Here is a 141671-nt window from a genome sequence, read left to right as displayed (position 1 = left end):
TTTCCTTTGGGGTCCACAGGGAGGGGAGAGCCTTATACTCACAAGTCAACTTCAAAAGACTATTACATTTGAAAGGGATTGAAATTTACATTTTGGGGGGCAAGAAGGGAAGGCTCAGTGTTCATTCAGAAAAACCAAGGGGTATGTGACAATGAAGATGCAATGATGGGTCGTGAAGTTATATCAACAGAGTAACATATTAACGATACCTCTGTTACTTGAAACTTTTGAGACTTGTACCATGCAATTTTATTGATTGTGGAAAGACTAATTATGTCATTGTACCCACCCTGTGGTTACGGAAATTCATACGATTATAGCTGCATACTGACTGGGCTGTAAATATGCCTTTGCAACCGTTGGTTACTGTATTGTTTCCCAGGGCTGTTGTAACAAAGTACCACAAACTCAGTGGCTTAAAACAACAGAGATTTGTCCTCTCACAGTTCTATAGTCCAGAAGTCCAAGATCAACATGTTAGCAGGGCCGTGTTCTCTGTAAAGACTGTAGAAGAGGTTGTTTTCTAGTTTCTTCTAGCTTCTGGTGGTCATGGTTGGCATTCTTTCACTTGTAGCTGCATCACTCCAATCTCTGGCTTTCTTTACCTGTGTGTGTGTGTGTGTGTGTGTGTGTGTGTGTGTGTGTATTTGGGGAAAACTCAGCCTTCCTCCTGTGCTCCTCCTGTACTCTCACACTACTATCACACTCAACGACATTTCTGATGCCGGATGTGTGGGTTTTCCCCACACCAAGAGATTCTCGGACACCAGCTGGCTGTCCTACAATTCGACTCAATTCTGACACTCTCTACCCAGAGATAGGGTCAGACCCCACAGGTTAAGGGCTCAGCCCACAAGAACCCCACTCCCAACTTCAGATGCCAGTCTTAAGTCCAGGTTGTCATTTGTGCTGCTGACTGCATGGCTATAGATCAGACATTCCGACAGCCTCCTCCTTGCTTTTGGTTAATTTGCTAGAGTGGCTCACAGAACTTGGAAGAATATTTTACTTACCAGATTATCGGTTTATTATAAAGGGATATAACTCAGGAAGAGCCAGAAGGAAGGGAAGCACAGGGCAAGGTATGGAGAAAGAGCATGGAGCCGTCTCCACGCACACCACTCTCCCCAAATCTCCACGTGTTCACCAACCCAGAAGCTCTTTGAACTCCAGCCTTTTGGGTTTTATGGGGGCTGCGTTAACCAAGCATGATTGACTAGGGACTTCCCTGATGGTCCAGTGGTTAAGAATCTGCCTTTCAACGCAGGGGACATGGGTTCTATCCCTGGTCGGGGAACTAAGATCCAACATGCCGCAGGGCAACTAAGCCCACGCACTGCAGCTACTGAGTCCGCGTGCTCTAGAGCCTGCGCACCACAACTAGAGAGAAGCCCACGCACCGCAACAGAGTCCACGTGCTGCAACAAAAGATCCCACACGCCACGACTGAGACGCGACACAGCCAAATAAATAAATAAGCAAGATTGATTAAATCATTGGCCATTGGTGACTGATTCAACCTCCAGTCCCTCTCTCCTTCCCAAAGATCAGGGGGTGGGATTGAAAGTTCCAACATTCTAATTACATAGTTGGATTCCCTGGCAAAACGCCCCCTTCACTTGGTGCTTTCCAAAAGTCACGTCATTAATAACTAAAGACACCTATGTCGCACGCCTCACTTAGGAAATTCCAAGGGATTTTAGGAGTTTTGTGCCAGGAACAGGGATGAAAACCAAATTATACATATTTTTATTATGAATCACAATCTGTTTCTCTTCTTTTCTTTTTTCTTTTTTTTTTTTTTTTTGCGGTACACGGGCCTCTCACTGCTGTGGCCTCTCCCGTTGAGGAGCACAGGCTCCGGACGCGCAGGCTCAGCGGCCATGGCTCACGGGCCCAGCCGCTCCGCGGCATGTGGGATCTTCCCGGACCGGGGCACGAACCCGTGTCCCCAGCATCGGCAGGCGGGACTCTCAACCACTGCGCCACCAGGGAAGCCCTCTCTTCTTTTCTTATAAGAATAACATCCTGGTTGGATTGAGAGCCCATTCTAATGACCTTATCTTACATTTTTATTATATCTACAAGGACTCTATTTCCAAATAAAGTCATATTCACAAGTACCAGGAGTTAGGACTTGAACATATCTTTTAAAGGGACATAATTCAGTCTATTATAGTCACCATCAATTTAAGAGACTCTTGAAGGAGGTAGACAAGGTGAAGAATGATGAATCATAATGAGCAATATACGGATGGTTGTGGGGAATTCCATGGCTTCACTGCCAGGGGCCCGGGTTCAATCCCTGGTGGGGCAACTAAGATCCCACAAGCCGCGCAGTGCGACCAAAAGAGAAAAAAAGAAGAGGGTTATGCGTCTCACCATCAGATTGGGCCAGCGGTATTCTAATTCACCGTGGCTGACATTACTTGTTCCTCTGTTGTGTTCTTTCCTTGGTTTGTCTGCAACGCCACAGGGTAACCCCCTTTTCTCTTCTAAATGACAGTTTACAGCTCAAGACTTTCCAAATCTTCAGCAGTAGCTGTGGTTTCTGGCAGAGTGAGATGCCACACATTTAGGGCCAATTTTGATACAGCTGTGGCTTCTCGTTCCCAGATCAGTACAGAGCTGACATGCAATTATATTTGTGCGTCCATGTGAGTTGTCCAAGATTTGGAAGCGATGGGAAGGGGTTATGAGGAATCTTCTGAGGTGCTGATGAACTTATATAATTGGCATATAACACTGCAGAAGCTTAAGGTGGACAAGGTGACGATTTGATACACATATATATTGCAATAAGGTTAGTTAACACATCTATCACCTAAAAAATTACAATGTTTGTCTGTGTGGTGAAGAATATTTAAGGTTTACTCAGTGAGCAACTTGGAAGTATATAATCAGAGTCTTGTTAACAACTGTCATCACACTGTACATGAGATCCCCACCACTTACTCATAACCGGATGTTTGTTTCATTTGATCAACATCTTTTCATTTCCCCCACCTCTCAGCCCCTGGCAACTTCCATTCTACTCTCTGTTTCTGAGTTTGATTAGTTTAGATGGCTAAAAGTTGGAACTTTCTGGCCATGATAGAGTAACAGGGATCCGATTTACCCTCTTGCCTTAAACAACTAAAACACTATCCAAAATATATGAAAAGATTATTTTAAGACATTGAACAACAGGCGTCACAGGACAATGATCCCTGAGAAGAAGAGATAAACAAGGAGGGATTAAGTAAAGACTTCTTAACCACGGGAATTCCCTGGTGGTCCAGTGGTTAGGACTCCTGCACTTTCACTGTCGAGTCCCAGGTTCAATCCCTGGTCAGGGAACTGAGATCCCACAAGCTGTATGGTGTGGCCAAAAAAAAAAAAAAAAAAAGACTTCTTAACCAGGACACTAAAAACATGAACCATAAAAGAGCGATATAATGGACTTCACAAAAATTAAAATTGTTTGCTCTTCTAAATACACAATTAGAAAATGAAAACTCAATCATAGAGAGGGAGAAAATATTTATGTATTTTTATGTCATGCATCTAGAGATGGATTTGTACCTAGAATATATTTTACAAATTCTTACAACTCAGTAATTAGATGACAAAAACCTCAGTGAAAAAAACTGTCCAAAAATTGGATAGATATGTCCCAAAAAGAGATATACAGATGGTAAATGAACACATGAAAAGACGTTCAATATCGCTAGTCATCAGGGAATTACAAATTAAAATACAATAAATTACCACAAGAATGACTAAAACTAACGTTACAAACCATACCAAGGATCGATGAGGATGTGGAAGAACTGGAACTCTCATACACTATTGATAAGATTGCTTGAAATATGGGATGGACAGGGGCTTCCCTGGTGGCGCAGTGGTTGAGAGTCCGCCTGCCGATGCAGGGGACACAGGTTCGTGACCCGGCCCGGGAAGATCCCACATGCTGTGGAGCGGCTGGTCCCGTGAGCCATGGCCGCTGAGCCTGCGCGTCTGGAGCCTGTGCTCCGCAACGGGAGAGGCCACAACAGTGAGAGGCCCGCGTACCGCAAAAAAAAAAAAAGGAAAAGAAGAAATATGGGATGGACACTTGGGGAAACAGTTGGTAGTTTCTTACAAAGTTAAACATACCCCTACCATATGACCTGCAATCCCACTCCTAGGAATTTGCCCAAGAGAAATGATAACAAGTGTATGCATAAAGACCTATACACCATGCTCATAGCATCATTATTCATAATAGCCCCAAACTGGAAACAAATCAAATGCCCATCAGCTGATGAACGCACACAAAACGGGAGGCACGTGGACACTTTGGAATACTAGCAATAAAGACACAGAATACTGAACACATAACATGACGGACAAATCAGAAACATTATGCTAAGAAGACTGTGTCAAGCATGAAAGATTATGTACTGCGTGATTCCACTTATGCAAAATTCTAGGAGAGGCAAAACTACGGGGGCAGAAGGTGGATCAGTGGTTGCCTAGGGATGGATTAGACGACAGAAATGTTCTAGAACGTGATCTTGGTGGTGTTATATGACCTTACACATTTGATAGAGCTCATTATGCTGTACAATTAAAATGAATTTTATTGTATTAATTTATAAAATATAGCTCGATTAAAAATAAAGCTTCACACTGATGGTGGCAAAAAATTGAAAATAAAGAGGACGGATGAGCTCATTGCACAGCTAAACCATGTCAGCAATGTCTTATTCTTTGAGGAAATTACTATACAGTTGACCTTGGAACAACCTGGAGGTTAGTGGCGCTGACCCTCCACTCATTCAGAAATCTGAATATAACTTATAGTCAGCCTTCCCTACAGGTGGTTCCTCCATGACCGAGATTCCACATCCGCAGATTCAACCAACCTCTTTCTGACCATGTTGTACTCATTCCAGACAGGGAGCAGTGAGCGGTGGCTTGAAGCGAGATCTTAGTTCCCTGCCTAGGAATTGAACCTGGGTAGCCTGGATGAAAACCAGGAATCCTAGCCACTTGCTGGGCTAGCAGCTACAAGCAAACTTTCCCTGGCTCTTGCCTCCATTTCAAAGCAAGAATGTTTCAAGGAGGCAAAAACTGTAAAAACAGGTGCAAAGTTTATTATTAGAGGCACAGCACAGCACAAGTGGGAGAGCACACAGAGAGACAGTTTGTTTAGTTAAGACAGAAGCAAGGCAGAGATACACACCTGTAGAGAAAAGGGTGTGGGCGTCCTCCCTAATGAGAAGTGCAGTAAAGAGGCTGGTCCATCGTTTATATAGGGCAGTTCTTCCGGGTCTCTGTTTACCTCTGGCCAATTACCTGGTTTCTTTTTCCACACCTGACCTGCCCTAGGGCCCTCCCCAACACGCGTGCACAACTTTTTTCCAAGATGGATTCCAGCCCAGAGAGCTATGGGGGGCCTTGGCATCACCTATCATGGGGTGGTGCCCCTTCTTCTGCACTGCAGAAGCACAGGTACAGTGTCTCCCTTGCCCCAAGGATGGGACATATGTGACCTCTTGATCTTTTCCTCAAGCAGGGTTTAGCCCCTCTCTGTTCCTGCCCTGACTGTCATCTTAAAGTGTCCTCAGGAGACAAAGCCTGGCTATTTACGCTGTTTCTGTTGTTATTTCCATCTCAAAGTGCAAACAGGAGGCTGGGTGTAAATGCCCAGACTGGAGCCCATCTCACTTCAGTACTGTAGTATTTAGGACTGAAAAGAATCTGCACCCATGGGACTTCCCTGGTGGCCCAGTGTTTAAGAATCCGCCTGCCAATGCAGGGGACACGGGTTCAAGCCCTGGTCCAGGAAGATCCCACATGCCGCGGAGCAAATAAGCCCATGCACCACAACTACTGAGCCCGTGCTCTAGAGCCCGCGAGCCACATCTACTGAGCCCACGCGCTGCAACTACTGAAGCCTGCATGCCTAGAGCCCGTTCTCCGACAAGAGAAGCCACCGCAATGAGAAGCAGCCGTCGCGGCCAACTCCAAATCCTCCAGAAGTTCCCCCTTCACTCCAGGCCTTGGCAGTCCATACACTGCAATGGACAGCCTATTGGGTGGGCCACTTTCAAGCAGACCACAGTGCTCCCCTTCAAGGAGAGCCCTGGCAATGCAAACATCCCCTATCGGGGACCCCTCTCACGAGGGACCAGGTCAACCAGAGACGTCTGGTCAGGGATTGACGGGAGAGTAGAGGACGCCGAAAATCCCATCAAGCACAGGATTCGAAGGAAATGCAGAGGATGCTCTGAACCTCCTTCAGGTACCTCCTAGTAACGTTTCCGGGACACCAGACTTCATTTCTAGGAGCACGGTTAAGCCAGACGGGCTGAGAAAAGGAAAGCTTAGGTCCTGCTGTAATATTGCCTGGCCTTTATTTAAGTTGGGGAATGGAAAAATGGCCTGAAAATGGGTCTCTTCAAATTAGATCTTTACTGCCATAGGATGGGAAAATGGACTGAGGAAAACGTTCCTGACATTCTGAATGATCCCCGTCTAACTTCTCCCAGCTCTCGGGGGAGATGAAGCTTCCCCCACTCCTGCAAGTTCCCTTACTCCTTCAGATTTTTCTGATCAAACTAAGATCTCACATCCCTGGAGGGACAATCCCTGCTGGGACAACGTTTTATCAACCAGTCTGCCCCCGTTATCAGGGCCAACTTGAGCACTATGTGGTCTAAATTTTAGCTGTGAAACTATGACCACAGAAAAATAAAGATGATTTTTGACAGTGTGGCCACAATATTCTTTAGACTCTGGAGAAAACTGGTTAAGATAAAACTTTTTTTGAAATTGCAAAAACGGTTCTTTTTGCATGTGCAATTAGAGAAACCTTGCTTGTTTTTCTGTTCTGTTTTATTTGTTTCTTTTTTTTAATTTATTTTTGGCTACATTGGTTCTTTGTTGCTGTGCGTGGGCTTTTCCCTAGTTGCCGTGAGCGGGAGATACTGTTCATTGCGGTGATTGGGCTTCTCTTTGCGGTGGCTTCTCTTGTTGCGGAACACGGGATCCAGGTACACTGGCTTCAGTAGTGGCACGTGTAGCTTGTTACAATACTTTTTTTTTTTTTTTCCAGAATTCTGACCCCGAGGAACAAGTCCTACTAGGAGAACTTGCTTTTCTCTCCCTGTGCCTTGAGACCAGGACTCTCAGGCATATTTCTCTTATCTGGACCATCTCTAATTTACTGAGACTGAGAAGAAAAAAAAAATGGGAAGAAGTCTTTTAAAATTTTCCTTATTCCAACTGTTATTTCTTAACTAGTGAGTTTTATATTGTGATATCTGATTCATGACTAAGTTTAGAAAACGAAGCTAGATCTCTCGTTGTGTCTGTCTGGCTAGATGTATGTCTCAGTATGTGTCTTTGTCTTTGGATAATACTGCTGAGGTTAATTTGTAAATGAGCTCTATTTAATTGCCTTAAAGTAAAGTAAGCACTTACAAATCGAACAATTCTAAATACAAGAGAAATTAAGCTAAATGAATTTCAGGTTCACATGAACTGGAACATATTCAGTATTCAATTAAGACCCGGTATTAATGCTTGTTTGTTGATCTAATTAATATAAACATGTCTTTAGAGTCATCAACTTTTTTTTTTTGAGACATCAACTTTTAAGTATACTTTCATTGTGCCTCAGTTTAACATAAGCTAAATAAAATCTTGTTACATCTGTTATAAGTTTGTCAGCAAGAAAAGTAACTCAACGTGAAGAAACTTTTAAGGAAATGCAAACGAGATACGAGCTTTGGGTAAATTTTTAGGCATAATTCCTTTTTTGGATTGCCTACTTAGGAATAATCCCTCCAGATATTTGACAACTTAAAAGTTAGAGTTGTGCTAAATTAAGTTAAATAATGGAAGTTTATTGAATAGGTCATTTCCAAATAAAATAAGGTAGTGAAACGTTAAGTACCGAATACTGGCTTCCTTTTACAGAGACAGGAAAAGTTTAGAACTGTTAATAAATATGTTTGGTGCCACACTGAGATATTTTCTAGAAGAAATCCCATTTTTCAAGAAATTATTATTTGGATTTATGTTCTCCAATCTACAGAATGATGATATAAAGGACAGTTCATGGTTACTGAAGGAAAGTAGGATATGTGTTTTCAGTAAAGAAGGTATGAGGAATGGAATTGCATTTTATTAACGGAAGAGGAAGTAGGACTGACTTAGAGCTGGCTGTTTCTGGATGGGAAACTAAAGTGCTGGATACAGAAAGTGATGAAAGATTTGTGGAAAGTGACCCTGAGAAAAGAGTTTTGTGGATAGTCAGGATTGACTAAGTTTAGAATAAATTTAATTGAGTAAATGAGTTTTAAAAGTAAGTTGGTGCAAAACTTGAATTTGGCTTTTCTCTCTGTTGAGAGGACAAGTTTTCTGAAGAAGTTGAACTGTCTTTCATAACAGATTTTAAGTTTCTTTACCCTTTAAGTGACCAGTTCTGTATTTGCCTTTGAAATCTTTTTTTTAAGGAAAATTTATTTTTGAATTGTAAAAGTCACAAGCTCATATGAAGATTGAAAAATACAGGAATTTAAAGAAAATAATATCACTCATAATTCCACAACTCAAAAATAAGCATGACTATTACTATTTTTGCTTTTTCCTACATACTTTTCTTTGCATATATATATATAAAATATATATTGAGATAATACTATATACGCATGTTTTTATATCATACTTTTATCACTTAACCTTTTATAGTAAGCAGTCAACTTTTGTTCAATACATTGTTTTAACATCTTTATTGGAGTATAATTGCTTTACAATGGTGTGTTAGTTTCTGCTGTATAACAAAGTGAATCAGCTCTACATATACATATGTTCCCATATCTCTTCCCTCTTGCGTCTCCCTCCCACCCTCCCTATCCCACCCCTCTAGGTGGTCACAAAGCACCGAGCTGATCTCCCTGTGCTATGCGGCTGCTTCCCACTAGCTATTTTACATTTGGTAGTGTATATATGTCCATGCCACTCTCTCACTTCATCCCAGCTTACCTTTCCCCCTCCCCGTGTCCTCAAGTCCATTCTCTACATCTGGATCTTTATTCCTGTCCTGCCCCTAGGCTCTTCAGAACCTTTTTTTTTTTTCTCAGATTCCATATATATGTGTTAGCATATGGTATTTGTTTTTCTCTTTCTGACTTACTTCACTCTGTATGACAGTCTCTAGGTCCATCCACCTCACTACAAATAACTCAATTTCATTTCTTTTCACGGCTGAGAAATATTCCATGGTACATATGTGCCACATCTTCTTTATCCATTCATCTGTCTATGGACACTTAGGTTGCTTTCGTGTCCCGGTCTTTGAAATCTTTTATTGTTACCTTGGCTAAGTGAATAACTATTGTTTCACGGTGACCTGTGTCCCTATCTGACTGTTCGAGACCCTTTTGATATTTTTTGACAGAACTTCCTAAATCAAATTCTACTGAATTCCTTTTGACCTCTAGCTAACTTTGAGATGCTTCAAAGGGCCCCTGAAACACTGCAAAGAGAAATATTAAACTAATTAGGTTCATTGGTATGTTAAATTACATGGGAAGTATTGTGAAATGAGTAATAAATCTTCCTAGGTTATATTGTATGGTAAATGTAATTAATATAGATATTCTAGAAATTATATACAGTTCCTGAAATTCTGACATGTCCTGGCAAAATGTTATCAGTCATAACTCTAGTTATTATCTGAAAGTGTTATGTGTCACAGCAGTAACTAAGTTACTTTGTCAATTGCAATGTGATCAGATTTTAAATGTGCCTCAAGTCTTTTGACATTATAGACACTTACGGTTTCACTCTAACGTCTTTGCAAAAGTGCTTCCTTTTCAAGAAGATTATAGTAAGGACTTTTGGATAAATACAAGTTCCTGACTTTCAGACCATAATGCTGAACTGGGTAAGAAATTGAAGAATTCTAATGAAAATCCTGATGGCTTCATAAAAAGTTAACAAAAAGACTGAGTGAACTGGTGAATATGGTTATAATTTTTTATGGTTTCTTTCTGAAAAATTACTGGCTTAAATCTGTGTTTTCCACATATAGTAAAACATTCCCCTCAAACTCATTATGACTTATAGTAATTTGGTAAGTTATACATTTGGAAGCAGAACTGAAACATTTATCTTTCCTCTCTGACTGCTCCCTCCAGAGATGGGAAACTATCAGTTTCCCAGCAGCGTTATCAGATAAATTTGGAAGGCTACATACTAACAGGTACAGAAATCTCAAGGTATTTTGGGGACCTTGAAAAGGGAGGAATTCACCTACATCTGTTAGGCAAAATCTGTGATAAGCCCTTGGCATGAGTTTCCTAGCCCTGAGAGGTCTTTTAAAAGTTCAATCTGGATAAATGTATGGTGGAGTAGAAGGACGTGCTCTCATTCCCTCTTGTGAGAACACCAGAATCACAACTAACTGCTGGACAGTCATCCTCAGGAAGACACTGGAACTCACCAAAAAAGATACCCCACATCCAAAGACAAAGGAGAAGCCACAGTGAGATGGTAGGAGGGGTGCAATCACAGTAAAATCATATCCTATAACTGCTGGGTGGGTGACTCACAGACTGCAGAACACTTAGACCACAGAAGTCCACCCACTGGAGTGAAGGTTCTGAGCCCCACGTCAGGCTTCCCAACCTGGGGGTCTGGCAATGGGAGGAGGAATTCCTAAAGAATCAGACTTTGAAGCCCAGTCGGATTTGATTGCAGGACTTCAACAAGACTGGGGGAAACAGACTCCACTCTTGGAGGGCACACACAAAGTAGTGAGCACATCGGGACCCAGGGGAAGGAGCAGTGACCTCACGGGAGACTGAACCAGACCTACCTGCTAGTGTTGGAGGGTCTCCTGCAGAGGCAGGGGTTGGCTGTGGCTCACCGTGGGGACAAGGACACTGGCAGCAGAAGTTCTGGGAAGTACTCTTTGGCATGCAGCCTCCCAGAGTCTGTCATTAGCCCCACCAGAGAGCCCAGGTAGGCTCCAGTGTTGGGTTGCCTCAGGCCAAACAACCAACAGGGAGGGAACCCGGCCCCACCCATCAGCAGACAAACGGATTAAAGTTTTACTGAGCTCTGCCCACCAGAGCAACAGCCAGCGCTACCCACCACCAGTCGCTCCCATCAGGAAACTTGCACAAGCCTCTTAGATAGCCTCATCCACCAGAGGGCAGACAGCAGACACAAGAAGAACTACAGTCCTGCAGCCTGTGGAACAAAAACCACATTCACAGAAAGAGAGACAAGATGAAAAGGCAGAGGGCTATGTACCAGATGAAGGAACAAGATAAAACCCCAGAACAACAACTAAATGAAGTGGAGATAGGCAACCTTCCAGAAAAAGAATTCAGAATAATGATAGTGAAGATGATCTAGGTCCTCGGAAAAAGAATGGAGGCAAAGATCAAGATGATGCAAGAAATGTTTAACAAAGACCTAGAAGAATTAAAGAACAAACAAACAGAGATGAACAATAAAATAACTGAAATGAAAACTATACTAAAAGGAATCAATAGCAGAATAACCGAGGCAGAAGAACGGATAAGTGACCTGGAAGACAGAATGGTGGAATTCACTGCTGCAGAACAGAATAAAGAAAAAAGAATGAAAAGAAATGAAGACAGCCTAAGAGAACTCTGGGGCAACATTAAATGCATCAACATTCGCATTATAGGTGTCCCAGAAGGAGAAGAGAGAGAGAAAGGACCCGAGAAAATATTTGAAGAGATTATACTCGAAAACTTCCCTAACATGGGAAAGGAAATAGCCACCCAAGACCAGGAAGTGCAGAGAGTCCCATACAGGAGAAACCCAAGGAGAAACACACCGAGACACATAGTAATCAAATTGGCAAAAATTAAAGACACAGAAAAATTATTGAAAGCAGCAAGGGAAAAACGACAAATAACATACAAGGGAACTCCCATAAGGTTAACAGCTGATTTCTCAGCAGAAACTCTACAAGCCAGAAGGGAGTGGCATGATATACTTAAAGTGATGAAAGGGAAGAACCTACAACCAAGATTACTCTACCCGGCAAGGATCTCATTCAGATTCGATGGAGAAATCAAAAGCTTTACAGACAAGCAAAAGCTAAGAGAATTCAGCACCACCAAACCAGCTCTACAACAAATGCTAAAGGAACTTCTCTAAGTGGGAAACACAAGAGAAGAAAAGGACCTACAAAAACAAACCCAAAACAATTAAGAAAATGGTCATAGGAACATACATATCGATAATTACCTTAAACGTGAATGGATTAAATGCTCCAACCAAAAGACACAGGCTTGCTGAATGGATACAAAAACAAGACCCATATATATGCTGTCTACAAGAGACCCACTTCAGACCTAGGGACACATACAGAGTGAAAGTGAGGGGATGGAAAAAGATATTCCATGCAAATGGAAATCAAAAGAAAACTGGAGTAGCAATACTCATATCAGATAAAATAGACTTTAAAATAAAGAATGTTACAAGAGACAAGGAAGGACACTACATAATGATCAGGGGATCAATCGAAGAAGAAGATATAGCAATTATAAATATATATGCACCCAACATAGGAGCACCTCAATACATAAGGCAACTGTTAACAGCTATAAAAGAGGAAATCGACAGTAACACAATAATAATGGGGGACTTTAGCACCTCAATTACACAATGGACAGGTCAACCAGAATGAAAATAAATAAGGAAACAGAAGCTTTAAATGGCACAACAGACCAGATAGATTTAATTGATATTTATAGGACATTCCATCCAAAAACAGCAGATTACACTTTCTTCTCAAGTGCACACAGAACATTCTCCAGGATAGATCACATCCTGGGTCACAAATCAAGCCTCAGTAAATTTAAGAAAATTGAAATCATATCAAGCATCTTTTCTGACCACAATGCTGTGAGATTAGAAATGAATTACAGGGAAAAACACGTAAAAAACACAAACACATGGAGGCTACACAATACATTACTAAATAACCAAGAGATCACTGAAGAAATCAAAGAGGAAATCAGAAAATACCTAGAGACAAATGACAATGAAAACACGATGATCCAAAACCTATGGGATGCAGCATAAGCAGTTCTAAGAGGGAAGGTTATAGCTATACAAGCCTACCTCAAGGAACAGGAAAAACCTCAAATAAACAATCTAATCTTACACCTAAAGGAACTAGAGAAAGAAGAACAAACAAAACCCAAAGTTAGCAGAAGGAAAGAAATCATAAAGATCAGAACAGAAATAAATGAAATAGAAACAAAGAAAACAATAGCAAAGATCAATAAAACTAAAGCCTGGTTCTTTGAGAAGATAAACAAAATTGATAAACCATTAGCCAGAATCATCAAGAAAAAGAGGGAGAGGACTCAAATCAATAAAATTAGAAATGAAAAAGGAGAAGTTACAAAAGACACCGCAGAAATACAAAGCATCCTAAGAGACTACTACAAGCAACTCTATGCCAATAAAATGGACAACCTAGAAGAAATGGACAAATTCTTAGAAAGGTATAACCTTCCAAGACTAAACCAGGAAGAAACAGAAAACATGAACAGACCAATCACAAGGAATGAAACAGAAGCTGTGATCAAATATCTTCCAACAAACAAAAGTCCAGGACCAGATGGCTTCACAGGTGAATTCTATCAAACATTTAGAGAAGAGCCAACACCCACCCTTCTCAAACTCTTCCAAAAAATTGCAGAGGAAGGAACACTCCCAAACTCATTCTATGAGGCCACCATCACCCTGATACCAAAACCAGACAAAGATACTACAAAAAAAGAAAATTACAGACCAATATCACTGATGAATATAGATGCAAAAATGCTCAACAAAATACTAGCAAACAGAATCCAACAACACATTTAAAGGATCATACACCATGATCAACCGATTTATCTGGGATTTATCCCAGAAATGCAAGGATTCTTCATTATACACAAATCAACCAATGTGATTCACCATATTATCAGATTGATGAATAAAAACCATATGATCATCTCAATAGATGCAGAAAAAGCTTTTGACAAAATTCAACACCGATTTATGATAAAAACTCTCCAGAAAGTGGGCATAGAGGGAAAGTACCTCAACATAATAAAGGCCATACAGGACAAACCCACAGCAAACATCCTTCTCAATGGTGAAAAACTGAAAGCATTTCTTCTAAGATCAGAAACAAAACAAGGATGTCCACTCTCACCACTATTATTCAACATAGTTTTGGAAGTCCTAGCCATGGCAATCAGAGAAGAAAAAGAAATAAAAGGAATACAAATTGGAAAAGAAGAAGTAAAACTGTCACTGTTTGCAGATGACATGATACTATACATAGAGAATCCTAAAGATGCTACCAGAAAACTACTAGAGCTAATCAATGAATTTGGTAAAGTTGCAGGATACAAAATTATGCACATAAATCTCTTGCATTCCTATACACTAATGATGAAAAATCTGAAAGAGAAATTAAGGAAACACTCCCATTAACTTTGCAACAAAAAGAATAAAATACCTAGGAATAAACCTACCTAGGGAGACAAAATACCTGTATGCAGAAAACTATAAGACACTGATGAAAGAAATTAAAGATGATACCAACAGATGGAGAGATATACAATGTCCTTGGATTGGAAGAATCAATATTGTGAAAATGACTATACCACCCAAAGCAATCTACAGATTCAATGCAATCCCTATCAAATTACCAGTGGCATTTTTTACGGAACTAGAACAAAAAATCTTAAAATTTGAATGGAGACACAAAAGACCCCGAATAGCAAAAGCAGTCTTGAGGGAAAAAAATGGAGCTGGAGGAATCAGACTCCCTGACTTCAGACTATACTACAAAGCTACAGTAATCAAGAAAATATGGTACTGGCACAAAAACAGAAACATAGATCAATGGAACAAGATAGAAAGCCCAGAGATAAAGCCACGCACCTATGGTCAACTAATCTATGACAACGGAGGCAAGGATATACAATGGAGAAAAGACAGTCTCTTCAATAAGTGGTGCTGGGAAAACTGGACAGCTACATGTAAAAGAATGAAATTAGAACACTCCCTAACACCACACACAAAAATAAACTCAAAATGGATTAGAGACCTAAATGTAAGACCAGACACTATAAAACTCTTAGAGGAAAACATAGGAAGAACACTCTTTGACATAAATCACAGCAAGATCTTTTTTGATCCACCTCCTAGAGTAATGGAAATAAAACCAAAAATAAACAAATGGGACTTAATGAAACTTCAAAGCTTTTGCACAACAAAGGAAACCATAAACAAGACGAAAAGACAACCCTCAGAATGGGAGAAAATATTTGCAAACGAATCAACGGACAAAGGATTAATCTCTAAAATATATAAACAGCTCATGCAGCTCAATATAAAAGAAACAGACAACCCAATCAATAAATGGGCAGAAGACCTAAATAGACATTTCTCCAAAGAAGACATACAGATGGCCAAGAGGCACATGAAAAGCTGCTCAACATTACTAATTATTAGAGAAATGCAAATCAAAACTACAATGAGGTATCACCTCACACCTGTCAGAATGGCCATCATCAGAAAATCTACAAACAACAAATGCTGGAGAGGGTGTGGAGAAAAGGGAACCCTCCTGCACTGTTGGTGGGAATGTAAATTGATACAGCCACTATGCAGAAGAGTATGGAGGTTCCTTAAAAAACTAAAAATAGAATTACCATATGATCCAGCAATCCCACTACTGGGCATATACCCAGAGAAAACCATAATTCAAAAAGACACATGCACCCCAATGTTCATTGCAGCACTATTTACAATAGCCAGGACATGAAAGCAACCTAAATGTCCATTGACAGTCGAGTGGATAAGGAAGTTGTGGTACATATATACAATAGAATATTACTCAGCCATAAAAAGGAACGAAATTGGGTCATTTGTTGAGACATGGATGGATCTAGAGACTGTCATACAGAGTGAAGTAAGTCAGAAAGAGAAAAACAAGTATTGTATATTAACGCATGTATGTGGAACCTAGAAAAATGGTACAGATGAACCTGTTTGCAGGGCAGAAGTTGAGACACAGATGTAGAGAACAAACATATGGACACCAAGGGGGGAAAGTGGCAGGCGGGTGGGGATGCTGGTGTGATGAATTGAGCGATTGGGATTAACACGTATACACTGATGTGTATAAAATTGATGACTAATAAGAACCTGCTGTATAAAAAAATAAATAAAATTAAAAATTTTTTTTAAAAAGTTCAATCTGAGGCTCTTTATAAAATTTTCAGCAAGCAAAAAGCCTATATGATCAATTATAGTTATATAAATCATCAGGCCAAGTTTATTGGACCAGACTTATTTTGCAAACAAATTAGTCTTAATTTGGCTATATTTGATAGAAATGAGGGTAATTTTAGAGAGAAAAAGATTATTTCAGTGAATATTAAATGCCAGTTATGCTAATGGAGGTCTGTATTTACTAAGACTCCCTTCCTGGACAATTCTTTGCTGTTATGTTATTTTAATGTAAAGATTAATTGAATTATTAAAGGACACTCTGTAAGTCACCCTGGATCCCTTAACGAGACAGAGTGGGAGCTCTGTGACCCCAGCTAGGTAGGGTGTGCTAGCCCATTGCCAGCCTGAAGAAGCTACAGAAGATAGACCTACACCCTTCATCCTCCCAATAAAGATTTCTTGGGGTTCACGTCTCTCAGGGGGGATTTGAGGCAGGAGATAGACGGGCCCCAGGCTGAGCAGCTAGAGTTCGTTCCCTGGGGTCAGAAACTCCCTAACAGCAGGAGCCAGTGAGGAAGCTGAGCCCTGCCCAGAGAGAAGACCACATATGCCTCATTCTCGAAGTCAAGGAGATCTTCCCGACTACACACGCACAGAAAGGCTCCTCGAAGGTCAAATGAAGGGGGCGTCACCTCATAGTAAGTGATGCCAACCTACACATAGGCCTCTTCGCTAGCATCCGTCTTGGCTAAGAGATGTGCATACACACATGGGAGGACCCTGGGATAAACCAAATTCGGACTCAGAACCAGGCAAATCAAAATGATTGGCCAGGGACTTCCCTGGTGGTTCAGAAGTGGGAAGATTATGTAGTTAAAGGGGAACTGAACACTGAGAGGCGTTGGTCTCCTTCCTTCCTGCTAGCACTCTGGCAAGGACACCACCAAGTGGCACAGCCCTAGGGCAACTCGGGGACATTCACAGCAAAGGGACACCTGAGTTGGCATCTTCAAGCCACCCCGGGTGACCGGGGGCGATCTTACTTCCTGCACCCAGATTTCCCCCCCCCCCGGGGCCGCCTCCCTCCACCCCCTCCCCTGCACTGTGCCCGGTCTCCCCCGGCTTCTCAGAAGTCCTGAAGAAGGGGGAAAATTACCTTGCAAGGGGAAGGGAGCCCATCACATCCCCTCCCTGCAGCCTCATCTTGCTTGCAGGTGGAGGAAGCTCTGCTTTCAATACTTCCTTAAACACCAGCCAACCACCCCAAGCAGAACTGCATCGTCTAGAGAGCAATCGATCGATGGAGCCCCCGCAGTGTCCCCAGCCCAGTAATCCAGAGCAGTGGGAAAACCCAGGCAAGTGATGCAAATGTGCAATGAAAGCCAGGCACTTCCTGCCTTCAAGTTCTTTGCTGTGTGGATTAAGCTGATGTGTCTCTGAGCCTGCTTTCGGTGGAAAATGAGCATCAGAGCATCACCCAGCTCCTAGGGCTCGGGTGAAGGTTCCAAAAGGTGATACCTGCCGAGTCCTTAGTATGGGAATAAGCCCTCAATATGAATGACTCTTTGGATTGCTTTCTGTCTCTTTGTTACGACAGGTGCCACGTTGAATTTGTGTGCGTACATCTCCGTTTGTGACACGTGCGTGCAAGTGTGCTTACGAAATGAAATCCTTGAAGTGAAACTGACGGACATTAGGGGAGGTGCATTTGGGGATCTTGATGGATTTGCCAAACTGTCCTTTCAAAAGGCTGGATCCATTTCAAATCCCAGCATCCGGGTATTAGGGATGCTTTTCACCTACATGCTTGCAACACGGCGAATCTTCAGATTCGACCAACGCTCTGATCATTGACCAAATTACGATAGGTGCAAAAGAAAAGGTGTATTCCGTGTGCTTTTAATTTTTAGTTATCTTATTCAGAACAGAGAGAATATCGCGTTTCACATTCGATCGTGTATCTTTTAAGAACCCGGCTTCGTATTCATTTCATTTTCTAGAAAGTGTTAGTCACTTCTTAATGACTTAACTTCTGAATTATATATCTTAGAACAGTTTTGTCTATTTTGGGCCTTGCAAACCTTTCTTTTTTCTGTCTTGCTGCGTGTGTGTGTGTGTGTGTGTGTGTGTGTGTGTGTGTGTGTGTGCCTTTAACTTGGAAGGTATTTTTAATGCAGACATTATTTATATATGAAACATAGCAACATTCTCTTTTATGTCTTCTTCGTTTCTTTCTAACATACTTAAAAAGTCTGCACTGCACCCAGATGAATTTTTATGAATGTATCATACTTTCATAACTGTACTTAACTGTACAGTTGTATGTACTTAACTGTACATAACTGTACATCAGTACTTTCATAACTGAAAGTGGGGTCTGGCTGTTCACTGTTCAAAAGCCAATAAAGAGGCAAGGTCGTTGGAAAGGAAAGTTTGCTTTATTTTCAGATGCCGGCGACGGGGGTGGGGGATGGCGGGGGGCAGAGGGCGGACTTCTGACCAAAGGCCGACCCTCCGCCCCCCCATAATCAGTGGGCAAGAGCTTTTATACATGGGGGGAGGGGACTACATGCAGAAACAGTCATTTTGAAATTGGTCAGCGGTGGTCTGACCAGCATCATCTTGATTGTTCCAAGTACAGTTCAAGTCTTCATTTCCAGGGTCCGTTTGTTCCCCTTTCCTTAAGGCCAATTATTGGAATTGTGGCAACTTATGTCATGGCTACATTCTGGTCGTCGTGTAGTTAACTTCTTCCACCTGGTGGAGGTTTCAGTTATCTGCAAGACAGCTCACAGGATAGGGCTCAGAATATTATCTAGAGCCCTGGAGAAGGAACTAATGCTTAATGACTAAACTATTATTATTTAGTCTTATTGGGCTGTGTTCCTTTGTTTCTGCATTCTCCCTTCTCTGATTAAACTTATTCTTTGGCTGAAATTCGTCTACAGACAAAAGGTAGGCGGAGGACGTTGGGAGGAAGGACCACAGGGCCCTGCTCCGTTTCACTTTCATGGCTTCTTTTTTGTTTGTGAAAGTGACGGAATTTGCATTTTATAGCCAAGAGGGCTGGCGTCATCTTTCTGTGTTGATCAGCCACCTGAACTTCTTTGTGAATTGTCTGCTTGTACCCATTCCCTTGTTCTAATGAGCATTTCGTGGGGGGATAGAGCAACATTAAAAGCTAGCCTTTATTGACCACTTGCTGTGTGCCTGCGCTATGCTAAGGGCCTCGCATGTGTCTCTCCTTAAAATCTCATCACAGCCCATTTTATTATTATTTAAATTTTTTATTTTAATACAATTTGTAAAGGTTGCTTTCTATTTGCAGTTATCACAAAGTATCAGCTACATTCCCCGTGTTGAACGGTACATGGTGGAATCTGTCTTACAGCCGGTAGTTTGAACCTCTCACTCCCCTACTCCTATATTGTCCGCACACACACCGCTAACCACCAGTTTGTTCTATCTGTGACGCTGCTTTTTTTATGTTATATTCACCAGTTTGTTGTATTTCACAGCCCGTTTTATAGATGGAAACGTTGAACTTGAGCTGATGGGGGTGTGAGTTTCCCAAAGGCTAAAACGTAACATTCCAGAGATTGGAATCCAGGTGTGTTGAGAAACTCCAGATCCTACATACTGAACCATGCTCGGTAGCGATTCTTTTTGACTGTGAATGGCTTTCAGCTAGATGGAGGTAGGGAAGGGACACCAGGTGGGCTGCAAAGAACCATCAAAGGTCCAGAGTGGGGACCACGACAAGACAGGGATTGGAAGGTCTTGCAGATGGAGTTAGCCAGCAGAGCTAGACTTTAGAACCCAGCGGGGTTTCACACAGTATGAAAGAAGGTCGGGGACAGTTCCGAGGATCACGCCCCCAGGCTCAGGAGAGCTTAATGTCCCTTCGAGGGTGCTGCTGGCTAAACCCTCAGGCCTGGGATCCTAGGGTTTTCATAAAGGAAATTCCTTCTGTAGTTGGGGGTCTCAGGGAGTGTACGATCACCTGGACCCCAGGAATTCTGGACACTTTTGTCTCCCCTCTTTCTTCTACCTGCCCTCCCACACCAGCAAATGCTGCTGGTTCCAGCTCTGACATCTATTCACCTCCTATTCACCTCCTTCTTCTCTCCCCCACCCCACTCCCAGCCCAGGCCAGGCCACTGTAACTCCTCACTCTGGAATGAAATTTTCAAGTCTCAGTGTCTACAAGTAAAGCTTCTTAGACCACAGCCACGTGTACTTGGCACATACGGTCTGTGCCAGCTGAGTGGCTTGATTCACTGATACTAACAAAGTACTGTCCCAACCCTACAAAGCCCAGGTAGTGTCTCTTCATCTTGTAGCTACGCTGTTGTTACTCGTTTCCTGAGGCTGCCGTAACAGAGCACCACCCACTAGTGGCTTGAAACAACAGAAATTTACTCTTTCACCATTCTGGAGGCCAGAGATCTGAAATCAAGGTGTCCGAAGGGCTGCGCTCCTTTCAAAGGCTTTAGGGGAGATTCCTTCTTTGCCTCTTTCTGGCTTCTGGGGTTTGCCGGCAATCCTTGGGGTTCTTTGGTGTATTTTGCGTCATCCCAATGTCTACCTCCAACTTTCCTCTGTGTCTCTGTGTGTCCTCTCCTTTTCCTATGAAGACATCATGGGATGTAGGGTCCACCCTCATCCTTACTTTTCAAAGACCCTGTTGCCAGATGAGGTCACGTGCTGAAGTTCTGGGTGGACATGAATTGGGGGGTGACATATTCAAGTCACTACTGTCATCCAGAACGGGTGTCCTCCAAGACCACAGGGCAAGAGAATTGAAAGGCAGTGTGGCATGTTTACAAGATCAGGCTATGGAAGTGACCCTTGGTCCGCTTCTACTCTCTTCCTATTAGGCAGGTCAGTCATGTGACCGCATCAGGGGTGGTCCCACCACGGGGGCGTCAGGGAAGCTGGGAAGATGGAGAGGAACACATGGATATTGGGGGACCCCTCCTCCATCCCTGGGTGCTGTGGCTGTAGCCCTGAGGCCCAGCAGAGCATCTGGCCCATAGTGGATGTTCAATGAAGGTTTGTTGAATGAGTACCAGGAAGGTGAGTGTGGGAAGTTACATAGAAAAATTGAGGGGCACCCTGGCCCACCTACTCTGCAGACTGGGGACCGGCAGAAGCTGGAGGGGAATTCCCTGCACTGTAGAACTGAGTCTGGTCCCTCCCTTTGCCGGACATCCCCAGGGTGGGGCATGGTTGGTCCCTGGCAGGTTCAGGCAGGCAGAGGGCCCCATAGCTGCATGAGAGCTGAGGTTCCTTCCCTCTTCCTGCCTCTACACACCCTCCACCCCGCCACACAGCTGATGAAGTGCCTGCAGAGGATCATGAGAGCAGAAGAAGCCTCGGGCTGCCAGGTGCCCCACCGGCCCTGGGTGTCCATCCGGAGGGTGGCTTTGTTGCTGCTTCTCCTTGGCATGGTGATAGGCTGCCTCGTCTGCAGTGTGCGCCTCACCCGAAAGCAGCAGGTGGATTCAACTGGGGTAAGTCCAGAAGGGAGGATGAGAGAGACAGACGTACATCTGCCTCCTGCAAGCTCAGGAGCATGGGGACCTCCAGCTGGGGCCGGGCCCTGGGGAGGGGGTGCAGCGCCGAGGGCAGGTAAGCAACTGAGGAAAGAATCAGCTCAGGGCAGAGGGATGGTGAGCTAGAGCGCAGACTAACAGACTCGCGACCAAAAAAGAAAAAGAAAACAGAAAGATCAGAATGAGATGAATAAAAATCTGCCAGGGGGGCTTCCCTGACCGTCCAGTGGTTAACACCCCTCGCTTCCAACGCAGTGGGGGGGGGGGGGTTCGATCCCTGGTCTGGGGAATTAATAGCCCGCATAGCACGTGGCGTGGCCAAACAATAGAAAAGACAACTGCCAGGAAGAAAGAGCTGGTGGAAAAGAACAGAGCGAGAGAGACCAGAGCAGGGAGGGGAGGCGGGGCGAGGCTGCCCCCGGGGGTCCCCGGCTCTGGATAGTCAGTTCTGCCGACACCAGGAGGTAAATCCCGGGTGGAGATCCCGGGGTGGAGGAAGATACATACCGTACGGGAGCTTGGAAAATGACTCGTCTTTGGTGTTCCCCCAGCAGGCTGACTCAGAGGCTGCTGGGGGCTTCTCAAAGCTGGGAAGGGGCGGTTCCGGGACCTCCAAGGACAGGAGGAACCCTGGACACCTACCACAGGGTCTGGCTTTGGGGGCTGCATTACGGGGGTGGGAGAGCTTTGCAGGGGAGAGAGGCGGGTGTGCCGAGGCGCCCTGTGTTATGTCCTGGAAACTAAGAAGTTCTTCAGAAGGTCTTCTCTTCATGCTCACGGCTAGTTCAAACCTACTTTCTCTTTAAGAGTTCTTCACAAAGGTCCCAACTCAGTCCGGTGGGATGATGGGTGGACAGAAGGATGGGTCGAGAAAAGAGAGCTCTTCCCTCGGGAACACTCAAGACCTCTGGTCTCTTTTCTTTTCTTTTCTTTTCTTCCAGTGGGACTTAGCGGAGCTGCAGCTGAATCACACAGGTAAAACCAGATGCATATGTGTGTTGGAGAAAGAGAAAAGAAGGAGGGTGGGGGAGGGAGAGAGAGAGAGAGAAATTGACAAAGGATGAGAAAAAGAAACAAAGAGAGGGAGATATGGCGGCGTTCTGTTGAGCACCTGCTTCCTGGCTCAGCCTTTTGTTTTCTCCCTTGGGAGATCCCGAATCAATTAAACCAAGCTAATGACCATCACTAACGTGCCCTCACTGAGGCCACAAACACTAATTAAGCGGCTACTGTGAGGCAAGCCCTGTTCTGGGTGTCCCGAGAGCCCACAGAACCGACAGAAATCCCTGCCCTGTCGGTGTTGCCCTTCTACCAAGGGGATCAGAAAATAAATAAATAAACAAGGAAAATATGCAGCACGGCAAGAGAGTAAAACACGCATCTGGTACTTCTGGGAGGAATATTAAGTAAGGGAGGGGGATCGGGCAGGCCAGCGTTGGGTTTGCCCTTGAAGATGCGGTCATCGGGGAAGGCATCCCTGAGAAGCGGGCTTTAGAGCAAGGACGTGAAGGAACGTGAGGGCGGGTGCATTTGGCAGTACTCTCCCAGCCTCTCTCTAACCCCCTTCCTCTTTGGGCCTCTCCCCCCCACCCCCCGACTCATCCCCAGAGGGCTGGGTGTGTGTTCATTCCATTTTGTAACGGAGGGAAATCTTCGTCTTTTTTCTCTGGGTGCTTTCTGCTCGGGCTGCTATGACAGAATAACAGACCAGATGGCTTATGAACAAGACATTTCTTTCTCATGGTTCTGGGGGCTGTGAAGTCCAAGGCACCGGCAGATCTGGTGTCTGGCGAGAGCCCGCTTCCTGGTTCATAAACAGCCAGCCATCTTCTTTTTTTCTTAAGTTTTTTTTTTTTTTTTTGATGTGGACCATTTTTAACGTCTTTATTGAATTTTTCACAATCTTGCTTCTGTTCTTTAGCTGCGAGGCATGTGGGATTTTAACTGCCCCGACTTAGGGCTGGAACCCACGCCCCATGCATTGGGAACATGGAGTCTTAACCACTGGACCTGCCAGGGAAGTCACTCTTTCTCTTTTTAAATTGAGGTATAGTTGACATACAACGTCGTATTAGTTTCCGGTGTACAACATGACTCTCTATTTGTATATATTACAAAACGATCACCCCAGTGTCTAGCTAACATAGTTACGATTTTTTTTCTTGCCATGGGAACTTGTAAAATCTTCTCTCTTAGCAACTTTCAAATATACAACACGGTATCATTAACTCTAGTCGCCATGCTGCACATGACACCGCCAGGACTTAGTTTATAACTTATTTTATAAGTTTTACCTTTCGACCACCTTCACTTATTTTGCCCACCCCGGCTCCCACCTGTGGCAACCACCAGTCTGTTCTCTGTACCTATGAGTTTGGGTTTTGTTTCCTTTTAGATTGCACGTATAAGGGAAGTCATACAGTATTTGTCTTTGTCTGACTTACCCCTAGGTCCACCCATGTTGTCACAAGTGACCGAATTTCCTTCTTTTTTTATGGTTGAATTATATATATATATGTGTAATATCACATATATATAATAATATATATAAACATCTTTATCCATTTTGTATATATGTGTGTATGGTGTGTGTATATATATACATATGTACATGTATACATATATGTGTGTGTGTGTGTATATACAGATATATAGATATATAGATATCACATCTTCTTTCTCCATTCATCCATCAGTGGGTATGGGGTCTCTTTTATAAGGGCTCCACCTTCATGATCCAATCGCTTCCCAATGGCCCACCTTCTAATTCCATCCCCTTGGGGGTTAGGTTTCAACATGGGAGTTTGGGGCATTCCCTCTATAGCACTCAGCTTCCCTAAACCTCCATCCTTCCATCCCTTCTCCCACAACCCCCTCAGGATCGCGGCAGGACCCCAGGCTGCGCTGGCAGGGAAGCCCAGCCCTGGGCCGCTCCTTCGTGCATGGGCCAGAGCTGGACAACGGGCAGCTGCGTATCCAACGTGATGGCATTTATAGGCTGCACATCCAGGTGACCTTAGCCAACTGCTCTTCCTCTACGTGGACCGCCAAGCCCCTTAGCGCCACCCTGAGCGTGGCCATCTGCTTCCCCACAGCCCACAGCATCAGCCTGCTACGCCTCAACTTTCACCAAAGCTGCTCTGTCGCCTCCCAGCGCCTTACCTTCTTAGCCCACGGGGACATTCTCTGCACCAACCTTACTCCGCCTCTGCTGCCCTCCAGAAACGCTGATGAGACTTTTTTTGGGATTCAGTGGGTGTGCCCTTGACCATTGCACTTCCTGGCCCAGATTTGTTGAGAAGGAATTTTTTCTTTGTTTTATCGTCAATTTATTCGTAAGTATTTTATTATTTTATTATTGTATTGTATCGTATTGTATTGTATTGTATCGTATTGTATTGTATTTCTCTTCCTGAGAATGCATTGGCTTTTTTTTAAACTTTTTTATTATTTTTTCTTTTTTTGGTCGCACCATGTGGCATGTGGGATCTTAGTTCCCCAAGCAGGGAATGAACCCACACCCACCTGAAGGGCATCTGAAGGGCAGAGTCCTAACCACTGGACCACCGTGAGATTGCATTGTTAATGCACAGAAGCATAATTGATGTTTCTATATTGATTTGGGGTGTGTGTGTGCTGTTTTTCTGTTTGTTTCTTTGTTTCACTTTACAGAATCTGTTTATTAGATCCAACAGTTTTTGGTTAAAGTATTTTTTAAAAACTCTTCTAAAAATAAAAACCATTTTATTTCTTCCTTTCCACGTCTGATACCTTTCTTTTTCTTCTACAATACCTAGGTCATTTTGCACCTATATCTGTAGGATCAATTCCTAGAAGTGGAGTGGCTGGGTCCAAGAGGGTGTGTTTATAATTTTGATATTTATTAATAAATTGGCCTCTACAGGTGTTGAACCAATTTAGATTTTTAATCTGCACCATGTGACCATGGCTGCTCTGTGGGATGTGAAAAGAAGCTTTTCATTTGTCTTATTTCTAATAAAAGGGGAGCCTATTCCCCGCCCCCATACTTCAGTGTCATTTGAATCATTTGTATTTTCTTTTCTGTAAAATCATGTGTAGACACTCTTTTTTTTTAATTGAGGTGAAATTCACATAAAATAAAACTAACCCTGTTAAAGTGGCATTAATGCATTCACATAACTGTATTCAATATCTGGTAATAAGCCATAATGGAAAAGAATATGAAATAATATGAAATATATATATATTTTTTTGAGAAACCGATAGTTTTGCAATGTGTCCACGCCTTGCCCAGTTTTTCTTAACTGAGTCATCAACCTTTTACTTTCTGTTTCGTACAAAGTTTTTCTATGTTAAGGAATTTAGCCCTTTATCTGTAATATGAGTTGCAAATACCTTCTCAGTTTGTCTTTTCACTTTTGACGTTGCCTATGATTTTTTTTTTTTTTTTTTGCTGTGCATTCTTTTTATTTTTAAGTCCTTGGATGTAAATATCTGTTTCTTCTTTAATGGCTTGTGGATTTCCTGATCCAACACTCTCCAAAATTCCACACTGCTCAAAATGGTTCTCACTTTACCTGGCTTGAAGTACCAGGCTGAGACCTCATCTCTGTCCTGGCATTTTCACAGTGCCCCCTCCCCAACACCTCCCTGCAAAATAAGTTACTTAATTAATTTAATTTTTTTTTTTTTTTTTGCGGTACGTGGGCCTCTCACTATTGTGGCCTCTCCCGTTGCGGAGCACAGGCTCCGGACGCGCAGGCTCAGTGGCCATGGCTCACGGGCCTAGCCGCTCCGCGGCATGTGGGATCTTCCCGGATCGGGGCACGAACCCGTGTCCCCGGCATCGGCAATGGACTCTCAACCACTGCGCCACCAGGGAAGCCCAATTAACTTAATTTTTAAAAAACCACCTGGGCTTACGGAGCTCTGGTTTCTCAGATATTGCCAAACTTCTCCCAACCTCTTCCTTCCTGCTTTTATTTGTTTTCTTCCTTCTTCTCTCCTTCAAAACAATCACTCCTTTATTCCCTCTGCTATAGCCACCAGAAACCAACCTCACACCCACCCCTTTCCTGATCACAAAATCCTCGGAGATCTTAGAGTAACTTCTCTTCCCCAGTAGGAGGCAGCGACCTTGTAGCTGGAAGTTCTTTGGAAATTGTCATCAGCTTATGCAACTTAATGGGGTAAAAGGTATCAATCATTTCCCTACTCTCCTCCCATCACCATGGCAACTACCTAACCAATGAATGTCTGATCCTAGGACCTTATCCTGACTTTGATTATTCAAGATTTAATCATCTTGAATTATTAAAACTGCCATCTAGGTTTTCCTTTGGGTTAAGCAGGAACAAAATATTAGCAAACCAAATTCAACAATACATTTAAAGGATCATACACCATGATCAAGTGGGATTTATTCCAGGGATGCAAGAATGGTTCAACATATGCAAATAATCAGTGTACTACACCACATTAACAAAATGAAGGATAAAAACCATACGATCATCTCAATAGATGCAGGAAAATCGTTTCACAAAATTCAACATTCATTCATGATAAAAGTTTCAACAAACTGCCTATAGAGAGAAGGTACCTCAAGATAAAAAAGGCCATATATGACAAGGCCACAGCTAACATCACATTCAATGGTGAAAAGCTGAAAGCTTTTCTTGTAAGATCAGGAACAAGACAAGGATGCCCACTCTCACCATTTTTATTCAACATAGTACTGGAGGTCCTAGCCAGAGCAATTAGGCAGAAAAAGGAATAAAGGCATCCAAATCAGGAAGAGAGAAGAAAAACTGTCTCTATTTGTAGATGATGTGATTTTATATAGAGAAATCCCTAAATATCCCACAAAAAAACTGTTAGAATTAATAAATTCAGTAAAGTTGAAGATACAAAATCAATATACAAAAATCAGTTCCATTTCTATGCATTAACAGTGAACTATCAGAAAGAGAAATTGAGGAAACAATCCCATTTATGACTCAAAAATTTAATCTAAGAGGTGAAAGATCAGTGCACTGAAAACCACAAGACATTGATGAAATTGAAGAGGACACAAACAGATGGAAAGATATATCATGGCCGTGGGTTGGAAGAATTAATATTGCCAAAATGTCTGTATTACTCAAAGCAATCTTTAGGTTCAATGCAATCCCTATCAAAATTTCAATGGCACTTTTCACAGAAGTAGAAAAATAATCCCAAAATTGTATGGAGCCACAAAAGACCCCAATTAGTCAAAGCAATCTTAGGAAAGAAAACAAAGCTGCAGGCACCATAGTTCCTGATTCCAAACTATATTGCAAAGTTATAGTAGTCAAAACAGCATAGTGTTGGCATAAAGACAGACACATAGAGAGACCAGAAATAAATATATGCATATATGATCAATTAACTTATGAAAAAGTAGCTAAGAATATACAATGGGGAAAGGATAGCCTCTTCAATAAACAGTGCTGGGAAAGCTGGACAGTCACATGTGGAAGAATGAAACTGGATCCCTATCTTACACCATACACAAAAATGAACTCAAAATGGATTAAAGACCTGAACATAATGATAAATTCCTTAACATTGGTCTTGGCAATGATTTTTTGGATTTGACATCAAAAGCAAAGGCAACAAAAGCAAAAATAAACAAGCGGGACTATATCAAACTATAAAGCTTCGCACAGCAAAAGAAACCATCAACAAAATGAAAAGGCATCCTAGGGAATGGGAGAACATATTTTCAAACCATATATCTGACAATGGATTGATACAGAAAATGTATAAAGAACTCATACAACTCAACAGCAAAAAAAAAAAAAAAGAAAGAAAAAAAGAATCCAATTTTAAAAATGGGCAGAGACTGAAGAGACATTTTTCCAAAGAAGACATACAAAGGGCCAACAGGTACATGAAAAGGTGCTCAACATCACTAATCATCAGGAAAATATAAATCAAAACCACAATGATCACACCGGTCAGATGGCTATTATCAAAAAGACAACAAATAACAAGTGTCGGTGATGATGTGGAGAAATGAAACCCTAGTACACTGTTGGTGGGAAAGTAAATTGGTGAAGCTGCTATGGAAAACAGTATGGAGATTCCTCAAAAAATTAAAAATAGGACTACCATATGATCCAGCAATTCCTCTCCTGGGTATTTTTCCAAAGATTTAAAAACACTAATAAGAAAAGATATATGCACCCATCTGTTCATTGCAGCATTATTTACAACAGCCAAGATATAGAAACAACCTAAGTGCCCAAAAATAGATAAATGGATAAAGAAGATGTGATAGATAGATGATAGATAGATAGATAGACAGATAGATAGAATATTACTCAGCCATTAAAAAAAGAATCAAACCTTGCCATTTGAGATAACATGGATAGATCTAGAGGGTATTATGCTAAGTGAAATAAGTCAGACAGAGAAAGGCAAATACTGTGTGATTTCACTTACATGTGGAACCTAAAAAACAAAACAAATAAACAAACAGAACAGAACATAAACAGAGTTACAGGTACAGAAAGCAAACAGGTGGTTGCCAGAGGGGAGTAAGGGGGTGGAAGGAAAGAAATTTGGTGAGGGAGATTAAGAGGTACAAAAATTTCCAGTTGCAAAATTAGTGAGTCATGGTTATGAAATACAGTGTGGAGAATATAGTCATAACTATGTAGTATTTTTGTAGTGCTGTATGTCAGTTATATCTCAAGAAAACTAGAAGAAGAAAAAAGAACCACAATGAGATATCCCCTCACACCTGTCAGAATGGCTATCATCAAAAAGACAAGACATAACAAATATTGGCAAGGATGTGGTGCAAAGGGCATCATTGTGCACCGTTGGTGGAAACATAAATTGATACAGCCACTATGGAAAAAAGTACGGAGACTCCTCAAAAAAATTAAGAGTAAGATACAGCTATCCCACTTCTGGGTATCGACCTGAACAAATTGGAAGCAGGAACTCAAAGAGATATTTCTACAACCATGTTCATAGCAGCACTATTTATTCACAATAGCCAAGAGGTGGAAGCAACCAGAGTGTCCATCAATCGGTGAATGGATAAACAAAATGTGATATGTATAGACAATAGAATATTATTCAAGTTGAAAAAGGAAAGAAATTTGACACATGCTACATGGATGGACCTTGAGGACATTATGCTGAGTGAAATAAGCCAATCACAAAATACTGTGTCATTCAAATCCATAGGGACAGAAAGTAGGATGGGGGGGCCAGGGGCTGGGGGAGGGGGATGGGGAGTTAGTGTTTAATGGAGACAGAGTTTCTGTTCGGGAAGATGAGAAAGTTCTGGAGATGGATGATGGGGATGGTTGCACAACAATGTGAATGTACTTAGCACCTCTGAACTGTACACTTAAAATGGTTTAAATGGTAAAATTTGTATTGTGTGGGTTTCACTACAATTAAAAATAAAAACCCTCGGTGGAGCCATCTCCTAATAACTGAACGTATGGCTACTTTGTATAGAGAGCTTTCCATGTGCTGGTCTATGAGTTAGCTAGGGTGCTCATAACAAAGAACAACAATCTAGATGATTTAAACAACAGAAATTTGGGCTTCCCTGGTGGCGCAGTGGTTGAGAGTCCGCCTGCCGATGCAGGGGACACAGGTTCGTGTCCCGGTCGGGGAAGATCCCACATGCCGCGGAGCGGCTGGGCCCGTGAGCCATGGCCGCTGAGCCTGCGCGTCCGAAGCCTGTGCTCCGCAACGGGAGAGGCCACAACAGTGAGAGGCCCGGGCACCGCAAAAAAAAAAAAAAAAAAAAAGAGGTTATACAATTTCCCTAAGACCACGTAACTCTGGAGGAGCTGGGATTGAAACCCAGGTCTGACAGACATCAAAGGCATCCCCCACAAGACCATCCTACACATCTTGCATCTTCATAATGTTTCCTGAACGCTCAGGCTGACTCTCTCTGCTTCCAGAATAAACCACTTACCACGTGGTATTTCAATAGTTTTTTTCTTTAATTTTCATTGGAGTATAGCTGCTTTACAATGTTGTGTTAGTTTCTGCTGTACAGCAATGTGAATCAGCTATACGTATACATATATCCCCTCTTTTTTAGATTTCCTTCCCATTTAGGTCATCACAGAGCATTGAGTAGAGTTCCCTGTGCTATACGGTAAGTTCTCATTAGTTATCTATTTTATACGTAGTATCAATAGTGTATATTCCTCTCACACTCCCCTTTCCCCTTTGGTATCCATAAGTTTGTTCTCTACATCTGTGTCTCTATTTCTGCTTTGCAAATAAGTTAATTTGTACCATTTTTCTAGATTCCACATCAATAGATTTTTTTTTAGACAGCTGTTTCCCCCACTCTACTCTGAGTTCTTTGAAAGACACATAAACAAGAAGAGAAGAAAAGAAGGTGGCATTTGAGCTGGGGGTAACCCAGAGGTTATCCCCGGAACCTGTGAATATGTTACCTTATATAGTAAAAGGGACTTTGCAGATACGATTAAGCCTTCAGATCAGGAAGTGAGCCCGGATTATCCAGGTGTGCCCAATGTCACAAGTTCTTATCAGAGGGAGGCAGGAGGGTCAGAGAAAGAGATGTGATGATAGAAGCAGAGGCCGTAGTCAGAGAGAGATATGAGATGCTGCGCTGCTGGCTTTGAAGATGGAGAAGGGACCATGAACCAAGGAATGCGGTGGCTCCTTGAAGCTGGAAAAAGCAAAGAAATGGATTCTCACCCTGGACTCTCTGGAGGGAGCACAGTGCCACCGACACCTTGATTCTAGCCTATTGAGGCCCCTTTCAGGCTCTGACCTTCAGAACTACAAGAATATGAACTTCTGTACTGTTAAGGCACAGAGTTGGTGGTCATTTTTCACAGCAGCCACAGGGAACTCACACGGGCCCTCCTCTTTGCCGTAGTGGTTGGGGTTCCGTTTTCTCACTAGCCCCTGCATCTCTCCCCATCTCACCTCTCTCTTCATAGATCTGACTCCCTTCTCTCACAGAGCACCTGACATCTGCTTTTCCTGATGCGCAAGGAACTTCACACGTTTCAACAATCCTACCGAAGTTATATACCAGAACCCATCAAGAGATTTTTTTTTTTAACAAAAGGACCATCATGCACTTCCAGAAATGAATTGTGCCACCCTACTTGAAAGCCAGGGACCACTGTCACGATCATGAGCCCCACTATGGCAGAAGTGGGGGGATGCCCGTGGGTGTGTTGTAAAATAGAAAATGAGGACTTCCCCGGCAGTCCAGTGGTTAAGACTCCATGCTTCCACTGCAGGGGGCACAGGTTTGGTCTCTGATCAGGGAACTAAGATCCCACATGACGTGCAGCCAAAAAATAATAATAATAATAAAGTAGAAAATGAGACTGCAACCAGGTTATGCAGAGCTAAAATGCTAGGCTAAGAACTGAGTATTTGTTGCCTAGGCAAGAGGGAGCCATTGAAGGTGTTAGAGTGAGGAGGGCCCCGATTGGATTTATAGTTTTACAAGGAACCTTCTACATCATTCTCCCTAACCCCAGGACTAGATCAAAATTCTCTCCTCTTGTGCCTATATTATTACTGGTACTTTCCTTCATAGTACTGTTTACAATTAAACAGCTATACACGGAAATATTTGCTAACTGTCTATCAAGGCCAGGCTGGCCTTGTTTTCTTCAGGCTTTAGAGTGTCTACAGTATCGCATGGGAATGAGTGTAATAATGACAGAGAAGAAAGGAGAAGTACTTGTGAAAGGAAAGAAGGAAGTAAGGCTCAACATCCTTAGTCATCAAAGAAATGCAAATCAAGACCATCATGAGATACCATCGCACCCCCCCTAGGATGGCTATATTCGAAAAAAACAGACAATAAAAAGTGCTGTCAAGGATGGAGACAAATTGGAACAGTGGTGGTTAATTTTATGTGTCAACCTGACCAGATGTGTCAACATCTTGATGGGATGTTCAGATATCTGGTTAGGCAATATTGCTGGGTGTTTCTGGAAGAAACTATCATTTGAATCGGCAGACAGAGTGGAGAGTGCTGCCCTCCCCAATATGGGCTAGTTCTCAGGCCTTTGGACTTGGACCGGAATTACACCAACAACTTTCCTAGAACTCCAGCTTGCAGATGGCAGGTCATGGGGCAAATTCACATGAGCAAATTCTTCATAAGTCTGTCTACATATGCACCTGTTACTGGTTCTGTTTCTCTGGAGCACCCCAACTAATACAGGAACCCTCACACATTTCTGGTGGGATACTAAAATGGTGTAGCATCTGTGGAAAATGGTCCTGCAGTGCCTCAGAAGTTAAACATAGAGTTACTACGTGATGCAGCAATTCCACTCCCAGCTATGTACCCAAGAGAAATGAAAACTTAGGTCCATACAAACACTTGGACACAAATGTCCACCCCAACATTATTAACAATAGCCCCAAATTGAAATGACCCAAATGTCTGTCAATGAATGATAAACAAAATGTGATACATCAATATGATGGAAGATCATCTGGCAGTTAAAGGGATGAAGTACTGACACATGTTACCACATTAATGAATCTTGAAAATACAACGCTAAGAGAAAGAAGTCAGATACAAAATCAGATACACGATTCCATTTTTGTGAAATGTCCCCAACAGACAAATCCATAGAGACAGAAAGTGGATTAGGGGTTGTATTAGTCCGAGTTCTCCAAACAGAATCAATAGGATGCACAAAAATATATATAGAGAGATTTGTTATAAGGAATTGGCTTACACGATTACAGAGCTGAACAAGCCCCCAAACCTGCAGTTGGCCAGCTGGAGACCCAGGAGAGATGATAGTGTAGTTCAGTCCAAAGGTCCACAGGCTCCAGCCAATGCGGGGAGCTGATATTTCAGGTTGAGTATGAAGACAGAAATAACCAATGTTTCAGTTTGAGTATAAAGAAAGGAAATAAAAATAAAAACAAATGCAAGAGGACTTCCCTGGTGGCACAGTGGTTAAGAATCTGCCTGCCAATGCAGGGGACACGGGTTCGAGCCCTGGTCCAGGAAGATCCCACATGCCGTGGAGCAACTAAGCCCATGTGCCACAACTACTGAGCCTGTGCTCTAGAGCCCGTGGGCCACAACTACTGAGCCCGCATGCCACAACTACTGAAGCCTGCATGCCTAGAGCCTGTGCTCCGCAACAAGAGAAGCCACCACAATGAGAAGCCCGCGCACCACAACAAAGAGTAACCCCCACTTGCAGCAACTAGAGAAATCCCGCGTGCAGCAATGAAGACCCAATGCAGCTAAAAATAAGATAAATGAATTTTAAAAAATAAAATAAATGCAAGAAAAAAAACCAATATCCCAACTCAAAGGAGTCAGGCAGGAGGAGTCTCCTCTTAATCAGCTTTTATTTTTCTCTCTTCAGGCCTTCAACTGATTAGGTGAGGCCCATCCACATTAGTGAGGGCAATCTGCTTTACTCAGTTCACTGATTCAGATGTCAACATCATCCAGAAACACCCTCGCAGACATACCTACAATAATGTTTGGCCAAATATCCAGGCACTCTGTGGGCCATCAAGTTAACACATAAAAGTAACCAGCACAGTGGTTGTCTAGGGCTGAGGGAGGGGGTACCGGGGACTAACTGCTGATGGGTACAGGGTTTGGGGGGTGGGGGATGATTGTGTTCTAAAATTCATTATGGTAATAGGCGCACAGTTCTGTGAATGTACTGAAAGGCAGTGAATTATACACTTTAAATGGATTTTTTGGTATGGTATGTGAGTTATACCTCAATAAAGCTGTCACAAAAATAAAAGAGGGGACAGAACACGGTAAATCAACGATACTCCAATAAAATTTTCAAAAAATAATAAAGAATAAAATTCACAGAGCGTGAAAACATAAAGATAAATAAATAAAAACAAGCATAAAGGGTGCTGCCATATGCTGTAGGCATGATGTTTCAGAAGTGCGGGTTCTGAAAATTACCTACCATATACAAGTTTCAATTTTTCAGGAATCAAAAACCCAGTTTAAAAAAAACATAAAATAAAAACCCAGTTTTTATTTCGCCCTTTCTTTCCTCTTTTCCCTCAGCTTTTGAGAATTTCACCACAGCAAGGGAGTTGAAAGGAGGCAGAGAAATTAGGGAGGAAGATAAAACAAAAATTGGACTCTTTTGCTGTTTGTTAGCCTCTTCTATTACTGTTTCATTTTATAATGTTCCCTGTTGGGAAATATCGAAGCAATTTTTTTAATAAATGTATTTATTTTTGGCTGCATTGGGTCTTCGTTTCTGCGTGGGCTTTCTCTAGTTGCGGCGAATGGGGGCAACTCTTCATTGTGGTGCATGGGCTTCTCATTGTCGTGCCTTCTCTTGCTGCGGAGCACAGGCTCTAGGCACGCGGGCGTCCGTAGTTGTGGCTCGCGGGCTCTAGAGCACAGGCTCGGTAGTTGCGGCACACTTGCTTCGTTGCTCCGCGGCATGTGGGAACTTCCCGGACCAGGGTTTGAACCTGTGTCCCCTGCACTGGCAGGCGGATTCTTAACCATTGCACCACCAGGGAAGTCCCTGAAGCAATTTTTACTCCAATGAAAATCCCTCTATCTCTGGTCTCAGTTTTTACTATATAAAAGGACTGGACCAGATGACCTCCAGCTTTAGGCGTCAATGACTCTGGACCTGGCCAGGGAGAGAGGAATCACCACAAATTCCAGTGATTTACACACAAAGTATAGCTTACTGTAATAAAGTTAATTTTAGAGCATGGTCTAAAAAATTGTTCTTTATCCATCAACCCCATCCTGTAATGAGGTATTCCAAATATATGCTTTTAGTGAAAATAAAATCATCTAGAAATTACAAAGAGAACTTCTGGATTATGAGAAATGTCTATGGAGTTAATAAATCGCTCTTAATTCAAGTGTAATGGGAAAATAAATAAATAAATACATTATTAATTTAAAAAAGAGGGAAGGAAGGAAGGAAAGAAGAAAAAGAGATTAAAGCAGGGAAGTATGTAAATAATGAACAAAGCGTTTGCTCGCCACCCATTTCTACAAGTATGAAGCCGTAACCTACCGCAGTTGCTGACCAAGTGTACACCCTGAGAGGAATTCAGGATGGAAAACAATGTGAGACACTCCATGCTTTGGACAAGCAGGCCTTAGATATTTAGATATATATCTCAGGAAGCATTTAAATGATTCCAGATTCTTGCATCTTCCCATACACAGAAGAGCACTAAATGCATTAACTTGAGATATTTGTTCTTTGTGACTAGCAGTAATCTTTTACCAAGATGTACACTTGACCGAATGTATTCCCTAGCCAAAAATCACGTATAAACTGGCATTCCCCCCTGCCTCTTCAGAGCATTTTCCTCAGAGCTAACTGAGTAGCTGTCTCCTGGGGCTATAGTCCTCAGTAAGACCCCGAAGAAAATGTAAACTCACAACTCTTACGTGGTGTGTCTTCCTTTAAGTCGGAAAAGCCCACGCAAGAGAAATAGAGCATGAAGAAGCAATGGAAGGATGTGGCTGAGGCTCTGCCGGCCTCACTATGTCTGCCGTTTTCAATGTTTAGAGTCTGTTGACTGTAATCTTGCTGCTTATATGTGCCTGTGCTTGTATCCGACTCTTGGCATCCAGTCTCCTGGACAGAAATAAAACTGGGTTGTTGGGTATATTTTGGAAGTGTGCCAGAATCGGTGAACAGAAGAAGCCTTATGTTTCAGGATGCTGTATTGTGATGGCTTTCAGCATCCTCTTCGTACAGGAGCTTGGAAAAATGCCAGAATTCAGTTGCCATCAGATTTAAATAAGAAGCAAAAAAGGAGTTCTCTGCAGAAAAGAATGGAAAGAATGGTTAACCCTTTTATCTCTGAACATTGAATGAGATAAAGTTCTAGCTGCTGTTCTCTGTCTTTGTTATTGGACCAATGTTCTTAGGGGGACTTCCCTGGAGGTTCAGTGGTGAAGACTCCATGCTCCCACTGCAGGAGGCATGGGTTCTATCCCTGGTCAGGGAACTAAGATGCCGCATGCGGAGCTGCGCAGCCAGAGAAAAACAAAAACCAATGACAACTATATAAATAATGAGGAGGTAACCATTTAATAATCAGAGTGGAAATATGTCTGTAACAATCAACCTCAGTCCTGTGCTAGAATATTACATTCTGCATATGTCATTCTGTTGTATCAGGTACCAGTTTTTAGTGAGGTATCTTTAAGACACATGGTAGAAAACAAAATTGGTCAACTACTCAAGTTCCTTTCACTGTGATTTGGAAACAAGAAATCTTTATGGACTGAGACCTTTCTTGGACTAGCTTTTTTATTGAAAAAAGAAAGGTTCCGTTTGTGTTGGTAAGGCTTGCATTCATATTTAATAATGCTGGCTTTTCCGCTGGCCACATCATTTTGAGCATTGACCAGAGTACCTCTACTTTCAGCCGACTGTCGTTTATTACAGGTGTTTAAACTATTTAAAATAAGCCTATGCAGTTCTGAAGAAGGAAGATAAATGAGATGTGACTTGAAGGGTACTATTGAGAAGATGTTCCTACTTAACATGAAAGAATTCAGAATACCTGACTGGTGTTATCGTCTCTGAAACCTCCGGTTAGGTATGGATAAAAATGCTTTAAGCATGAATTTGAGCAGCTGTCGTTCTCTGAATAAGGCTACGTGCTTAGGTCTCTACGTGTTAATTACCCCAAAATGCAATGGGTGTTTTTGTTTTTTAATACAGCACTTTAAATCTAGTTTATGTTTTGTCTGTCAACTTGAACTGGAATCTTGTGTAACTTAGTAAGTGATGATAAACAGTTTTCATATGTACTTACCATATGCCATGGCATACATCTCTTTGAGCTTTGATGATAAAGGAAGACCTTCAGTAATTTTCATCGAGGTAAGAGGAACATGGGAAATGTGACATAAAGTTTGTAGCAGAACAGTTATTACACATGTATGGTTAAGTTTCTTAAGGTACAACCAGAATTCAGTTAAAATTACAAAGCTAAGGAGAACTTCTGAGCTAAAAAGTGCCCTTGACAGGGACTTCTCTGCTGGTCCAGTGGCTAAGACTCTGCACTCCCACTGCAGGAGGCCAAGGTTCAATTCCTGGTCAGGGAACCCACATGCTGCAACTAAAACTAGACTAAACCCACATGCTGCAACTAGAGCCCACATGCTGCAACTAAAAATCCCACACAGGGCAACGAAGATCCTGCATACCACAACTAAGATCTGGTGCAGCCAATTAAAGAAATATTTTTTAAAATTAACCATTAGAGATAGTATTGATTAGATGTTGTTGTCAGCTATTAATTCCCCATAAAAATAAAAAGAATAAAGCTTTTTTTTTTTTTTAAGAAAGAAAAAAAGAAGCAATGGTCAGAATAGCTCTCTTCAGAGAGATTTAGAACTTAGGACCTTGAGGGAAATGGTCCCCAGCCTGAAATTCTCATGAAACTCCACAACTTCTGAAAGCTGTCCTGTGAATGACTCCTCTGGCCCGCTTCCTCCTGGAATGATGTCATTACCCTCCTGTCCCAGTTCCCTTTTTTCTCTCAGCCCTTGCCCTTTCAGCCCACACCTTGAGCCTGGCTCAAATATTTACTGAAGTACTACTGTGGAAAAATGTTACATGCCTTATGATAATAACAGCAAAACTTATACAGCGTTACGCTGGTGTTTAACATTTTACGTACATTATTACCGTCTTTAACACTTACAACAATCCAGTGATGTATGTACTTGTGTTGTCACTGCCATTTTGCAGATAACAAACTGTGGCACAGAGAAGTTAAGTAACTTGCCAGAAATCACACAGCTAGGAAGAGGCAGAGCTGGGATCCAAACTCAGGCAGTCTGGCTCTATGGCGCACTGCTTACAACAACTTAGTTATTCTGATGCCCTTATTTTCCCATTATACAGACAAGGAAACAGGTTCAGAGAGGTTTAAAGATTTGTCCACAGTCACCAGCTAGTAACTGACAGTGTCAGGATTTGAACCCAAATTATCTGACTCTGTGTTTCATGATTTTAACATTCTCTGCATGTTCTTTTGATGATAATAAAATAAAAGCCTGAAAGTTTGTTAATCTGAGGAAGAAAACATATATGTCTTTAAAATTCACCATATGCATGACTCAAAGACCATGCTGGCATAGGTATATAAACTGTATTTCCTGTAAACCTCTCCAGCCCTTGAAACCAAATGAAATCATTTGAAGAAAAATAACTCAAATTTCCCCAGTTGGGGTAACCACATCCCTCAGTATGATGCAAGATCCCAGAGGGTCTCCACACTCTGCATTTCTGTGAACGTGTATGGGATGCACCTATGAACGGGGTCCCTTTCTTGGTGAACCCAGAAATGTGCAGAGGCACAGCGCTGGAGGAGTTAAAATCTGTGAGACTTAAAACTACTGGAAGTTGGGATTTCCCCCAACATGGCATTCTAAGAGAGGTTAGCAGGGTGGTTCGGTCTTCGAAAAACTGATCTACGAATTCTTCCTCATATTCCATCTGTTCCCATGGGGGTCACACAAGACCCAGAGAAAGCAAAAATCCATGCTGGCATATCTGGGGCAGACTCTCCTCTTCTCTCCCCTTATCACAGGATGATATTACAGTCGCATTGCTCTTTCCTCCCTTACAACTCTGTGTTGTAAGGACTGTTCATTGTCGTTATGCAAATAGACCCAGAGAGGTTGGGCCCACCCACCCGCTCCCCGAAAGTAGGCAAGTTCAGACATGCCCGTGCTTTCTTTAGACTGACATGCCATGTGAACTCTCAGGCTCAAATACGTGCTGAAAACAGACAGAAAACTTGCACATTCTCTCCTCATGTGCAAACAGACTTTTAGAAGGCTCTGGGAGATTCCCAGCACTATCGTATTGAATGTTTGCCTAATATATATATATATATATATATATATATATATATATATATATATTACTAAATTTGTCAGCAAGAAAAATAGAATGATGGCTAACTTTGTCTAATGTTTTATGAAATTTTCCTGAGTAATGTAAACATAGCTGTTGAGAATGAGCAAACTGAATAAATGTGACATGAAATTTATAAATAAACTTTTCAACAAGGATGATGTTTTATAAAATAGGCCTAATTTAAAAGTTTCCAAAATCTTTCTGGTAACTTTAAAGTTCTACTAAGTTAAGTTAAATGATGGTTATTCATTGACTATCCAGATCATTTCCAAATGAGATAATGTGGGAATTCCCTGGCGATCCAGTGGTTAGGACTCTTCACTTTCACTGCCAAGGGCCTGGGTTCAATCCCTGGTTGGGGAGCTAAGATCCCACAAGCCATGTGGTGCAGCCAAAAGATAAAATAAAATAAAAATAAATAAAAGTTTTAAAAAACAAATAAGGTAATGTACTAAAATATTAATTGCTAAATTTAAGTTTACCTGCTTTGGGCTTCCCATCTGAACTAAAGATTTTGGAGGTCTTTTCGTAAACACGTGTTGTGCCACATTGAAAAACTGTACACTGAGGAAGCCTGTGCTTCTAGAAGTATGAAATAGTATATTCATAAATTTGTTAATCTACAGAATGGTTGGTATATAACAGACAGTTCATAATTGCTTTCTTCCTAGTTTTCACTAGAAATTAAGGTTTATAAGAGTTAAGATTTTTAATTAATATATGGAATTAAAACTGCTAGAAATAATACCCCAAAGAAGGTAGAGAATTTTTCCTCCCCTACACCATATATGTCTGGCTAAGCACACAGACCATTACTCTGTCAAATAAAAAACAAAACCAGACTTAGTAAGGAGAGACTTTATTCAGAAGGATTCTTCAAGGGAAAAGGGGAACATATTGAAATAGGGCAGGGGGACCTACTGCAGTGAAGAACGACCAGATCCTGCATAAAGTCTTCCAAGTGTCTCAAGAGTCTTTCCAAAATATTTTCTTTTATAGGAATACTAGAAGGAGCTGAGCTTTCTAGAATTAGGGAAAAGGGATGAAAAGAGGGTGTAATGAGATGGCAGATCAGAGGTCTTCCTGTTCTCAGGAGATGCTGTCTACTGGCTCAGGGGAGATTGTGGCCAAAGTTCAGGGACCTGCAGGAAGGAAAGGAGCTTAACCAAAATTCGGTTTAAGAACAGCTTTTTCCAGTTGATCACTGGGGACATGCAGTTCAGCTAATCACGTATGAGGCAAAGAATGGGAACTTGAAGGGTCCACATCTGGCCTTGTTACAGATAAACAAAGGGGACATCTGTGGGTCTTAGCTAAGTCATGTGAGAAAGGGTGGTCCTTGCAGTTAGTAGCTTTCCATAACACAAAGGGTAAGAGGATTTTCTAACCTTCAGATACAATTCAATACTGCCAACTCATAGCATTGAATAGTTAAGGAGGCTTCAAGAAGCTTCAAATTGTGTGTCTTATTGTGCCCTTTGATTTATTCATTCTACGAATATTTAATGAAAACCTGCCATGCACTACTGTGTATCTTCTGAGGATACAGTGTGAACCATATCCCATAATGTTCCCTGCGGTATCAGCATCAGTCAGATGAGCCAGGAAAAAAATAGCACGTTCGCGGTGTTCAGAAAAGAGACCCTGTTCAACGGTGTGGACAGTGTTAAGGGAACCCACCAGGAAGAGTATGAGTCCATAGGGCTAGGGGAAGAAGCAATTACTAGAACCCAGTTTTGCTCTAGTTGCAGCAAAGGGCTACAGGAGACGACGTGTGGCCTTCAGTGAAGAGTTCAAGTGTGATTTTCAAAAAGTGAAAACCAGGATGGTCCTACTAACATAAAATGAACACATATTGAAGATTTTGTTCCATTCATTCATTCATGAAGGAACAGGCGAAATGGTAAGGCAGGTTCAAATTCAAGGACATACTTTATACAGTCAGTCAAAGAAATCCTAAAATGAATTCTCTAATAGGTACAAAAGTGACTAATGCTTATACATGAATATCTGTAGCAGTATCATTCATAAGAGCCAAAAAGTGGAAACAACCCAAATGTCCATTAATTGATGAAAGGAGAAACAATACGTGCTACATCCATACAAGGGGATATCATTCAGGCATAAAAAGGAATGAAACACTGACAGTCACTACAACATGGATGAACCTTGACAACGTGATGCTCAGTGAGAGAAGCCAGACACAAAAGACCACATATTGTATGAGTCCATTTATATGAAATGTCCGGAAGAGGCAAATCTATATGGACAAAAAGTAGATTTGTGGTTCCCAGTAGGTGGGAAGAGAAAGGGGAAGTGACAGCTAAAGGTCACAGGGTTTTCTATGGAGAGGTGATGGATAAGTAGTTACACAACTATGTATTTTCATATTACAAATACTGCCGGAGAGGAAAGAATGCATAGGCAAAGCACAGAGGATTTTTGGGGAAATGAAACTATTCTGCATGATACTGTAATGGTGTGTATGTGTTACTCTATACCATTTGTACAACGCTGGAGTCCAGCTTGGGGAATGTCATTAGTGGAGGTGGCTGTGCATGTGTGAGGGCCAGGAGTATATGGAAACTCTCTGCTTTCTGCTCAGTTTTGCTGTGAATCTAAAATTGCTCTAAAAATATAAAGTCTATTTTTTTAGGTGGGACTATAAATTGGTACAGCCACTATGGAGAATGGTACGGAGGTTCCTGGAAAAACTAAAAATAGAGCTACCATATGATCCAGCAATCCCACTCCTAGGCGTATATCTGGAGAAAACCATAATTCAAAAAGATACATGCACCCCAATGTTCATTGCAGCACTATTTACAATAGCCAGGACATGGAAGCAACCTAAATGTCCATCAGCGGATGAATGGGTAAAGAAGATGTGATATATATATATATATATATATATGATATTACTTTTTATATATATATAATATTACTCAGCCATAAAAAGGAACAAACTAATGCCATTTGCAGCAACATGGATGGACCTAGCCATTGTCAGACTGAGTGAAGTAAGACAGAGAAAGACAAATATCATATGATATCACTTATACGTGGAATCTAAAAAAAATGGTACAAATGAACCTATTTACAAAACAGAATCACAGATGTAGAAAACAAACTTATGGTTACCAAGGGGGATGGGGGGAGGGATAAATTGGGAGATTGGGATTGACATATATACACTACTATATATAATAAAATAGATAACTAATAAGAACTTACTGTATAGCTCAGGGAAGTCTACTGAGTATTCTGTAATGACCTAGATGGGAGAAGAATCTAAAAAAGAATGGATATATGTATATGTATGTATACATATGTATATGTATAACTGACTCCCCTTGCTGTACAGCAGAAATTAACACAACATAATAAATCAACTATACCCCAATAAAAATTAATTTTAAAAAATATTTAGTCAAGGGGCTTCCCTGGTGGCGCAGTGGTTGAGAGTCCACCTGCCGGTGCTGGGGACACGGGTTCGTGCCCCAGTCCGGGAAGATCCCACATGCCGCGGAGCGGCTGGGCCCGTGAGCCTTGGCCGCTGGGCCTGCGTGTCCGGAGCCTGTGCTCCGCAACGGGAGAGGCCACAGCAGTGAGAGGCCCACGTACCGCAAAAAAAAAAAGAATTTAGTCAAAAAAGTCTATTTAAAAAAAAAGTACACCTAAAAAGCATGAATTTTACTCTATGTAAATTAAAACTCAATCCGTGATTTTAAAGATGCATTTTTCTAGATGATTAGATAGATTTTGAATAAGCTTGTCAAGATATACCTCTGAGATCTCTCTAAAGAATCTGCCATTCAGCTTCAAGAAATGCAGTTCCCCGAGAGCTTCCAGCTGTCAACACCTTCAGGATCTGCCCCAGATGTCATTCTTCCTCGGCAGCCCAGCCATGATGATACAGCAACGGCACTAGGTCTTCTGACCAAGGTGGCACTCCTTAGTAAGTCATCTTCACTTCCAAGTTCTACATTGGCTTGGCTGGAACTTGGTCAGTTCCGGATTGCAGTCTGAGGTTCTTTCTGCACAATCCTGCTTTCTTCTCATGTACATTTGTGAGTCATTCTCTCTCAATAATGATCCTGACTCAGTCTCAGCCTCCACTTCCTAGGGAACCCCACTGACACACATGTGAAGCAATGATACTGAGAGGACATTACAGCCATGTATCTGCTTTTTTCCCAAGTTTTAGATAAAATTTTCTTAACATAAGGTGACCTGGCAGAAAGGGAGCTAAGGGGAATCAATGCCCAGCCCACAGTAACCTCATGGTTGGCCAGGTGTCACTCTCAGCTTGAAGATGTTCTCAGGTTTTTTTCCACATGACCCCCTTCATCTTCAAAGCCAACCAGGACAGGCTGAATCCTTCTCAAGTGCTGAATCTCTCTGGCTTCCGACTTTCTCCATCTCTGACTTCTAGATCTAGATTTAAAGTCCGTAGATGCCTAGGGACTTCCCTGGTGGTCCAGTGGTTAAGAATCCATCTTGCAATGCAGGGAACACGGGTTCAATCCCTGGTCAGGGAACTAAGATCCCACATGCCGTGGGGCAACTAAGCCCGCATGCCGCAACTACTGAGCCCCACCTGCTCTGGAGCCTGCACGTCACAACTACAGAAGCCCGCGCACCACAACTGCGACCCAAAGCAGCCAAATAAATAAATAAGTAAAAATTAAAAAAAAAATAAAGATGCATCTAGAAGGTGGTTCCTAGAGAAGGAGATACATGATGATTTAGAACATGCTTGACATCCATATAATAAAGGAGTGTCCAGGTGCCAAAATGAATGGGTCACCTCAAGCTGTTTGCCTAGAACCTCACAATTAAATGACATTTCTGAAATGGAGTCCTTGACACAGATTTCATTAAACCAAAGAAAAACACATAGGGACACCATGGAATGGTATCTTATGGAGAGAGTGAGAAATCTCCGCCAGAGACACACTGTCCAGGCTCGGAACAGATGTCAAACGGCTCATCTTTTAGCTACACAGAAAGCTGGTCACCTTTAGATAGTCAAAGAGCAAGATACCTATTTTGCAATCAGTGACACTGATTTTCAGACTATTTATTTTAAATTCCTATAAAGATCAACCTTTTGTAAGAAAAAATGTGTGTATAAAAATTATATGTTCTCCGGAGACTTCCATGGTAGTGCAGTGGTTAAGAATCTGCCTGTCAATGCAGGGGACACGGGTTCAATCCCTGGTCCAGGAAGATCCCACATGCTGTGGAGCAACAGAGCAACAAACATAGCCACGACTACTGAGCCCGCACTCTAGAGCCTGCGAGCCACAACTACTGAGCCCATGAGCCACAACTACTGAGCCCGCGAGCCACAACTACTGAGCCCGTGAGCCACAACTACTGATGCCCACGTGCCTAGAGCCCGTGCTCCGCAACGAGAGAAGCCACCGCAATGAGAAGCCCGCGCACCGCAACGAAGAGTAGCCCCTGCTCGCCGCAACTAGAGAAAGCCCGCACGCAGCAACGAAGACCCAATGCAGCCAAAAATAAACAAATAAAATAAATTTTTAAAAAATTATGTGTTTTCCTTAATTCTGGTGCTTTGGGGCTTGTAAATGGCTTATTGTACGTTTCACAATAAAAAAATTTTTGAAGCTTTAGAAGGAAGGAAGGGAGGGAGGGAGGAAGGGAGAACTTGTGTGATTAGTTCAGGCCCCCTTGGACAATCTCTCTTTTGATTCACTCCAAGAGAGTTATGGGGAACCACTCAAAAGGAAAAAAGAGAGATGCAGGAAAGTCATGAAAAAGGAAAACTGTCGTTGCAGAGAATTTTTAGATTTTTCACCGTTTCTAAGTCACCCCCAGAAAGTTCAAGCTACCCAGGGAAAGGGAAGATGTGAATGTAAAGCAGGAAGGAGAGGAGATGAAAAGCGTTCTGGAGATGGGTGATGGTAATGGTTGTACAACAAGATGAATGAACTTAACACCACTGGACTGTACACTTTAAAATGGTTAAGATAATAAATATTATGCGTATATTACCAGAATGAAACTTTTTTTATTAAATGAGAAGGGATGTCACAAATCATTCACGTGGTTGCATAAAAATAGTAACACGTGGGTGCCAACATTCCTTTAACTGACATACAAATGTATGTATGTGTTTTCAAGTTTTTGTTTCTATTTTGGTCTCATAAAATTAATTTACCTTAACCCTATCACCGATAATTCCACTTCTAGGTATTTCCCTGAAAGAAATGAACATGTGTTCGCAGACACTTCCTCAACGATTTTTGTAGCAGTTTTACTTATAACATGCAAAAATGGGAAACAACGCAAATGTCCATCACCTGGGGAGTGCGTAAACAGACTGCGCTCCATTATATAATGAAATGTTATTTGACAGTTTTTAAAAAAAGAATGAACTACAGCTACACAGAACTTGGATGAACCTCAGAAACATTATTTTCAGTGACAGAAGCCAGACCAAAAAAAAAAAAAAATACACACTATATATCTCCACATTATCAGAAGTTCAAGAATAGACAATGTCGGGACTTCCCTGGCGGTCCAGTGGTTAGGACTCCACGCTTCCACTGCAGGGGGCCTGGGTTCAACCCCTGGTTGGGGAACTAAGATTCCATTTAAAAAAAAAAAATAGACAATGTTTATGGATTGTAATAGATATCAGAACATTGATTACAACTGGGGATATTGACTTGGGAGGGGCACATAAGGAAATTTCTGGACTGATGGAAATGATCTAAATGGGGAAAGTGTTACCAAGGCTGTTGTCCCAGAATTACACCCTTGCCCCTTCCTCCAACGGAAACCAGTTGCTCTTGTCTAAGTTTCAAGAGGCAGCTGCAAATAGAGAAACAAGCACTGGTTAGAACCAGCTAGGCCCAAGATGTCAGAAGAGTCGACTTCTAGTAGACCTTGAACCTCCTATGCGCTCACTGTGATACATTAGTATGCAAATGACACACCCACCAGCACCATGACAGTTGACAATTGTTATGACCACTGGAAAAGCCCATACAAGAACCGAAAAGGAGTTTAGGCTAGGACCTGGCACTGGTCCGGGTGACCAATTCGTTAACAAAAAGAATGTGGGTTACACAGGTAAAGGCATTTGTCAATGCTCTTTGAGCTTTACTTGTAATTATGTAAATTATATCTCAATTTTTAAGACCCTGTGATTTGGGTTTTGTAATTAAGATAATTTATCTCACATGCACTAGCCAGTTCTCTCGAGTAGCAGTTAAAACATTTTTCTGCTAACAAATTGGAAGTCGAGCGGCCCCCAAAGCTATGCTCAGGCATGAGAAACAGAATGGAGAATGCACAGAGAGAGAAATAATAAATGAATGCCAGAAATCATAGGCAGCTGGGCTTGGAGAACGCTAGAACTGCCTGTTAAAAGAACCAAAAGGAAAAGAAGAACCAACAGGAAAAAAAGAACCAGCAGGTAAAAAAGAAAAAACCCTTGTTATGAACTGAATGTGTGTCCTCCCTCCCCACCCCCCATTCATATATTGCAGGCTTAACCCCCATCATGATGGCATTGGAGTTGGGGCTAATTGGGAAGTGTGATATTGTGATATTGTTAGGGGAGACACTGACCAAAACCACCCACCCTGGCCAGCCAAGATAGTAGCCACTTGCCTGAGTTATCTTACCACAGGAGGTCCTGGTAAGGAACGTGGAACTAACAAGCTACCACTAACTGGAAGAATTCAAGAAAGGTCAAAAGGAGAGAGGATACAAGACACCAGTCCATATGTCCTACAAAACTCCCAGAATCCTCGCTGGAATCCATCTTGGCGGAGCGATGCACGCACCACCAGGAAAGACCCTGAGTCAGAGTGATTGGCCAGAGGCAACCTGGCAAGTAACCCCGTCACCATCAAACCCGAGACTGCGAGCCATGTGGCAGAGCAGTCCTCCGGGGTTCCCTTACCCTACTGCTCTCCCCCCAGGGGCGCACCTATCCCAATAAGGTCTCTTGCTTTGTCGGCACATGTGTGTCCTTGGACAATTCATTTCCGAGCGTTAGACGAGAGCCCGCTCTCGGGCCCTGGAAGGTGTTCCCTTCCTGCAACAAATGGCGGCTCTGGTGGGGCCCCTTCTTCACTACGACTAACATCCTGACCACTCAGAGTATTTGGGGACCAGCTCGCCCGCCAACGGACCAGACCCAGTGGCCGCAACCGGGACCCTTTGTCCCCCTGGTCTCCTCCTGACGTGGACGACTGACCAGAGTGCCCCAACCAAGTAAGGAGCAAGAGACTTTATTGACTCTCTTTCCCTTTCCCTCTCCCTTTCCTCTTTTCAACCCCTCCTATCCTACCCTTTGTTTCTTCTGTCCTGGTGCTGGATGCTGGAGTCTGGTTGAAGGGCCTCAGCCTGACCTGAGAGTCAGAGCCTGATCACCTCGTCGGCAAAGAACTAATTCTGATCTGGTATCTGGTACCGTATCTGGTATCTAGTTTCTGGTTTCTGGTTTCTGGTAGGGCTGAGTTCCTATCCTCCTTTCCTAGAAGCCCAGGGGACAGTTCTGTAATGTCTGGGCATCTGCAGGTGGCAGGAGACGTTCGTAAGGCCACCCCTATGTCCCCCATCCTTCCCCTCCTCTTTCAACTTGGCCTCTTTTCCTCCCTTAGAAATCTTTGAAGACCCAAGAAAACTCCATTTACTCTGTTTGTTAGTACTTGGTTGTATCTCTGTAGGAGGTTTTTTTGAGAGATTGCAATCTTGTATTTAAGCGAGTGTCTGATTAGGACGGCCACGCCTGTGTGTTTTATTCTTTGTGTTCTGTGTTGTGATTTGTGTTGGCCATTCTGCCTTGTGAAATGAAAAACTCTGGTTCTGTTCCACCGTGGAGCCCTCTTGAGCAAATTCTGTCTGACTGGAAAGATTCTAACTGTGAGCCCATAACCAAGAAAGAGATAATATTTTATTATAACATTGTGTAGCCACCGTATCCTTTGGACTCCAGTGAAAATTGTTTTAGGAAAAACTCTTGAAAATTCCAAAACTAGTTCTTTTTTTTTTTTTTTCCGTATACAGTTAGAAAAAGCAAGCTTGATAAAATGTCTTTTCAGAATTCTGACCCTGAGGGAACAAGTCCTTCTAGGAGAACTTGCTTTTCTCTCCCTGTGCCTTGAGACCAGGACTCTCAGGAACACTTATCTAGACCATCTCTAATTCCTGAAACTGAGGAAAAAAATGGGAAGAAGTCTTTTAAATTTTTTCTTATTCCAACTGTTATTTCTAAATTAGTGAGTTTTATATTGTGATATCTGATTCATGACTAAGTTTAGAAAACGAAGCTAGATCTCTCGTTGTGTCTGTCTGGCTAGATGTATGTCTCAGTATGTGTCTTTGTCTTTGGATAATACTGCTGAGGTTAATTTGTAAATGAGCTCTATTTAATTGCCTTAAAGAAAAGTAAGCACTTACAAATCGAACAATTCTAAATACAAGAGAAATTAAGCTAAATGAATTTCAGATTCACATGAACTGGAACATATTCAGTATTCAATTAAGACCTGGTATTAATGCTTGTTTGTTGATCTAATTAATATAAACATGTCTTTAGCGTCATCAACATTAAGTATAATACTTTCATTGTGCCTCAGTTTAACATAAGCTAAATAAAATCCTGTTACATCTGTTACAAATTTGTCAGCAAGGAAAGTAACTCGACGTGAAGAAACTTTTAAGGAAAGAAAATGCAAATGAGATAAGAGCTTTGGGTGAACTTTTTAGGTATATTTATATTTTAGGAATGTCTACTTAAGAATAATCTCTCCAGATATTCGACAACTTGAAATTAGAGTTGTGCTAAAATAAGTTAAGTGATGAAACGTTTGTGGAAAGTGAACCCCGAGAAAAGAGTTTTGTGCATGGTTAGGATTGACTAAGCTTATATTTAATAGAATAATAATAAGTATAAATTTAATAGAGTAAATGAATTTTAAAAGCAAGCTGGTGTAAAACTTGAATTTGGCTTTAATCTTTGTTAAGAAGACAAGTTTTCTGAAAATGTTGAGCTGCCTCTGATAACAGATTTTAAGTTTCTTTACCTTTTAAGTCACCTGTTCTATATTTGCCTTTGAAGGCTTTTACTGTCACTTTGGCTAAGTGAATAACTATTGTTTCACAGTGACCTATGATCCTACCTGACTGTTTTAAACCCTTTTGATATTTTTTTGACAAAACTACCCATATCAAATTGTAATGAAGTTTCTTTGACCTCTACCTAACTTTGGGATGCTTCAAAGGGCCCCTGAAACAACCCAAAGGGAAATAATTAAACTAATTAAGTTCAATTGGTATGTTAAATTACGTGGGAAGTATTGTCAAATGAGTAATAAATCTTCTTAGGTTATATTGTATGGTAAATGTTAACTAATATAGATATTCTAGAAATTATATGGAATTTCTAAAAATCTGACATGTCCTGGTAAAATGTTATTAGTCATAATTCTAGTTATTATCTGAAAGTGTTGTATGTCACAGCAGTAACGAAGTTTCTTTGTCAATTGCATTGTAGTCAGATTTTAAACATGCCTTCTTAAGTCTCTTGTCATTATAGACGGTTATAGTTTTAATCTGATGCCTTTACAAAAATGCTTCCTCTTCAAGATTTATAGAAAGGACTTTTGGATAAATACAACTTTCTGACTTTCAGACCATAATGCTGAATTGGGTAAGAAATTAAAGAATCTTAAAGGAAAAACCTGATGGCTGTAAGGCCAACTGGCCCGAGGCAGGGGAACACAATCAGATTCACAGGTTGCAAGAACTGAAATTCTCCGGACCACCCAGTTCCAGAAACTGCCCTGGCGACATTCCGGACCACCCAGTTCCAGGAACTGACTTGGGGACTTTGAAACCAGCCCAGCCTTCCGGCCTTTCGAGGGGCAGGACTAACGGTCCCCCAGGATACCCGAAAAGATCACCAAATAAGGAATACCCTGCGCCCTCCCAGATTCACCAAACCCCTTTCCCTTCCTCCCCTATAAAATCTTGCCCAACCCTCGCCCGGGCGCGACTTCTCTGGCCCCCTTTCTCTCGGACCAGTGAACCTCGCCTGGGAGCGCTCCCTAATACAGCTCACTTGAAGCTTTCCTCTGTTTCGTGGTGCCGTTTGTTAAGATCCGACCTTACAATGGCTTCATGAAAAGTTATCAAAAAGGATTAATTACGTGGGACTGAGTGAACTGGTGAATATGGTTATAATTTTTATGGTTTCTATCTGAAATTTTACTGGTTTAAATCTGTGATTTCCCTCAAACTAATTATGACTTACAGTAATTTGGTTAATTATATCTTTGTAAGCAGAATTGAAACATTTATATTTTCTCTCTAACTGCTCCCTCCAGAGATTGGAAGCTCTTAAGTTCCCAGCAACTTTATCAGATAAATTAGGAAAGCTACCTTACTAACAGGTACAGAAATCTCAAGCTATTTTGGGGACCTTGAAAAGCGAGGAATTCACCTAAATCTGTTAGGCAAACTCTGTGATAAGCCCTTGGTGTGACTTTCCTAGCCCTGAGAGGTCTTTTGAAAGTTCAGTCTGAGACACCTTATAAAAATCTCAGCAAACAAAAAAGTCTGTATGATTAATTACAGCTATATAAATCATCAGGCCAAGCTTATTGAGACCAGATTTATTTTGCAAACAAACTAGTCTTGATCTGGTTATATTTGGTAAAAATTAGGGTAATTTTAGAGAGAAAAAGATTCTGTTTCAGTGAACATTAAATTCCAGGTTTGTTAATGGAAGTCTGTATTTACTAAGACTCACCTCCCAAATAGTTCCTTGCTGATACATTATATTAATGTAAAGTTTAATTGAATTGTTAAAAGGACACTCTAAGTTTGTTTCTGAAGCTTATCTCAGTAATCTGTCTTGGAATGAAGATCAGATGCTTCACGACCTGCAACCAGGGATTATGGAAAAGACATAATTTAAAAGACTATCTCCAACCTGGATGGAAGGACCCTTATCAGGTTCTCTTAACTAGGTTATGCACAGTGAAACTGAAGGGAATTGACTCTTGGATTAATTTCCACTCACAAAGGGCCTCTGCACTGGCCTGGCCTATAGAGAGGATGGCTGACCTCAAAATCACCTTAAAACAATGCTCAAACAGAGGAGAAACTACATTCACACCAAGACGAGAAGAAGACAATATCAGAAGTAGACAGTTTACATAAGATGCTGGACTTGACCCGTGTGATCATTGATAATGCTTTCTTGACTTCTTGGAACTTTGAACATGAGTTCAATGTTTTTCTATCATGGGCTCAATCCTATGCTAATTTTAAAAATCAATCCACTAGAGAGCCTCATCCACCAGAGGGCAGACAGCGGAAGCAAGAAGAACTACAGTCCTGCAGCCTGTGGAACAAAAACCACATTCACAGAAAGACAGACAAGATGAAAAGGCAGAGGGTTATGTACCAGATGAAGGAACAAGATAAAACCCCAGAACAACAACTAAATGAAGTGGAGATAGGCAACCTTCCAGAAAAAGAATTCAGAATAATGATAGTGAAGATGATCCAGGACCTCGGAAAAAGAATGGAGGCAAAGATCGAGAAGATGCAAGAAATGTTTAACAAAGACCTAGAAGAATTAAAGAACAAACAAACAGAGATGAACAATACAATAACTGAAATGAAAACTACACCAGAAGGAATCAATAGCAGAATAACTGAGGCAGAAGAATGGATAAGTGACCTGGAAGACAGAATGGTGGAATTCACTGCTCTGGAACAGAATAAAGAAAAAAGAATGAAAAGAAATGAAGACAGCCTAAGAGAATGCTGGGACAACATTAAACGCAACATAGGTGTCCCAGAAGGAGAAGAGAGAGAGAAAGGACCCGAGAAAATATTTGAAGAGATTATACTCGAAAACTTCCCTAACATGGGAAAGGAAATAGCCACCCAAGTCCAGGAAGTGCAGAGAGTCCCATACAGGAAAAACCCAAGGAGAAACACACCGAGACACATAGTAATCAAACTGGCAAAAATTAAAGACACAGAAAAATTATTGAAAGCAGCAAGGGGAAAAACAACAAATAACATACAAGGGAACTCCCATAAGGTTAACAGCTGATTTCTCAGCAGAAACTCTACAAGCGAGAAAGGAGTGGCATGATATACTTTAAAGTGATGAAAGGGAAGAACCTACAACCAAGATTACTCTACCCGGCAAGGATCTCATTCAGATTCGATGGAGAAATCAAAAGCTTTACAGACAAGCAAAAGCTAAGAGAATTCAACACCACCAAACCAGCTCTACAACAAATGCTAAAGGAACTTCTCTAAGTGGGAAACACGAGAGAAGAAAAGGACCTACAAAAACAAACCCAGAACAATTAAGAAAATGGTCATAGGGACATACATATTGATAATTACCTTAAACGTGAATGGATTAAATGCTCCAACCAAAAGGCACAGGCTTGCTGAATGGATACAAAAACAAGACCCATATATATGCTGTCAACAAGGGACCCACTTCAGATCTAGGGACACATACAGAGTGAAAGTGAGGGGATGGAAAAAGATATTCCATGCAAATGGAAATCAAAAGAAAGCTGGAGTAGCGATACTCATATCAGATAAAATAGACTTTAAAATAAAGAATGTTACAAGAGACAAGGAAGGACACTACATAATGATCAAGGGATCAATCCAAGAAGAAGATATAACAATTATAAATATATATGCACCCAACATAGGAGCACCTCAATACAGAAGGCAACTACTAACAGTTATAAAAGAGGAAATCGACAGTAACACAATAATAATGGGGGACTTTAACACCTCACTTACACCAATGGACAGATCATCCAAAATGAAAATAAATAAGGAAACAAAAGCTTTAAATGACACAATAGACCAGATAGATTTAACTGATATTTATAGGACATTCTATCCAAAAACAGCAGATTACACTTTCTTCTCAAGTGCACACGGAACATTTTCCAGGATAGATCACATCTTGGGTCACAAATCAAGCCTCAGTAAATTTAAGAAAATTGAAATCATATCAAGCATCTTTTCTGACCACAATGCTATGAGATTAGAAATGAATTACAGGGAAAAACACATAAGAAACACAAACACATGGAGGCTAAACAATACGTTACTAAATAACCAAGAGATCACTGAAGAAATCAAAAAATACTTAGAGACAAATGACAATGAAAACACGACAATCCAAAACCTATGGGATGCAGCATAAGCAGTTCTAAGAGGGAAGTTTATAGCTATACAAGCCTACCTCAAGAAACAAGAAAAATCTCAAATAAACAATCTAACCTTACACCTAAAGGAACTAGAGAAAGAAGAACAAACAAAACCCAAAGTTAGCAGAAGGAAAGAAATCATAAAGATCAGAACAGAAATAAATGAAATAGAAACAAAGAAAACAATAGCAAAGATCAATAAAACTAAAAGCTGGTTCCTTAAGAAGATAAACAAAATTGATAAACCATTAGCCAGACTCATCAAGAAAAAGAGGGAGAGGACTCAAATCAATAAAATTAGAAATGAAAAAGGAGAAGTTACAACAGACACTGCAGAAATACAAAGCATCCTAAGAGACTACTACAAGCAACTCTATGCCAATAAAATGGACAACCTAGAAGAAATGGACAAATTCTTAGAAAGGTATAACCTTCCAAGACTAAACCAGGAAGAAATAGAAAATATGAACTGAAAAATCACAAGCACTGAAATTGAAACTGTGATTAAAAATCTTCCAACAAACAAAAGTCCAGGACCAGATGGCCTCACAGGCGAATTCTATCAAATATTTAGAGAAGAGCCAACACCCATCCTTCTCAAACTCTTCCAAAAAATTGCAGAGGAAGGAACACTCCCAAACTCATTCTATGAGGCCACCATCACCCTGATACCAAAACCAGACAAAGATACTACAAAAAAAGAAAATTACAGACCAATATCACTGTTGAATATAGATGCAAAAATCCTCAACAAAATACTAGCAAACAGAATCCAACAACACATTTAAAGGATCATACACCATGATCCAGTGGGATTTATCCCAGGGATCCAAGGGTTCTTCAGTATACACAAATCAATCAATGTGATTCACCATATTATCAAACTGATGAATAAAAACCATATGCTCATCTCAATAGATGCAGAAAAAGCTTTTGACAAAACTCAACACCCATTTATGATAAAAACTCTCCAGAAAGTGGGCATATAGGGAACCTACCTCAACATAATAAAGGCCATATATGACAAACCCACAGCAAAAAAGAAAAAAAAATCAATCCAATTGTTGGGTCTATGGCCAATTACCTGTGTCTAGTACTTCTGGTTTACCTGAGTGGATTTCTCCACTCCAAGGCTCTCCTCGGTTGGCCCTTAGGAAATTTATTTTAAAAGAAAACTTATAATTATGTTCAGGTCACTATTGATATTAGTTGTGATCCCCTCACCTGGCCAGTTACGAATGCCTGCTCTGACCCTGGCTGTAAATATGAATTTTCCTCTCTCACTCAAGTTCAATCAGAGCAACAAGCACAATTTCAGCGAAGGAATAAAACCTCCCACAATTATGGGATGGATTTATGGAGTTAACACCAGGCTATGGTCATTGAAGTTTAAAGGCTCCTCTATGTTGGGAACAATTTAATCATAGTAAGGATAACCAGTCTAGTAACACTAGGAAACTGGGCTGGGTGCCTTATAGACAGTCCCAGTGTATAATTTCCCTGAAAGATCGGGATTGGTACAGAACAGATGAAGTCAGATGACCTGGGATATACTGGGCTTCACCTGATGGAAGTTCTTGACTTAAATTCTGACTTATGACTTTACTAATACTGCTAGCTCTATTATTTTTTATATTGTCTGTTTTACAAAATTGTTCTTTCTTGCATTACCAAATGTGTAACTGAGTCTCTGATAAAGTGATCATATATAATTCCATATAAGATCAATGATGGTAATAGTGTAACTCTAGATATGGGAAGAAGCAAGAGGGAATATTTTCCTGGACCCTAAGAGAATAGTAAGACAAGTGGTCCAGAGACTTTTTGCTACTCGTAATGCCTAGTCCTGTAATAGCACACTGAGTGGCCTCTCAGGGAAATCTTCACCAGACCTGGAAATGAGAATTCCTAGCACCGTGGGATGAAATGGTCATGAAGTAACCCCAAACCATGGTCGAATTTATGACCCTGAAGGGCCCCTGCCAACTGAAGATTGGCACTGCCATTTGCCTCTGCAAGGATTAGGTCAGCAGCAACTGACCTTCAACACCCCCTGAAAGGAGTTCTGCGTGGAGATCTGGAATGAGGCACTCTGTGCTCTGGGAAAAATACTGGCAGAACAGGCCTTCAGACAGCTAGATACTTTCAGGAGAAGATTTTATGAGCCCAAATTCTTGCATCTTCTCATATCTAGAGAAGCACTAAAATCATTAACAGTGACATCTGCTTTGGCCATTAAGGAGAGAAATGTAATCGAAAGACAAATGGAGTAGCTGTGGTTCAGACATCCAAGGTTAATACTAGGTGGCATTATGGACGTGATTTCCAACAAGTCTTGTATTGCTAAGAACTTGAGTTTTCTGAGCTGTGTCAGACTTGAGATGTCACCAGCCATTCTCAAAACAATGTCTGCTGGCAGCTGGTGGCTGCAACTTTATGGTTTCAGGGTATCCTCTTGTAACTATTAAATTTTTAGAAAATGAAATTGCTTTAGATCAGATATTAACAGAAGGAGGAGACATATAGTGGTCAGTAGCTCCTGTTACGTATATGTTAATACCACATTGGAAGTTAAAATCTACTTAAAGTAAACAACTGGCTACCTGGGTACAAGTCTCCCCAAGGTGCAAGGTCCAGACTGAGTTTCAAGGCTTATTCTTACACCAAAATGGCGGACCAAGGGATTGAGATTTTAATCATACTAAACTCAGATCAAGGCAGAAATATGTCCAATTCAGTGTCTGTTCTCCAAATTGAGGCGGGACTATGCCCCATTTTAGCAGGAAGTTGCCAGAGCTGTTGCCACCCAGTTTCCTGAATTAAAACTGAGCAGGACTCTGTGAGGCTCCAGGATATAAATCCTTTCTTTGTCCCCTGTTTCTTGTTTGTAGGATACAGACTTCATTCAGCCTCCTTGCGCTTCCCTGAGTTCCAAAGGGCAGATTCGAACAGTTGCTAATCAGAGAAGGGAAGGGATGCAAATACAGGGGAGGAACAGTCAAATGGTAGTGCAGCCTTGGAGCAAGAGTATGCATAACAGTACCTTTGAGTTCTTCTGCAGAACTGGGGCCCCCACCCAGGTGGAGGATGGTAACTTCAGGCTGAGGGCAAGATCCCTGGAGCACCACCCTGTCACCTCACCAGCAACCAATCAGAAGAAAGTCACACATCCTGCAGCTCTCACCACAAATTTTGCCTTCCTTTTCTGGGCCCGGTGATGACCATCCTGTTAGGCCCCCTGTTTGGCCCCTGTCTGTTTCATCTCTGACGGGGTCCAACAGTTTCAGGCCAAATTGTTGTTACTATGAGGGTGAATGCCGGTTTCAAGCACAGAATACCTCGATTTAGATCAGGTGGAGAGAGACTTCTACTCTAGTAGGCAGGATTACACCCACACTCAGCAGGAAGTAGTTACAGAAGAAAGACTTGCGTTCCGATTCCCAAGACGTATCTTCAGTATAAAGTCTCTCAGGGGGGAGTTGTTAGGGGAAACACTGACCAAAACTGCCTGCCCTGGTGAGGAAAGATAGTAGCCATTTGCATGAGTTATTTTACAACAGGAGGTCCTGGTAAGGACGTGGAACTAACAAGCTACCACCAACCGGAAGAATTCAAGAAAGGTCAAAAGGAGAGAGGAGACGCTAGTCCATATGTCCTACCAACCTCCCAGAATCCTCACTGGAATCCATCTTGGATGAGCGTCTGACCCTGGGTCAGAATGATTGGCCCAGAGACACCCTGGAAACTAACCCAATTACTGTAAAACCAGAGACTGCGAGCCATGTGGCAGAGCAGTTCTCCTGGGTTCTCTTACCCTGCTGCTCTCCACCGGGCTGCCCCTTCCCGATATAGTCTCTTGCTTTGTCAGCATGTGTATCTCCTTGAACAATTCATTTCTGAGTGTTAGACAAGAGCCCACTCTCAGGCCCTGGAAGGGGTGCCCCTTCCTGCAACAATATAAAGAAATATATATTTGGTCTTGGTCCCCAGTCCCTGGCACAGAGCTCCTAAAATCCTTGTGATTTCCTGAGTGATTGGGTTGAGAGAAAAGCATCTTTTGTTATTCAGAATAAGCCCCTTTTTAAACTCAACCACACCTGAATTTATAGTAATGAGGTGACTTTTGGAAAGCCCCTAAGGATGGGGTACTGGTTGCCAGGGGACCCAACCACATGATTAGAGGCTTGCAAGTTTCAGCCTCACCCCTCTTCCAACCTCTGGGGAGGGGAGAGGAGCTGGAGATTGAGTTAGTCGCTATTGGCCAATGACTTAATCAGTCATGCCTATATAATGAAGCCTCCATTTAAAAAACTCTGATGGGGGCTTCCCTGGTGGCACAGTGGTTAAGAATCCGCCTGCCAATGCAGGGGACATGGGTTCGAGCCCTGGTCCGGGAAGATCCCACATGCCGCGGAGCAACTAAGCCCGTGCGCCACAACTACTGAGCCTGCACTCTAGAGCCCGTGAGCCACAACTACTGAGCCCACATGCCACAACTACTGAAGCCCGTGTGCCTAGAGCCCGTGCTCCACAACAAGAGAAGCCACCACAATGAGAAGCCCATGCACTGCAACGAAGAGTAGCCCCCACTTGCCACTACTAGAGAAAGCCCCAATGCAGGCAAAAATAAATAAATTTATTTATTTATTTATTTTTTAAATAAAAAATTAAAAACTCTGATGGAAAGGATTTGGAGAACTTGCAGATTGGTGAACACGTGGAGGTGCTGGGAGGGTGGCATGCCTGGAGACAGCTTAGCTCAGCCCCTCTTCATACCTTGCCCTGTGCGTCTCTTCCATCTGGCTGTTCCTGAGTTGTATCATCTTATACTAATCTGGTAATCTAGTAAGTAAGCTGTAAAGTAGACTGTCAAATTCAGAACACAGGTATCCCTTGCTTTTTGAAAGTTCACTTTATGCCACTTCACCTTTATGAAAAACCTACATTAGACCTGCTTTCACTAACTGAAAGAAATTCAAAGAGGAGTTTTACTCGTACCAAAAAAAAAAAAAAAAAAAAAAGCGAAAATAGTACTCAGCATTTATTTTGCAGAGAGCAGTTATAGAGACAGTGTACATCCTGAGCTGTGAGAATATTACCACCAAGCTCCTTCTCCAGGAACTACACTGAGCAGCTCAGCATCAAGCCACCACAGCTTTGAACTGTGTCTGTGAGCATTTGTGCTTTACCTTGAATTATTTTGTGGTTTTGTGAGCAAGATGTGTCCGAAGATAATGTGACTGTCTACTTTGCCAATGAGTTTTATACTTCCATGTTTTCATGTTACTAATTATTACCCTTTCACTTCTGCTTGAAAAACTCCTTTTAGTATTTCTGGTAAGGCAGGTATAGTGGTGATGAACTCCCTCAGCTTTTGCTTGTCTGGGAAAGTCTTTATCTCTCATGACTGAAAGGCAGCTTTGCCAGGTGAAGTATTCTTGTTTGGCAGGTCTTTTCTTCCAGCACGTTGACTCTATCATCCCATTGTCTCCTGGACTGCAAGGTTTCTACTGAAAAATCTGCTGATAGCCTTATGGGGTTTCCCTTGTATGTGATGAGTTTCTTCTCTCTTGCTGCTTTCAAAATTCTCTTTGTCATTGATTTGTAAGAGTTTGATTATAATATGTCTCATGAAAACCTCTTTGGGTCAAATCTGTTTGAGAATCCTTGAGCTTCATGTACCTGGATGTCTATATCCATCTCCAGATTTGGGAAGTTTTCAGCCATTCTTTCTTTAAATAATCTTTCTGCCCTATTTTTCCTCTCTCCTCCTTCAGGGACTACCAGAATGCATAAACTGTTTTGCTTGATGGTATCCTGTACTTCAGGTAAGGTTTCTTCACTCTTTTTTATTACTTTTTTCTTTTTTCTCCTCTGACTGGTTAATTTCAAATGGCCTGTCTTCTAGTTCACAGAATCTTTCTTCTGCTTGATCAAGTCTGATGTTGCTGGTCTCTACTTCAGTTTTTTAAATTTCATTCATTGTACTCTGCAGCCCCAGAATTTCTGTTTGTTTGTTTTATGATTTCTACTTCTGTTGAACTTCTCCTTTTGTTCCCATATTGCTTTCCTGATTTCATTGAGGTGTCTACCTGTGTGCTCTTGAGCCTCACTGAGCTTCCTAAAAACATTTCTTCAAATTAGTTGTTAGGCAATTCATAGATCTCCTTCGGGTCAGTTACTGAAAAATTATTGTATCCCTTTTGTGATGTCTGGTTGCCTTGAATTTTCATGTTCCTTGAAGTCTTGCATTGCTGTCTTCACAGTTGAAGGAGTAGTCACTTCCTCCAGTCTTTACCGACTGGCTTTGGGAGACAAATACCCTCACCAGTCAGTCCAGTTAGGGATTCCTGGGCTATCTCAGAACTTTTCCATAGATGCACCCACTCCACACTTCTTGTTCCCTCTTACAGGGAATTTTTAAGATTGTATACCTTATCTCAATCCTGCAAATCTAGCCTGGGTGCTGAAAGTCTCTAATTTGCTTTCTCTAAGGTTGTTCCCTGAAATGCCCAAGTCTGTGTGCTTTCTCCTTACTCACCCATATTTACTGAGCACCTACATGCATCAGGCACTGTTCTTGATGCCTGGGATTTATCAATGAACTTCAATGAACAGAAACTCTTGCCTTCATGGAGCTTAGAATCTAGCAAGTCAAAAGTGGGTCTTTCTGAAAAAAAAATAAAATAAAATGAGGGCTTCCCTGGTGGCACAGTGGTTGAGAGTCCACCTGCCAATGCAGGGGACATGGGTTCATGCCCCAGTCCGGGAAGATCCCACGTGCCGTGGAGCGGCTGGGCCCGTGAGCCATAGCCACTGGGCCTGCGTGTCCAGAGCCTGTGCTCCACAATGGGAGAGGCCACAACAGTGAGAGGCCCGTGTACCACAAAAAAAAAAAAAAAAGTGGGTCTTTCTGGTCTGAACCTCATCCTGCATATTGGAACCTCATACTACATACCCTTTCCTGGAACAAGAAGTCTTCTCTAGGTACTCAAGAGGCATCATATCATTAAATCTTCCTAACAAGGCTTCAAGGTAGCATGGAAGATGGTATGTTCCAAAGATGACTGCCATAACATCTCCCATCCCAATGGGCCTTTCTGCAAGTGGAGTTTGCCCCTCCAAAATCAATTTCTCTATCTCTTTGGATCTAGGTGGGCCCTCAGAAAGGTAACCCCAACTGCAGGTGACAAAGTGACTCTTGGATATAGTGTTGAACTGTCCTGGAAGCCTCTACTTCCTGTCTCTTGGAATCCAGCTGCCATATGAGCCTGCCATGCAGTGAGAAGCCCAAGCAACGTAGAGAGGACAAGGGTAGGTACATCATTTGATAGTCCAGCTGAGCTGAGCTTTCACGCCATCCATCTCAGGTGAAACACCTGTGAGTGAGCAAGCTTCCAGATGATTCCAGCTCCCAGTTATTCAAGACACCTCCACCTCCATCTACTTGAATCTTCCCAGCTGGACCCTAGGCATTGTGGAGAAGAAAATAAATCATTCCCACTGTACCCTGCCCTGATCCCTGATCCACTGAATTCATGATCATGAGAAAGTCGTTACTGTTTTGTGCCACTAAGTTTGGGGGAATTTGTTATGCAGCATTGGATAACTGGTACACACTACAAAGAAAATAAAAGAGCATCAGTTGGGTCTTCCCTGGTTTTCCACTGGTTAAGAATTCTCCTTCCAATGCAGGGTACATGGGTTTGATCCCTGGTGGGGGAACTAAGGTCCCACATGTTGCAGGGAAACTAAGCCCACACACTCTAGAGCCTGCACCCCACAACTAGAGAGATGCCCACATGCTGCAATAAAGACCCAGTGCAGCCAAATAAATAAATAAATAGATAGATAAATATTTTTTTAAAAAAGAGGGTCAATAATAAATAGTGAATTGATGGAGGAAGCTTTTGTAAATGGGGTATCAGGTAAGGAGATGGCTTTGGAGCTGAGCACTGAAAGATGCAAAGGAACCTACATGGGGAGATCTGGGAGAGGAGATTTCCAGGCAGAAGGAACAGCCAGAGCAAAGGCCCTGAGACAGGACTGTATCTGGCATATATAGGAACAGCTAGGAAGCCAACTGTGCCTGAAACAGAGTGAGGGGGTGAGTGGGAGAAGATGAGGTCACAGAGGTGATGGGGGAAGTTGTGCAGGATCTTATGGACTGCAGTGAGGAGCTGGTGTTTCTCTCTTGGGGTAAAGGAAAGTTGCTTAAGGTCATTGAAAAATGCACCAAATCTCAGTTAGTAAAGCCACATTTCCCCACTTCTATCTCGTTCCACAACCACCACCCAAGCAAACAAGATCTTTCCCCTAGGGGCCTCCACCAGCCTCTCAATCATGTTCCTGTTTACAATTTTCCCACCATGATCCTAGCTTAAAACCCTGCACTGGCTTTATACTGAAGGTAGAAAAATGTCCAAACCCCTAAATCTACACATGATGCCCTCATAATATCGCCAATATCATTCCCTACCACTGTCCACCACACTGCTCTTTCTGGACCTCAAATGCATCTGGCTCGTTCCCACCTCAGGACATTTGCACTTACTGTCCCCTTTACCTGGAATGTTTTTCCCCCAGATATTCCCATAGCTGGGTATTTGTCACCTCTTGAATCCCAGCTTATCTGTTGCCTTCTAAAAGTAAATAGCCTGGGCTTCCCTGCTGGCACAGTGGTTAAGAATCCACCTGCCAATGCAGAGGACACGGGTTCAAGCCCTGGTCTGGGAGGACCCCACATGCCGCGGAGCAACTAAGCCCGTGCGCTACAACTACTGAGCCTGCGCTCTAGAGCCCATAAGCCACAACTACGAGCCTAGAGCCTGTGTTCCACAGCAAGAGAAGCCACCACAATGAGAAGCCCATACACTGCAACAAAGAGTAGCCCCCGCTCGCCGCAACTAGAGAAAGCCCGTGCACAGCAGCAAAGACTCAGTGCGTCCAAAAATAAAAATAAATAAAATAAATAAATTTATAATAGTAAATGGGCCTGGCCAGGACTTTCATGGTGGTCCAGTGGCTAAGACTCTGCGCTCCAAATGCGGGGGGCCCAAGTTCAATCCCTGGTCAGGGAACTAGATCCCACATGCTGCAACTAAGAGGTCACGTGCCGCAACTAAAGATCCTGCATGCTATAGTGAAGATCAAAGATCCCGTGTGCCGCAACTAAGACCCGGCAGAGCCAAATAAACAAATAAATATTATAAAATAAATAAAGATAAAAAAATAGCCCTGGCCATCATTTGAAAGTAGACCTCCTATATTCTCTAAGACATCCCCCTGTATATTTCTTTCATAACATTTGTGATGGCTCATTTTGTGTCAAATTAGCTAGGTCACAGTACCCATCTATTTGGCCAAACATGAATCTAAATGTTGCTGCAAAGGTGTTTTTTTATATGCAATTAATATTTAAATCATCAGACTCTGAATAAAGCAAATTGCCCTCCATAATGTGGGTGAGCCTTGTTCCATCAGTGGAGGCCTTGAGAGAAAAAGACTGAGGTCCCCCAGAGGAAGAAGTAATTCTGCCTCCAGACTGCCTTTGGATTTGAAACTACATCAACTCTTCCCTGGGTCTCCAGTCTGCTGGCTCGCCCTGTAGATTTCAGACTTGCAAGATCCCACAATAGTGTGAGCCAGTTCCTTAAACTAAATCTCCCTGTACATATATACGTATCCTATTGGTTCTGTTTCTCTGGAGAACTCTGATTAATACGGTATTCATACAATATAAAATGATTGTATTGGGGGTTATCTAGAACAGAGATCAGCAACATTTTCTGTAAAGGTCCAGCTACTAAATATTTCAGTCTTCACCAGGTCATACAGTCTCTGCCACAGCTACTCAGCTCCGCCTTTGAAGCATGAAAACAATTATAAACAATACGTAAAAAATGATCATGGCCATGTTCCGATAAAACTTCGCTTACAAAAACAGTCAGTGGTTTTTGCTGACTCCTGACCTAGAATATAAGCTGCCTGAGAGCAGAACCCAAGTCTCTCTTCTTTCCCCTCTGTCCCCAACACCTAGAAAAATCGCTGGTACATTAAAAACCTTCAGTAAATATTTGTTGAACAAATAAATGAGTGAGTGAAAAGGTATTCTCTAATCTCACAACAGTAAGTCAATTCCTCTGCACTTTAATATCTTTGAACTTTAATGAGCAATGGCATTTAATCTTTCAACTTTCATATCTCTCTGGCATTGACTCCAATTTGAGGGAGTGTCCTTACAGATTTTATTATTGAAGTATTTAAATATCATTTAATCTGAAATAAAATAAAGCCTTTCTAGGGAAATAACTTAAGCTTGTTCTGGAGTCCTTTGATTGTTCTATTAGCTTTTTTTTTTCCAGGCGTTGATTTTTTTCTGCTTTTGTGGAGTTTGAAATGTCTCTTTCACGGTGTTGATTTTGGTCACATGCCTGGTGATTCTTAATAGTTGTCTGCTCACCTTTTGTTTGAAAATTCCAGTTCCCTGCCTGGTTCTATTTGCTATAACTTGACTCAGAAAAGTAGTGCTGGTAATGTGGACATATTTTATCCACTGATTTAGCCAAAGGACAAATTATATCATGGGATCTGCTTAGTACTCGAGCCAGAAGAACTGGAAAAGCTGATGCAGCTAGCTCCCATGTTTCCTGCTATGTAATCACCTTGATAAATGCCCCGAAACTTCCTGCCATTTCTTGAATCCACGCGCACTACCTTTGGGAATTTCCTAGAACTGCCCCAACCTCTGGGGATGTGGTTTCCTCCGGTTCTGTTTCTTAATAATCCTGATCTCATCGGACTCACCATAAAAGAATACTTGCAACTTATATTCACAACACAGCAGGGGCAAGAGAGGCGAGAGAGCAAATGATAAACCAAACGGGGCAACCTGTTAACAGTTAGTGAATCTGGGTAAAGGATATACACGGATTCTTTGCACTTTCGTAATGTGTGTAACTTTTCTTTAAATTTGAAATTACTTCCAAATATTCTTTTCAAGAAAATATCTATAGAGGCAGCTTCAGATTCTTCCCTTTCATTAAGTTCTCAAGCCACTCTGATGCAACTTGATCCATCCACACCCCTGAATATAGCCACCCGCGGCTCTGATGATTAAAAATCTGGTAGATATTTTCAGTTCTCATCTCATCTGATGCTCAGCAGTATCGAACATCACTGACCACTACTGTGCATTCCTTGCCTCTCCATCTTCCAAGCCAGCACTTTATGCCAGCCTCCCATTACCACTCGTTTGGGTGACTGAATGAGCCTCCCTGTCTCCCCTCTTTACCCCCCCTCCAAACTCTGCCTCCCTGCCAGATGGATTAATGCCAGATGCAAGCTTCTGCACCCCGACACCAAATTCGATCTCAGAGGGAGAGTTCTGGGTGAAGCAGAAGAGAATCGCTTTATTGCTTTGCCAGGCAAAGGGGCCACAGCAGGGTAATGCCCTCAAAACTGTGTGTTCCGACCTGGAGGGGATAGTGACGAGTTGTACCGTAATGGTTCAATGAGGGCGTGATCAGCTCGTGGACATTCTTCTGAGTGGTTGGTGGTGACGGTAAGTGGGAGTCAGCATCCTCAACCTCTGGTTCCAATTTCCGGGGTCTACGTGCTTGTGGGCAGCCTGCAGTTAGCTTCTTTCACCTGTGGAGGTTTCAGTACCTGCAAAACAGCTCAAAGAGACTGTTATGTATATCCTTTGAGGGGGAACCAGGACCCTGTCCCAAGGCTGCAGTATTCTTTCTTGACTATTCCTCCCTTGTCTCTGCATCCCCTCCCTTGCCTAATTAGCAACTGTTTGAACCTGCCCGTTGGAACCCAGGGAACGTCACAGAGGCTAAATGAAGCCTATTTCCTTTAATCAAGAAATGGGGGACAGGGACTTCCCTGGTGGTCCAGTGGCTAAGACTCCACACTCCCAATGCAGGGGGCCAGGGTTTGCTCCCTGGTTAGGGAACTAGACCCCACATGCTGCCACTAAGAGTTCACACGCCACAACTAAAGATTCCGCATGCTGCAACTAAAGATCCCGCATGCCGCAACTAAAAGATCCTGCATGCCGCAACTAAAAGATCCTGCATGCCGCAACTAAGACCTGGTGCAGCCAAATAAATAAATATTAAAAAAAAAATGGGTGCAGCCCCACAGGGTCCTGTTCAGTTCCAGGATCTAATGAGCTAATCTGACCTCTGTCTTCATAATTCTCCCTTGCCCTCAGGATAAAGCTCTGCGCGGTCATCCACAAGCTTGCATGGTCTGACCCCCTCAACCCCATCTCACACTACTATATCCACTCTCGTACTTCTGGCCCTTTATACATGCTGCTCTCTCTACCTGGAACTCACTTCACCTGATGCACTTGGAACCTTACACGCCATCTCTCCATGACCCGACTGTGGTAACAATAACAACAGCTTCTACATATTGAGTCAAATGTCGGGCACTGTGCTATTAAACCTATGAGCTGACTTAATACTCCTAGGAGCCCATGAGATACAAAACTTTTTCCAGTTTTACAGCTGAAGACACTGGGCCCAGAGAGGTGAAGGCACTTGCCCAAGGATGCACAGCTAGCATTGCCTGAATCAGGGCTTGAACTCGGCTCTGTGTGACACTAAAATGGATGTTCAGTATGATCCAGCAATCCCACTTCTGGGTACCTATCCCAAAGAATTGAAATCAGGGGACTTCCCTAGTGATCCAGTGGGTAAGACTCCACGCTCCCAATGTAGGGGGTCTGGGTTCGATCCCTGGTTGGGGAACTAGATCCCTCATGCATGCCGCAACTAAGAGTCTGCATGCTGCAACTAAGAGATCCCACGTGCCACAACTAAAGATCCCACATGCCTCGACTAAACATGCCACAGCGAAGATCCCATGCGCCACCACTAAGACCCAGCGCACAAAATAAAAATAAATAAGTAAAATAAATTGATATTCTTAAAAAAATCATTGAAATCAGAATCTCAAAGAAATGATTTGTACTCTCATGTTCACTGTAGCATTATTCACAATAGCCAAGATATTGAAACAACCTAAATGTCCATGGACAGATGGTTAAAGAAGATGTGGTCCATCCATACAATGGAATATGACTCAGCCTTAAAAAAGAAGGAAACTCTGCCTTATGCAACAACATGGATGAACGTGAAGGACATTATGCTCAGTGAAATAAGCCAGACCCAGAGGGACACGTGCTGCGTGATTCCACTTCTCTGAGGTAGCTAAAAAAGTCAATTCATAGAAACAGAAAGTGGAATGATGGTTGCCAGAGGCTAGCAAGAGGGGGAAATAGGGTGTTGTTGTTCAATCGGTATGAAGTTTCAGTTACACAAGATGAATATGTTTTCGAGATTTGCTGTATAATATTGTGCCTATATGTTACTGTATTGTGCACCTAAAATCTCGTTAAGAGGGTAGATTGCATGTTAAGTGTCCTTAACACATTTTGTTTTTTCTTAAAGAAAGCATGTTCTGCAGACCCATCCCCGCTCCTGCCTCACCATAGTGCTCCCAACATGTATCCACTCACATGCGAAGCTGGTGCAAGTCTTTGGGCTTCTCCACTTTGCCTCCGTCGTTGGAGATGCATCCGGCTGGGCTGCTGTGCTGGGAGGGGCTAAGGGTTTCTGTTTAGGGGTCTCAGACCCATCCCCAACTTAACACAGGAAGTATGACAGTCTCTGGGATCCCTACGCCACTAGGAAAGACACTGACAGCCTTGAGGGACTGCACCCTTGGGGACCAGGATGTCTCACGGTTCATTTGGCAGTTGCAGGAAGGGGGACCCTTTCCAGGGCCCGAGCGTGGGCTCTCGCCTAACACTCGGAAATGAATTGTCCGAGGAGACACACGTGCTGACAGAGCAAGAGACTTTATTGGGAAGGGGCGCCCGGGTGGAGAGCAGCAGGGTAAGGGAACCCAGAGGACTGCTCTGCCATGTGGCTCACGGTCTTGGGGTTTTACGGTAATGGGATTCGTTTCCGGGTTGTCTGTGGCCAATCATTCTGACTCAGGGTCCTCCCTAGGCGCATGCATCACTCAGCCAAGACGGATTCCAGCGAGAAGGATTCTGGGAGGTTGGTAGGACGTATGGACTGGCGTCTCCTCTCTCCTTCTGACCTTTCTTGAATTCTGGTTGGTGGTAGCTTGTTAGTTCCGCATTCCTTACCAGGACCTCCTGTTGTAAGAGAACTCATGCAAGTGGTGACTAGGGTTCCTGGCTAGGGCAGGCGGTTTCAGTCAGTGGTTCCCCTAATAGCAGCACAGAACAGAACCCACCCCAGCAGGAAATTCCTGGGAGGACACTCAAGTTTCTCATGCCCCCGCAAGGGTAGATGCTAGATGTACTGGGTTAAATAGTGTCCCCCACAAAATCCATGTCCTTCCTGGGAGTAGCCCAGCTGTAAGACAAGGAACCCCAAGGATGGCTGGCAACCCCCAGAAGCTGGAAGAGGCAAGGAAGGATTCTTCCCTAGGGCATTTGGAGCGAGCATGGCCCTACTGAGACCTTGATTTTGGACTTCTGGCCTCCAGAATTGGGAGACAATAAAAGCGTGTTGTTTTGGGCTTCCCTGGTGGCGCGGTGGTTGAGAGTCCGCCTGCCAATGCAGGGGACGCGGGTTCGTGCCCCGGTCCGGGAGGATCCCACATGCCGCGGAGCGGCTGGGCCCGTGAGCCATGGCCGCTGAGCCTGCGTGTCCGGAACCTGTGCCCCACAACGGGAGAGGCCACAAGAGTGAGGGGCCCGCGTACCACAAAAAAAAAAAAAAAAAGTGTGTTGTTTTAAGTCCTCCAGTTTGTGACACTTTGTGAGGGCAGCCCTAGGAAACTAATGCATAGGGTATCCCATGTAACAGGAAGAGGCAAATGGGAAGTCTAGACGGTTCCTCCTTCTCTCTAGGGCTCTGTGGTCTCATCCATACATCCCCACCCATCTTCCTCCTCCCGTCTCTCTCTGCCCATGGGCCCTTCCATGCTTCTCCCTCCCATACACCTTCCAATTCCTGACTAATAAGTTCAGGAATGCCAGGCCCGCCCACATTCCTACCGAGGAGATCTGATTGGCCCAGCTTGAGTCATGTATCCACCCTGACCCAATCAGCTGTGCCAGAGAAGTGGCACCACTTGGTGCCAGGGATGATCAAAATTGGAAACAACCAGTGTAGCCAGACATTGACCAGTCAGATTTGAAGCTGGCCCCTAGACCACACCCTTCCCCCACCAATCCCCGGGGTGCCCCCAGAGTTAACACTTTGGATGCTAGATCACCAGGGCCATCCTAGGGGTTCAGAGGAAGCATGCAGAAAAGGGGGTGGGGAGTAACAGGCATTTGCCAATTAGCATAGAGGCTAGTTTAATAATTTAATGACCAGTATGGCCACATTCATGGATGTCAGCTCAATGTCAGTCCTGCTCTCTCAGAAGGGATGTGGGGAATGGAACTCTTTGAGAAGAGGTAGAGATGGGTCAGGCAAATGACATTCACCTCCACATCTCCAACTTCATTGCCCATCTCACACCCTCCTGTCTGGCCAGCACAGGCAAAGCTCTCCCACTCTCCCACTTCTGCCTCACCCCCATCCCTCCTAAGTCCCCATCAAGGTCACCTGCTTTGTGGAGACCTCCCTGTCCACCCCAGCCCCAGAAGCCAAGGTCCAGCTGGTTTATATGGGCCAGTGGGCAGAAGATCTGCATGGTGGGGAAATTAGGGGATTTGGGAGAACTGGCCAGGACCGTGGGATGCTGGTAAATGTTTAACAACCAGCTCTCTTGATTTTTGGGGGTGCTATTCACAATGTAACAGTTACAGGTAAGAACCACTTAAGTGTAGGGACTTGCCTGGTGGTGCAGTGGTTAAGAATCCACCTGCCATTGCTAGGGGACACAGGTTCGAGCCCTGGTCCAGGAAGATCCCACATGCCGCGGAGCAACTAAGCCCGTGCGCCACAACTACTGAGCCTGTGTGACACAACTACTAAAGCCTGCGTGCCTAGAGCCCGTGCTCCGCAACAAGAGGAGCCACCGCGATGAGAAGGCCGCGCAGTGTAACGAAGAGCAGCCACTGCTCACCGCAGCTAGAGAAAGCCCGCGTGCAGCAACGAAGACCCAACGCAGCCAAAGATAAATTTAAAAATAAATAAATAAATAAAAGAAAATAATTTTTTAAAAAAAGAACCACTTAAGTGTAATCTACATGTTGAACATCCTTTTCACCTGCACTTTAAGTATAGACAGTCAACAAACAAATCAAGCCCTGACTTGTAACATTTGCCACTTCCTGTAGTGTAAATGCTCTCACCATGGCCGATTTTAACCCATTATTGACCGGGGATGTATTAATGCCACAGGTGTTAGTTTCTGCAAAAATCCCCCGGTCAATAGTGTGTTAAGTTACTAGTGTGGTGACACAGAACACAGAGTTAGCAAGCAGTGTCCTGCAAAATGGCATTATCCAGTATTTCCACCACCAGACACAGTGTAGGTAAAACATCTCAAGAGCACAGGTAATAGTAACACGGGAATAATAAAATCCCTAAGGCACAGGGGAGTTATATAAATCTCAACATAACTCACATTGTCTGGTATATAGGAAATGCTCAATATACAGAAGTCATAACATATATAAATACTTTATTATCTAACATCACGCACCACCTCACACCTTCCCATATGCCCCAGTTACACAGGGTCACACACAGTCACAGCGTCAAGCCAGCGGACTAGACCGTCAGCTTGGCAAAAGCTGGGGGGTTTGTCTTGTCCTATTCATGGCTGTGTCCCCAACACCTAAAACAGTGCCTGATAAAATCTGCATGAATGAGTAAAGCTCACATAGTTACTTGGACTCCCACAAGCTAGCCCCGTGAGTACCATGCGGGGCGGGGGGAGGGTACTGGGAATGAGTCTCTATTTCTCACATATTAACATAAATAAGGACGGAGGGGAGGTCTTTTTTATTTGATGTTTCTCTAGCCCTGCACAGTGCCTGGCACGGAGCAGAAGCTCAATAAATATAAGTTGAACGGATTAATATAATGTACACTGTCTGAGCTCAGGCTCAGAATAAATACCAAGTGACAGAGGGACCCGGAGAGTCCTGGAAGAGGGGCTCAGCAGCAAGGACCCCGGCCCAGCCCAGTGAGGTAGAGTAGCTAGACCCCATCACCAGGGGCCCCAAGAAAGGAAGGCAAGATTCAGCCTTGGTCCAGAGGGTGGCACCTAGGCCTGGGGGTCACGTCAGCTGTGTCAAGGAGAGTCCAGTGGGGACTTGGGTGTTCACGTGGAAGAGGCCCAAGACCGTGGCGTCCGCTGAGAGCTGCCAGGCGCGAGGCTCCCGGACCGCGAGGTGCAGGTGGACGCTCAGGCGCTGTCCGGCATCCAGGTGCAACAGGCCGCTCCGGAAACCAGCCACTGAGTTCCCCGAGGATGGGGGTGGCAGGTCCAAGGTCAGGGCCAGGGCAGCGGCCCCAGCTTGGAGAGGCCGCAGGTTCAGGGCCACAGAGACGGAGCCGGAGCTGTTGCCGTTGCTGGCCATTGCACGCTTCAGCGCCAAGTGCAAGAAAACATAGTAGACTCCGGCCTGGGCCACCACCACCTCGTGCGTGTGCTTGTCATAGCTCACGCCGGGTGCCAGGGTCACACCTGTCATCCCCCGCTCGCTGCACCAGTGCAGGGGCCCTTCGGTCAGCTGCACTGTGGGAGGAAGACGCAGGGCATGCTTAGCATGGGGGCATCGCTAAGGGTTGAGGTCGCAGCCCTGGGGAGGGGAGGAGGGGCTCTGAGGGAGAGAGGACAAGAGGGAAAAGTGGGGAGGGGGGTATGAGAAAGGTAAGGGGACTCGGAGAGGGTCTCAGAAAGAGGGGGGGCTGGGGGAGGGGAAGGGGGGATAGAAGAAAGGAAAGGATTCCGAGGGAGGGGGAAGACTCTCTGGAAGAGGGAGATTGAGGAAGTGGAGGGGGACAGACTTCCAGGAACCAGGAGGAGGAGGAAATGTAATGCCAAAAAGGAAGAGGGGGGCTTCCCTGGTGGCACAGTGGTTGGGAGTCTGCCTGCCGATGCAGGGGACACGGGTTCGTGCCCCGGTCCGGGAAGATCCCACATGCTGCAGAGCGGCTGTGCCCGTGAGCCATGGCTGCTGAGCCTGCGCGTCCGGAGCCTGTGCTCCGCAATGGGAGAGGCCACAACAGTGAGAGGCCCGCGTACCGCAAAAAAAAAAAAAAAAAAAAAATTTTTTAAAGAAAAGGATGATGGAGGGGGATAGGGGGCTCCTAGGAATGGAAGGATGGGGTTTATAGAGGGAGGAGAGGGGGATAGGGGGCAGAGTTAGCATAGAATGAAGGAAGGGACTCAGAGTGGGAGGGGGGAAAAGAGGAGGGGGGATGGAGAATGGGAAGAGGGGGGAGGGAGGGGGAGGTTGTGGGGGAAGGAGGAAAAATCCTAGAGGAAACATAAAGGGAGGGAGGAGGGGGTGGAAGGTGAAGGAGGAGGGACTCCAAGGAGAGGACAGGATGGGGAGAAGGTCTCCTTAAGAGAGAAGGGAAGGAGGTGGCAGGAGAGTCTGGAAGGGGGAGGGAAAGGGGTGGGAAGAAGAGTTCCCAGAAAGGGGAGGGGAGCGGGGGAGGGTCTCCGGAGGAAGGACGAGGAGGGGAGTCTGGAAGGGGGAGGGGCAGAGGAAAGAGGTAGAGAGGAGAGTCTCCAGAAGAGGGGGGAGGAGGGTCTCGGGAAGAGGGAGCGGAAGTGAACGGGAAAGACGGTTTCCAGAAGGGAGGAAGGGAGACAGGGCTGGGAAGGAGGGGTCCGTCTCTCCCGGAGCCCAGTGGGAGAGACCCTACCAGGCTGAGATTTGCGGCATCCAGCCCCAGCTCTGAGAGGGCGGGGTCTGAGGTGGGCGCGGATGGGGGTCAGAGGAGGAGGAGGCCCAGAGAGGGGCTGACGCGGTTCTACGAAGGGAGGGGACACTTTTCACAGAAGGGAGGGGAAGAGGGTCGGATTGGGTCACAGAGGAGGCCTCCCTCTCCTGGGGCTCTCCCTCTTAGTGCACCCTCCCCCTGTCTGGGGGAATCACTCACCTCCGTCGGCCACCACCAGCTGCGCGAACACGCCCTGCCGAGAGAGGACAAACGGAAAGTGGGTGGAGGTCCCCCCTCCCGCACCCGCACCCCTCTGGAAAGTGGAGTGCCCGGGATCTGCGCGAGTCTTGAGCCTACGCTCCCTTCCCTTCCCGCTGCAAAAGAGCGCGCGCGCTGCCCCAGCCCTACTGTGTGCAAGGACAGAACCCCGAGGACTCAGGAGGGAAAAGAGGAGAGAGTCCCTCCAGGGGGCTTGGCACTGGCGGGTCTTGAGAGAGAAAGGGGGTACCCCAAGGGTCCGGGAGAAAACCTAGGTTCTCCGCGAGTTACGAAAAGAAAGGGGGAGCCCCCTCAGTGGTTCGAGATAAAATGTCCCTCGGGGTCCGCGATGGAGAAAGTGCTCCCCTCTGGGGTCCCGGGATGAGATGGGGTCTCACGGGGGTGCGGGACGAGAAGGGTGCCCCCCGAAGTCCTGGATAAAGAAGCGGTGCCCTCGGAGGTCCAAGAGGGACGATGGGGGTCCCTCCACCATCGGCCTGGGATGCAGAAAGGACCTCGGGGTGGAGGGGGAGCGAATGGAGAAGGGGTCCCGGAACTGGGTAGGGGTCTCTCCCGGGGTCCAGATCGGGCCGCATCTCACCTGCGGAGAGTCGGGGAGGCGGGTGCGGGCGTCGGGCATCAGCTCCAGGCCCTCCGGGAGTCTCGGGCTGCGCGCGGAGCCGGGGACCTGCGATGCAGGAGCCCCGGGCGCGGCCCAGGCGCGCACCAGGCAGGCGGCGCAGGCGGCGGCGAGCAGCAGCAGCGCGGCGCTCAGGGCCCAGGGCAGCGGGTGGCAGGAGCGGCCCGAGGGCGCGAGCGGCCGCTGAGCTTCGGGATCCGGGGCGGCGTGGGTGCTGGAGGGCATGGCCGGCTGCGGGCGGCTGCGGTCCGAGGCCGCTGCACCGCGCTTTATATAAAATCCCGAAGCCCCGCTTTCCGGGGTGTGGCCCGTGGGGATCCCAGAGATCCGCCTGGTAGGTTGGTTCCCGCCCGCCCCGCCTCCTCCACGTTCTGTCCGAACTTTCCCTAACTTTCTCTTCCCCGGATCTCTCCCTCTCTCCATCTCCTTTTCTCTCTCTCTCTCCCTCCCTCCCTCCCTCCCTCCCTCCCTCTCTCTCTCTCTCTCTCTCTCTCTCCCTCCCTCCAAGCTCTGCCCCACCGACCCTCTTTCTTCCTAATTATCTCTCTTGTGTCTCCCCGCTTATCTATCTCTGCGCCTCTCTGCTTCTCTGCCTTTTCCCCCAATTTCTTATCACTCCCTAGCTCCCCAGCACTGGGGCCCCTCCAGGGCTCTCCTAAACCCGGCACATCTTCAGAGGGGTCAGAAGATAGCCAAGCCTCAGCCCCCTTCTCCTGTGGAGCATAAGTCCTCCCAGTGGAACCCTAAGTGCCCTGCTCAGCCCTCCCCCTCCCCTCCCTCTTTTGCCCCAGGACCCCTGGACCTTCCCTGGCCTGCCCCCGCCCACCCACCTAGACGCTTCCCATCAGGGGCCCCCTGGACCCCACAAGCAGAAGCCTGGAGAGTCCAGGTGGAGAAATTCCCCTTGTAGGAAAGGGACAGCCTTGAGTGAGGCAGAGGAAACTCAAATTTCCCGTTCGCTCTCCGGTGGTGGTGTGGGCGGGGGCGGGGGCGGGGCCGGGAGGAGGACCAGAGAAGCGGTCAAAACTCGGCCCCAAAAGAGGAAGCAACCCTGGACTGAGAGATGGCCAGTCCTAGAAAAGCCCTGGTCTCCCATAGAAGCCCTGCTCTGCCCAGACCAGCCGGCCAACTCCCTAACCCGTTCCAGGATTCACTTTCCCTATAGAAAATGGAAGGGTGGACCGGGCAATTGATCTCAGTCATCCATCAGCCGTCAGGGAAATGGGGGCAGGGAGGTTGGTTCAACCGAACGAACAAGGATCGGATGCCGGCCCTGTATTCAAGCTTGTATTAAGCCTCTCTGGGGAATTACGAGGCGACCACTGTGATGATGCTGGCTCGTGTTGACTCACAGGTGCTGAACGTTTCCGTTTTACCAGCGGTTTATAAAGCACGAGGCCCAGACCAGCATCACCTGGGAACTTGCTAGCTCTGCAAATTCTAGCACCTCACCCGAGACCTACTGACATTCCGGGAGTGGAAGCCCTGCAACCAGTGTCTGAAGGAGCCTTCCAGAAGATTCTGACACTTGCCCAAGTTGGAGAATCCACCGCATGGTACCAAGGTTGTTCCTTCACACCTGCTGTCCCCCTGCCTGGAATGTTCTTTCCCCAGATCTGCGGCCAGCTGTCCTTCTGAGTAAAGAGGATGAATTAAGCTCCGGCCCCTACTTTCACTCTCTCCCCCAACCCCACTGCAGTGACAGTATAAGCGACTGTTTCAAAAGCTACACCAAAAATTGTAAGCCATCGGGGTGGAATGCCAAATATAATTTCCCTAGCCAAATGCCACAGTCAGCACCATGTCTCAAGCCTCAGTCATTGGTGACTGCCCCCCCCCAACTCCGAAAGAGAGTGTGGTGGGTGACAGCCAAAATAGAAGTGTTGGTCTAAAGTAAATTCCCAAAAGAGATATCAGCTCTGCTCCCCTTCAGGGTGGAACCGCAGCTGTTATGGGTTTTTTGGTTTTTGTTTTTTCCTCCAGACAGCGGATATGGCAGCGTTTCTGGTGGGAGGAACGCAGCGGATGGTAGAAGAATCATGCCAAAAGCATGTGTTAAACAAACGTGTGAACTTGAACGCAGGATTTGAAACTTTCCCACCTTGACCCTTGCCCCCCACTCAGCAGCCGGGATCTGAAAGATGGGGATGGTGGGATCCTTTCCCTGAGGCATCTGACCAACCAGGAAGATAGATATAAAGATACTGAGGCCAAAAAGCCCTCCCCAGATACCATTGCTCTGTCAAGAAGCTCACAGGCCACAGGCCAATCTGCTTATTATTAAGCCCTCCCCCACAGCAATGTCCCAGACAAGGGTTGTCTGAGCTGACAAAAAGGAATTCAGAGGACTCCCAGTCAACATCTCGGACAACCCAAATGAAAGTGTCTCTCTCTTGGGCCCTGGCTGCGCCACCCCGTGACATGACCTTACTAGCAGTTTCCACCATGTGAGATACTCTTGTTCATTTGTTTCCTCACTCATGGCTGCTTCCCCCATGAAACTCTTGTCTCCCAAAGAGGAGTATCTCCACCTGCCTTGTTTCCAACCTAGAAAATTGCAGGCCTCGATCGCATTGACTGATTGAATGAATAAATGAACGCAGTAGAGCATAGCAGTTACCAGCATGCGCTCTAGAGGTGGACACACTGCAGCCCGACACCGAATGTTTTGATTATTTTCATTTTGAAGCAGCTGGGAAAAGTCAAAAGAAGACTCTTTCCTGATGTGCGAATCATGTGAAATTCAAATTTCAGTGTCCACAAATAAAACTGTATGACACACAGCCACCCTCATTTGTTTCCATATTGTCTGTGGCGATTTTTGCAGAGTGGAGTAGTTACAACAGAGATTGTCTGGCCCACAAAGCCCCAAATACTTACTCTCTCTGGTCCCTTTCAGAGGAAAATTTGCTGCCCCTGTCTAGAGTCTTGAATTTTAGCCCTCAGATTTCTTGCTGTGTGATTTGGGGCAAGCTGCTTCACCTCTCTGAGCCTCACTTTTCACATCTACCAAATGGGAATAAGAGTAGGTCTCAAAGAGCAGCTGAGAGCTTGCTGTGAGCGTGCCAGGCACATGGCAAATGCTCATTCCAGGTGAACTGGGTCACTGACGCTTTTCTACAATTCCAATAAGCGGATGTAAAAACACTAAGACTCCAAAAGTTGAAGTCATCGATCCAAGGACTGACAGTGACTGTTCTGAACTCTCTCAATGCCGAGGGGCTTGGCAGAGTTCTATACACCCCCTCCAGAGCGGGGAAACAATGCCTGGCAGGGGAAGGCTCAGGCCGCAACCTGGGGAAGGCTCAGGCCGCAGCCAGGGAGCGCCATGACGTATTGTTGTGGTCGGGACATCTGAGATAGGCAGCCCCGCCCACTATGGAGCTCTCAGCACCAGCTGCCTAGCACCCCACGGTTTAGTACAGTTGCACCTCTGTGCTCAGCTGTCTCCCTGAGGTGAGCGTGGGCCCTGGTTTTCCTCACCTCTAGGGGAAAGGCCTGAATTCTCACTGTTGCCATCATAGGGCTCAAAGGAGGGATTGGGCAGGAAGCAGTTGGGGGGTGGCACCCTTCTTCCCTCTCAGAGGCCCAGTGAACAGGCACCTCCTCCAAGAAGTCTGCCTTGATTTTTCCTAGCAAACTCACCTCCTTCTCTCTGGGTTCCCGACTGCCCCCCATCCCGTATGTGGACTCCCCCAGGGTCAACCTGCCACTGGCGTGGATCTTCCACGTCCCCCAGGGGAAAGGCAAAGCCTGAAAGAGACACTTAGTGATTGCCGGGTAAGTGCACAGTGAGAGGGCATAGGACCCCATGAGGGGCTGTGAACCAAGAAAAGAAGAGAAAAGAGAAGGGAAGGGTTGAGCGAGGTTGGTCTCCAGCCGAGGGGGTATCCACATGTGTTGAAGGAGGAAATCGATGCAGAGAGGGGAACTGTGTTCTCCAAGTTAGTCAGGTCTCTGGAAAAGCTGGGTCCAAGTCTCCTCAGCCCTGGATAGGCCAGGGAAACACAGACCTGGCACAGGAGTGCACCTGTGATATTGGGTAAACACGACAAGGCATGATGGCATAATTAGGCTTCGTGGAGTTGGGGTGCTTAGCCAGCTACTCTGGAATTGTGTGTTTCCAGTGTGATGCGTGTTCAGGGATCAGGAAAGGGGATGGGGGGGGTCCCATGCGTGCACCAGCGTTGCTTCTGGTTGAGGAACAACAATAGCACAAGGTCCAAACCACTTAACTTCAAATCCCAGCTCTACCTCTTGCTAGTTGTATGATCTCGAGCAAATGCCTTCACCTCTCTGCCTTGAGGTTCCCATCTGAGAAGTCGAGCTAACACAGGGACCACCTGCTAGGATTACTGTCCAGAATCGAGAGCCAGAACAGCACCTGGCATAGGGTAGGTGCTCTCCAGGACTAGTCACCACTGCTGCCAGTGGGGCTGACCGTCTGGTGCCTCTGCGTGACTGTAGGCAGGAGTCTGATCTTATGGATGAAGCACCAGGGTCCAGAAACAAGCGCGGACATCTGAGCCAAAAACAGGCAGGAAGTATTCTGAACGGAAATAGCCGAAAGAGTCATTGAAAGAGAAATGGTCAGATTATCACTCATAGAATCAGTTCAGGAATCAAGCTGTGGAGGAGGTTGAGTCATCTCTTTGGGGCTCATTAGAGATCTCTAAGGGCTACGAAAACAAAGAATGCGGATTTGGTTTCAGAGCAAAGATACATTTGCATAGCACATATCTGGAAGATATATTAAAAAGCTAGGGGGACTTAGGAGAGTGATCTGAAAAAGAGATCGTGGACCTTTCATGCAAGCTTCCGCCCACCTGCATTTTCCATGTTTGCTTTGTTTTGGTTTTTGTGTGTGTGTTACATACAGAATGGTGGTCAGGTGTGAGCACACAAAGAAAAAAAACAGTGGCCACACACACAAAAATTTTTTAAAGCGAAAAAAATAAGCAGAGAAAGAAAGAAACCGGTGGCCTTAGCTGTTTGGAGGAAGGGAAAATTTAACATCAGTGACATCAAAGGCAGGAAGTGGTGTTTCCCTGCTAATGGCAGTGGAAGGATACAGGGATGGGGAAGACCCAGGCAAACCAGGGCGGGCCCTGGGTACCCCTCAGAGGGGCCCCATCTGTGAAAAACCGGCTCATTCTGCTGGGAAACTAGCCAGCCTGCCCCAGGAAGGAAGCCCCAGCAGGGCTACCACCTGGAAGGGACTCTCCAACTGGCCCGGAGGGGCAGCCACCAGACAGACACCGGTGTACAAAAGACACCCCCATTCAGGCGGTACACAATCACACAAACCGAGACAGACACACAAATACACCACACAGACATACACACACACTCACACACACACACACACACTGAGACACATAAGCATAGATACGCAAGAGTAGCCACCAAAGCTGGCCACAGACACACACAGAGACACAAGGGATACAGGACACACAATCGCAGACCCACAATCACACACATACCAAAACAGTGGTGGAGATATACCACACAGGCACATGCTAAGACACGCCCAGAGGTGCAATCATAGATACCCGAGATCAGCTGGACACAAGCACACAAAAGGACACATCCGTGCCCATGATCACACATACCCACTAACGCATAGCCTGAAAGGGTCTCAAAGGCTCTGGGATATGCATTCAGAGACAGACAATATCACATGCCCAGAGACCACCAAAGGCACTCAAGTCACACACTGACACAGGCTGACCTGGACAGACTGGCAGAGACACAAAGTACAAGAAACCCAGGCCCCGCCCCCAGTGAAGATCCAGGTCCCACCCTTCGAGCCATCCAAGATCCACCCCCTACAGAGGGGACCCAGGCCCTCCTTTTGGGGGCCTATCCCTCCTTCCCTTAAGGAACCTCTGGGTCCCTTTCCTTGGAAGCAACACCCAGTGTAGGCCGCGGGCGACCCCTGGTGGACTGGGCGCCTCAGTCCAGGGCTGCACTGAATGGGTCGTTGGGAGGGGGGGTCGTCTAGGCTGAAAGGAAGGAAAGGTGCTTCGGCATCGACTGCAAAGCCCGGAGGAAGGTGCGTGGCAACGGGGGAGCGGGGACACGGGCGGCCGGAGCGGGATCAGACGGCCTTGGACAAGGGAACAGAGCGTGGGAAGCAGGAGTGGGATGGAAGACCCTCACCCGTCCCCACTCGGTGCGATCCAGGGTCCCCGAGGGGAGGGTGCTGCTCCGGGGACGGTGGAAGACGCGATAAGCCCGGCGGCGAATTCCCATTGGTCCGCGCCCGACCAATGAGGAACGGCGAGGACTCTCGGCGGGGCGGGGCAAGACAGGGCAACCGTTGATAGAGATGGAAGGGACCCGCCTACCCAGCTTGGCTCTCAGCCCGAAAATGACCACCAGGGAATCGCCCAAGGTCTGCAATGCCCAGCACGGAGACCGCTGGCCCAGGAGGACTCTCGTCAACTCCGATATGACTTTGACCCGCGGAACCCTGAAAAAGGTGGGCTTGCCCCTTCCAGGGTTGATCCCAATCTCCCAAGCCCTGCCCCCTCATAAGCCCCTCCCACTTCTATGTCATTCTCCCAGGCCCCTCCCACTACCTAGCCATCATTGTCTCAAGCCCTGCCCACCCCCAGTCTCGCCCACTTTCCCATCATTCTCCCTAGGCTCCGCCCACTTCTCAGACAGCAACCTTCCAGGCCTTGCCCACTTTCCTACCCCACCCACTTTTCTACTTTTCTTCGTCCTGCACCATCCTCTCCCCCGTCTCTGCCCTTCTATTGTCTCCTATCTGAAATCCTCGGCCCTGCCCTGGGTTACACTTTTCCAGAACTCCCTGCCCCCTTCCCAGTCCAGGACTTCGAACCATCCCCATCCTTAGAATGAACTTCCCTGGGGACACCACAGCCTGCGGGTCTCTGAGCATTTTGTCTGAGCATTTAGGCCCCGCCCACTTTGTTCCTCTCTCTACCTTCTTCCAGGCCTCACCCATGCTTTCAAGACCTTACCCGAAATCAGTCAAGTCCCTGTATGGGATGGGGGCTCCTAGCTAACGGAGTCAGACAGGCCTCAGTTTCCCCGGCCCCAGGGCCGTCCTCGGGAAGGCCACGCCCCCTTGGTCATCTAATTACTGCCCTACAATGGGACCCCGCCCCTGCCCACCTTGGTCTTCACCATTCAGGCCAGCCTCTCCCCGCTGTATCCGGCCCGACTCTCGAGCTCTAATCCCAGTCTGGGTGGGCGTGCCCACCCCTTCGCCCCCCACAGTTGATAAGCTTACCACATACTGTCTTGGCCTTGCCCGAGCTGGTGATCCGGTACCAGTGCCTGTGGCCGGGGGACCCGTGGAGAACCACCCCCGTGCCATCTGCTGCCACACTGCTGGACCGCCAAGCTGTTGGTGGCTTTGGATTTGTTCTGTCTGCTGCTGGGTGAGCCCCCTCCCCAGTGTCCTTGAGCGCCCCGCACCACCACCATGCGGACACCCAAGGGGCAGCGGAGGGATCTGTCTTCCTGTTTTTATCTGAGGGTCGCTAGATTGGGGGCTGGCTGCCTGCCCTGGTGTGTGTACTTGGGCTGTGTGTCTTCACATCGGTGTGTTCATCGACATGTTTCTGGGATGTCTGGGTCAATGTGTGTCCGTGTGAATGGGGACGATAGGGACTCTCCACAAGCGTGGCTTTGTGTGCTTACCTGTCCTCCTGAGTCTGGGTGCTGGGTGAGCATCTGGCTGTGCATCTTTTTTTTTTTTTTTCCGTCTTTCATATGATTTTATTTGCTGCATGTCTCTTTGAGTTGTGGATCTGAGTCTATGTGTCTATAGTGGGGGAGGTATGTTTGTATTGTGTATCTCTGTGTATGTTTGACTGTGTATGTTGTGTGCAAGCCCCTGGGTCTGTCCGTATGTCTGGGGCTGGTCTGTGTTGAACTTATATCCATGTGAATGAGTATGATTCTGTGTGTGTATGCTCATGCACACGTGTGTGTGCGTGGGTGTGTGTGTGTCCCTTCGGGTCTCTGGGTTGCATGTTGTGTTGCTGTGTTGTGTGTTGCATTGGTTTTCGGGGGTGTTGTATTGGTTTTCGGGGGGGGGGTGTTCATTGTGGGTGACTCCTATGCATGCACTTGATCTATGGGAGCCCGTGACTACGCATCTGGGCTGGGGGCAGATCCAATGGTATTTGTGTAGCCAGGTGTGTGTGGGGGTCTATATGGGCCTATGTGTATTGTGGGTATATTGTTGCATTATATGTCTGTGTGTGTACATCTGAATCTGGGTGTCTGGGTCAGACTGTGTGGTTGTATTGTATAATTGTGCATGTCAGACCCTGTGTGTTTGGGAATCTGCGTGGCCTGAGCTTGCTTGGGGTCTAGATGTGTGGCTGGCATATACCAGGGCCGCCCCCCCCATTCCCCGGTGGGCAGAGCTAGTGACCAAAACCTCCTCACTGGGGAGGAGAGGCCAGGCTGGGATACTAGCTTTGCCCTCCCAGCCCAGTAAGGGAGCTGGGGACTGTGGGAGGCTGGGTTCCAGCTGCCTAGCTCCACTAAACTTCAGTGGGTGACAGGATGACAGGGTCAAGACAGGGGAGGGAGGCCTGGGGGTAGGCTTTGAGGATGAGTGGGCCAGACAGAGAGCCTGGCACCTGCTGGAGACAAGCCCCTTGGTCTGTCTGAATTCAGGATGGCAGTGTCAGGTGAGGGGCCCTGGACACTGCTCACACACAACTTTGCCACCAGTATCTCCCCTCCCAGCTCAATCAGCCACAGAGCCATGGATATAGACATGAACACATACACAGATCCCAGATACAAGCACACACACACACCAACACAACACACACATCCATGGACACAGTGCATAATCGCTCTCTCTCACTCTCTCTCTCTCACACACACACACACGCACACACACACACATTGCAGAGAGGAGCACACACACTCAGACATATACCCATGTGTACCACAGACACCTATTCACACCACATACGCATGTCATAGACATAGATACCCATCAACACACACACACACATTCACACACAGACACGCAGAGCCACAATCATACACACATACATCAGGACACACACACATACAGAAAGAGCGAGCCCTTCCACACTTATCCCCTCCTTATATTAACCCCTCACCCATCTCATTCACAGGACCCCACCAGTGAATGGGTCCCTGGGGCTCTGGCCTCCTCTGGCCTCCTGGCCATACTGTGCTCTCTGCGCATGTCCCCATGTCCAGCCTGTGGAGATGCCGGGAGGACAGACTGGCCGGAAGGCCTAAGGAGGGTAAACCTCAGTTGACCCATCCATGAGTGGGGTCATCTCCACCCCCTGCAGTCAGTCTCCCCATCGTGCTGAATGAGACCGGTTTGCTGGTACCCCACATCCAGGGCTTCTTTTGCAGTGACACCACCATCCAATACCCCCGAGTGGCCCATTACATCATCGAAGACTCGGCACTCGTAAAGATGGGCTTCTTCATCTCCATCTTCACGGTAAGAGGGTGGCCACTTTCACCTCAGGCCATGGTGACACAACATGGGAAAGTTCACCTGTTTTTCTGGCAAAGTGGAAACCCCCACCCATTATAGATCTAAGGCAGGAGGAAGTACCACCTCTTTTCCTACTGAAATGGGAAATCTCACTGCTCGATGGCATAAAACTCCTTTCCTTGAGGAAAATGTTAGCCCCCCACTTTTGACATAATATAGAGGAAACACCCACCTCTCTGCCTTAGGTATGGAACAAGAAGTTCAGCCCCTGCCCCCCAGTGGACAGGGAAGCCCCATTCCTTATATGCAGAAGGCAGGAAGCAGTCCTGCCCCCTTTGCTGGGGATCTGGGAAATCTCCCCCTTTCAAACATGGAACATCCTGCCTCTTTCTCCCAGTGACAAGGGAAGTTCCATCATTTTCAGGCATTTGGGAGGAAGTCTATCCTTTTTTCCTGGTATAACAGGAAGCCCCACCCCTTTCATATATGAGACAGGAAATCCTGCCTATGTCTGACATAAACTAGGGAGATGACCCACCTCTTTTCCTGGTATAACAGGAAGTCCCGCCCCTTTCAGATATGGGACAGGAAATCCTACCTATGTCTGACATAAACTAGGGAGATGCCCCGCCTCTTTTCCTGGTATAACAGGAAGTCCCGCCCCTTTCAGTTATGGGACCCCCCCCCTTCCTTTTCTTGATGATATGGGAAGCCTTATTGGCTTAGGAAGTCCTGCCCATTTCAGGCACAAGGGTGGGAGAAGTCACCCATCTGTGTGTGTGTGTGGGGGATGGAATGAGAAGCCCCACCCTTTTGCCTGGTTTACTGGGAAAGAACAGCCTCCCTTCCATATGAACCTGTCTGAGACAAAGGGTTGGGGTTTTCCCACTCCTGTTGCGCCCTCACCCCTCTCACACGGCCCCACAGATCAGCCTGGGAGAGTTGATTCGTGTCAAGCTCTTGCAGCTGAGCTCGTCAGCCTTCATGAGCGGCACTTACACGGCCATGATCTACAAGCAGCTGGGCACCTTCATTTTTGGCGGCCTGGCCAGCTGCTCCCCGACCAGCATTGCCAAGATGACCACAGGTCACCTGCGGCCCCACTTCCTGGCCACGTGCCTGCCCGACCCAGCTTCCTTTGACCTCGAGAGCGGCTACGTCACCAACTACACCTGCACAGGGCACCCCAAAGACGTCCTCGATGTCAGGCGAGTGGGCGGTCAAGGAGGGGAACCCAGGAGGCATCCCCACCCCACCCCAGCCCCAGCTGATGTCCACCCTGCCCCTGCCCGTCCCCCAGGAAATCCTTCTATTCTGTGGATGCCTCCATCGGGATGTACTCCATGGTGTATTTGGTGGTGAGCGTTGGCCCGAGGTGGGCTGCACACCCGGCAAGGCTAGAAAATACTCCATTGTCCCCCCGCCCGCCCCCACCCCATGCTTGGTGCCTGCAGTGCCAGACACAGCTTCCATAGAGCTTGTGTGTTCCCCCAGAGTCAGGAGGGCGAGAACGGGGAGGGCCCATCTTCTCTTAAGACTCATTCAGCATCCCTGTCCCAGAACAGCAACTTCCAGAACCCTCTGTCTCCCCCTCCCTGCAGCTGGAGAGGACCCATGCCAGGCTGGGTCCATGCCCAGGGCTGGGCTCCACCAAGGGCAGGGGGAAGGGAAATCAGACCCAGCTGAGGTGTAGCTCTAAGTTTTGGGTAATAAAATGGCAGGAGGAGCAGGGCGGGGGGTGGGGGAACCCCTGGGAAGGAGCCGATGACCCACAGGCTCGATGGCAGAAGCGGATCGCACACATCAGAGCCAGCCCAGAGCACCCGGGCACCCAGACACAACGACACAGAAGCCCTGGCCACAGTGCACGTGATGCTACACGGCTGCCTTCACACCAGCAACGTTTTCTTCCTGACAGGCAGCCCATTCGACTGCCAGCCGGCCCCCCTTTTTTTTAAAGACAAAGTAACAAAGTAACTACAGCCTCCTGTAGTGATAGCAGGGCTTTGGAGCTGGAATGTACATGCTCTATTCCCAGCCTCAACTGTGTGTGACCTTGCGTGAGACACTCAATGTCCTTGGGCCTCCATTTCCTCATCTGTCAAATGGGTGTGGAAATAGCACTTGCCCCCTAGGGTTGTGGTTTCATGAGTTAACACATAAATGAGCTGACTCGCTCAAAGTATTTAGAACAGGATCTGCCCTAAAGGTCACTATTATCATTAATAGCAGGCAAAACAGACTCCCTCCGTCCCAGGGGAGCACGCCAACAATGCCAGGAGGTGCACAGACCGACCACACACAGCTAGGAGTCAGGCCTTCCCCTGATTTTATGGACCGAATGGTCAACTTTGTGAACAGAATGTTCTGGGTCTCGGGGAATTCCCCCACCTTTTTTTTTTCTGTTTTCCATTTCAAAAGCAAGAGCCCAAACTCTGCTTTTTGAGGGCCCCCTGATGAGGCCAACCTGCTTCGATTAGAGATCTGACACTGGCAGAAAGTGGCAGTGCCGGGTCACAGTATGAGCGTATCCGGAGGGCCTCATATGACTCTTGGGAAATCATTCACCATCTAACAATTCTCCCAATATTAATAGCATGAAGTTCTCTTACAATGATGGTTTCGGGGGCCACAGCCCCTACCCTCTTTAGAGGCTGAAATCCATTTCCATATAAAACTGACAGGCTCAGACAGGCCGGTGGGCACAAAAACACAGCTGCCGGGTGGAGTCCCTCTGGATACCTGCTCCCAGGGTTTCAAGGCGCTGCCCACCCGCCTTCCAGCTCTAGGTACAGGCCAGTTCCTGGGGACAGAAAATCTGGCTCTTACGGCCCACCATCCAGCTCCTTTTCTTGTCCTTGGCTACATCCGGGTCTTGGACCATGGCACCAACCCTACGATGCCATCTTCGGATTCTTGCAGTGAGCTTTGATGGCTTTCTGGGTGGTGAGTGATGCCGTGGGGCACCTGGGTACCAGGGAGGCTCTGCTTGCCCGAGAGCCATTGGGTACACCTGGCACTCCTCATCTCCCAGGAAGGGAGCCCAGGAGAGGCCAGACTGAAGAGGGAGTGGCCTTGGGGTGTAGGTGACGTCAGCCCACCCCAACCCCTCCCCACTTCATCCCTGCGGGCTTTCTACATCTTGGGCGATGTCAAGTCCCAGAAGCTCCAGGTGCTAGAAGACCACCCATCCCCTGCTCGCCACTTTCCTCCTCATTTCCCCTCTCTGTATTCCTCCCCTGAGGGCCCTCAGGGAACCCAAGGGATGCCCCGATTCAGAGAAAGATAGAGGGCACCCATTGCTCACCAGAACCTGTGCTCTCCAGGGGGCTATCCCTACCAAGGTGGGCTAATCCAGGAAGCCCCACCTCCCTGGAGCTCAGCCCTGACCCCAAATCAGCCTTGCCCTGGTGGGGTGACACAGGAAGCCCCATTTTTCTGGGGCTGAACCCCAAATCAGCCCCTCCCAGCAGGGCCACTTCCACTTTTATGTTTTGATGATTCTTGATATATTAAATAATAAAATGCCAACACAGGGTTTATGAATTTTTGACAGATATTAACATGCGTTGATGGACTTCCTATTTCAATCCGGGAACCGGGTCTCGAGGATCAACCGTAAGAACATTTGATAACCTCAGAAGTCTCAATCAGGTTTCTCGACCTTGGCTATTGCCATCGGCATTTGGGACCAGATTACCCTTTGCTGCAGAGGCCAGCCCTGTGCACTGTAGGACGCTGAGCAGCCTCCCTAGGCTCCACCCACTGGATGCCAATAACAGCCCCAAGTTGTAAAGATCAAAAATGACTCCAGACATTGTCAAGTTTCCCCTGTGTGTTGGTGGGGCGGTGGGTGGAGAATCACCGCCAGCTGAGAATTTCTGGCTTAGGGGATTCTGCCGACCCCCAGGAGACTGTGCTCCATAATCATCTGACCTCCTGAAGTCCCACGATGCTGTACACGTTTAAATCACAGAGAGAGGAAGTCATTCACAGCTGCTGGGGGGAGGGGGAGGGGGGCCACCCTCGTTTGTACTGTCTGATCCATCAGGAGTTTATTCGGGTGTCTAGTGTGAGCCTAAAGATCTAACTCAGTTGTTTTTTGTTTGTTTGTTTTTCCCAAATAACAGTGTTTCTCAACCTTGAGCACTATTGACATTTGGACCAGATAATTCTTTGGGAGGAGGGGGAGACTGTCCTGTGCACCCTAGAATGTTTAGCAACATCCACTCACTAGATGCCAGTAACACACACACACACCCATCCAGGCATAACAACCAAAAACATCTCCAGACATTGCCAAGTGTCCCTACGGGGCAGAATCGCTCCCTGTTGAGAACCACAAAATTGGAAGCCACTGGTGAGAGCGTGAGGTCCCAGCCCTTCAGCCGACCTGTCTAATCCCACCCCCACCCCGCAGTGGCCAGAAGCCGTGGAGGAGGAGGGAGAGGCTTCCAGGGATGGCAGAGCCGGAGGCTGCCAGCAGAAAGTGGCCCCAAGAAGTCTGGCCTTCGCTTGTGGGGCAGCACAGGAAGTCTTGCCCAGTGTTACAATAATAATTGTAATACTAATAGCTACAATTTATCGTTTACTCTGCGAGGGGAAACCGGGGCCATCTTGTTAACTGGGCCATCTTTGGACCCTCTCAACCGCCTAGAGGGTTCCTGACAGCCCCATCTTGCAGGAAATTCAGCCAGAGGGAAGCCAAGTGGCCTGTGCAAGGTCATAATAGTAATAAATGCAAAGGCAGGACGATGGATTGGAATAAATTATAACAATGGAGCAGAGAGGTGCCGATCTGGGGGGAGTAAGGCAGCCCGCCGGAAGCCCTCTATCCCCGCAGTATGTAATCCAGCTCTAAGTCTTAATCTTTGATGTTCGACCCCAGGCAAGGCTGAGGGTGACCCCACCTGCGACAGACCCAAAGCCCAACCGAGGTGTCCAGGGGGAGCGAACAGTCCCCCCCAAACCTCCATCAGCTTCCAAAAGCATCCGCAGTCAAACATGGAAGGGAAATCGTGGTTTTACTTACTACCCAGCTTCAAGACAAGTCCTGCAGAAACCGACTGCCCCCTCCTCCCAAAACTGTCGGCTGCTCCGGAGCGGCCAGCTCGGCCCCACTAGGAGCCCTCTCGGTTAATGCGAGGGTCTGGCGAACGGCCCCACTAGGAGCCCTCTCGGTTAATGCGAGGGTCTGGCGAACGAGAACTAAACGGAATGGGGAGGGAGGCTTGGGACGGAGAAACTGAGGCAGGGTCGTTCGGGGCGAGAGCCGGGAGAGGCAGAATCTCCCGGCTGCTTGTTTACCGGGCGCTCTCCCTCCCCCCGCCCAATCCCTGCAAAACCCGGGTCGCCAGGCCTGGCTGGGGGCGGGAGGGGTGGGATGGAGGAAGATGGTACTGTTGGTGCCTGAGAGGCCTCACGCCCCCGACGGCCCGGGGTGGGGGGCGCACGGAGCCCCGGCTCGCCCCAGCCCCTGCCCCCAGAGGTCTCCAGGCGGCAGGGGAGGGGTATCCGTCAATCCCCGCACCCTCCGTCCCGGGGCGGGACCGGGGGGCGGAGCGGGCCGGTGACCTGCAGTGACGCGAGCCCCGCCCGCTCATATAGAGGCGCCGCGGGAGCGCAGGGACCGTGCTTCGCCGCCGCCGCCGCGTCCACCACCCGCCTCGCTGCCGCAGTTCCCAGCATCAGCACCAGCGCCGCCGCGTCCACCGTCAGCGCCGCCGCCATGCGGGAGATCGTGCACCTGCAGGCCGGCCAGTGCGGCAACCAGATCGGAGCCAAGGTACGCGAGGGACCGGGCCCGGGGAGGCGGTCGAGAGATGCGGAGCGCGGTCCACCGAGCTCCGCAGAGCTCCTCCACCATGGGCCTTTTGGGGAACGGGGCCCCCCAGGAGGCCAGCACCCCAGGGACGGTGGGGAAGGGCGCAGGGGGCAGGGCCAAGCTGGGAACAAAGAGGCCCATGGGGGTGGGGCCCAGGCTTCTGTCCGCTTGCCACAGCTGGCCTCACAGCTGGCCCACTGTCCCCTCCACACGCACAAAGAGACCCCGCCCCTCCCCACGGCAGCAGCCAGGGAGCGCTGACCCCAGCCCGCTGGGCTGCGGTGGTGAGTCTGCTCCACCCCGCCCCCACCGCTCCCTTCTTGCTGCCTCATCCTCGTCCGCCCACTCTGCCTCTAGGTTCCACACTCACCTTGCCTGGGGGACAGGTGGCAGCTAGGGAGGTGAGTGGGGGTCCTGAGCCCAGAAGATGGAGGTGGGGCAGACCTGGCCACCGGCTCCACCTTCTTGGTCCTTACCACCGCCCTCCCCCCCCCAGTTTTGGGAGGTGATCAGTGATGAGCATGGCATCGATCCCACTGGCACATACCATGGGGATAGTGACCTGCAGCTGGAGAGAATCAACGTGTACTACAATGAGGCCACAGGTAAGGGGCAGGGGGCACCTGCCAGAGTGGGGGTGGCGAGGGCCTGGGAGGGGACAGGATACTGGCTCCTGGCGCTGACCAAGCTGCTCTCCATCTGCTTCTCTGCAGGAGGAAATTACGTCCCCAGAGCTGTGCTGGTGGACCTCGAGCCAGGCACCATGGACTCTGTCCGCTCAGGTCCCTTCGGCCAGATCTTTCGTCCTGACAACTTTGTGTTTGGTGAGTCACCATCATGAGACACAGGCAGGGAAGCCCCCACTCCCCAGATTCTTTCACTTCCATATGCTTGGTGAAAATTCTTCACCTAGCATCTAGACTCAGGAACCCAGAGGCCAGCGGGGAAAGCGGATACACAGGCCACTGTGGGAATCCAGGGGAGGCGCAGGGTAGGGAAGGCTTCCCGGAGAAGGTAGCATTTTAATTTAACAGTATGGACCTGAGCCAGACTGCGGTGTTCAAATCCCTGTTCTGCCACATCATGCAGTCGACAAACACTTATTAGCACCTACTGCATACCAGGCCCTACTGTACCCCCTGGGAATATAGCCAAGAATAAAACAGATAAAGCTCTCTGCCCCCACCCCCAAGCTGGTGGAGGGAGCTGGGAAGATAAATAAATGGGAAGAGAAGAGAAATAAGTCAAACTCAGCCACTGATTGAGGCATCTTGGTGAGTTTGGACAGGCCCTTCAATCTCTCTGTGCCTGTCTCCTCATCTTTCAAACAGGGATTATACAAAAACTTACTTTTCAGGATGGTGAGACTTAAAGCCACTAACACGTATAAAGAACTTCGAACAATGCCTAGCACAGAGGAAAAGATAACTAAGCATTTGATGTTCTGTTGTCATTTTTATTATCACTATTAATGTCTGCAGCCTAAAAGATGAATAGGACTAGGGTTGACCAAAAGGCAATGAAGGGAGGAAAGGTGTGTAAGACAGAGGGAACAGCATATGTGAAGACAGTGGGCACATTTGCAGCCCTCAGATTGAAGGGGCCTGCACACTCTGAACAACTGTGTAGGAAACATTTCCTGGTACCTCTAGGTCAAGCTAAATGCACATCCCCACCTGACATCAGGCCCCAGGCTCCCCCTCCCCCAGGCCCCTCCTCCTAGTACACAGTAGTTTACTCTGGAGTCTAGGGATTGACGGTACAAGCTATGTGACCTTGGACGAGTGACTTCCCCTCTCTGGTCTGTGCAAAGATTCAGGAAGATAATGATGGTCATGTGTGGGTATGACGCACAATAGATCCTCAGGAAGTGGCTGTGGAAAGACTAAATGAGGTTGACCAAGAGATGTGAGGGATTCTAGGATGATTATGGGTGGCTCCAGTCGGGCCAAAAAGATTCTGTGGCCTCTGGTAGGTGAGGCAGGGGAGGTGGCAGAAAAGTGTGGACTCAGGAGCCAGACCACCCAATTCAAATCCTATTCTCTCAGAGGAGGTGACATTGAACAGAGACCTGAAGAGTCAGTCAGGGGAGTACCTGGGGTTAGAGCATTCCAGGCAGAGGGCACAGCACGTGCAAAGGCCCTGGGGCAGGACCAGGCCTAGTGTGCTGGAGGAACAGTGAGGAGGCCCATGTGGCTGGAGCAGAGTGAGGGAAGGGGAGAGAGGGAGGAGGGGAGGGCAGGGAGGGGATGGGGCCAGGTCGTGCAGGGCCTTGTAGGCTGTAGGGAAGATTTGGGCTTTTATCCCGGGGAGGTGGGAATCCTGGAGGGCTGTGGACAGAGAAGGAACAGGACCTGACTCAGGTGCTCACTGGTGCCCTCTGGCCGCTGCAAGGAGAACAGACTGGGGGGAGGCTGTGGGAGGACCAAGGCAGAAGCAACTCTACTGATCCAGATGCGCAATGAGGGGGCCAGACCAGGATGGAAGCAGAGGAGGGGGCAAGAAGAAATGTTACCTGCTCACAAAAATACCAGCCAATATTCTAATTCTAATCCTTGTCCTCTGGAGTTTGCATTCCCCAGTGAAATTACAGACAATAAACATGACTAATTAAAAAAAAACAGGTTTATCACTTCTGCGGAGGGTAACAAAGTCCTAAAGAAGGGGAAAGAGGGAGCCATGTAGGTATCTGAGGGAACAGCATTCCAGGCAGAGGGAACAGCATATGCAAAGGCCCTGAGGCAGGACTATGCCGGGTGTGTGGCAGGGACAGCAAGGAGGCCTGTGTGCTTGGGGCAGAGTGAGCAAGGGGGAGAGAGGGAGGAGGGGAGGGCAGGGAGGGGACGGGGCAGGTCATTCAGAGCCTTGTGGGTCAAAGGGAGGATTTAGGCTTTTACTGAAAGATGAAAGAACTGGGGTGATTTTGAGCTAAGGCAGAACATGATTTAGGTTTTATCAGAATCCTTCTGGCTGCTGGGTGAAGGGAAGCAAGGATGGAACCCGAGAGAACAAGTCATAATAATAACAATAATAATAGTAATAATGATTTTGTTGTTATTATTCAACTACTAGGATGGCTGGGAGCGGGGTGGAGGGTGGGCTTTCCCCATATCAGCCTGGGTGTCCCCTCCCCTTCCCTCTTCAGGCCAGTCTGGAGCCGGCAACAACTGGGCCAAGGGCCACTACACAGAGGGTGCCGAGCTGGTGGACGCGGTCCTGGACGTGGTCCGGAAGGAAGCCGAGAGCTGTGACTGCCTGCAGGGCTTCCAGCTGACCCACTCGCTGGGCGGGGGCACGGGGTCCGGGATGGGCACCCTCCTCATCAGCAAGATCCGCGAGGAGTTCCCGGACCGCATCATGAACACCTTCAGCGTGGTGCCCTCGCCCAAGGTGTCGGACACGGTGGTGGAGCCCTACAACGCCACCCTGTCCGTGCACCAGCTGGTGGAGAACACAGACGAGACTTACTGCATCGACAACGAGGCGCTGTACGACATCTGCTTCCGCACCCTGAAGCTGACCACGCCCACCTACGGGGACCTCAACCACCTGGTGTCGGCCACCATGAGCGGGGTCACCACGTGCCTGCGCTTCCCGGGCCAGCTCAACGCCGACCTGCGCAAGCTGGCCGTGAACATGGTGCCCTTCCCGCGCCTGCACTTCTTCATGCCCGGCTTCGCGCCGCTGACCAGCCGGGGCAGCCAGCAGTACCGGGCGCTGACGGTGCCCGAGCTCACCCAGCAGATGTTCGACGCCAAGAACATGATGGCCGCCTGCGACCCGCGCCACGGCCGCTACCTGACCGTGGCCGCTGTGTTCCGGGGCCGCATGTCCATGAAGGAGGTGGATGAGCAGATGCTGAGCGTGCAGAGCAAAAACAGCAGCTACTTCGTGGAGTGGATCCCCAACAACGTGAAGACGGCCGTGTGCGACATCCCGCCCCGCGGCCTGAAGATGGCCGCCACCTTCATCGGCAACAGCACGGCCATCCAGGAGCTGTTCAAGCGCATCTCGGAGCAGTTCACGGCCATGTTCCGGCGCAAGGCCTTCCTGCACTGGTACACGGGCGAGGGCATGGACGAGATGGAGTTCACCGAGGCCGAGAGCAACATGAACGACCTGGTGTCCGAGTACCAGCAGTACCAGGACGCCACGGCCGAGGAGGGGGAGTTTGAGGAGGAGGCCGAGGAGGAGGTGGCCTAGGGCCGCCTCCATCACTTCACATCAGCGCCCTGCTAGGATGCTGACCTTTGACCCCCCAAGAACCCCCTGCTTCACCTCCCAGCCTGACTCCCTCTGACCCTACAACCTTGCACCTCTTCCCTGGCCAACCTTTGACCCTTGAGCCCCACTTTATCTCTGACCCCCCTTGAACTCTCCCACCTTGGACACCCCCATGAGCCCAGCTTCACTTCTGACCCTACAAGCCCCACCTTTAACTCCATGTTCCCTCCTTCACCCCTGACCTCTCCACCCTTGACCTCCCCACGAGCCCCATTGCACCCCCCAGACCTATAAGCCCTGGTTTACTTCAACCCCTCCCTCTGAGTCTCTCCCTTCATCTCTGAACGTGCCTCACCTTTGACCCCACAAGTCCCACCCGCCCTCTGAACTGACCACCTTTCTGGCTTCCGTGACCCCCCATTTCCTTCCTGAATTCACTCCCGTCAGCTCCCGCCGACCTTGGTTTTCCAGGGGTGCTGCTGGGGGAGAAAGAAGCCCTGGAGCATGTGGGCAAGAGAGGCTGCTCCCCGACCCTCCCCCCGCCTCACCCTCAATAAATTAATTGTTGTCCTGCCGTGTTTCTGCCGAGTGTACTTTTCATCATCCTGTGGGAAGGTCACGTGAGGGCTTCTCCCTATGGGATGGAGGTGGGTGCTGAAGGAACTTCTAGTCTGGGGGTGGGGAGAGGGCAGAGATTTCAGAGTCAGACAGACCAGGCTACGCCACTAACTCACCCTCTGGTGTTGAGCAAGATGCTGGCCCACTCTGAGCCTCGACTGGCTCACCTGTAAAATGGGCTCATATGTTTTCCCCCCATGCACCACCTCAAGGATGTTTGTAAGGACTCAAGGGCACAGTACCTGGCACTGGGTGGGTTCTTAGTGATGGAGATGCTGCCACTCTCTGTGGGGCATTTTGCAAGAATGGAAAGCTGGAGGGGGGAGTCTCTAGGGAAGGAAGCTGGGTAGTTGGCAGCTGGGGGTAGTGCCCGAGGGGCAGTCCTGCCAGAGTCACTGATATGTGTGAAGCACTTTGATGGCCTGGCACATGCCTTATCTCATAAACCTCACACCAACACTGTAAGATCTGAACTTTTAGGGAATTCCCTGGCGGTCCAGTGGTTAGGACTCCTCGCTTTCATTGCAGAGGGCGCAGGTTCGATCCCCAGTTGGGGAACTAAGGTCCCACAATCTGCACAGCGCGGCCAAAAAACAAAGATCTGAGCTTTTAGGGAGACAAAGTATATAAGTTAGCTCTTGCTGAGTAACAAATTACCCACCCCCCCAAAAATGTAGGGGCTTAAAACAACAGCAGTTATTTATTTTGCTCCCAACTCTGCAATTTGGGCAGGGCTTGGCAAGGCAGCACATTGGTGCTCCCTGTGGCATCAGCTAGAGAATCCTGCTGGAGGCTGAGGGATCTCCTTTCAAGGTGGCTCACTCACATGACTGCCAAGTTGATGCCTCAGGGCTCAGCAGGGGCAGGTAGAAGGAGGGTGTCAGTACCCCTCCATAGTCTGCTTGGGCTTCCTCACAGCATGGTGGCTGGGTTCTCCAAGAGCAAACATCCTGAGAGAGCAAGGCAGAATTCATTGCATTTTTCTGACTTAACTTTAGGGGTTGCTTGGTGTCCTGAGGACTCCTAATTGAGGTGTTCACAAAGCCCTGTTTAGGTTCAAGGGGATGGACTACAGACCGCACCTCTTGAGAGTAGAGTGGCAAGATTCTAGAAGAGCATGTGGGACGGAAGATACAGCTATGGCCAGCTAAATTACAAAGTATCTTGTCCATGGTCCCATGGCTATGAAGTGGTGACCTGGTATTCAAATGCTGGCTGTTTAAGTCTAGAACTCTGATTGCATTTTATCCGCCAGGGTTCAGTGCAGGGACCATTCTAGGCATATCAAGCAGAAAGGGATTGGATACAAGGATTTAGGAGCTTACAACATCGTTGGAGGGGCTGAGAGAGGGGGCTATAGGCCGGTGCTTAAACTTTAGTGTGCAAAAGGGTCACCAGGACAGCTTTGAAAGAACGCAGCTTCCTGAGTTCCACCGTATAGTTTCTGATTCAATGGTGGGGGGGAGGGGGGGAGACTTTGCATTTTTAACGAGCTCCCAGGGGATGCTGATAATGCTGCCTGTGAGACCACCTTTTGAGCAGCCCCGGAATAAGTTGGAACAGCACCCTGGGAGCTGCTTCTCTGCACAGTGGAGAATCAGGAGGCTGCCACCGGAACTGTTGAGTTCAGAAACACTGCCCAACACCCACAAATCCACAGAGACAGGTCCGCTAGAGGGCTGAACAAAAATTAATTAAAGTGAATTTAAAATAATTTTAAATAATTAAACACACACACAGAGTTCTGCCTCACTTCTACCTTCCAAATCTCTCATGGGCGTTTCTCATTGGTAGAACCTAATCTGCATCCAGAACCAGAGCTGCAAAGAAGTCTGGGAAATGTAGTTCCCCCCTCCCCCAGCTTCTGGTACAGAGAAAGGCCAACAAGGAGCGAGTGAGAGAGAGAGAGAGAGAGAGAGAGAGAGAGAGAGAAGGAGGGATGCTGAGAGCCAATTAACTTTTTCCACCAGGCTCTTCGCTGGACCACCAGCCCCAGATGGGGCCCCAGCCCCCTCCCTGGGTCCCATTTCAGCCAGGAGGAAGGAGAAGCATGGGGAAGGCAACGTGCGAAATCCAGCCTGCAGCCACCGTCATCTCAGCAGGCCCAGCCCAGCACTGGGCGGTGGGGCAGAAAGACGACGAATTAGGCAGTGAGCTTGGCTGTCTTTATTATCCCAAACCTAATGTGGCCCCAGAAGAACTCCCTATTCTGCCCAACTAAATCCCCTTCGCCGAGAAACGGCACCTCCTGTGTGCTCAAATCCTGCGTCTGGAAGTCAGCCTGGACTCATTGTTTTCTGGACCCAGCACATTCTTCTTATCTTTTGCTGAATCTGATACCGACCAGGGTTCTTGGCCTTCCCCAATCAATAGAAATTGACTGGAGCCCAGACAAGAAATTCAGGCAAGGCTTTATTGGGGCACCTGCAGCAGCAGGAGGGAGCGAGAACAAACATTAGTTTCCTTTGCTTGTTCACTTGCTGAGCAGGGGTGCAGGGGGGCGAGCTGGTTCTCTATATGGGGTGAGGGTAGTGGGGTGTGTCCAGGGGATCGGGCCGGAGCGATGGCTTAGGTGGCTTGCCCACCCCTCTGGTGGTGTTGAGTGCACGGGGCATGCCCAGTACGTTGTTTTTGCTCCCAACACCCTGTTTTTGCTCCAGGCTTCTCAAAAGTGGCAGTTGGGTTTTCTTGGTCTCTTTGCATATTTTGGGTCCAGAATTTGCCCCAGCTGCACATGTACTGAGTTATTTTTAGTCCCATATAGTTTCCTTGTATTTTGTTGCTCAAAGAGAGGTGTATCCAGGGCCAAGCACTGCAGCAAAGGGTCCCAGGTCCCAGCCTGTCTCAAGTCGAGTTGTCTCTGTCTCCAAAATGTAACCTGGGGACTTTCCTGGTGGTCCGGTGGTAAAGAATCCTCCTTCCAATGCAGGGGACGCGGGTTCAATCCCTCGTAAGGGAACTAGGATCCCACATACCACAGGGCAACTAAGCCCGCACGCCACAACAATTGAGCTCGCGCACCTCAACTAGAGAGCCTGCGTGCCGCAAACTGCAGAGCCCACGTGCCCTGGAGCCTACGTGCCACAACTAGAGAGAAGCTCGTGTGCCACAAGGAAGAGCCTGTGCACCGCAACCAAAGATCCCGCGTGCCCGCAACTAAGACCCTATGCAGCCAAAAATAAATTAAATAAATAAATAAATAATAAAATAAATCTTAAAAAAAAAAATCTATCCTGAATTTGACCCCCTCCTCTCCAGCCGTCTATACTCCGGTCTAAGCCACCATTGTTGTTCACCCAGGCAATTCCCCCTCATCACTTCCCTGGGCTCCCTGCTGCCACCCCTGCCCTCTGCAGTGTGCAGCGTCCTCCTTCTACAGCAGCCAGAGAGGCACCTTTATATGCAAATCACAACCCTCCCTCCCGCAGTTCCCATGCTACTCAGACTGAAACCTAAACTTCTCACCTTGGTCTCCACTCGCTGATGACTGATGATGACAACCTCATTCCCCTCCCCTTCTCTCCCTAAGCTGAAACTACTGTGGCCTTTATGCGCTTGATCATATCAAGTTCAATCCAACCTCAGGGCCTTTGCACATGCCGTTCCTGCTCCTGCTTTCCCCCCCGAGGTGCACATGACCGGCCCCTTCTCCTCCACAGGTTTCAGTTCAAAGGACACCGCCTCAGAGCAGCCTTCCCTGGCAACTCTAAATTGTATCCAGTCACTCTGCCTCTTTTATCTTGTTCCGTTTCCCTGAGAGCACCTACCAGTAACTCAAATTATCTCGTCTATTTGTAGATTTGTTTCTTTTATCTGTCCCCTGCCCTACCCACCGGAATGTAAGCTTCAAGGAAACTTAACTACCTTGCTCACCACGTGCGTAGAACAGTTTATACCACACAGATACTCAGTAATTCTTTGCTGAATGAACGAGCAAGTGAATCCACGTGTTGTGAGGTGTATTGTTTTCCTCTTTTTTTTTTTTTTTTTTTGCGGTATGCGGACCTCTCACCGTTGTGGCCTCTCCCGTTGCAGAGCACAGGCTCCGGACGCGCAAGCTCAGCGGCCATGGCTCACGGGCCCAGCTGCTCCGCAGCACGTGGGATCTTCCCGGACCGGGGCACGAACCCGTGTCCCCTGCATCGGCAGGTGGACTCTCAACCACTGCACTACCAGGGAAGCCCTTTTTTTTTTTAATAAAGATGTATGAAGTTTATTTATTTATTTATTTATTTATTTATTTATTTATTTATTTATTTATCGTCTGTGTGGCGAGGCTTGTGGGATCTTAGCTCCCTGACCAGGGATCGAACCCAGGTCCTTGGCAGTGAAAGCGTGGAGTCCCAACCACTGGACCGCCAGGGAAGTCCCTGTTTTCCTCCTCTTAAAGTGAGAAAACATGGGAATTCCCTGGCGGTCCAGTGATTAGGACTCCTAGTTTTCACTGCTGAGGGCCCGGGTTCAATCCTTGGTTGAGGAACTAAGATCCCACAAGCCACGCGGTGTGGCCAAAAATTTTAAAAATAAAAAATAAAATTTTTTTAACTATAGCAAGAAAACAAAGACACAGGGAGGTGGAAGGTGGTTTCTAAGACGGCCCTCCATGATGCCCGTCTTCCCCCATTCATGTGCTTGCGTGATTCCCTCCCGTTGAGCGTGGGCTGGACCTGAAGGTTGCTTCTGACCAACAGATGTAATATGGCACCAATGTGGCAAAGGCGATGGGATGCTACTTCCAAGCCTGTGTTACAAAAACCTGTGACTTCTGTCTTGGTGAGCTCTCTATTGACTTCTCAGCTTGCTTGCTAGGGGGAAGCAGGAAGCAGGTTGGTAAGGTCCACATGGCAAAAACTGAGGGTAACCTCTGACCAACAGCCAGCAAGGAGCTGGGGTCCTCTGTCCACAATAAAATGAATCCTGCCAACGGCCACATCGTGAGCTTGGAAGTAGATCCTTTTTCAGTTGAGCCGTCAGATGAGACCACAACCCAATGGACACCTTATTACAGCTGAGAGACCCTGCAGCACAGGATCCGACTACGCTGTGTCCAGAATCCCAGCCCCCAGGGAAACTGTCGGATAATAAATGTGTGTTCTTTTAAGCCACTAACTTTAGGGTAATAGGTCACACAGCAATAGATAACTAATACAAACGGGTCAAATGACTTGCCTAAGGTCACACAGACATTAAAGAACTAAGTCAGGTCTTGAACCCAAGTCTCTCTGACTCCAAAATCATTCTCTAACCACTTCACTGATCCATCTCCCATAATCATACAGAGAACATATCAAAAGCTCCGTTCAGGCTTGACCACATACTAAATATTTCATGTGAATTCTCTCATTGAACCCTCACAGGATCTCTGAGGCCGGCGCCATGCTTACTTGTTATAGATGCAGAAACAGGGGGACTTCCCTGGTGGTCCAGTGGTTAAGACTCCACACTTGCACTGCAGGGGGCTCAGGTTCAATCCCTGGTTGGGGAACTAAGATCCCGCATGCTGCACAGGACAGCCAAAAAGAAAAAAAAAAGATGCAGAAACAGGGACAGAGAGGGTCCCACTTTCACTCAGGGATGTGAACTCTTCCTTTATCCTCATCCCATGGGTTTGCCATTGGATTGAATTGGAGTAAATTTCAGAAATGAAGAAGGATTGGGGATATCTCCGCAAATGCTGTGCCTGACTTAGCCCATTCAGGCTGCTAACAGAATACCATAGACTGGGTGGCTTATAAGCAACAGACGTTTATTTATCACAGCTCTGGAAGCTGGAATTTCAAGATCAAGGCACCAGAAGATTTGGTACCTGGTGAGAGCCTGCTTCCTGGTTCATAGATGGCCGTCTTCTTGCTGTGTCCTCACATGGTGGAAAGATGAGGGAATCTCTCTGACGTCTCCTTTATGAGGACACTAATCCCATTCATGGCCTTCACCCTCATGATGTAGTGATGTTCCAAAGACCCCCACCTCCTAATACCATGACCTTGGGGGTTAAGATATAGCACCGGGAGTTCCCTGGTGGTCCAGTGGTTAGGACACTGCACTTGGACTGCCGTGGTCCCGGGTTCAATCACTGGTTGGGAAACTAAGATCCTGCAACCTCCTCAGTGCAGCCCAAAAAATAAAAAAATTTTTAAAAGACTTAGCATGTAAATTCGGGGGTGGGGGAGGAACACAAACATTCATTCTATAGCAAGGCCCAAGAGTATGAGAAGGGGAGAAGGATGCCCCGGGTACTCTGCACCCCTGATCCCCAGCCCTGTCTGAGATCCAGCTCCCCTTGGAGAGAAAGGTGGCACCGAGCTGTGTTCAGCCTCATGCACCTATGTCTTGGCTGGAGGGTTTGGAGGTGTGTGTGTGTGTGTGTGTGTGTGTGTGTGTGTGTTCACATGCTGGTGCATCTGCTCACCTCTTCCTCCTCAGCATGAAAACGCCCTCGCACCCACAGTCATGTGGACATGCACAGAATGAGAATCCCCAGTCATCCACATCTTCACTCAGCCTGATGGACTAGACACAAATTCCTAGGCACACAGACACGGCATTCACCCCCAGATACCCCAGGACATGGCAGGCCACATGTGGACTCATGCAGATGCATGCCTATATCCACACAGATATTCTCAGTACCTTGCAGGAGCCCGAGGAGGCTTGCAGACTCCTCTGCATTTTGACTCTCTGAGTCTGTCTGTGGGATTTTACGTGTAGGTACAGGACCGTGAGTACCTGTGTTGCGTCCCACCTTTGTGCCTGCGAGTGTGTCTACGTATCTTTGTTTTTCAACATGACATCTGTCTGCCTGGCTGTCTGTCCGTTTCTAGGTCTGCAACATTGCTTGGATTTGTCTGGCTGTGTACCTCTCTCTGTGTTGTGACTATGTCTGGCCGTGAATCTGACTTGTGGCTGGGCCCTGACTGCGTCTGTCCCTTTGCTACTGCTCTACGTCTGTGCTCTATGCGCCTCTGTCTGTTGTCTGGGTCTGCTTCTCTGTTATTCCGTTTGCATTGACAGCCGTGGTCCCTGCAAGTGTATCTGCTGTCTCTGTCTGGAACTGATTGCTGGCTGTACCTGTGTGTTATCGCCCTGCACCTATCATCTGGATGGACAAGGACTTCTTTATGTGTGTGCTGTCCCACTGTACTTGTTGGTTTGTGTCTGTGACTTTGTGCTGCCTGTATAACTTGGTAGGTCTCCGTGTCTGTCCGCTGTCTGTGACTGTTCTGGCCTGTTTGTGTTGGTCACTCCCTGGCCCTGTGTGTGCTGTCTGTTTGTCTGTGCCTGTGTTCTGTCTGCTGTCTGTCTACCTTCCTCGTGCCTCCGGGTCCACTCTTCAGCCTGGCTCCCTCTGGTGGTACTGGGGGGAATGACCAGCGCAGAGGGATCAAAGGAAAAAGAGTTGAGGGAAGGGGAAGCATTTTAGGCAAACTGTGAGTCCTTGGCTGCCACGGAGAAGGGAAGGCTTGGGTGTGATGGCAGAAACCAGATGCAACCCTCCTGGCAGGATGGGGCTGGGGGTCTGGCCTCTGAGCTTGCACACCTCTTGCCCACCCATCCTGTAGAAGTCTAGAAGGCGGGACGCCTGGGTCTCTCACAGTGGGTGGGGGCAGGGGCCTTCCTCTGGGGACGTCACCCGTTAAACTTCCTCTCTCAGCCACACAGGAAGCTGAGCCGGCTCAGGGCCCAGCCCTGAGAAAGCACAGGCCCCCCCCAGCGCCCCTGAGGAAAGGGCCCCGCCGGGCCAGCCCTGCAGGGACCATGGGATCCACAGCTGAGTAAGAGCTGCCCCCTCTCCCATCTTCTGGACCAAGATTCCCAAACCGGGCCTGGGCTGGGGCCAAGGAGAATGAGGCTGGGGCAGGCCCGGGAGGGACCGCGAGCCACAGGGGCAGGTGGCTGGAATTAGGGGAGGACACACAGCTGGCCTACAGTATGGACCCTGCTCTCAGGCACACTTGGGCCACTCCGGGACCTTCCAATCTCTCTCTCTCTCTCTTTCTCTCTCTCTCTCTCCCCTGCTCTCCTCTGGCTCTGTATGACTAAGTTTGTAACTCCTGAGCCTGTGCCTTTTGATGTATCTCAGGGATGGGGAGCCTGGCTTCCGGGGTCAGCGGGGGGGAGGGGCGTGCTCTGTGTGTCCATGTGCAGGAGTGATTGATCGTGTAGGACTTGTGTCAGCGTGAGGATGAAGCTCAGTGTGAGGGGGGTCCCAATCTCAGGGACAATGTGTGTGCACTCACTCCCCGTTCTCTTCCTCTGTCTCTCTCCCTGAGCCCAAGTCCCGACATCCTCTGCAAGATGGATAGAGGGTTGGGGGCCAGGGCAGGAAGGCAGAGATTGCAGGGTTCCCGGAAGGACCAGGGCACGCTGCCCTCTTTCCTCTGATAAAAACTCTGAGGGCTCCAGGACCCCATGAAGTCGCGTACACAGAGACACTTGGGCAGGGCCTCGCACATATACGCAGGGACCCTCAGGGCCACCCAAGACAATGGGGATGTCATTCAGCCTCACACTGGCTCAGCCACACATATGCACAGTCCTACCTGACACATGCCCTGGACAGTCTCATCCTTTCAGGCAGACACAGAATAGAATTGCAGACACACAGACACACACACACACACACACACACACAATCACAGAATTGCAGACACACACACAGAAGCAAATCCCTGGACACACTGAACCCTTTCCTGCCCTGCAGAAGGGGTCTCCCTGCCCTGTTTGACTGGTTCTTCGAAGCGGCCTACCCTCCCTCCCTGCAAGAGGGTGAGTCAGGGGCATCATTGGGGATGGGGGGTCGAGATGGAGGGTGGGCCCGGGACCCTGAACTTAGGAGCCTGCTCTCTGTGCAGATCCCCCCATCCTGCGGCAGTTCCCTCCAGACTTCGGGGACCAGGTATGCAGGCTGCTCCTTGCTCCCGGGGGGCCAGGGCCTGTCCCCCTGGGGGAGGGGACCCTATGTCTCAGACCACTGGGAGCTTAGGGGTGGAGCCCAACCTGAGTGGCCAAGCAGTGTGTGCTTCTCTCCACCCCCAGGAGGCTATGCAGATGGTGCCCAAATTCTGCTTCCCCTTTGATGTGGAAAGGTATGGAAGGAAGCAGACAGCCAAGGACCCAGGGACCCAGACCTCCCACGGACCCCCAGGATTCAAACACCCAGAGACTCAGACAACAGAGGTCATATACCCAGGGCCCCTGAGATTCAGAGACCCGGGGACTCAGAAACCGGGGGACCCTGACAAATAGCGACCTGTACACCAAGGGACTCATTTACCCAGGGTCTCAGGGACCCAGGGCCTCAGAGAACCGGAGACGCTGACAACTAGGGACCTATACACCCAGGGCCCCAGACTGGTGGACGCAGTACTAGGAGCACTGTCAGGGGCATGAAGGGGAGGGGGGTTCACGGGGGTGGGATGCCCAGGTCTCTGAGAGCTTTTCCTGCCCCCAGGGAGCCCCCCAGCACCGCCGTACAGCATTTCACCTTTGCCCTCACGGACCTGACCGGCACCCGCAGATTTGGTTTCTCCCGCCTCCGGGCTGGTGCCCACAGCTGTCTCTGCATCCTCAGGTGTGGGAAATGGGGGTCTGCGCCGGGGGAAGGGCCTCTGCCTACAGGCACTGTATGAAAACTGTGTCCACTCTCCGCAGCCACCTGCCTTGGTTTGAAGTGTTCTACAAACTGCTGAACACAGTGGGGGACCTCCTGGCACAGGATCAAGTGAGACCAGCTCTCCCTGTCATTCCCTGTCCCACCCCCACCAAGGCCCCAGCCTGGCTCTGAATTCCCAGGCCTGACCGAGCCCCTTTGGCTCCAGACCACCCAGCCTGAGTCAAGACCCTCAGAGTCCCCAACCCGCATTCTGGCTCAGGCATCCCACCCCTACCCAGGTCTCAGAGGTCAACGAACTTCTTCTACATCTGCTGCAGCAGCCCCTTCCCGGGACCCAGGACTCAGTGGGGCTGGAGCTGGTGAGTACCCCCTCCCCCCTGGGCGTTGGACCCCAGGTGGCTGGAGAGGCTGCACCCCGGCCCTGAGGACCACACACCACATCTCCCCCAGGGCAGCGGAGTGATGATCTCCAGTGCGCAAGGCATCCCGTCCCCTGGCCCCGGGAAGAGCATGCCGGTGAGCAGAGCTGGAGACACTGGAAGGTCGGGCACCCACGTGAGGCTAACCCCTTGACTGATCCGTCCCCCTATTAATCCCCCGCCAGCTTTCCTGCTTCGTGGCCCCCGACTCCGGCCGCCTGCCATCCATTCCTGAGAACGTGAGTGGAGACCTGAGAGGGCACTCTGGGAGGGGGGAAGAGGTCCGGAAACCCGCAGAGGGCTCTCAGATCCTGTGGCCCCTCGCGCCCAGCGTTCCTCTCTGTTCTTCAGAGGAACCTAACGGAGCTGGTGGTGGCGGTGACCGACGACAACATCGTGGGGCTATTCGCTGCGCTCCTGGCAGAGCGAAGGGTCCTGCTCACCTCCAGAAAGCTGAGCACCGTGAGGCGGGACCGCCGGGCCGGGGAGGGGCCGAGGCCTGGCTTGGCCCCTGGGGGCGGGACCATCGGGACGGATTCCTAGCTCTAACCCCACTGGGCGAGACCCGAGGGCAAAGTCCTGGCTCAGCCCCTTTGAAGGTCAGGGTTGAGTTGAAACCTGGCTCCACCTTTATGGGGGAAATCAGAGCGGGCTGCGCTGTACCTCCTCCCCCGGCTTCAGGAGCGCTGAGTCCAGGCTCCACCCACTATGGGCCAGAACAAGACTGGCTCCACCCCTCTGGAGGGTGAGATCAGAGAGGGCTAAATTCTAGCTCCGCCCCTAGGGGAGAAGGACGGGGTAGGTGTGGAGCTAGCATTCAGCCTCTACTCCTAGGGGTGAGACTTGGGGGGCGGGGGACTGAATTCTAGCTCCGCCTCTCTAGGGGTGGGGTCAGTGGGCTGAGTCTCTGTCCTACCCCTAAGGAGAGAGATTCTGGAGGGTTGAATATTAGCTTCCACCCCTAGAGAGAGGGACTAGCACGTGCTGAGTCCTGGCACCACCAGTTCCAAGCACTGTAATTTGCGGAATTCTTGGCCTTCACAAGAAAGGGGTTTGAGTTTTCACCTCTTACCCAGTAGCGGGTGGGGAAGGGAGGTGGAGGGAGACACGAGACTGGGGACACGGGATATGAAGCCGGGAGAGCCACCGTCCAGAGAGGGTCCTTGCAGCTGGGGGTCCAGGCCCTGACTGCACGGTCCCCCACCCGTCCCCAGCTGACTTCATGTGTCCACGCGTCCTGCGCTCTCCTGTACCCCATGCGCTGGGAGCACGTGCTGATCCCCACGCTGCCGCCGCATCTGCTGGACTACTGCTGGTGAGGGGCAGGGGCTGGAGAGGGGCAGGGCTTCGGGAAGAGGCCTAGGGTCCTGGGCACCCGGGGGCGGCGCCTGCATGACCGGCCCCCTCGGTCTTCCGCAGCGCGCCCATGCCCTACCTCATCGGAGTGCACGCCAGTCTCGCCGAGGTAAGTGGGAACGGACCTGGATGGCAGGGTTGGGTGGAGTGCCCCCCTGCACCCCCAGGTATCCTCCCCTGTCGGGGATCCTCGGGCTCTGAGCGGCCATCGCCACTCCAACTCCCTAACACAGAGAGTGCGGGAGAAAGCTCTGGAGGACGTCGTGATGATGAACGTGGACTCCAATACCTTGGAGACGCCCTTCGACGACGTGCAGGCACTGCCCCCAGATGTGGTCAGTGACACCCCCTTCCACCCTCCTGCCGCATCCGGGAGACGAGGCTCCGCACCCGCCTGCTCAGCGCTGCCCCCTTGTCCTCCAGGTGTCTCTGCTGAGGCTGCGGCTAAGGAAGGTCGCGCTGGTCCCCGGGGAAGGGGTGTCCCGTCTCTTCCTCAAAGCCCAGGCCCTGCTCTTCGGGGGGTACCGCGATGCGCTAGTCTGCGGCCCGGTAAGCTTCGGGGGTGCAGAGGGAGAGACCCCGTGGGTCCCTGAAGGATTCAGAATAAGAATACCTAGCGTTTATGGAGTGCTTACTCTGTGCCTCTGTTTGCTCATCTGTAAAATGGGATCCCAACAGTACCCACCCAAAAGGGTCGCGTGAGCCTGTAAATGGACATAAGCAAAATGCTCGGTTACTGCCTGGCACATCACAATGGATAAATGATAGGTTTTACCGCTGCGATTATCATTTCACTTAATGGTCACAACAGTATTATGAGACGGATACTCTTATGGTCCCATTCTACATATGAGGAAACCAAGGCTTGGAAGCCCCACAGCGGGTGAGTGTTGAAGCCAGGACCCTGATCTGCTGATTTTCAACCCTGACATCCCCTCCTCCCCAGTTTTTCACATTTTCACAACTATTCTATAAAAACATGGTCAGGGAGTTCTATTATCTGAGAACCTGATGTTGCTTTCGCCTCTGCCCTGAACACAGCCGGAAGCTGTCCATTTCTCCCCCTCCTCTGTCTCCACCACGGCCTGGTCCCCATTGTTGTTTGCCTGGATCAGCGCGCTCGCCCGTCACCATGAGTCCCCTCTCGCGGGCTCCCACCCTCCGCGCTCCGCAGTCTGACCTCCGTGCAGCCGCCAGAGGTCACCTGGGAGCGTCTGAGTCAGGCCCCGCCCCCTCCTCTGCCCACCGCCTTCCCAGGGCTCCCACCTCCCTCGGGGTAAAAGCCCAAGTCCTCCCTGCAGCCCACGAGGCCCTGCACGACATCAGGCACACAGAGGCGCTCCATCAATGTTTGCTACACAGATGTAAGGTAGAATATGGGAAGCAGAATAAGGGATCCTGGAGAGCCGCGGGGAGCTTAGAATCCGAGTCCTTCTTCCAGGGCCAGCCTGTAACCTTCAGTGAAGAAGCCTTCCTGGCCCAGAAACCCGGGGCGCCGCTGCAGGCCTTCCACCGGCGGGCTGTGCACCTGCAGCTGTTCAAACAGGTGCGCCAGAATCCGGAGGGCGGGGCTGGGGCCGGAGGGGCGAGGCTAGGGGAGCAGACGCCCGGATCCCGGAGGCCGAAGCCGGGGCTGGAGGGGCGGACGCCTGGACCCAGTGGGCGGGGCGAGAGTTGGCCCGGCCGGATCCCCCACTCCAGGGTCTCCGGGGTGGGAGAGACAGGACTGAACTCTTGGGTCCATAAAAATGGGAGCCCCTGACCTGAGTTCCCAGGGATAAGATCTACCTCTAGGTCCATGAAGAGGTTGGGATGGAACGAAATTATTGAGTCCCTACGGCGGGAACCTCCTGGGTCGAGGGTGGAGGGAGAGGAGGCTGGACTCTTGGATTCTAGGGACGTAGCGGGGGAGGTGGAACCGGACTCCTGGGTTCTTGGAAGAACGTGGGATGAACTTCAGGGTCCTTCAGTGCGGGCTGGCTTCCAGGGTCCCTGGAGGTGGGGTCGACCTCCTCCAAGGTCACTGAGAGGAGGGGGACCCGTCTGGAGTGGCAGAGTCCTACTCCTCCGACCCTGAGAGGAGCAGGGTCTGGTCCCTGAAGACAGATCTTGACTTGGGGTGGGGACGGGCGGGGAGACGGTGGACCTCTGGCTTCCTGAGTTGGGCTCCAGACTCCTGGGACCTAAGGTTGGGTTTCTGGAGGGGCCGGGGATGGCTTCTACATCTCGAGGGTGAGCGGATCCCCAGTGCTGGCATTCAGATGTTTGGGGTAGCCTGATTCTCTGACCCTTTGCCCCACCCCCAGTTCATCGAAGGCCGACTGGAGAAGCTGAACACGGGAGAAGGCTTCTCAGACCTCTTTGAGCAGGAGATCACCTGTAGCGGGGCTTCCTCAGGTGAGCTCTGCACCTGGCACCCCCCCCCCCCACACACACACCTGTGGCCCAGTCTGAGCCTGCCCACCCTGGCAATGCTCTCTCCTCTCTCCAGGGACCCTTCGCTCCTACCAGCTCTGGGCAGACAACCTAAAGGTAATAACACCGAACACTTTAGTGTTTATTGTGGGATTAAATCAAACCTACCACCGTCCCTACTATGCTCATTTATAGAGGTGAAGAAATCAAGACTCAGAGAGGGAGAGGGGATTCTCCAGTAACACACAGCCCGGGTGGGCAGGTGGGGTCTGGGATAACCCCACGTGCCCAAGCCTCTCTTCCTCGGCTTTCTCTCCCCAGAAAGGTGGCGGTGCCCTCCTGCATTCCGTCAAGGCCAAGACCCAACCAGCCGTCAGAAACATGTACCGCTCGGTGAGGCTGGGCTGGACAGGCCACTTACCAGGGTGACAAAGGCAGAGGACGGTTTAACCCCACGTTTAGAGCACACACAATTTATCAGAACTAAACCAGCAGTTAAATCATTTACCATGTTTCCTACTTTTATTTTCCATTGACTGTGTTCATTCATTTTTGTCACATCAGGTCTTTCCTATTTAAAAATGACAACCAAGCTTCTTTGGCAAACATCTTTTGTCCTGAGACACCACAATCCCAGCTTCTGCCCTTGTGGTTGGTTTTTCCCCCAAGCCCCAGATTTTCCTGGGACCAACTTCCACAGCTCGCAGTCGTCTGCTCGGCTTTTGAGCACTGACTCACTTTTACGACGTTCTGGCTTTGCCATTCCCTGTTTCATTTGGGGGTTATCTCCTCCAGTGACATTCCTTCTGTGTTAGTCAAAGGGGCACGTTGGTATTGACTTCTTAGGGGGTACCGGGGGAACCTGAATATATTTTGAGACACACATGAGCAGATGGCAAGACAGAAGTGTCTTCGCGGATGGAGGGCTGAGTTCTCAAATGTCCAGGGTCAGATCGCTCTGGATTCTCAGTCTCTTTCGGCTCCTCCGTAGGCGAAGAGTGGCTTGAAGGGTGTGCAGAGCCTTCTGGCGTACAAGGTAAAGCCGGTAGCCAACGCTGCGGGGCAGCGGGGGGAGGGGCTCCTGGCTCACCCACCCTCTTCCTAGGATGGGGACTCTGGCCTGCAGAGGGGGGGCTCCCTGAGGGCCCCTTCCCTCACCAGCCGCTCAGATTGCCTGCAGCAGCGCTTGCCTATCACCCAGCACTTTGGACAGGTAAGAGCCCCGCCCCCGCACCCACGCATGTACCTGGACTTATCACCAAGTCCTTCTCCCATCCCGTCTCCAGCCAGACATCTCGACTACCCCCAAAATGGGGCGCCCACTCCCCCCTTCACAGAACCCCCTGATTCTGTAGCTCCTGAGGCCCCAGCCCCCAAATCTATCCTTTGCAGAACCGGCCCCTTCGCCCCAGCAGGAGACTCCAGCGGGAAGAGAGACCTTCTGAGTCCCTGGGGGAGGAGTAAGACTCCAAGGCAGAGGGAGGGAGCAATGTTGGAAGTGGGGGGCCGGGACTCCTGGGGAAGTGGGCCCCAAAACTCCAGACCCTTCAGAGCAGCTGGTCTGGGGCAGATATCTCAGGCTGCCCATCCTCACCCAGGACACCCTCTCTGAGCCCCGAGGATGCCCAGGGACCGTTGGCAGAGGAAGCTCTGGATGGCAGCTTCCTTGGGTCCGGAGAAGAACTGGATTTGCTGAGCGAGATTCTGGATAGTCTGAGCGTGACAGCCACCCGGAACAGCAGCCTGCGGCCAAGCCAGAGTTTGGACTGCTGCCACAGCCTGGTGAGAGCCCCCCCAGCCCTCCCCCATTTGCTCATCCAACCTGCCGGCCCCTCCTTCACTTAAAGGCCAGCAACGCGCCCATCTCCCCATCCCCACCCAGCCCGACATACCAGGGAGATGGAGATGGCAAGCGGATGACGAGAAACCACCAGGGCCCCAGCCCCTGTCCCTTTCTGTCGGCCTGCCGCCTCTGCACACCCCCCAGCCTTCAGATGCCACGAGCGCCTCGAAGCACCCCACTTCCCAGCTGCCCTCAGAGGCCAGCCCAGAAATCATTTCTCCGTCCCAGTCTTCGACAGCTTCTGCAGACCCAAGCAGCAAAGGGGACCCCAGCTCCTCTCTCACAGAGCCCCAGCCTCTACGCCTCTCCCCTCCCCACGAGGCAACCCAGGATCCCACAGCCCAGGAGAGTCCCTGCTCCCAGCTCTCCACAGCACCCAGCTCTCGAGAAAGCCCCCCACTTCTGACCCCCACAAAGCCCAACTCGGATATTACCTGGACATGCAAAGGGGACCCCAGCTCCTCTCTCACAGAGCCCCAGCCTCTACGCCTCTCCCCTCCCCACGAGGCAACCCAGGATCCCACAGCCCAGGAGAGTCCCTGCTCCCAGCTCTCCACAGCACCCAGCTCTCGAGAAAGCCCCCCACTTCTGACCCCCACAAAGCCCAACTCGGATATTACCTGGACATCCCAAGTCCTCGATTCTTTCTCGGATCCCGGTTCCCCAGAGAACCCCAGAGCCCAGCCTTCGGAAGTCCTGCTCCCAGAGCGCACGCACCTCCAGCCCCACGAGGAGCCGGGAGCGCCCAGGTCCCCTGATCCTCCTGCTGGGAACTGGCGGGGGCTCCAGGCCAGGAGCCGGCCCAGGGTTGCTGAGCTTAAAAAGTGTTTTGAAGGTTAAGCATCAGGGGTCTGGAGGAGACTCCGGCCCCTCAATAAAGCTGCAAGAGCCCAAAGCTTGCTTTTCCTGGTGGGTTTACCTGGGAGCCCTGTTTCTGCTCAGACACCCACCCCGCTCCCCACCTTCCCTCCCAAAGCAGCCTCCGGCTGGCTCTTAGGTGCAGCTAAAAGCCTTTCCCTTCCAGGAAGCCCTCCCAGCCCCTAGGACCCTAGAGACCTTACAATTCATCTCTCAACAGCCTATGTGTCTCCTCCATCTAGGCTAACTCCTGCCCCCACCAGCTCACAAAAAGGTTTTATTACACCGCTCTACCCATTGTGTAGATATATATAAAGTAAGCAGCCTCAGTCTCCCGTGTCTTCAAAGGCAGAGTCTTTGAAGCACCTTCTTCCCTTCTATTCTTAAGCGCTGGGTGTGTCTGATTGCCCAGAGAGGTCTCTGCCTTCCCCCAAGGTCACACAGCCAGGAAGGGTGATGGGTAGAGGAAGGGGACCTAGATGGGCAGGCAGCCCCGCACCGTCTCCTTGGAGTCCTGGGGAGCCTGGGCCTCGGCTGCATGGGAGAACTGAAAGGAAAGGAGAGGGGGGGTGTCGGGCCTGTGTGGCAGGCAGACAGATGGCTGATGGTGCGGCAAGCGGGGAGGCAGGTCCGCAGCCCCGGCACCCCAACTGCAGGCAGAGTCAAGCAGAGGCGGCATGCTTCGCAGAGCCCGCCCGGCAGGTGCCCCGTGGCCCCCCCGAGTCCTCCGGAGCCGTCAGAGGCTGGTGTGTCGGTGGCAGCTGCTGCGTGCAGCTGAGCGCCGGGCAGTCCTGAGCAGTGCAGGCAGCTGTGGCCAGCCCCAGCATTCAGATGAGCCGCTCCTCAGGCGGTAGCTTGAGGTTGGGAGGCGGTGGAGCTCGGGCACCCACCTGCTCCTCGCTGCTGGGCCGGTAGGTGCCCTCTGTCTGCCGCTTCTCCCGAAGCTTCCGCACCAGAAGTACCAGGCCCACGGCCAGGAGCAGGGCGGCCAGGAGGGAGAAGACCACGATGATAGCAATGGTGGCTTCCTGCGACTGTTGGGGGGGGATGGGGGGGGACACAGGTGTGACCCACCTGAACTTGGGCATCCCGTCCACCCCCGCCTGAGAATTATCTGGAAACGCTAATCCCCTCCCCCCGCACCCGCCACTTTTGGTGACTGGCTTCCTCCACTCAGGGTTCCTGACCCCCATCATATCACATCTGGGGTTCCCAGGCTCCCCCACCTGCCATGTCTGGGGTCCTTCTCCCAAGCGCCTGCCGCATCTAGGCTCCTAGATCCCTCCTCCCCCTGCCTGAGAGGCATGGGGGCTCCTGGACCCCCTTGCCAAGCATGGTATTCTCTGTGTGTGTGTGTGTGTGTGTCTCTGTGTGTGTGTGTGTGTGTGTGTGTGTGTGTGTGTGTGTGTGTGTGTGTGTGCGTGTGTGTGTGTGTGTCTTAGTTCCCCAACCAGGGATCCAACCTGTGCCCCCTGCATTGGAAGCGCGGAGTCTTAACCACTAGACCGCCAGGGAACTCCCGCCAGGCATGGTGTTCTTGCCCATCCCCTTCCTGGGGTTCTCGGTCTCCCCATCTGCCATGTTGATATTCTGGTCTCTCCCACTTAGGGTTCTCCAATGCCTCCCCCACTGTGCAGCCTGCCGCCTCTGGGAATCTAGGCCCTCCCACCTGCTACACGGGGGCCTCCCGGATAAAATCCCTGCCGCTCTTCTCCCACATATACCCCAACTCACCAGGGCCCCATTGGAGCCAGGGCTGGGGCCAGAGGGTGTAATTGTGCTGTTCTCACTTACAGTGGGGTCCGGTGCTGCAGGGCGGTGGTAGAGAAGATAAATGAATCCCCATCTATCCCTTCCCATCTGGAAGCATGTGCATCTTCCTGGGCCATTTCCCCTCGTTAGAACTCTGCCCTTTTGAGTCTTTCATTCTGTGAGCGGCCTCCACACAGGGGCTGACCCCGCTGATTTTGCCCCACAGGGCACCCCTTACCCAGGGGAGCCCGGCGCTGAGTAATCAGCCAACAGCGGTCTGCAGTTTGCGCAGAGTTGGGGGCTATTATAATGGATGGTGTGGGGAAGCCCAACCCTCCCCCCAACCCCAGCCTCACCTCTCCGGCCCTCCCTCTGCCCTTCAGGATCTGGGCGGATCCTGCATTTCCCCTGGAGTGTCTGACTCACACCTCCCCCCAGGCTCCCGAAACAGGGCTGAAAGGCAGCGTCCCCACCTCTGGTCAACCTGCTCCACCTGGGCTTGGAGCCCCAGGCAGGCCTCCTCCTGGCTTCCATTTCCCCCAAACTGCTCAACCCCACTGAGGCTCCGGACCGCAGGCCTCTTCTCCCGGCAGCTCACAATTCCGCCCAACTCAGGAATTCTCCTAGACCAACTCCAACCGTCCAAGAAAGGACACAGAAATTCTACGCCCCCAACCCTACCCCAGACCTAGGCATCGCATGCCCGCTCCTGGGTTCTTGCCCTCTCAGCGTCCCAGGCACCCAGCGCTTCTAAGCCCGGACCCCCAGTGCCCCCGACCAGTACCTACTTTGCCCCCAGACCCGGCCCCAGCGGGTCAGCAGCAGCGGCAGGCCGAGTGCCAAGAGCAGCCCCAGGCCGGGGCTCGCCATGGGCCGGGTGACGGGCTGGTGGCACAGGGGACGGGGCTTGTCGCGCGCGCCGCTCCTACCGCATCTCGGGCGGTGGGGGGGGGGTACCTTCGACCCCGCACCTGGGGGCTGGAAAGGAGAAAGGCCGGAGCGTGGGGGAGGGGGCCGGACCCGAGCGCAGGCCCCTGGGAGGGGCGACCCGCGCCGGCCACCCAGGAGTCCCGCCCCGCCCCCCGTCGCCAGAGGTCAGAGATTAAAGATTAACTCGGGGCGGCGCGTTCCAGGGCTGGGGAAAGGGGAAGGGAAGGGAAGGGGGAGGGGTGGCAGGCCCAGCCGCGTGACCTGCCTCCCTACCTGGCCCGGGCGTCTTCGACCCCGCTCAGGGTCCCGATCCCGGTCCCTCGCTCGAACCCTCGATCCGTCGGTCAGTGGCTCGGTCGGACTCTTCCAGCTCCGCCGGCTCACGTGACCCGGAAAGTTTAGTCACTCACCTTGGAGGTGAGCGCACTTCCGGCTTGTGCACCTGAGCCTAGATGAAAGGGCGGGGCCAAGCGGGGGCGGGTCCGCGCCGTGGACGCACCTGTAACGGGAACCCAACCTCATAATCGGGAGGAGTGAAAAGGAGCGGAAGCGCGCAGGTGTAAAAGGGGCCTCTCACCTGCACTGCAGGTACATCTGTAGAATCGTCCAGGTGTGGAGACACACGGGGCATGGAGTCACCGATGTGTGAGGCACTCCTGTCTGGGGCAGACCGGGATGGGGAGCCTCTAATGAAAAAACACTGGTGTGGGACACACCTGCATGGGAACAAACGTGTAAAGAAATCTGCACGGATGTGTAAGAACACCCATGGGAGACATCTGCTTTGAATCACATCTCTTTGGAGTACAGCTGAATGGAAGCCTACCTGTGTGGAAAACAGCTGTATAGAACACACCTGCATGGTTACAAACACCTGGCTGAGGCACTTTGGCGCGGGGTACATCTGTTTGGGGAATGCATCTGCATGGCTCACCTATGAAATGAACAAGACTTGCAGAAGGAATTCTTGTGTGTAAAGGTATTGGAAACACCTGTACGAGACATACCTGCATTTAAGTACACCTGTAGGGGACCCAGTTATATGGAAAGAGCCCCGTACGGGTGAATGATTAAATGGAACACACGTATGGCGGGGGAGGCTCTATAACGCATTCCTGGGTGGAGGAACACCTGTTGAGTAACATGCCTGTGAGGTGAAGGAAACAGCTGCATTGAATTGAGTTCACACGAGAGGAAGACCTGAGCACGCCTGCATGGGGCACACTCACATTGAAGCACATCTTTTGGGGGGGGGCTCATGTGTTTTGAGGTCCACCTGTCAAGGATGCATCTGTGAGAAAACATTTGTTTGGGGCATCTCCGTGGGAAAATATCTGTACGGCACCTGCAAGGGCGACCTGTGAATGAAAACGTCTGTGAGGGGACCCTCTACAAGAGGCTCGTTTGAGCACACCTGTCTGGGCAGAAGCTGAGTGGGAACCATGTGTGCCTTCACGATCGTCCTTTGGATAAAGGACGAAGATAATAAGACGACCCCCTCCTGGGGACTCTAGAGAGAAGAGTGATGGTTAAGGGAAAATTAATCCCTTCTAGGGCATAGAGCGATGTTGGGTAAGAATCCCAGGTCTAGTTAAATGTCTGCTTTGTCCCTTCCTGGGCATGTGGACTGCGGTGAGCGGCTTAACCTCCTGTTTCGTCACCTGTGAAGTGGGAAAGCCAGTCCCACTTACCTTATAGGGTTTTAGCGAGGACGACGCGAGGGGTGAGTAAAAGGCCAAGGCTTGTGCAAAGCAATGAATCAACGTTAGCTATTATTATTATTCGCTGTCAAAAGATCTGGGCGCCCCTCCCCCTAATGGCGAATCGAGAAACTGCGCCCTAAACTAGAGGGAGGGACATTTGGCAGGTGCAGCGAGCGCGACAGGCTGGGGCCCCGCTTCCAGCAACGCTGTCCTTATCCCCAGCCGCTCCTGGGACTCTGAGATTCCCCCCCTAGGCCGGTCCGGAGAAAGCAGTCTGCTCGGCGTCTGGATCCGGCAGAGGCCCCTTTAAGACTGCTAGGCGAGCCGGGGGCCGCGGGGCCCAAGGCAGTGTGGGGTCATTGGGAAGGCCCCGCCTAGATGGGTGAGCAAGGCGGGACCGCAGGGCACAGCTCCTGCGGCTCTGGCCAATAGGAAACCGACTTTGCAGCCGCGCCACGCGTTGATCTTCTGTTTCCCAGTCTGAGTGGGACCGAGAAAGGAGGCGCGCGGGCAGGAAGAAAACACGGAGGGAGAGCAAGGCGACTTGGTTTTCTGCTTCTGTGGCCGCTTAGGCAATGTGATATGAGCGGGCGGGCTGTTGCACGGCTAGATGGCACAGAGTTCGTTCTGAGTACGTCTAGGGAAACCGAGAACTTTAGTTCCTGAGGAGGATTAGTAGAGGAGGGAGGTCAAGAGGAAAGGGATTATGTAACCCAATCCCTGACATCTCCCTACCTCGTCCCCTTGGGCAGAGGGTAAACTGAGGCACGCAGAAACGGAACTCTGAAACCAGACCTGAGATCATTGATCTCTCGAACCCCTCTTCCCAGAATGACCGTGGTTGCTCCCTAGATTGTGCTAATAAGAGAGCATCCCTGACACGCCCCCCCCAGCTCCGCCCCATCCCCCTCCCCCCCAGTGCGGAGGAGACCCAAGTTCTGGCGCGGGCGGCGACGGCTAGCAGTCACCGCCTCCTACAAGTGCCAGAGCTGGGCAGACAGCGCGGAGGCTGCGGTGGCAGTGGCCACGGAGCTGGCCCTCCGGGGCCCCTGGGGGGAGGGGGAGCCGTCAAGCCCCCGCTGAGGCCGCCGCTACCGGGCCTCCCCTCCCCCCAGGGCGGGCGCCATGCGGGGGGGCCCGGGCGATGCGGAGCGGCGTGAGCGCTGGGGTCGCCTCTTCGAGGAGCTGGACACTAACAAGGATGGTCGCCTGGACGTCCACGAGTTGCGCCAGGGACTGGCCCGGCTGGGCGGGGGCAGCCCGGACCGCGGAGCACAACAGGTACCCTTGCAGGGACCCCCTCCTGGCTCGTGGCGCTGGAGCCCAGCCCGCGCAGGGTAACCCGAGCCGCTGAATGGAGCGCCGGGAGCAGCCCGGGACTGCCTGTGGCTGGACACCAGGACCCGTTCCTAGCTTGGGCGTCCTTGTCCCCTTCCCCCTGCCCGCCCGTGTCTGGGCCTAACGGGCTCGCTCAAGACAGGACCACCGAGGCCCCAGGCCTGCAGTTTCGGCTGCCAAACCCGTCCCCCTCCTCCCTCGGGGTGAGGGATGTCTGGCCTGGGAATGGGGCCGCGTGCGCTTTCCTGCCCACTGCCCAGGACACACCGTTCTCTGAACTCTTTGCACAACCCGAGACACAAGGCCTGCACCCACCTCCAGGAGACACACCCTCCCCAGCCTCTGTGTTTACATTCCCTTCCCTGTCCTTTCCTGGGCTTGGCTCTATGCCCCAGGCTGTCCCACCCAAGGACCCAATCCTATCCGAGGCCACCCTCAGCTGGGGATGCACCTATCAAAGCAGGAACTTGACCCCAAGCCTGTGCATGTGTCCCCCACACCTGGAGGCCCAGATGCCACTGGACTGTCTCCATAGCACCCTGAGACCTCCAGTCAACCTCCCACTTTACAGATGGGAAAACAGAGGCCCTGCAGATGTTCAGTGTGGATGTCATTGCCCCACATTGCCCAGTGCTGTCTCCAAGGAGAGCTCTTGAAACTGCCATGTGGACAAGTTCATATAAGAGACACCTGGAAGGACAGGCTTTCAGAGACAAGAGCCCAAGTCCACCTACTCACTTCTCAGCTCTGTAACCTTGAACAAGTGACTTGACCTTGGAGAGCCTCGTTTTGCTCACCAGGAAAACTGGACAACCACTGTCCACCTCACAGACCTACCTTGGCCTTGGGTATCTTATTGAGGAAAGAGATGATCAAGGGAAGGGGTGACTTCCCCGCCCTGGTCCTCTAGGTGCAGGGCTGGGGGAGGGGGACCTGGGTTCCTGGGGCATAAGCTTGTCTTGCCTCCTCCAGATTGGGGGAGCAGCTTCCCAGAACTCCTTCTGTCCCTTCCCCCCTGCCAGGGCATCTCCCCTGAGGGTGATGCTGACTCAGATGGCGGCCTTGACCTGGAGGAGTTTATCCTCTATCTGCAGGAGCGGGAACAGCGCCTGCTACTTCTGTTCCACAGTCTGGACCAGAATCAGGATGGTAAGGCCCAGGGATGGAGCTGTGGGGGCCCTGGAGATGCCAACGGGGTTAGAACTGGCAGTGCTAGGAGGAGGAGGGAGAGCCGCTTCTCCCTGATGACTCACAGGCTATTTTGGGAGCTCTCCTCACCCCCAGCTAGGTGGTTCGGGACCCAGCCGGCCTATCCCACCTCCTTTTCCTTTTGGGGTGGGACACTATTATTTATTAGTCCTATTTTTCTGTGGGACAAAGATCCCCCCATATTGCTCCTGGATTCCCTATGAGACAGAGACACCCCCATCGCTTTTTCTGGGTGTCCAGTATTGCCTCTCAACCCCCTGTGGCATAGGGACCCCCATAATTATCCCTGGACTCAATCCTTCATTCATTCATCAAACAGAAGACCCCCTCTAATATGGCCCAGTTCTACCCCTCTGATCCCAGTGGGTCAAGGACCCCCCCCAACCCTGCCACAAACCTCACCTTGGGTTCCTGGATCCGCTGGTCTTCTTCAGTATCCCCATTCCAAGCTGTCCTGGTCCTCCATCTTGGGGTCCCTACACACACACTTCCCCACCTTGGGCCCCCTCCCCAGGTCATATCGACGTCTCTGAGATCCAGCAGAGTTTCCGAGCTCTGGGCATTTCCATCTCGCTGGAGCAGGCAGAGAAAATCCTACACAGGTGAGTAGCGGGATGTCCAGAATCCCAGGTAACTCAGGTCCCCAAGACCCCTCAGCCACCTCGAGCCTCTGAGCCTCAGACCCAGTCCCAAGGCAGTGGAGCTGAGATCTTGGCCCAGTTGCTTCCCCTCTCTGAACCTCAGTTTCCCCCTCTGTAAAATGGGGAGCTCCCAGTGCCAAGGAGCTCAGTCTACCCCCCAAATCCACAAGAACCTCACTCAACTCACCTCTGGACCCAGGCACTGATTCTGTCCCACCTGTACCCCTCCCCCCGCAGCATGGACCGTGATGACACCATGACCATTGACTGGCAGGAATGGCGTGACCACTTCCTGTTGCACTCGCTGGAGAATGTGGAAGATGTGCTGTATTTCTGGAAGCATTCCACGGTGAGGTGGGGGGCGGCTGTCCCAGCCTGGTGGTCGGGCCCTCTTCCCCAGGGCATGGGGGGAGGGGCTGGCTCAGGACTCTAGAAGGAGGAGCCACTGGGAGCAGCCGAGGGATGAGGCTCTGCGCTCCTCTTCCTCCATCTGGGGCTCCCGGGACCCATTTGGGGAGGTCTCTGCCAGCTGATGGGGACCCTTCAGACTTACTGTGGGGCCTCCGGGGGTTCAGGGAAGAAAGGGCTCACCAGATGGGCCATCTGGTCTCCCACCCTCAACCACATGGCTCTCTTTCTGCTGGTTTCTATTCCCCTCAATAAAGGATTCTGCTGCTGAAAAGACAAGTTAGGAAGCCACTGTCTTCAGAGGGTCTCACGGGATCTACTGGAACTTGGGAGGGAGGAAGCGCTCTGGATTGCCATCTCCAGGGTGGGAATCCTTGAGTGGTGCATCTGGTAGGATCTGATGGCATCTGGAGGGGTCCATCCATGCGATCTGCTGAGATCCTCTTGGGAGATCCAGAGATTCCCACCCTGGGGGACCCATGAGGGGCTTGGTTAAGAAGTCTGCAGGTGATGGATGCTAGAGGGGGGATGATCTCTGTGGGGGAGACCCCTGGGGATCTGGTGAGACCCCCAGGAGGGGGTCTGCTGGGCTCCATATATAGGGAGTCCCTGGTAGGACCTTGTGTGGCCCTGGAGGTATCTTCTGGAATTCTTACGTGGGAGACCCTTGGGTGGGATCCTTTGGCGGGATCTGATTGGCTCTGGAGGGATCTTTATGGGGCAGGGGCTTGTTTGTTTTGTCGTTGTTGTTTGGGTTTTTTTTGTTGTTTTATTTTGTTTTTTTGGCCGTGCTGCACGGCATGCAGGATCTTAGTTCCCTGATCAGGGATCGAACCTGTGCCCCCTGCAGTGGAAGCGCAGAGCCCTCACCACTGGACCGCCAGGGAATTCCCATAATATATATATTCTTATATATTCTCTTTTATTTATTTATTTTTGGCCACACCACGTGGCATGTGGGATCTTAGTTCCCCAACCAGGGATCGAACCCATGCCCCCTGCAGTAGAAGCGTGGAGTCTTAACCACTGGACCACCAGGGAAGTCCCCTGTGGGGTAGAGACTTGAATAGGATGCTTTGATGGGATTTGGTGGAGATCCCCAGGAAGGATGTTATTATCTTTTGTGGAGATTGCGGGGCTGGGTCTGGTAGGGGTCCAAGAGAGATCTCTTGGGCTCTCCAAGTGAGATTCACTGGTGGACTGGGATTCATTGCTGGGTACCCTGGGATTCATGGGGGAGACGCCCCAGTTTAGGGCAGAGTTGCATCCCCCCAGCCCCACTGGGGCATGACACTCCCAGCCTCTGCATCCCCAGGTCCTGGACATTGGCGAGTGCCTGACTGTCCCGGATGAGTTCTCGGAGCAGGAGAAGCTGACTGGCACGTGGTGGAAACAGCTGGTGGCGGGAGCGATGGCGGGTGCCGTGTCCCGGACGGGCACAGCCCCCCTGGACCGCCTCAAGGTCTTCATGCAGGTAAGGGGCCCTGGAGAGACCCACCCCCTTCCCTAGGCCTGGACCCCTGGAGGGGTCCCCAGAGCCACCTGGTCTTCCCACCCAGGTCCACGCCTCCAAGACCAACCGACTGAACATCCTGGGAGGCCTACGGAGCATGATCCAAGAGGGGGGCGTGCGCTCCCTGTGGCGTGGCAACGGGATTAACGTGCTCAAGATTGCACCTGAGTCGGCAATCAAGTTCATGGCCTATGAGCAGGTGGGGGCAGGCAGGGGGAGGCGTGGGCTACAGACAGGAGGCTTTGCAGGATTGGCCTGGGGGTGGGGGACGTCTGCAGGTCCCCAGGAGTGGGCATCTGCTCCCCTTCGGGATGCGCCCAGGAGGAGGACAGCAGAGGGAAGGTCCGAGTGCACGGAAGGCCCAACCCCTGAGGTCCTGCCACCTCTGTGTCTCCCTCTCAGATCAAGCGGGCCATCTGGGGGCAGCAGGAGACACTGCATGTGCAGGAGCGCTTTGTGGCTGGCTCCCTGGCTGGTGCCACAGCCCAAACCATCATTTACCCCATGGAGGTGAGAAGGAGGGGCCCTAGCAGAGGCTCCATTGCAGGGCTGGGGGCGGGCCTGCAATAACCCTTTCACTCCAAGGTGGGATAAGCGTTGGGATTATAACTTTGCTTCTTCTTGATTCAGACTGTAGCTCATCAGAGCAATGCTCTTTCACGTGTAGCTGGTCTGGGTATCACAGTAGTGTTGGTTTAGCTGTTTAAATAACAGTTGTGGGGTGCAGCCCTTTATGGATATGACTCATCTAAGGATACTGGTTTCCAGGATGCTTGTCCCCAAGGGAATCCTTTCTAGGTGAAACCGCTTTTGGAGAAATCATTTCAAGTTTCAGATTGTGCCCGGCATCACTTAGGATTCTGAGTGTCGGAAAACTCAAATCACATAAATGAAGTCCGGAGGTGAGCAGTTCAGGGACGGTCTGGTGGCTTCAGAGTGTTAGAGACCCAGGTTCCTTCCCTCTCTCTTGTTCCACCACCTCAGCCTGTGGCACCCACCTCATGGACTAAAATGACTGCTTGTGCTCCAGTCACAGCATCCATGCTCCAGCTAAGAAGGAGGAACAGAGGAAGGAACACCTCCCTGCCTTTAAGGATGCTTTCCGACAGCCTTGCATACCTCTTCACCATCTGTTTCGTCAGCTAGGACTCAGTCACACGGCTACACGCCTAGGGAAACTGAGAAACGTAGTCTTTGTTTCTAGCGGCTGTATTCTTGCTGAAAAGAGCCGTTTCTGTTGATAAGGGAGAAGGTAACAAGATATTGGGGGACAGCAGTGGGTGCCACGTGCAAGTCTGATAGGCGTAACCAGTTTGTAGGTATAGAGTTTGGGGGTAGAAGGTTCTAGAGCAAGTGGTTCTTCTATTTATTTATATTTTTATTTATTTTTTTGGCCACACCAAGCAGCATGCAGGATCTTAATTCCCCGACCAGCGATCGAACCCATGCCCCCTGCAAGGGAAGTGCAGGGTCCCAGCTACTGGACCACCAGGGAAGTCCCACAAGTGGTTCTTTTAATTCAGTTATTCTCAGGGTATCTCCATCTAGGAGGTACAATTTCGAAGTGTCTTCATTCCTGGATGTAGTGATTCCGAAGGCAGCTTTTCCAGGGATAACCGGCTTCTCCCCAGGTACTGAAGACGCGGCTGACCCTTCGCCGGACGGGCCAGTATAAGGGGCTGCTGGACTGTGCATGGCGGATCCTGGAGCGAGAAGGGCCCCGAGCCTTCTACCGCGGCTACCTGCCCAACGTGCTGGGCATCATCCCCTACGCAGGCATCGACCTGGCCGTCTACGAGGTCTGTGGTCCTCCCTTCTCTGGGATCTGCCCTTCCTGTGGGGCTGGCTCAGTTGACCTCCATAGCTAGGGGTGGAGAAGCAAAGCACTGTGGGCCTTGGGATTCCGGGGAACTCCTTCAGGCATTGGACCTCCCCCCCTGCCCCGCCACTCTTGCGCTTCCCACCGCAAGAACCTTCCACCTGTACTTTGGCCTTCCCGGGTCTCAGGACATGTGAAAGTCGGGGACCACTCTAGCTCACAGAAACGTGGGAGCAGGCGAAGATGAGCTTCAAAGATGCCCATCCCCCCCCAAACGTGGGTCAGACGCGCCTCCATCTCCAGGCCAGTATCTTCTTCAAGGCCATTTCAGTCATTGCCGCCACCATAAAATCCCTACCCCACGACCAGCATCTCGGGGCCTTTATCAGGAGAAGCAGGAGCTGGGAGTTTTCGCTGTTGCTCTTCCAGGGACCTCATCCATTGCCTTTCCCTTCTCCCGGTGGGATCACCAGGTTCTCCCAATTAGCACAGCCTCAGAAGTTCCCAGGCATCCCCCCACCCCCCATCGTTGTATCCAGCCCAGCTTCATGGGAAGGCAACCTGTAGTCACCAACTCAGAAGGGCTCCACACTTGGTTGAATGCTTTGCTGTCACCCTCTTGAAATTCTTAATAATCTTTGAACAAGGGACCTCACATATCTTTATTGCGCACTGGACCCCGCAAATGACGTAGCTGGTCCCGATCTAAGATCCCCGGTACCTGCCACCCGTACCTGCCCTACCAGCACCCAGTGTCTACGGAGCCAAGTGAGACAAGGCTTCACTCATTCGTTCGTTCATTTATTCATGCATTCACTCATTCACCCGTTCACTTAGCAACTGTGTTCTGGGTACTGTGCTGACTGCTGCGTTCAGGGAGCACAACATAATCCTTGTCCTCCCGGGACACCCCTCCAACGAACAAAGAAGTCAAGTCAACCAGCAAGTAAGTAATTGCAGACCCTGAAGTGTTCTCAGAAGATAATAAACAAGACGTGCAATCGAAAGTAGCCATGGGCAGGAGGGGGGCGTGTCTAGGAATGTCTCTGAGAGGTGGTGTTGGAGTGATGAGTTGAATATATATCAGGAGGGAGTGTGAACAAGGGCACAGCCAATGCCAAGGTCCAGAAGCAGGAATGAAAATGGCCTATGGGAGGAGTGGAAGTCTTTTCTTTTTTTTTTCATTATGGTTAATGACAAGACATTGAGTATAGTTCCTGTGCTATACAGTAGGACCTTGTTGTTTATCTATCTTATATATAGTGGTATATATCAGCTGATCCCAAACTCCCAATTTATCCCTCCCCACCCCGACCTTTCCCCTTTGGTAACCGTAAGTCTGTTCTCTATGTCTGTGAGTCTGTTTCTGTTTTGTAGATAAGTTCATTTGTACCACCTTTTAGAGTCCACATATAAGTGCTATCTTACGGTATTTGTCTTTCTCTGACTTACTTCACTTAGTATGATAATTCTGGTTGCATCCATATTGCTGCAAGTGGCAATGTTTCATGCTTTTTTATGGCTGAGTAATATTCCACTGTATATATGTACCACATCTTCTTTATCCATTCATCTGTCAATGGACGTTTAGGTTGTTTCCATGTCTTGTCTATTGTAAATAGTGCTGCTATGAACATAAGGGTACATGTATCTTTTCGAATCATAGTTTTATCCAGATATATGCCCAGGAGTGGGATTGCTGGATCATATGGCAACTCTATTTTTAGTTTTTTAAGGAACCTCCATACTGTTTTCCATAGTGGCTGCACCAATTTACATTCCCACCAACAGTGTAGGGGGGTTCCCTTTTCTCCACACCCTCTCCAGCGTTTATTATTTGTAGACTTTTTAATGATGGCCATCCTGACCAGTGTGAGGTGATACCTCATTACAGTTTTGATTTACATTTCTCTAATAATTAGCGACACTGAGCATCTTTTTACATGCCTGTGGACCATCTTAAACGTCTTCTTTGGAGAAATGTCTGTTTAGGTCTTCTGCCCATTTTTTGATGAGATTCTTTTGTTGTTGAGGAGTGGAAGTCTTGAGTGGCTGGAGGGAGCTGAAGAGTCAGCAAGGACTCAATTGATCATGAGTTTGGGTTTCTCCTAAATGTGATAGGGAGCCATTCAGAGTCATGAGCAGAAATAAGACCTTATTCTGCAGCCTCAGTTCATTCATTCTTCACCCCAAAAGGGATTTCAGAGGTCTAAGAAGTTTGAAAAGCCCTGTGCCCTCTTGGCATTTCAAGATCTAAATTAGCCCCTTAAAGGCTCTGAGAAGTCCTGCAGAAAAGTGATTTACCCTTTTTTTTAAGCCCAGTGTTAGCCATACTTTTCCAGTCATCAGAACCTCTTTTTAACAGAACTGCTCTTAAAAACACCTATTTGGCAAATGCAGCTCCAGCCCCAAAAGGCAGCTATTAAAATTGCAAAGGCAGTAATGGTAAACGATTCTCATTTGCCCCTTCCATGCCCAGGCCAGACATCACCAATCCATCACAGCACTGAGTCCCTCTCAACACAGTTCCAGGCAGCCATTACCAATGCACTGGAATTGACTTAGGAAATGAAACCTATGAGCAATTCCAGTCCCAAGGCCAAAAAGAAGATCCTGGATTTACAGAGGCCTCACAGAAGGCTTCAGAAGGGATTGGCCAAGGGCACAGCTCTGGACTTGGGGGTGGCTCTGAATGTTGATTGTCACCTTTATCTTGTGGCTTTGGGCAAGTAACTTCTGTTGAGCCTCAGTTTCTCCTCAATAAAATGGGGATTGTAGTGGTACTTGTCTTAGTTGGAGGTCTTCCAGAAGCAGGGATGGGGTGGCAAGTGGTTTTGGGGGGAAGTAGTAAGACAGGGAAGGGAAGGCAACCAAAAAGTATCATGCTTTAGTATTAGTTTCCTAGGGCTGCCCTCACAAAGTGCCACAAGCTGGGTGACTTAAAACAACAGAAATTTATCGTCACAGTTCTGGAGGTTAGAAGTCCAAAATCAAGGTGTCAACAGGGCCATGCTTCCTCTGAAATCGGTAGGGGGTATCCTTCCTTGCCCCTTCCCAGCTTCTGGCCTTTGCCAGCAGTCCTTGGCATTCCTTGGCTTGTGGACGCATCACTCCAGTCTCTGCCTCTGTTGCCATGACTGTCTTCTCCCCTATGGGTCCTTTTTCTTCTTCTCCTCTTCTTCTACGGACCCCAATCATATTGGGTTAAGGGCCCACCCTACTCCAGTATGACCTCATCTTAATTCATTATGTCTGCAAAGACCCTATTTCCAAATAAGGTCATATTCTAAGGTTAAGACCCCAACACATCTTTTTTTTTTTTTTTTTGGTGGGGGATTCATTTAAACCCATAACCGTGCATTATCAAGCAAGATACCACAGCAGACAGGTGGAGCTCAATCCTGGTGGGGACCTCCGGGAGAAAATGTAGAACATGCCCCCATCAGAGAGGCAAGGGAGCTGGGGTATTGATACACCAAGTCAGTCATCCTTTGAAGGTTGCTTCTGGGGGTGCTCATTTCCCAGCACTGCCCACCTGTTCCTATGTGCTCAGAGCAGCCTTGCCTGGGACCAGATAAAATCCTCAGGCTGAGCCATGGGTGCTTGGCCATTGGAGTCGGCAGGTTTTAAAACATCACAAACTTATTATCTCACAGTTATGAAGGTCAGAAATCCAAAATGCGTCTTACTGGGCTAAAATCAAGGTGTCAGCAGGTTGCTTTCCTTTTGCAGGCTCTATGGGAGAGTCCGCTTCCTTACATTTTCCAGTTCCTAGCAGTGCCCATGTTCCTCGGCTAATGGCCCCTTCTCCATCTTCAAGGCCAACAGCATAGCATCTCCATCCCCCCTCCCCGAGATCTCTCTCTCTGTCTCTCTCTGATCTCTGTTTCTGTCATCACATCTCCTTCTCTGACTCTTACAAGGAGACTTGTGATGACATTGGACCCCCCTGGATATCCTGGGATAATCTACCATCTCCAGATCCTTAATCCCATCTGCAAAGTCCCTTTTGCCACGGAAGGGACCATATTCACAGATTCCAGGGATTAAGGCAGGAACGGCAGGGGGGGCTGTTATTCCACATACCAGAGAGGGTTTAGGTGAGGTTTGAGTGAGAGCATGCAGGTAAAATGCTTGGCCAACACCAGCCATCACGGGATACAGAAGCCAGCCAGCAGGACCGCTGAAGCCAGGGTCCTGGTGTCACCCACCTCCAACCCACCCTCCTCCCTTTTCCACCCCTGCCAGACCCTGAAGAACCGGTGGCTCCAGCAGTATAGCCACGACTCGGCCGACCCGGGCATCCTCGTGCTCCTGGCCTGCGGCACCATTTCCAGCACGTGTGGCCAGATAGCCAGTTACCCCCTGGCCCTGGTCCGGACCCGCATGCAGGCCCAAGGTGAGGCCTGGGTGGGAAGAGGAGGTAGGGAAGGTCTCGCGACTTGGGTCCACCTTCCCATCCCCAGCTCCTTCCCGTGAGAAGGCAGGGTCCTGGGCTGGGATCCTCCTGGATTTCGATGGCCTTGACTGAAGTCCCTACTTTTCTCTGGGCCTCAGTTTACCCTTCTGTGACATTGGAATGGGAGCCCTTTACCCTAAGTAGGAGAACAGATACAGCCAGTGCCGGAAGAGCATCCTAGCCATCTCAGCTGGGAGGCAGCTTTCCGGGCTGGTAACTTGGGTTCTGATTTGCAAGGCTGGCATATAGTGAGGTCAAAAGGAGGAGCAGGGCCAGGCTACGATTGTTTTACTGTATTTCTCTGTATTGCTACTATCCCTATCCCGCTACTATCCCTGAACTTCCTCGGGGATTTTAGCATTTGTGTTTTGTCGTTTTTGCCGGGGGTCATCCGTGCATAAGACAGATGTGGTCCTCCACCCTCAAAGAGCTCCCAAGCTGGAGAGGAAGGAAGATGGTGAATAAATCATTCCACAATGAAGTATGGATTTAGGGTTGAATAAAGGGGAGAAGGAAAAGCTGGACTTAGACTGGGGTGCCAAGGAGGGCTCCCCTGAAGAGCTGGTTTGGAATGGAGGTTGGAAGGTTGAGTAAGAGTTAGCTGGGAAAAGGGAGAAGGAATTGAGTTCCAGGAAGAGGAAATTTCTGTCCCCTCTTCCACCTCCCCCTCCACACATAGCTGCTCTGTTTCCAGTCATCCCCAAACTTGGGGCCTCCAGATTGGGGTGAAGAGATGAGCAGCCAATTCCAAGGCCAGTAGAAGTCCCGACTCTTGAGTGGTAGGTCCCACTGTTAGTCTAACCTTCCTCCCTCCTGCTGCAGTTGCCACCTGGCCCAGCCCTGGGGGGGAGGGGGGGAGGGGGAAGTGAGAGGGGGACCTTTGGCCTTACCTGGCCTCCCCACCCCCTACCAGCCTCCATCGAGGGAGCCCCCCAGCTGTCCATGCTGGGTCTGCTCCGTCACATCCTGTCCCAGGAGGGCGTGCGGGGCCTCTACCGGGGCATTGCCCCCAACTTCATGAAGGTTATCCCAGCTGTGAGCATCTCCTACGTGGTCTACGAGAACATGAAGCAGGCCCTGGGGGTCACGTCCAGGTGAGGGACCCAGAGCCCACCCCTCCCCCAGATCCCTCACCTCCATCGTGACATCCCCCACACCTCGGCCACTGGAGACCGAGGGCCCAGCCAGTGGATCCCAGGTCCGCCTCCCCACGCATTCAGACCACAGGATCCCCACACTTCATCCACTGGGTCCTGAATCCCCACATCCCAGCCCCTGGATCCCACGTTTCCCTCTCCCGCAACACGTACTGAGGCCTGGACCTCCACGTCGTAACCACTGGATCCCCTGCAACCCAGCTAACGGATACTGATACCCCGACCACAGCAGCACATACCATGTATCTAAACCCCCAGACCCCAGCTGCCTCAGGCACCAGATCCAATGTCCTCAGGCAGTACTGGATCCTAGATCCACTGGCAGATCCTAGATCCCCATGCTTCAAGTCCTGGATCTCCAAGCTTGGCCACTGGATTCTGGATATCAAGAAACCTCAGCGCACCGGATCCTGACAGTGCAATGCCTAGGTCCCGGGGCCCCAACCACTGGATCTCAGACCCCCTCCATCCAGCCACTGGATTCCTGAATCCCTTTACCTCGACACTGGGTCCTGCATCCCTCTGCTTCGACTCCCGGATCCCCACATTTCAACCATTATACCCTCCACCACCGGATCCCAGATTTCCAAGCCCTGACCCACCAGATCCTCACTCCTCCAACCACAGTCGTGAGAGCCCAATGGCAGAGGAGCGGGTGCTGGTGACTACAGCTGTTGGACCCCAAATCCCTTCGCTGCAGGCACTGGGTACTACAACCTCATCCATACGAGGCAGACCCTACCACCTCCAGGCACTGGGTGCCAACCCCTTAACTCCTGGTTTCTGACCCAAGTCCTCCCAAGCACTAGATCTTGAACGCTCAGAACCCCCAGTCTAGCTCCCAATAGGCCAATCAGTGTCCTGGATCCCACGCGCCCCCGTCCCAGACACACACCAGAGCCCGGAGACCTCCCCCCATGGCACAAACCCCATAGTCTACGGAGCCTCCAGGAAACCCAGGTCCTGGCCTCCCAGCTTGAAAACCCACGGGACTTGTCCACTGTCCTGACACGTCTCATGCCGGCCGCAAGGGGAGGAGATGCCTCTCCCAGGCCCTGCACAGACACTGGACCCCCTACCTCCCCAGCAAAGCCTGGACTGCAGGGAAACTTCTCTCTCAAATACTCCCCCAGCAGGGCCATGTCTCACACCCCCTTCCCACTGTCTAGGCTGATAACAACCCCCAGAGCCTGGGTCCCTTTGGAGGATCCGGTCGCTCTTTCTTAGGGGCTGGCGAGGAGGCAATCCAAGGCTGGGGACACATTGAGGGGACCGCACACATCTCCCAGCACTGCCAGCCCCTCCCCAGACTTCAGAGTTGGAAGCCAGAAGCAGCTTCCCTAAACCCAATCATGCAAGGATGCAAAACAAACCCCAAACTCCCCAGCCCCCCAAATTCATTCCAGGTCTATTTTTCTACCAGAGGGGAGCAGACATTCCATCCGCCCTAATTCCCAGTACCCCCACCCTGTATATTCTGCACTTTATATTTGGATTCTGAGCTTAGGCTTATTGGGGGACCCCTCTCTCCATTCCTTCCAAGTCCTTGGGGAACCCCATTAAAGGACTGTAAAAGAAGAACTTGGATTTGGGGGTGACGGGATGACCCCCCACAATGCTTCCACCTCCCCCACCTACACTACTCCCCACCTCCCTGCCTGTGTGTGTGATTTCAAAGGAAAAGAACAAAGGAATACATTTTCTAAGCTCTTTCATTGTGTTTTTTACTGAAAGGGGGTGGGTGGATGTGGGACCACCTCATACCGCCCACAGGGAAGGGACATGGGCCGACTTCCATCATACATTGTTGCGGGAGACCAGGAAATGACTCCGTGAGCCTCAGTTTCCACATCTGTAAAGTGGGTGTGGGGGAAGGTCCACATTCAAGAGCACTCCTAATTTGTCCTGTATTTTTTGTAATTACACAAGTGTGTCCTTTTCCTTGGGCTGCTTAAAAAGTTACCACAAACAAGGGGCTTAAAACAACAAAAATTTTAAAAATATTTTTCTATTGTGGTAAAATACACGTTACATAAGATTTACCATTTTAACCAATTTTAAGTGTACAGTTTTGTGGCATTAAGTATATTCACACTGTCGTACAACCATCCCCACCATCCACCTCCAGGACTTTCTCATCTCCCCAAACTGAAACTCTGCCCCATTAAACACTGACTCCCCATCCCCTCCCCCAGCCCCTGGCCCCCACCGTCTACCTGCTGTCGCTATGGATGTGACTCCTCAAGGGACCTCTTAGAACTGGAATCATGCAGTATTTGCCCTTTTGTGTCTGGTTTATTTCACTGAGCATCATGTCCCCAAGTTTCCTCCATGTTGTAGCAGGTGTCAGGATCTCCTTCATTTTTAAGGCTGAATAATATTCTATTTTATGGAGGGACCGTATTTTGTTTATCCATTCATCCGTTGATGGACACTGGGGTTGTTTCCACCTTTTGGCTATCATAAATGAAAGACAACAGAAATTTATTCTCTAACAGTTATGGGGGGTTGAAGTCAAAAACCAAGGTGTTGGCAGGGCCATTTTCCCTCTGAAGACTCCAGGCAAGGATCTGTTCGTGCCTGTTCCTAACTTCTGGTGGCTGCCCGCACCCCTTGGTGTTCTTGGATGTTAGACCCATCACTCCAATTTCTGCCTGTCTTCACATGATCAAACTTTTTCCTATGTGGACTGTGAGAGTCATTCTCTAAGATGTCCCCCTATGATCTTTGACTCTTGGTGTTCACATTCTTGTGTAATCTCCTCTGGCATTGTACCAAGGCAGGTCTGTATGACCAAGGGAATACAGCAGAAGTGATGGTATATTACTTCCAGAATTAGGTTATAAAAGACATTGAGGGCTTCCCTGGTGGCGCAGTGGTTGAGAGTCCGCCTGCCGATGCAGGGTACACGGGTTCGTGCCCTGGTCCAGGAAGATCCCACACGCTGTGGAGCGGCTAGGCCCGTGAGCCATGGCCGCTGAGCCTCCGCATCTGGAGCCTGTGCTCCGCAACGGGAGAGGCCACAAGAGTGAGAGGCCCGCGTACCGCAAAAAAAAAGAAAAGAAAAGAAAAAAAAGACATTGAAGCTACCATCTTGTTCATGTTTTAAGCTGCTATGTTTGGGGAGGGGGGTGATTTGTTATGCAGCAGTAGCTAACTGATACATATACACATATATAGATATGATTTTTCACACACCCAGATAAGGGATCAAGCCTTGCTAACTATTTTGTATTTTTACTTCCTTTGAATTAATGATCAATGCCCAGAGGTGGGATTTCTGGGTCAAAGGATATGACTATCTCAGGGTCATGTCACTGGAAAAATTGTGTGCAATATACACAGCCACCAACAAGGAATTAGCATTACCAGTTTTAATGTGGCCATGCCAGCACTGAGTAGTACCACTTCATTTTATTTAATTGTGCCTGTTAACATTCATTTTCTTGTCCACACTCTTTTTTTTCTTCCAGTTTTGTTGAGATATAATTGACATACAGCACTGTAAAAGTTTAAGGTGTACCACATAATGATTTGATTTACACGCATAATGAAGTGATTATCACAATAAGTTTAGTGAATATCCATCATCTCATATTAAAAATTATCTCATTAAAAATTAAAGAAATAGAAAAAAATGTTTCTTGAGAACTCAGGATTTACTCTCTTTCATATATAGCATACAGCTGTGTTGACTCTATTTATCATGTGTACATTACATCCTTCATACTTATTTATCTTATAATTGGAAGTTTGTACCTTTTGACCACGTTCATCCAATTCCCACTCTTCCCACTCCCTGCCTCTGGTAGCGAGGAATCTGATCTCTTTTTCTGTGCATTTGTTTGTTTTTGCTGTGTAATTGACCTAAACATTATGTTAGCTGCTGTTATACATTGTCCACATTCTTTTACACCGTTACACTGTGTTTGGGATTTAGGAGACTCTGCTGACATGCAGTGTGACATCAGACAGGCTGCTTTCCCCTTTCTAAGCCTCAGTTTCCCCACCCACACTTTAAAGATGTCCACTGACATCTTTAAAGGGAAAAGAACTTACATTTATTAAGCAAGTACTATGTACCCTCACTCTGTGCTAAGCCCCCCTGAATGTATATATGTGCTGAACTCTTACTTTATGCCAGCTCCAGTTCTGGACATGGGATGCAGAAGTGAATGAAACAAACAAAGATCTCTGCTCTCATAGACCCTATATTCCAGTGGGGAGAGATGAAGAAGTAACACAAGTGAGTGAATATGTAGCAGTGTAGATAGTAAAAGTGTTACAGAGAAAAACAAAGAAGGGACGGGGGATGAGAAATACTGCAGGGCTGAGTTTAAATTTTAAGTAGGGTGGTCAGAGAAGGCGTCAGGGAGAAGGTGATGCTTGAAGAAAGATTTAAAGATGGTTTAAGAAAAAAAAAGATTTGGGAATTCCCTGGTGGTCCAGTGGTTAGGACTTGGTGCTTTCACTGCCATGGCCTGGGTTCCATCCCTAGTTGGGGAACTAAGATCCCACAATTCACGCAGCATGGCCAAAAATAAAAAATAAAAAAAGGAGTCATGGGGATGTCTAGGGAAACAGCATGCAAGACAGAGTAAACAGCCAGTGTAAAGGTCCTGGGGTAGTACCATGCCTGGGTGTGTTGGAGGAACAAGGAGGCCCATGAGGCCAGCGTGAGTGATGGGGAGAGAAGGAGGAGGTGAGGACAGAGAGAGGACAGGGCAGGTCCTGCAGGGCCTTCTGGGCCAAGGGGAGAACTGGGGCTTTTATCCACGGGAGGTGGAGCCTACAGGGCTGTGGGCAGAGAAGGGCGGGACCTGACTCAGGTGCTCACAGGCGCCCTCTGATGGCTGCTGAGGGGAGGACAGACTGTGAAGGGCGAGGGCAGGAGCTGGGGGAACTTGGGTGATGGCCATTGCACTGGTCCATGTGAGCGACGATGGGGCTGGACCAAGGTGGTGGCCACGTACATGGTAAGAAGCAGCCAAATTCTGGATATACTTTGAAGGTTAAGCCCACAGGATTTAGTGACAGACTGTGTGTAAGAGAGAAAGGGAGGAATCAAGGATGACCTCAAGGGTTTTGATCAAACAACTTTGAGGATGGAAATGCTCCCAACAAAGACTCTCATTGGATCCTATGACAACGCTATTTGGTAGAGTTACTCATTACTTCCAATTTCCAGCTGGGGAAACTGAAGCTTAGAGAAGTAAAGCAGGTACCCCGGGACTTCCCTGGTGGCGCAGTGGTTAAGAATCCGCCTGCCAATGCGGGGGACACGGGTTCCAGCCCTGGTCCAGGAAGATCCCACATGCCACGGAGCAACTAAGCCCGTGCGCCACAACTACTGAGCCTGCGCTCTAGAGCCCGCGAGCCACAACTACTGAAGCCTGCGCGCCCTAGAGCCCGTGCTCCGCAACAAGAGAAGCCGCCGCAGTGAGAAGCCCGCGCACCGCAACGAAGAGTAGCCCCCGCTCCCCGCAACTAGAGAAAGTCCGCGCGCAGCAACAAAGACCCAACGGAGCCAAAGATAAATAAATTAAAAAAAAAAAAAGATGATTCTTTACAAAAAAAAGCAGGTACCCCAAGGTCACACAGCAAGAAGTGTCTGAGATAGGATTCAAACTCAGATCCATCTGACTCCAAACTTATGCCTGTCTTACTTCGGGGACTAACTGTGTCTCTCTCTCCCAGAGCTCCAGAGCCTTCCCATTCTCCCCCACTTCCACCTCCTCTTGCCATGACAACAATACATAGTTTGTTAGTTTCCTATGGCTGTTGTAACAAAGTACCACAAACTTGGTGGCTTAAAATATTATCGTGGAGGTCAGAAGCCTGACACGGATCTCACTGGGCTACAATCTAGCTGTCAGCAGGGCTGGCTCCTTCTGGAAGCTCCAGGGGAGAATCTGCTAACTGGTCTTTTCCAGCTTCTAAAGGCCACCTGCATTCCATGGCTCGTGGCCCCCTCCTCCATCCTCAAAGCCAGCAGTGGCCAGTGGAATCTTTCTCACAACCAGTCCCTCTAACACTGATGGTTCTTCCTCCCTCTTCCCTGTTGAAGGACTCGTGAGATTACATTGAGCCCCAGTGGTTAATCCAGAACAACCTTTCCATCTCCCCATCAGCTGATTAGGAACCTGAATTCTATCTGCAAATTTAATCCACCCCCTCCCCCTTGCCATGTAACGTAACACGTTCACATGTTTAGAGGGGTTGGGATGTGGACCTTTCGTGTGCGGGGAGACACTCACTCTGTCTCATATGCAGTGAGCTCACAAGGGCCTTTGTAACCTCATCATCCCCTGGGACCCAAATTTACAAGGCATCCCTCCCACATGGTTGCTGGATGGGCAAACTTCTCACCAGGGATTTGAACCTAAGTGTCCTGACCCTCCAGCTGCCATGGAAGCCCAACCTGAGGAAGGTCAGAAGGCTTGCTCGAGGGTCCAGACCCTGTTTAAGAGGGTCAAGTCCTTACTCACCAAAACCCACCCCCCTCCTTGAACCTGGGCTGTACCCATGTATATGGGTACGTGTTTGGGCACGTGCCTGAAAGCAAACTGGAGCATCTCCCAACACAGCAGCGGAGTTTGGGCACCATGGGCCTCCCAGAACCTCCAGCCAGGACTGCAGGGGGAGAAGGCTATGCTGCCCACACCCCTGCATAGCCCGCTCCTCTCCCAGCAGACCTGGATGGAATGCCACCTTGAAGCAGTGGGGACCAGGTAGGCCTTGGACTGGGAGGGGGTTCTGGAGATGTGTCTGGGGAAGGAGCTCCAGCCTGGCTGAGTGGGGGTGGGAGCCGGGTCTGTCCTGCAGGTGCTGGACACTGGAGAGCAGCTGATGGTCCCCATGGCTATCGTGGAGGTAGATAATGAGGGAGCCTTGTGGAAGTTGCTCCTCTCGGGAGCCATGGCTGGGGTGGTGTCTCACCCGGGCACGACCCCTCTGGACTGTGCCAAGGTGTACATGCAGGTGCATGGGGAACATGGCGCTGGAGCTGCTGGGATGGGGATGGGTGGAAGTGGAGCTGATGGAGTTCAGGATGGGGGTGAGGGTGTAACCGGAAACAGGTACCAGGGTGGGGTGGGGACAGGGGTTGGAGTTGAGAGGATGGTACCAGGGACAAGGATGGGGTGGGGATCAGAGAACTGGGGATGGGGTCTTTGAAGACAAAATAGGACTGGAGAGGAGGAGAAGATGAGGGATGACATGGGAATGTGAGTAGGTGTTGGGTTTGGGTCTGGGTCGTTTTAGAGAATTCTACGACTAGTGAAGGAAGACATTGAAGAAGGAATGGGGATGGGAGGGGGTAGGTTTGGAGTTGGGCAGCTGGAGACAGGAGAGGTTGAGCTCCAGGCTGGGATGGGGATGGAGATGGGGTGGAGGTTTCCTCAGAGGGCCAGGGACCTCCGTATCCCCAGGTCTACTCCTCCAAGACAAATTTCATGAATTTGCTGGGAGGTATACGGAGCATGGTCCAGGAGGCGGGGTGGGGGTGGGGGTGCGGGTGCCTGCTTGCTATGGCGGGGCAATCGTATCAACGTACTCAAGATCGCCCCGGAGTATGCCATCAAGTTCTCTGTCTTTGAACAGGTGGGGGGATGGTCTGCTTTTCCCAGCCCCACCCTCAAGCCCTCACCTCTCCTGTACCCACGACCCCCAAAGCCCAGATCCTTATCCAAGACATACGTTCATCCTCCGGGTCCCAGACCTCTTCCCCTGGATGAGTTTCAGGAAGGAAGGAAGGTTATTCTCTCATTTTCCTCTCTCCTGTCCCAGTGTAAGAATTACTTCTGCGGAGTGCATGAGTCCCCACCCTTTCAGGAATGACTCCTTGCCAGCTCCCTGGCTGTGGCCACTTCCCAGATGCTCATCGACCCCATGGAGGTAAGAGAATATCTGCCCCGTAGAAGATGAAACATGATGAGGTGGTAGCTGCTGCTGCTTCCTCCTTCCCCTCCCCCTCCCCCTCCCCCTCTTCCTCCTCTCCTTCATGTAAGATATGTATCAAACTTGTATTCCGGTTGGCTACCTGGTGACCTCAACACTCTTTACTGAATGGGTCCTCTCCTTTCCCCCTGCAATGACCCAACACGCCACCACTGTAATTTACTAAATTGGGTAAATTACCTATATTTGTATATATTTGGGTTTATTTCTGACCTTTCTCTTCTTGTCGCTCTGGGGTCTCTTCATGCACTACTATCTTTTAATTTTTTTTTTTTAATGAATAGACTTTATTTTGTAGCACAGTTTTAGGTTTACAGAAAAATTGAGCAGAAAGTACAGAGTGTTTCCATATACCTCCCGCACATGCACAGTTTCCACTCTCATTAACATCTTGCATTTCGGTGGTACTTTGGTTACAACTGATGAGCCAATATTAATACATTATTATTAACCAAAGCCCAGAGTTGACATCAGGGTTCACGCTTTATGTTGTACTTGCTATGGGTTTTGACAAGTAGCCACCATAATAGCATCACACAGAATAATTTCACGGCTGTAAAAAGTCTCTGTACTACACCTATTAACCCCTCCCTCCTTCCCCCAGTCCTTGGGGACCACTGATCATGTTACTGTCTATGTAGGTTCTTTTGTGGTTTTTTTTGCGGTACACAGGCCTCTCACTGTTGTGGCCTCTCCCGTTGCGGAGCACAGACTCCGGACGCGCAGGCTCAGTGGCCATGGCTCACGGGCCCAGCCGCTCCGCGGCATGTGGGATCTTCCCGGACCGGGGCACGAACCCGTGTCCCCTGCATCGGCAGGCGGACTCTCAACCACTGTGCCACCAGGGAAGCCCCGTCTATGCAGTTTTGCCCCACCATTTTTTCCTTTTTTTGGCTGCACCACGTGGCATGTGGGATCTTAGTTCCCCGACCAGGGATTGAACCCGCACCCACGGCACTGGAAGCGTGGAGTCTTAACCACTGGACCACAAGGGAAGTCCCAGCCCCGTGTTTAATTTTTGAGACTTGATATTATGTCTTATTATTTTCCATCCCTTCTCTTCTTTATCAGTTTTCCAAGCTATTCTCTGTTGAGTTTTTCCATTCAAACTTCAGAAGCAATGCACCTCATTCAGAACACAAAATCACCTACTGGTATTTGTGTTTTACTGGCATGATGTTCAATTCATAGTTGAGTTTAGAGATTATTGCCATCCATATGACATCGGTTCTACATATCTGAGAACATTTCCATTTGTTCAAGTCTCCTTTTTTGCCCTTTAATGGTCTTCTAAAGTTTTCTCCACATAATTCTTGCCCTTGTCTGGTTGTTTCTTTCTGTGTTTTTTTTTTTTTTTTTGGCTGCTTTGGGTCTTCATTGCTGAGCATGGGCTTTCTCTAGTTGCGGCGAGAGGGGGCTACTCTTTGTTGCGGTGCACGGGCTTCTCACTGTCTTCTCGTTAAGGAGCATGGGCTCTAGGCATGTGGGCTTCAGTAGTTGTGGTGTGCAGGCTCAGTAGTTGTGGTGCACGGGCTTAGTTGCTCCGCAGCATGTGGGGTCTTCCTGGACCAGGGATCGAACCCGCGTCCCCTGCATTGGCAGGTGGATTCTTAACCACTGCGCCACCAGGGAAGTCCCCATTCTTTTATATATATATATTCTTTTCCATTATGGTTTATCACAGGACGTTGAATATAATGCCCTGTGCTATATACAGCAGGACCTTACCGTTTATCCATTCTGTATACAATAGTTTGCATCTGTGAAGTGTTTTTGTTTTTGATTGTTGCATAAGAAATTATTGCACTCAGTAGCTTAAAATGATACAGATTTATTATTTCATTGTTTCTGTGGGTCACGTCTGGGCACTGGCTAATCGGGTCCTCGGCTCAGGGTTTGATCAGGTGGAAATCAAGGTGTCAATTGGGCTACCAATGAACCCATCTGAGCCTTGCGGTCCTCTGCGAAACTCTCTGGTTGTTGGCGGGATTCATTTTCTTATGATTGTAGGACCGAGGTCCTCAGCTCCTGGAGGCCACCCACTGTTTCCTGCCATGTGATCCTCTCCATAACAGTTTGTTTGTTTGAGACCAACCTGAGGGAATTCCCTGATGGTCCAGTGGTTAGAACTCTGCACTTTCACTGCCAAGGGCCAGGTTTGATCCCTGGAACTAAGATCCCGCAAGCTGTGGCACAGCATAAAAAAAAAGACAAGACACAACCCAAGAGTGTTTCTGATGCTTCCAATCTCTCTGACGCCTTCTGTCTCTGGCAATAGGCTCTCTTTTAAAGGGCTCTCCTGATTGGGTCAGGCCCACCCAGGACGATTTCTCTTGAGTAACTTAACTGGTTAGGGGCTTTATTACATCTGCAAAATCCCTTCAGCTTTGTCATATCGTGTAACCTGACCGAGGGGAGTGACAGCCCATCACATTCACAGGTCTCTAGGCATGCGGGCTTCAGTAGCTCAAGGGCAGGAGGGAGGGCATCAAATAGATGATGCTATCAGGGGGATGGAAATCTTGGGGACCACCTTAGAATTTTGCCTACCACACTCGGTGTGCTGTCTTTTGCACAATTGTAGAGCTGCCAATATTTTGATATTGGGGCACTTCATAAAAATTCCAGTAACTGGCTTCTTTCAGAAAATTGGCCGATCTGGCTACCTGGGGTCCACACTTGCATGGCACTACACTTGGCTGGCGTTAGGGCAGAGCTGCGGCAGACCCCACCCGGCTCACAGCTCTTCCCTCACCCTTTTTTTTTTTTTTTTTTTAATTTTTTGGCCACACCACGTGGCCTGCGGGATCTTAGTTCCCCGACCAGGGATCGAACCCGCGTCCCCTGCGGTGGAAGTGCGGAAGCTTAACCACCGGACCGCCACGGAAGTCCCTTCCTCACCCTCTTGGGCTGAGAGCACATACAGGCCGAGGCATCTGTGTTTGAAACTCAGCTGTGTGCGTTCCTGAGCAGTTTCCTCCTGTGTAGATGGGGACAGTGGCCATGGTTGGGGGTCACTGAGAGGATTAGATCAAACAAGCCACCTCACTCCTCATCCTCCCCAGGTGCTGAAGACATGGCTGACCCTGTGCCAGACTGGCCAGTACAAGGGGCTGCTGGACTGCGCCAGGCATATCGCGGAGCAGGAGGGCACCCACGTCCTTTACCGTGGCTACCTGATGCTTGGCATAATTCCCTACGCCTGCACCGACCTGGCTGTCTACGAGGTGTGGGTCCCGCAGTGGCGGGTGTCGGGGCGGCGTGAACCCAGGCCTGTAAAGAGCTTCCTCCTGGCCTTTTCTTCTTCTTCTTCTTTTTTTTTTTTTTGTCCACGTGGCATGTGGGATCTTAGTTCCCCGACCAGGGATCGAACCCGTGCCCCTGCAGTGGAAGTATGGGGTCCTAACCACTGGCCCACCAGGGAAGTCCCTCTGCTGTCCTTTTTCTCTTGTAGATGCTCAGGTGCCTCTGGCTGAAATCAGGCAGGGACATGGAGGACCCCAGTGGCCTGGTCAGTCTGTCGTCCATGACACTGTCCACAACTTGTGGCCAGATGGCCAGTTACCCACTGACTTCGGTGCGCACCAGGATGCAAGCCCAAGGTCAGCCTGGCCCTAGAGGCGACCTCGCATGCCCCTCCCCACCTTGCCTCTGCTCTCTGAACTTTCTCATCCCCGCCCCAAACTGACTCCTAAACTCTCCATATCTGATCCTGGCCACCTGTGCTGACCCCTGAATCCACCAAAACTCACACTCACCCCCAAATCTGATCTCAGCCCTTCAATTAACCCTGCATATCACTAAAACGAAAATCCAGGGCTTCCCTGGTGGCGTAGTGGTTGGGAGTCCGCCTGCCGATGCAGGGGACACGTGTTCGTGCCCCGGTCTGGGAGGATCCCACATGCCACGGAGCGGCTGGGCCCGTGAGCCATGGCCGCTGAGCCTGCGCGTCCGGAGCCTGTGCTCTGCGGTGGGAGAGGCCACAGCAGTGAGAGGCCCACGTACTGCAAAAACAAAACAAAACAAAACAAAAAACCCGAACATCCAGCTCCCAAATGACTCCCACAAACCTCCTTGAATCTGACTCAGGCCCCCATACTGACCTCAAGACATGTACTCCCCAAATAACCTCCCAACTTCTCCACATCGGACCCAGCCCTCAATTGACTCCAGAAGTCAAACCGTTTCTAAATTTGCCAAATCTGACTCTGAGACATGCCCAAACTCATAACCACCTGCTGCACTATCCTGGGAACTCCCCAAATGTGACCACCCCCCCCAAAGGGGCTCTCAAACCCCTAAACAAATCCTCAAACATCCAAACAGGTCCTTAGCCCAGCACCCTGATCTTGAAAATGTCCCCAAACTATCCCTTAGCACAATCCCCAAATCTCTAGCAAATCTTAGAAATTGGAATGTTTTCTAAGATGTTCCCTACAACAATCCTGAAAATTCCTGCCCCTCACTCTCCCCAAACTGACCAATTTCCTCTAAAAGTCTTCCAAACTTCTTTCCAACTGACACCCAGACCCCTTGCTCCTGGCTTCACTGACTCCCCCCAACTCTCCAGACCACGCCCCCCTCCAGAATGCCCAGTCATCTCTGGCCCAGGCTCTGAGTTTGCCTCTGTCCCCGCAGACACCGTGGAGGGTTCGAACCTCACCATGTGTGGAGTCTTCCGGCAGATCCTGGCCCAGCAGGGCTGCCCGGGGCTGTACCGAGGTATGACCCCCCACGTTACTGAAGGTGTTGCCAGCAGGTGGCATCAGCTACGTGGTGTATGAAGCCATGAAGAAGACCCTGGGCGTTTAAGCAGTGAACTAGGCATACCCTGGACAGAAATGGACAGGAGGATCCAGTGTCCCCTGGCCCCAAAGAACCCCTCCAGGCTTGGGACCCAGGGTGGTTTTTGTCAGAAGCAGGCTGGGGGCCTGGGTCAGAAGATTCCTGGAGGGACTTGCCTGGTGGCTCAGAGTTTAAGAATCCACCTGCCAGTGCAGGGGACATGGGTTCAATCCCTGGTCCAGGAAGATCCCACATGCCATGGAGCAACTAAGCCCATGTGCCACAACTACTGAGCCTGTGCTCTAGAACCCGCGAGCCACAACTACTGAGCCCGTGTGCCACCTACTGAAGCCCGCGTGCCTAGAGCCCGTGCTCCGCAACAAGAGAAGCCACCGCAATGAGAAGCCCGTGCACCACAACGAAGAGTAGCCCCCGCTCACTGCAACTAGAGAAAGCCTGTGTGCAGCAACAAAGACCCAACGCAGCCAAAAATAATAATAAATTAAATAAATAACTTAAAAAAAAAGATTCCTGGAGCCTCCTCTCCAGGGTGCAGCCTGGGACTAGATTGGACTCCAGTCTGACTCGCTGTGACTTGTCCTTGTTCCAGGGCAAAAGGGTGAATGTGGAGACAACCAGGAATAAAGTGATGATTTCTGCTGGACGTGTCTGGGATACCCGGGTCCAGGAGGGCAACTGGGGATCTGTTATACCTGGGTCCAAGAGAGGAGCTGGTTATCTGGAATCTCTGGGTCTAGGACAGAACTAGGACTCCCTGGGTCCAGCAAGAAAGCTAGGGACCTGGAATCCTTGGTTCCAGGAAGTGAGCTAGGGACCTGGAATCCTGGGTCTAGGATAAGAGCTGGGGACCCGGTATACCTGGGTCCAGTGGGTAAGCTGGGAACCTGGAATACCCTGGGTCTAAGAAGGAGCTGGGTATCTGGATCCCTGGGTCCTGGAGCAGGGATGGGTACCTTGAGCCCCTCAGTCCTGAATGGGAATTGGAAGCCTGGAAGAAGCCTAGGTCTAGGAGAGAAAATGAGGGCCTAGGATCAGAGCTTGGAGCTCGGATCCAAAGACCTTATGTGAAGCGGATGTGGGGTGTGGAATTAAGAGGCTGGGATCCCTCGGTCCTGGGAGGAAACCAAAGGCCCTAGACCCTTGAGTTCGGGAGGAGAGCTGGTTCCGTGAGTGCTGGAAGAGAAGTGGGGGCTCTAGATCCCTGGGTGGAGAGAAGAGAGGGGGTACAGTGGATCCCTCGAGTTCCTCTTGCTTTGGGGCCACCCCACCCCCGGAAGCACCCGTCTCCAAGGCCTCAAGCAGGCCACGTGCATGGCCTACCCAGCCAGGTTCCTGGGGCGCTAACCCAGACGTCAGGCCTGAATTCCGGCAGCCGGTCGCCAATGCCCACGTCGCCTGCCATTCACTCCGGCTACGGCTAATCCCCTCCCGCCGTCTAGTGGCCGGCTCCGCCCCAATGCAGCTGCGCTTCCACTGGCTCCCACCAAAACGAAGCACCTTTATTTCCTTCATTGCCATTTGTCCGGGGAGGTGTCAGTCACCTTGCGCCCGCCCCC

At 48.8% G+C, this 141671-nt stretch overlaps 7 protein-coding genes and 1 pseudogene across 9 annotated transcripts; 6 read left to right on the top strand and 2 right to left on the bottom strand.

The window, feature by feature from the left end:
- Window positions 1-21542: 21542 nt before the first annotated feature.
- On the top strand, window positions 21543-25188 carry CD70 (CD70 molecule; the record flags this gene model as incomplete). The annotated part of the gene is made up of 3 exons (XM_082836933.1): window positions 21543-21782; window positions 22766-22799; window positions 24704-25188. 3 exons carry the CDS (start codon window positions 21543-21545, stop codon window positions 25090-25092), a joined length of 663 nt encoding a protein of 220 aa, XP_082693059.1. The 3' UTR covers window positions 25093-25188.
- An 11167-nt stretch (window positions 25189-36355) lies between these two features.
- On the top strand, window positions 36356-38400 carry LOC309959962 (protein kish-A-like; annotated as a pseudogene). Its single transcript has 2 exons — window positions 36356-36565; window positions 38389-38400. The product of its transcript is annotated as a protein kish-A-like (transcript).
- A 32851-nt stretch (window positions 38401-71251) lies between these two features.
- On the bottom strand, window positions 71252-73992 carry TNFSF9 (TNF superfamily member 9; the record flags this gene model as incomplete). Its single annotated transcript, XM_082836237.1, has 3 exons — window positions 71252-71712; window positions 73089-73122; window positions 73729-73992. 3 exons carry the CDS (start codon window positions 73990-73992, stop codon window positions 71252-71254), a joined length of 759 nt encoding a protein of 252 aa, XP_082692363.1.
- Window positions 73993-88956: 14964 nt separating this feature from the next.
- TUBB4A (tubulin beta 4A class IVa) lies at window positions 88957-93430 on the top strand. 2 transcript variants are annotated; one of them, XM_082837312.1, is made up of 5 exons: window positions 88957-89036; window positions 89572-89680; window positions 89789-89899; window positions 92221-92309; window positions 92916-93430. In XM_082837312.1, the coding sequence occupies exons 1-5, from the start codon at window positions 88980-88982 to the stop codon at window positions 93276-93278; spliced, it is 729 nt and encodes a 242-aa protein (XP_082693438.1). In that variant the 5' UTR covers window positions 88957-88979; the 3' UTR covers window positions 93279-93430. The 2 variants fall into 2 exon arrangements, with proteins under 2 accessions (XP_082693438.1, XP_082693439.1); XM_082837313.1 differs by having other exon boundaries at window positions 92221-93430.
- A 9523-nt stretch (window positions 93431-102953) lies between these two features.
- On the top strand, window positions 102954-110405 carry DENND1C (DENN domain containing 1C). The gene is made up of 21 exons (XM_082836824.1): window positions 102954-103003; window positions 103369-103488; window positions 103569-103638; window positions 103809-103889; window positions 103981-104046; window positions 104135-104188; window positions 104301-104411; window positions 105164-105264; window positions 105369-105414; window positions 105539-105640; window positions 105729-105854; window positions 106747-106851; window positions 107612-107702; window positions 107797-107837; window positions 108042-108113; window positions 108712-108756; window positions 108826-108933; window positions 109113-109180; window positions 109319-109502; window positions 109603-109945; window positions 110123-110405. The coding sequence occupies exons 1-21, from the start codon at window positions 102960-102962 to the stop codon at window positions 110401-110403; spliced, it is 2259 nt and encodes a 752-aa protein (XP_082692950.1). The 5' UTR covers window positions 102954-102959; the 3' UTR covers window positions 110404-110405.
- A 36-nt stretch (window positions 110406-110441) lies between these two features.
- On the bottom strand, window positions 110442-113465 carry CRB3 (crumbs cell polarity complex component 3). The gene is made up of 5 exons (XM_082836825.1): window positions 113377-113465; window positions 112962-113151; window positions 112156-112229; window positions 111312-111455; window positions 110442-110968 (listed from the first exon to the last, which is right to left on the bottom strand). The coding sequence occupies exons 2-5, from the start codon at window positions 113041-113043 to the stop codon at window positions 110897-110899; spliced, it is 372 nt and encodes a 123-aa protein (XP_082692951.1). The 5' UTR covers window positions 113044-113151; window positions 113377-113465; the 3' UTR covers window positions 110442-110896.
- A 2352-nt stretch (window positions 113466-115817) lies between these two features.
- SLC25A23 (solute carrier family 25 member 23) lies at window positions 115818-128984 on the top strand. The gene is made up of 10 exons (XM_082836395.1): window positions 115818-116087; window positions 117167-117293; window positions 117868-117955; window positions 118232-118343; window positions 119718-119876; window positions 119962-120114; window positions 120318-120425; window positions 121547-121714; window positions 125983-126133; window positions 127107-128984. Exons 1-10 carry the CDS (start codon window positions 115932-115934, stop codon window positions 127289-127291), a joined length of 1407 nt encoding a protein of 468 aa, XP_082692521.1. The 5' UTR covers window positions 115818-115931; the 3' UTR covers window positions 127292-128984.
- Window positions 128985-133758: 4774 nt separating this feature from the next.
- On the top strand, window positions 133759-140121 carry SLC25A41 (solute carrier family 25 member 41; the record flags this gene model as incomplete). The annotated part of the gene is given in 11 exon segments (XM_082836396.1): window positions 133759-133840; window positions 133843-133940; window positions 134176-134331; window positions 134781-134851; window positions 134853-134952; window positions 135139-135186; window positions 135190-135246; window positions 138375-138536; window positions 138764-138911; window positions 139948-140039; window positions 140041-140121. Coding segments are annotated over 11 exon segments (1095 nt in total).
- Window positions 140122-141671: the final 1550 nt, after the last annotated feature.

The sequence above is a fragment of the Leucopleurus acutus genome (genome assembly GCF_964270905.1).
Source record: "Leucopleurus acutus genome assembly, chromosome: 3".
NCBI classification, from domain to species: domain Eukaryota; kingdom Metazoa; phylum Chordata; class Mammalia; order Artiodactyla; family Delphinidae; genus Leucopleurus; species Leucopleurus acutus.
The sequence above is the reverse complement of the archived record's forward strand: the minus strand, read 5'-3'. Positions and strand labels throughout refer to the sequence as shown.

What these genes read in the sequence shown, in the direction of transcription:
- TUBB4A (XM_082837313.1), top strand. Translation starts at nt 88,980, where the DNA reads ATGCGGGAGATCGTGCACCTGCAGGCCGGCCAGTGCGGCAACCAGATC. An exon ending in GCAACCAGATCGGAGCCAAG is followed by an intron (nt 89,037 to 89,571) that starts GTACGCGAGGGA and finishes TCCCCCCCCCAG; the next exon opens with TTTTGGGAGGTGATCAGTGA. An exon ending in GTACTACAATGAGGCCACAG is followed by an intron (nt 89,681 to 89,788) that starts GTAAGGGGCAGG and finishes GCTTCTCTGCAG; the next exon opens with GAGGAAATTACGTCCCCAGA.
- DENND1C (XM_082836824.1), top strand. Translation starts at nt 102,960, where the DNA reads ATGCAGATGGTGCCCAAATTCTGCTTCCCCTTTGATGTGGAAAG. An exon ending in AGCTGTCTCTGCATCCTCAG is followed by an intron (nt 103,489 to 103,568) that starts GTGTGGGAAATG and finishes CACTCTCCGCAG; the next exon opens with CCACCTGCCTTGGTTTGAAG. An exon ending in AGGCACTGCCCCCAGATGTG is followed by an intron (nt 105,641 to 105,728) that starts GTCAGTGACACC and finishes CTTGTCCTCCAG; the next exon opens with GTGTCTCTGCTGAGGCTGCG.
- CRB3 (XM_082836825.1), bottom strand. Translation starts at nt 113,043, where the DNA reads ATGGCGAGCCCCGGCCTGGGGCTGCTCTTGGCACTCGGCCTGCCGCTG. An exon ending in GGGCCGGGTCTGGGGGCAAA is followed by an intron (nt 112,230 to 112,961) that starts GTAGGTACTGGT and finishes ACCGCCCTGCAG; the next exon opens with CACCGGACCCCACTGTAAGT. An exon ending in CTGGCTCCAATGGGGCCCTG is followed by an intron (nt 111,456 to 112,155) that starts GTGAGTTGGGGT and finishes CCCCCCCAACAG; the next exon opens with TCGCAGGAAGCCACCATTGC.
- SLC25A23 (XM_082836395.1), top strand. Translation starts at nt 115,932, where the DNA reads ATGCGGGGGGGCCCGGGCGATGCGGAGCGGCGTGAGCGCTGGGGTCGC. An exon ending in AGTTCATGGCCTATGAGCAG is followed by an intron (nt 120,115 to 120,317) that starts GTGGGGGCAGGC and finishes TCTCCCTCTCAG; the next exon opens with ATCAAGCGGGCCATCTGGGG. An exon ending in GACCCGCATGCAGGCCCAAG is followed by an intron (nt 126,134 to 127,106) that starts GTGAGGCCTGGG and finishes ACCCCCTACCAG; the next exon opens with CCTCCATCGAGGGAGCCCCC.